This window comes from Budorcas taxicolor, chromosome 18 (genome assembly GCF_023091745.1).
Source record: "Budorcas taxicolor isolate Tak-1 chromosome 18, Takin1.1, whole genome shotgun sequence".
NCBI classification, from domain to species: Eukaryota; Metazoa; Chordata; class Mammalia; order Artiodactyla; family Bovidae; genus Budorcas; species Budorcas taxicolor.
The window spans coordinates 61,981,005-62,125,183 of NC_068927.1; the positions used below are offsets into that span (position 1 = coordinate 61,981,005).

The 144,179-nt window shown below is 41.4% G+C and overlaps 4 protein-coding genes across 4 annotated transcripts; all 4 read right to left on the bottom strand.

Moving 5' to 3' along the window:
* Window positions 1-1,059: 1,059 nt before the first annotated feature.
* LOC128064046 (zinc finger protein 665-like) lies at window positions 1,060-2,979 on the bottom strand. Its single transcript, XM_052656863.1, has one exon. The coding sequence runs from the start codon at window positions 2,977-2,979 to the stop codon at window positions 1,060-1,062; it is 1,920 nt and encodes a 639-aa protein (XP_052512823.1).
* A 42,225-nt stretch (window positions 2,980-45,204) lies between these two features.
* Window positions 45,205-45,944, bottom strand: LOC128064047 (zinc finger protein 79-like). Its single transcript, XM_052656864.1, is given in 2 exon segments — window positions 45,205-45,683; window positions 45,686-45,944. Coding segments are annotated over 2 exon segments (738 nt in total).
* Window positions 45,945-46,015: 71 nt separating this feature from the next.
* Window positions 46,016-87,178, bottom strand: LOC128064048 (zinc finger protein 813-like). Its single transcript, XM_052656865.1, has 6 exons — window positions 86,519-87,178; window positions 86,112-86,434; window positions 85,700-86,027; window positions 84,228-84,509; window positions 53,134-53,260; window positions 46,016-46,524 (listed from the first exon to the last, which is right to left on the bottom strand). The coding sequence occupies exons 1-6, from the start codon at window positions 87,176-87,178 to the stop codon at window positions 46,016-46,018; spliced, it is 2,229 nt and encodes a 742-aa protein (XP_052512825.1).
* A 30,229-nt stretch (window positions 87,179-117,407) lies between these two features.
* LOC128064050 (uncharacterized) lies at window positions 117,408-136,882 on the bottom strand (the record flags this gene model as incomplete). The annotated part of the gene is given in 6 exon segments (XM_052656867.1): window positions 117,408-118,149; window positions 130,617-130,703; window positions 131,493-131,722; window positions 131,792-131,865; window positions 132,771-132,897; window positions 136,421-136,882. Coding segments are annotated over 6 exon segments (1,341 nt in total), but the record flags the coding sequence as incomplete, so codon positions are not given.
* Between the last annotated feature and the right edge of the window lie 7,297 nt (window positions 136,883-144,179).

A 144,179-nucleotide genomic window follows, 5' to 3' on the forward strand; every position in this document is an offset into this window, starting at 1 on the left:
TGACTAGATGATCACTTGATGGTAATTAGGCAATTTACTTCTTGTTGAAAATTGTAATATATTTTCTCCTATTTCTATGTTGTCTGTTTCTGAAAGATCTGTCAGTTGTGGACAACAAAGCACATTGTAAAATATGAAATCTTAAGAAGACACTAGAATTTATTTTCACCAAAATTATTAACTTGGCACTATTTATAAATATGTCTATGTGTACTAATTGATTGAACTCAAGTCCTAAAGGAACTGTCTTTCTTTACATTTACAGGGCACCTACTATGTTCTCTGCCATTGTCTACATGCATTTTAATGTTACAAAAGTCTCATAATAACCCACTGACTTAAGGCAGTAAAAAAATGTAAATTAAACATTAAATCTGGGTCATAACATGTGGATAGAAAAAGTAACGCTAAGGAAAAACTATTGAAAAAAAGAAAAGAAATAGGATGGCAGGATTTAAGATATTACCACTGAAACGTATATATTATCATAAGTAAAAGTGCCAGTGGGAGTTTGATATAAGAGCAAGTGCTCTGGGACAATCTGGAGGGATACGGTGGTGAGAGAGGTGGGTTCAGGAGGGAGGGGACGTATGTATGCCTACGGCCTACTCATGTTGATGTACAGCAAAAACCATCACAATATTGAAAAAAAAAAATTTAAGTGATAATGTTAGGCCTGAACACAGAATCAAAGCATTCCCACACCTAAAACATTTGTGTAGTTTTCCTCCAGCTTGAATTTTCTGACGGCCAAAAAGTTGATATATTTTACTGTACTTATGTGTAAGTTTTCACTGCGTATGGATTTTCAGATGATCTACAACATCATTCCTTATCATCAAAGGGTTTGTCACATAAATAACGTTCATGTGGTTTCTCTGCTGTATGATCTGCCTAATGGGCAGTTCATGCTGAACATGCACTAGAAACTCTGACACATTCACTTCACTTGTATGTTTTCGATACAGTATGAATTCTCTGAATTATAAGGCCTGAACACTAACTAAAGGCTTTGTCACACTCACGACATTTGCACTAAGATGTTTTGCCACATAATTCTCATTTATTTGGTTTCTCTCCAGTATGAATTCTCTGATGAACTGCAAGGCTTGTAGTTCTACTAAATGCCTTGCCACATACATCACATTTATAGGGTTTCTCTCCAGTATGAACTCTCTGATGAAAAGCAAGGTTTCCAGTATGACTAAACGCCTTGCCACACACATCACATTTATAGGGTTTCTCTCCAGTATGAACTCTCTGATGAAGAGCAAGGCCTGTTGCCTGAATAAAGGCCTTGCCACATACATCACACTTATATGGTTTCTCTCCAGTATGAACTCTCCGATGAACAGCAAGTTGTCCAGTACGACTAAATGCCTTAGCACACACATCACATTTATATGGTTTCTCTCCAGTATGAACTCTCTGATGAACTGCGAGGCTTGAACTTACACTGAAAGCCTTGCCACAGATACCACAATTATATGGTTTCTCTCCAGTATGAACTCTCTGATGAACTGCAAGGTTTGAAGTTCGATTAAAGGCCTTGCCACATACACCACAATTATATGGTTTCTCTCCAGTATGAACTCTCTGATGAACAGCAAGGCTTCCAGTATAATTAAATGCCTTGCCACACACATCACACTTATATGGTTTCTCTCCAGTATGAACTCTCCGATGAACTCCAAGGTGTCCAGTATAATTAAATGCCTTGCCACACACATCACATTTATATGGTTTCTCTCCAGTGTGAATTCTCTGATGAACAGCAAGGCCTGTTGTTTGAATAAAGGCCTTGCCACATACATCACACTTATATGGTTTCTCTCCAGTATGAACTCTCCGATGAACAGCAAGTTTGCCAGTACGATTAAATGACTTGCCGCACACATCACATTTATACGGTTTCTCTCCAGTATGAACTCTCCAATGAACTGCAAGGCTTGAAATTTCACTAAAGCCTTTGCAACATTCATCACATTTATATGGTTTCTCTCCTTTATGAGTTCTCTGATGAACTTCAAGTTCTGAGTTCTGACTAAAGCATAGGCCACATACATCACATTTATATGGTTTTTTCCCAGTATGAAGTCTCTGATGAACTGCATGGCTTGCATTTTGACTAAAAGCTTTTCCAGAAACATCACATTTAGATGGTTTCACTCCAGTATGAGTTCTCTGATGAGTTTCAAGGTGTGTACTTTGTTTAAAGCAGTGACCACACACATCACATTTATATCGTTTCTCTCCAGGATGAATATTCTGATGAACTGCAAGGTTTCCAATTTGAATAAAAGCCTTGTCACCTACATCACATTTATGTGGTTTCTCTCCAGTATGAATTCTCCAGTGAATGGCAAGTTTGGTAGTTTGATCAAAAGCCTTGCTACACACGTCACATTTATATGGATTTCCTCCTGTATGGATTCTTTGATGTCCAGTGAGTTCTGAGTCCTGAAGAAAGGTTATGTCACATTCATTATATTTGTAAGGTCTTTTTTTGTGTGTTTCATGGTCTTGGAACAGTTTTGAAGGATACATAACAGCATTCTCATGTTTATGAGAAAAGCCTTTGCAGACATTACAAGTTCTGTGAGGTGGTAAACCTGAGGTGCTGACGTTTGTCACAACTTGACTACATTCAAAAATTATCCCTTCAGATTGTACCATCTGCAATTCATCCTGAAAGCTTGATCCGTGCCTTTCAAAAGGTCCATTTTCTGCATCACTTCTACTATGATGATCTCTTCCATCAGTGAGATTTTTGTTATAGGATATAGACATTTCCTTGTCATTTCTTTCATCGTATGTCCACAGACAATCAAAGTCATGTATATTTTCCTGAATCTTCCTGAGGCGAAAATCTTTGATTTCAAGGATTTCAGCTCTTCCAAACATCACTCTTTGAAAAATTTCCCCTTTCCCACTGTTTCCTTTGGCCTGTAATTTCTTGATCATATGTATATGAGACATATCTACAAGACATAAAGAACCACAGATATTCTATTAATTACAATTCATAAATTATTTCCTGTTGAACACACGATATTATACCAAAGGTCATATCCATCCTGAAGAGAATTATGAATCTTCGCAATGATGATCTTAAAACAATACAACACTAAAGGAATATAGCTCTTTAAAAAAGACTGATCATAGGTAATTCAAATTAATTTTAGGGCAGTATAGTTTCAAACACAATCAGAAAACATTCATTTTATGCAAACTCACGTCAGTTCACAAAGAAAATGTATTTTCCCACCATGACCTCAAAACTCATCCTACTTTGTACTAAACACAGTGCTGTCTCATAATTCAGGAGAAACTAATGGTATATTGTACACACTTTATGCACACTTATACTTATTTAATGGTAAAGAACATACAGGCCTAGAGAGGTGACTCAGTGGTAAAGAAACTGCCTGCCAATGGAGAAGACATCGCACAGGGGGATATAATCCCTGGATAGGAAAGATCCCCTGGAGCAGGAAATCAAAACCCAGTGCACTATTCTTGTCTGAAAAAAATTCCATTGACGGGAAAGCTTGGTGGGCTACAGTTCATGAGATCACAGAGTCAGACAGGAATGAGCAACTGAGCAAACAAGCGTCAATCAGGCAATACATGGGAATGGTAAACAAGGCAAAAGAAGCATTCCAATGAATAATGTGAAAAACAAATGGCAATTTGTAATTGTTCCACAAATACTGCATTGAGAAAATAAAGAATTCCGTAAAGTATATATATAAGTTGATGAGCCACAGATACTGAGCTTGCATTGTAAAACTACTCAAGCCCGTGTGCCAGGGGCCTGTGCTTCACAACAAAAGAAGCCACCACAATGAGAAACCATGCTTCCTGCAACTAGCGAGTAGCCCTCTGTCGTCTCAAATAGACAAAAGACCACACAGCAAAAAAGACCCAGTACAAGCCAAAGGAAAAAAAAAGACTTTGCCTTCATCTCTGTGGGTGCTACAGCACCACTAGAGGGTGCTGTACATTTCACATGTCAAAGAACACAGCCGTAAGTTAGGGAGAAGAAAACTCTCTTGTGAGAGTTCACAAACATTAAACATCTGTTTTCTCACAGAACTCTCCCACTTGGAGAGTTTCCCAAACACTATGAATGGTGTGGCTTCCTCTCTGTCCTTCTGACAGTTGACCTGTGATCACAGTGTGGATACTTTCCCACTCATCTGGATGTTTGCTATTAGCACCTCATTCTCCACAATCCAGGGGTCTTCTAACTTGTGCCACAAGAATGGAGATAACGTTCAGATCAGAAACAGAACTTCCTACTCAGAAGTAATGCCATATACTGTGGCTTCTTCCAGAACCCAACCTTCTTTTTTAAATAAATGCTTCTGTTATTTTTAATACATTAAGGTACTAATTTCTTCTGGATCAGGTGAGTGTTCGTTGCTGTTTGATCTTTTCTCCAAGCTCAGCAAGTAGGGGCTACACTCCAGTTGCAGTGCCCATGTTCCTCACTTGCTGTGGCTTCTCCTGGGTGCACGGGCTTCAGTAGTTGTCCCATGTGGGCTCAGTAGTTGCAGCTTCCAGGCTCTAGAGTGCTGGTTCGTAGTTGAGGCACACAGGCGTAGCTGCTCTGTGACGTGTGGGATCTTCTCAGATCAAGGATCGAACCTGTGTCTCCTGCATTGGCAGGTGTAGAATCCAGCTCTTTTGTCAGCCAAGGAATGCAGACATTATAAACCGACAGAAAAATACTTCTCATTAAATTTACTCTCTGCCTCCTTCTGAATGCACAGGGAACAGTATAATATACAGTACAACATGCAGCAGGGATCCAGTTCCTCTCTAAGAACTACTGAACCAAGAACACAGGGCTAGAAAACAGGCAACTGGAGATTTCACAGTTTGAAATCAGCTTTATAAACACCTGAGCTGTGGAGAAACTCCTTGTGCATCACACAGTGGGCAGGTCACCTGAAGGAAAGTCAAGTTTAAATGCCTGATGCCAATCAGGAAGCTTTACATGTGTGAGTCAACAAGGTTTTGAGCTTAGTCAAGAAAAACAGCGGATCTCAAAAGGTACAGAAGGAACATGCAGAGGTACCCCAGGGCAGATCCCCACTTCAGGGGGAAGTGACACTCACCCACAGACAGCAGGATCCTGAGAATCTCCACCATCACGTCCTTGTACAAGGTCCTCTGGGCAGGGTCCAGGCATTCCCACTCCTCAGGAGTGAAATCTATGAACACATCCTTGAAGGTCAATTGTGCCTGAAATAAAAACAGATTTCACCAAAGGGCCCTGAGGAGGATTCTTAGTTTCACACAAAATGAGAAGAGGTGAGAGGGGTAAAGCTCAATTCACTTGAAGTAATATACTTTCTGATAGATCCATTAAAAGCTGCTTGAAGCAAACTGTTGGTCTGTAATCTAATTTATAATTTCCTCTTTTTCCCTAAGATTATGATATCCTGCAGTCAACATGAATTTGTCATGTATGTGGACAACACATGAAAAATACACAAATTAAAACCAAGACTGGGTTGTCTATGCAGAAGTGTTACATTAAACACAGTGAGTGACACAGTGTCACTATCTAGATGAGTTACAGCAAGACTGGTGTCTTCAGAGATGACAAAGTCCACAGTGACTTTAAAAGAACACACATTGTGACGATGACGACATCATCACACTGACGACAGGTGTTTCACCACATCCTACACACTAAGCATTATTCTAAAGACTTCACACGGATGAACTTGTCATCAACATAACAGCACGTTAGAGAAAGATCTGTGTCCACCTTACTGGGGAGAAAACTGTCACTCTAAGAAATCGCTCAGATCAAACAGTTAAGAAATGAGGCAACAGCACCTGAGCTCAGGTGGTTGGGAGAGACAACTGAACCCAAAGAATCAACCACTTAACTAGCAGAGAAGGAAAGAGCATCCACAGAGAGTTCCCTGAGAATACCTGAAACAAGTTCAAGGAAGCTGAAATACAAGAACAGCATAAATGGTCACGATACAGGGTCACACCCTCTCCATGGCAACCCTCACAATGTCAATAATCTTACTTCAATTTACATCATTCATGTGATGATGTAGAAAAATCAATGCCATGAAATACACTAAAGAGACAACTGAAACTGCTACAAAGCATACACCATTATTTATGAGATGATGTTTTTGTAATAAAACCATGGAGTTACATATCCATGCATTCATGCATGCATGTGTAAACACACAATTGATTGAAACAAGAAGAGTTGTCTTTATTTTTTTCTTTCATTCTATCAAAATGCATTCAGCATCAGCTTTGTGCTTGAAATACAGCAGTGAACATGATGGAGCTTATAGTCTAGCAGCCAGCCAGCCAATTTCATCCACAATTTTAATGTTACTACTGAAATCAGTGCTCTGACACAGGCCTGGTGCTAGGACAAGATTAAACAGAAAGTCTTCACCTACATTGAGAAATCAGACAAGGTCTCTGTGAGGAAGCAACACTTAGGATCGGCAAGGTGGGAAATGGAAGAGTGTTGCAAGCATGAGAACAGCCTGTGTGCCGGCTCTGAGGCAGGAAGATATTTACTGAACAGAAAGTCAGCCAGTGTGACTGGGACACAGGGAATGCAGATGGGGTGATGCCAGGTAGAGATAATTTATGCAAGATCTATGGATTTTGGGCTTTATTCCAAAAGCTAATGGAAGTCACTGAAGAATGTCCAGGAGGAAAGTTAGATGCTTAGATTTGTTTTTCAGAGCTCAATCTACTGTGTGTGGAAGTTGTTGTTTACCTGCTTACTCATGCCAGACTCTTTGCAACCCTGCTGAGGGCAGCTCACCAGCTCCTCTATCCATGGAATTCTCCAGGCAAGAATACTGGAGTGGGTTCCTGTTCTCTTCTTTCATTGTACTTCTTCCTTCAGTAACTTTGTCAACATTCTATTTCTTTTTCAAAGCTTATTTATTTTGCTTATGTTGGGTCTTTGTTACTGTGAGTGGGCTTTCTCTAGTTCCAGCTGCAGTGCCCGGGCTTCTCCTAGCAGTGGCTTCTCTTGTTTTGGAGCACAGGCTCTAGAGAGTGCGGGCTTCCATAGTAATGGCTCCTAGGCTCTAGGTCACAGGCTCAGCAGTTGTGGCCCATGGGCTTAGTTGCTCTGAGGCATCTTCCCGGACCTGGGATGGAACCCGTGCACCCAACATTGGCAGGCACATTCTTAGCTACTGTACTACCAGGGAACTCCTCAACATTATCTTATTCTAGTTCAAAAACTAATAATAGTAAGAATAATACAAGCAGAAAATAACATACAGGAGATTTCTTCCAATCTTTATAAAATACCTGTATTTAACTATATGTGGCCCTCCCTATGGGTAAATGGTTAAGAATCCACTGGGCAATGCAAGAGATGTGGGTTGTTGCCTGGTCTGAGATCCCACTTGCTGAGGGGCAACTAAGCCTGTGAGTCTCAATTCCTGAGTCAGAGCTGTAGAGCGCAGGAGGTGAAACTACTGAAGCCAGTGTGCTCTAGAGCCTGGGTTGCAAGACAACAGAAGCCACCCACAGTGAGAAGTGTGCACACTGCATCCAGAGAGTGGCCACCACTCGCCAGAACTAGGGAAAAGACACTGAAGCAATGAAGTCAGAGTACAGGAAATAAATATATTTTAAAATTAATAATGTGATTTTTATCCGTAGTTTTAGCTATGTACTTATTAACAAACTCCAAGTTTATTATTTTATTTCATTAGGAAAATACTGAATCAAGATTAGTAAAGTTGGAGAATTCCCTCATGGTCCAGTGGTTAAGATTCCTCACTTCCTGCATGGTTTCAGGTTCGATCCCTACTCTTCGAACTAAGACCCTGGAAGCTGTATCATGTGGTCAAAAAGAAAGAAAAAAAATTAGTAAGCCTGATTTCACAATTTAAATTAGATGGTGTAACAAACCACTCTCTAGCTCTGACATCGCTTTCTGAACATACCATTCCATTCCATTCCCAAACACTTAAGTTTTCAAGGAGGTGCTCATTTAGTTTTAAATGTGCTATAAAAAGTTATAACTGATTTCCACTCATTGGCCTCTTTTGCAGATTTTCCTGTGTACTGTACATGTTAATACCTGTGGTCCATGTACAGCTTCTTTACCATGGTTGACTGAGAGCAGACAGCGCATCCAGATGGGCCCTCAACAGTCCGTGTTGCCCAACAGCACTGAGACCCCGTCTCCAACCCGTGGGTGAGAAGCCCTGCCCAGGATGGTGCCCAAGGGAGCCTCCTCACAAGGGCCAGGTCACCGGGTCATAGGGAGACCGGACCTAAGTGGAGTTGACAGGGCCTGAGGGAAGGCCCCGGGCGAGTGTGCTTATACAGGAGTCACACAGGACGCTCCAGAGTCAGACACAATTAGCGAGTCCTGAGAACGGCAATTCAGGAAGGCAGTGTGAGAATCCACTGAGAATATGACCCTACCTGAGAAAGAGCCATGCCTGACTCCTGTTCTTTCCTCTTCTGGGCCTCTTTGTCCATGAGTCTTCACAGTTCTATCATGAAAGTGGAAAACATGCTGTTTAATGCTTAGCGTCAACACATTCCCTTTCCTCATCCCCAACCACACACACAGGGAAGCCCTAACCATGTGGAACAGACAGTCCTCTGTGGTCACTGTCTCAGGAGGGACTCAGCACAGTCAGCTCCTGCAGAGAGTCCAACATGGGACTTTACCACAATTTCCTTGGATCACACTCCCCTCCTGGTGAGGCCTCATGCACACAGCAACAGGGGGCACCTCCGCTGACCCCACGATGCCCTTCAGGTCACACAGCAGGCTCTGGTCCAGCCCCACTCAGAGCAGAGCACCCTTCCCTCTCCCAGGGCCTGATCTCAGTCTCAGAAGTGGAGGCTAAGAGCCCTGGTGCTCAGTGCAGGATCCAGATTGGAATCATCTGCAGCTCTGTGCACATTCCTGGGGCGAGGCCCCACACGAGAACCTGAGGAGCCTGTCTGATCGGGGAGAACCGACTAACCAAAGGAGTATGTGTATACATACCATACACCCTGTGAGCATATGACACATGTGTATACTGTGAAATATTTATCACAATCCACTAATGAACACACCCATCTCCTCCAAATTCCCATGTTCTGTGTGTGGTGAAATCATTGATGACGTACTCTCCTGACAAATTCCCAGCATGAAGTAACAGAACAGGATTAACTATAGTCAGCATGCTGCGCATACCTCCCAAGGATGCACTCATTTCACAACTCAAAGACTGTACCTTTTGACCAACATCCCCCCATCTTCCCCACCCCCCAGCCCCAGATGACCACCATCCTACCCTCTGGTACTAGTGAGTTTCATTTTTTTTAATATTCCATATAATGGATGGACATATAATACCAGTCTTTCCCTGTCTTAATTCACTTACCATAATATTCTCTACATTCATCCAAGTTATCCCAAGTGAGACAAATCTCCATGATTGTTTACAAGAAAGTCGCTATTGAATGAACGAATCTTTATCCCAAGCTACAAAAATAATTAAATGTAAAGAAAGCAGAAAGCCAAAAGTAAAACCTACACAAAGAACATGTTGAAAGTTCCTTGAAAAGGCATCATGTAGTAAGAGTCAGTCAGTTCTTGCCCCATTTCTTCTCTCGCATAACCTCTACTCCGCATCAGGAAGAGCGAAGGCGGGGACCCACACCTGAGAGAATCAAGTCACTGCCGCAGCCCCCACCTCAACAGGCTCTACACATGCATGCTCTTTTAATACAAATTATTACAAAATACACATGCCTCACAGACAGAAGTTCTGCAATTCTCATTCTGATCTGTATAATTTAAAGAAGCAAGATTTGCATTAGATTTTAAAGCCAAGAATCAATGTATAACGACTTAATAATTCTTACCCAACTGATTCAGCACTCTTCCGGATCTAGTCCCCACCATCACCTGCACACTAGCTGTTTTCACTTCATTTGGTTGATCTGTTTCCCTGCTTCTTTCTACATCTCCCTTTCTCTGCTTGCATCTCTGCTCTCCTGCTGTGCCTGTCCTCCTCTCTTCTTCCCTGCCTCCCATCCCGCCTCTCTCTGCCATCTGTTCGCCTTCAAGTTGCTTTCTCTCCAACCTCCCTGGTGATCCTCAATCTCCATGTATTTCTGCTTTTCTTCTTCCACCTCTGCCCTCCCTTCCTCCCAACTCTCTGGCACTCCCAAGTGGCTATGCTTCCCTTCAGCTCGCTTTTTTTCTCAGCTCCTCCAATCACTAGGAGTCCCCGTTTTCTCCCACCAGGATATTGTTGCTCTGATTCCAGCTCTTGTATCCCCTTTGCAGGCTGGCTGTGTGAACTGCCTCTCCAATGTCGCCCTCTTTGGGACCCCTGATTTACAGCCCCTCTCCCTTGAAGACTATAGAAGGGGGCGGTAGAAGATGAGATGGTGAGATACCATCCCTGGACTCAACAGACCTGGATTTGAGAAAACTCTTGGAGATACAGGGCTTCCAAAGAGTCGGAATGAACAACCACACCTCCCTATGTTGCTCACCCTTAACTCTACGGAGACCCTGCTTTGCTCTGAATTTCTCTCCTTTCCCCACTCGCTAACTTCAACGCTCATTCTCTTTCATGAAGCTGTCTCTTCCAAGTTCCTCACCATCCTCTTCACTGCCATCGCTTGTCCCACAGGCTTTTCTCAATTTTCCATTTCTCTAGGAGTCGCTTTCTCTGCTTCTTCTGATCCCGCCTTCCGCCCACTATTGACAGGGTAGGAGACTGAATAAGAAAGGCCCTCCCGCAAGAGCCAAATTCCAGCGGGTGGTATTTGGGGCCTAAGAACCATGGGTGTCACGTGGCTGGCTCAGGTCACCTTCCCCACCAGAGATCAGCGGAAAAGTCACTCTGAAGGGCAGAAGGACCTGCCTAGGAGACGTGAGGACAGACGGCTGGGAGAGGGGGGGTCTCAGGAGCGGGGCGGGCTCCCCAGAATCCCAGGACCGGGGAGAGAACGCGGCCCCTCCGGGGGCGGGGCGGCCGGCGAGGCCTCCAAGGCCTGAGAAGGAGAGGCTGAAGAACGTGCAGCGAATAAACCACCTCACCTAATACAATTGTATGTGGTGCAGAAAGGGTAGAGGGGTCAGTGAGGTCAGTAAACGGTTTTAAGCCAGAAAAAGGTGCGAAACGCAGCGTTTCAGTGTTCCAGAAGCAGAAACCGGCTTCAGTGCAGAGTTCCACCAAAAGGCAGGAGCCCCTTCGCCGCTTACGGAGACGTCTGAATTTGCTGGGGGTGGTGGGGAGGGAGCGGGGATTTAGAGTCAGGCTCAGAGGTTAAAGCCTCTGCCTCCAACGCTGGGAAACCCGGGTTCGATCCCTGGGTCGGGAAGATCCCCTGGAGAAGGAAATGGTAACCCACTCCAGTATTCTTGCCTGGAGAATGCCATGGACAGAGAAGCCTGGTAAGCTACAGTCCACGGGGTCGCAAAGAGTCAGACACGACTGAGCGACTTCACTTCAGAGTCAGTAGCGACCCTCAGATCCGGGGTACTAGGAAGAGGAGACCGCGAGAGGCAGGTTTGACTCCAAAGACAGAAACTCACGCCGCGATGGGACCTCCAGTCGCCGCTCTCCGCCTCTCCGTGGGTCACAGTGCGCGCACGCGCAGACAAATAGCTGACCGGCCTGCAGGCGGGGCCAGGCGGTCAGCGGGTGGGTGGTGGAGAGAAGCCGGACCAAAATAGGGCCGTCCTTTGAAAGGTAAGGCGGAAACTCGGTGCGTGCCGGGGCGGAGCGTCCCGGCGCAGAGCAGGGGCTACTCGACGAGGAGGGACTGGGATACTCGGCGCGGGGCGGACGCGTCGGCGCGGGGCGGGGCGGGGCGGGGCGGCGCAGGGTGGCGAAGTGTCGCGGCACAGAAGGCGGAAGTGAAGTGAAGTGAAGTGAAGTCGCTCAGTCGTGTCCAACCCTTTGCGACCCCGTGGACTTTAGCCCACCAGGCTCCTCAGTACATGGGATTTTCCAGGCAAGAATACTGGAGTGGGTTGGCATTTCCTTCGTCAGGGGATCTTCCCGACCCGGGGATCGAACCGGGGTCTCCCGCATTGTAGGCCGGCGCTTTACCGTCTGAGCTACCAGGGGGGCAGAGGAAACTGTAATTCAGTACTGTAATCACTGCTAAAGGGGACTGCAGCCAGGGGACTGCTCCTTGGAAGTAAAGTTATGATACAACTACATGGTGTATTAAAAAGCAGAGGAATGACATTGCCAACAAAGGTCCCTATAAACAAACTATGGTTTTTCCAGTAGTCAGCTAGTTCAGTTCAGTTCAGTCGCTCAGTCGTGTCCGACTCTTTGCACCCCGTGAATCGCAGCACGCCAGGCCTCCCTGTCCATCACCAACTCCCAGAGTTCACTCAAACTCAGGACCATCGAGTCAGTGATGCCATCCAGCCATCTCATCCTCTGTCATCCCCTTTTTCTCCTGCCCCCAATCCCTCCCAGCATCAGAGTCTTTTCCAATGAGTCAGCTCTTCGCATGAGGTGGCCAAAGCTAGGGATGTGATTTAAAAAGGGATGTGAGAGTCGGTCCATAAAGAAGGCTGAGCATAGAAAAATCGATGCTTTTGGATTGTGGTGCTGGAGATTAGTGTTGAGAGTCCCTTGGAGAGCAAGGAGATCAAAGCAGTCAACCCGAAAGGAGACCAACCATGAATAGTCATTGGAAGGACTGATGCTGGAGCTGAGGCTCCAATACTTTGGCCACATGATGCAAATATCGGACTCACTGGAAAAGACTTCGAGGCTGGGAAAGATTGAAGGCAGGAGGAGAATGGAATGACAGAGGATGAGACGGTTAGATGGCATCACCAACTCAATGGACATGAGTTTGAGCAAACTCCAGGAGATGGTGAAAAACAGGGAAGCCTGGCATCCACGAGGTTGCAGTGAGTCAGTCATGACTGAGCGACTAAACAACAACAACAACAACAGCACATCACTGATAGGGCATAGACTGGGAATTTGTGGAGGGTGTGCCTGGTTTTTTCCCAGGGAAACAGGGGGCCTAGTGGGGGTCTCAAATCAGTGATAATGGGGAAGGGTGGCTCTTGGCAGTAACCCTTTTCCTGGAAGTGAAGTGGGAGAATTCTTTAATCTTTGCTCTTTTCCATAATTACAGGATCCGAAGTAAGCTTCAACTCTGTCATCAGAAGCTATAATACCAAGAAAAGTCAAAGAAGATAAATACACATGTAATAGTTAAAAATGGAACCTTAGGAATATTAACCCAATAATAATAAAAACAACAAGGAAGACCTGAGAACCTTGGTGTATGTACCTTAGAATATTGGTGAGGGGCCCTGCGTGTTCCTTTGGGCTGTGTTCTGTCTGGTCCTGTCACATCTTAGAGACATCAGTACGTGTTGGACGACGTTCCTCTGAATCAACAAGTCAAAGGTCTGGGTTGAACCAGAACCCAGAGGTTATACTGATGCCAAAATCTTGGCTCTGTGCAGAAATGCCAAACCAAAATATATGAAATACAAACACAGAGACAGGGTTATGGAGGATAAACAGTGGCTTTATATATGTGCTAGGCTAAAAGGGAACACTTTAGGCCCCCTCCCTGGTGAGTAGGGAGATATTATATCATCCGCTAGGGATATATGCTAAGGATCAAGGCAGTAACAGTCTTGTATTCTTGTTTCCTCTGCAAAGTTGTAAAAGGATGGGGTTGGTGACAAGATGAAGTTGTGTGCAGGGTCTTAGGTGGTCTGGTGTCCTAATCAGTGCAGTGGTAAAGAATCCACCTGCCAGTACAGGAGACTTGGGTTTGATTCCTGGGTCGGGAAGACCCCCTGGAGGAAGAAATGGCAACCTATTTTGTGTCCATTGGGTCACAAAAGAGTTGGACACGATTGACCCGGTGTCAGCATCCTTCTTTGATCAGCAACTGTTCTGCCCTTTGGAACTCACAGAAGGTCATGGAGGCTGCAGTCCTGCCTACAAGAAATGGGAACCAAAAAGGCCTCTGTGCCTGGAAGCCCCACAGGGCCCTGCTCTGCAGCCTCAATACTAGGAAAAGTATTTTCCATTTTGCCATTTCTCTGGTGATCACGGAAAAAAAAGTCCTTGCACAGCATCCTGGATATTATGTGTATGATTAGACAGTGATGAAATATCATACTGATGTAACTAAATTATCCCCTCATCTCCTCTTTTGCCAGCTGTGCTCTGGTGAAGAAATAGCTGGTGGGAATAAGCCTTTCTTCATTAATAAAGTGAAAAAGCAGTCAGTTGTTTTCTGTGCTCTGAGAAAAAAGCTGGATGTGAATTGTCCACGTTCCACATGCAGCCAGAAAACTCGGATGTGGATAGATGTGGTCTTACCTTAAAATGGTTTCACCCAGACACCTGGGGGAAAGTCTTCACGGAATTCCAAGAGTAGATGTACTGAGGATTTATCACATATGAGGCAGTAAACACAAACTGAATGGAATTATCCAAGAAAAATGCAACATTGTTGGGAAAACAAAACTAAACGCCAAAGTGAATGGCCTGGAAATTATCATACTGAGAGGATAACACACAGGAAGGTCAGGGGTCCCCACATGGAGGATATAGGCTGCAAGTGTCAACATTTGTCTTTCTGAAGATTTATTTATTCCTCAAATGAATTCTCTCTTTTGTGATCTGCTGTAAGAACTGTCATAAAAAATGGCCAAATTCATTACAATTGTAAGGATTCCCTCCAATATGAGTTTTTTGGGGGGAGGAATCTTGAGGAAATATTGTTTTCTTAAACATGTTTCCAAATTCAGTATAGTGTACCGATTCTGACACACATGAATCACTTCATTATGCCCATGGTGTGAATATTTCATGGAACAAACTACACAATATTCATTACCTGTCCAAGTTTGCTTTCCATACATATCCTCTCACGTTCCACAGTTTTGATCTTTGAGTTAAAGCTTCAGTGTGCACACTACTTTTGTGTGGTTTCTTGGAAAAACATATATTCTGAATTCTACACCCCACTCCAGTACTCTTGCCTGGAAAATCCATGGACGGAGGAGCCTGGTGGGCTGCAGTCCATGGGGTCGCTAAGAATCGGACACAACTGAGCAACTTCACTTTCACGTTTCACTTTCATGCATTAGAGAAGGAAATGGCAACGCACTCCAGTGTTCTTGCCTGGAGAATCCCAGGGAAGGGAAGCCTGGTGAGCTGCCATCTACGGGGTTGCACAGAGTCGGACACGAATGAAGCGACTTAGCAGCAGCAGCAGGAGCAGCAGTGTACTCTGAACCCTCCAGAAAGCCCTTGCCCGTCCATTTCCAAGACTCCTCTTCACTATGGAGTCTTGTCTAACACTTCAACTCAAGGTGAAATTTTTCCCACTCCCATTGCATTTGAGCATTGCTCCAGAATGTTCCTGAATTTGGATGTTTGGTAAAATCCTTCCCACAAATATTACATTTGTGTGGTTTAACTCCAGGATATGTATTCTTACACACCTAAAGAGTGAGCAGTAATTATGAAAACTTCCATAAAGCATAAAATAAAGTTTAAAACTGCCAAAGTATAAATTAGTGAATCCTGAGTTTAAGCCACTACCTAAAGGTCCTGCCATATTCTGTACACTGGTAAGGTTCTCTCTAGTATGGATCATCTGATGGCTAGTGCAATGTGAGCCCCAAGTAAAGGTTTTACACACTCATGTCATTTGTAAGCTTTCTCTCCAGAATGACTTCTTCACTGCATCCTGACTTAGGATTGTTGTCTAAAAGCCCTGACACACTCATTAAACTGATATAGTTCCTATCCATTGTGAATATTCTCAAGAAGCCTTTTGACCCTGAGAAAAGTCAAACTAGAGAAAACCTCACAAAAGCTTTGTTTCTGTGTTCAGACATAACTAACCATCACGTAATTAATTCTGAATGGAAATCGTACCCACATAGTGCATGTGGTGTCTTTTGGAAGGCATTCAGTATTTACAAAACATGAGAAAATTCATACTGGTGAGAATCCATACATTTAGAGCACAGTCCGTCCCTCCTAAGATTGGGGGAAATGATGTAAATATAATGTGTGTGGCCAGGTCTTCAATAACAGGTCTCATCTTTCCCATCAGCAGAGAGTTCATAATGCAGAGACATAAATGTAAGAGTGTGGCAAATCCTTCAGGTGGCATTCAGGCCTCAAAAGACATCAGGTGATGGACCGGAGAGACCATCTGAATGTAATCAGTGTGTCCAGGCTTTTGTCAGGTGTTTACACCTTAGGCTTCTTGAGAATATTCACACTGGATAGAAACTATATCAATGTAATAAGTGTGTCAGGGCTTTAAGACAACAATCCTAAGTCAGGATTCAGTAAAGGAGTCATTCTGGAGAGAAAGCTTACAAGTGACATGAGTGTGTAAAACCTTTACTTGGGGCTCACATTGCACTAGCCATCAGATGATCCATACTAGAGAGAACCTTACCAGTGTACAGAATATGGCACGACCTTTAGGTGGTGTCTTAAACTGAGGATTCACTAAATAATTTACACTTTGGCAGTTTTATAGTTTGTTTTAGAGGACTTTCCTGGTGGCTCAGATGGTAAATTGTCTGTCTACAATGCGAGAGACCTCGCTTCGATCCCTGGGTTGGGAAATGCCCTGGAGAAGGAAATGGCAACCCACTCCAGTACTCTTGCCTTGAAAATTCCACTTATGTGGTTTCCCTCCTGTGTGACCTGCCCAACAGTCAGCTGACGCTGAACATGCACTAGAAGCTTTACCATATTTCTTTCATTTGTATGGTTTCTATACAGTATGAATTCTTTGATTAATTATAAGGCCTGAACTCTGACTAAAAGCTTTGCTACACTCATTACATCTGCACTAAAATGTTTCTCATAATTTTTGTATTTGTAACATTTTTCTCTACTATGAATTGTCTGATTCTTAGATGGTCATTTCAAGCACTGCCCACATACATCACATTTCTATGCTGCCTCTCCTGTATGAACTGCATGATGGTGAGGCTAACTGTGCAGTAAAACTTTTGTCAGAATGGTTACATTTGTAAGATTTCCCTCCAGTATGAATTCTCCAAGGAACTGCAACGTTTGCATTTAAAGACCTTGCCACTGAGATCACATTTATATAGTTTCTCTCCAGTATGAATTCTCTGATGAATTCCAAGCTGTGGGTTTCCAGTAAAGCATCAGCCACACACAGCACATTTACACAGTTTCTCTCCAGTATGAATTCTCTGATGAAATGCACGGTTTCCCGTTTGACTGAAGGCCTTGCCAGATAGATCATTATTTATATGGTTTCTCCCCAATATGCTTCCAGTGAACTGCAAAGACCTGCAACTGAAGACTTTGCCACATAAATTACCTTTCTACACTTTTCCTCCTGTATGAACTGCCTGATGGCAATTTAAGGATGACTGTGCACTAACATGTTTGTCCTAATTGTTATACTTGTAAGCTTACTCTCCAGTATGAATTCTCTGATGAATTACAAGGATTGAATTTTGGCTAAAGGCCTGTCCATATACATCACATTTATATGGTTCCTCTCCAGTATGAACTCTCCGACAAACTACCAGCCTTGAATTTACACTAAAGGCCTGCCACACACATCACATTTATATGATTTCTCTCCAGTATGTACTCTCCAATAAACTACAAGCCGTGAATTTAGACTAAAGGCCTTGCCACATAGATCACATTTATATGGATTTTCTCCAGTATGAAATCTCCAATGAATTACAAGTATTGACTTTCGAGTATAGCCACATACATCACATTTATATGGTATGAATTCTCCAGTGAATTAAAAATATTGACTTTTGAGTATAGCCACGGCCACATACTTCAGATGTATATGGTTTCTCTCCAGTATTAAGGGTCTGATGAACTGTATGCCTTGCTTTTCGACTAAAGGCCTTTCCACACACATCACATTTGTATGGTTTCTCTCCAGTATGATTTCTCTGATGAATTCTAAGGGTCAATTTATCATTAAACACCTTACAACATATGTTACATTTATATGCTTTTCTTCCTGTATGGATTCTTTGATGTCTAGTGAGTTCTGAGTCCCGAAGAAAAGTTATGTTACACTCATTACAACTGTAGATTTTTTCTAGTGTGCTTCCTGGTCTGGTACCAGTTCTGAGGGATGTATAACAGCACTCGCTTGTTTATGAGAATTGTCTTTACAGACACTACAAGTTCTCTGAGGTGGTAAACCTGAGGCACTACTGTTGATATTCGCCACAACCTGACTACATTCAGAAACTGTCCCTTCAGATTCAAGTATCTGCAGCTGATCCTGAAAGCTTGATCCATGCCTTTCAACAGGCTTATTTCCTGCATCACTTCTACTATCATGATCTCTTCTATCGGTGAGATTGTTGTTATGGATATAGAGGTTCCTCTGTCATTTCTTTCATCATCTGCCCACAGAGACTCAAAATCATAAATATTTTCCTGTATCTTTCTGAGGAAAAAAATCTTCAATTTCATGGCTTTCAGCTCTTCCAAACCACTCTTTGAAAAATTTCTTCTTTACCACTGTTTCCTTTTGCCTGTAATTTCTTGATCATACGTATTTGAGACACATCTACAAAATATGAAAACCAAATGCATTCTATCAATTACAATTCATAAATAAATTGTTTCATGCTGAATACATGGTTTTATACCAAAAGGCATATCCATGCTGAACGGAATTACACATCTTCCCAATGATGATCTTAAAAATATTTGAAACGCTAAACAAATAGAACTGTTTAAAAATGAAAGAGCAATCACATGTAATCCAAATTAATTTTAGGGTAGCCTAGCTTCAAAGATACAGTCAGAACGTATTACTTTTTCCAAACTCATGTCAGTTTTCAAAGAAAAGGATATTTTTGCACCATGACTTCTAAACTCATTCTACTTGGTAGTAAACACACTGCTGTCTCATAATTGAGGAGAAAATATAGCATATTGTACACACTTTATGCATACTTATACTTAAGTAAATGGTAAAGAAGAGACAGGGCTATGTAGGTGATTTGGTAGTAAAAAATTAGCCTGCCAATGCAGGAGACATAGGCTAGGGAGCTTCAACCCCTTGGTGGGGAAGATCCCCTGGAGAAAGAAATGGCACCCACGGAACTATTCTTGCCTAAAAAGAACTCCATGGATAAGGAGCTTAGCAGGCTACTGTCCATGAGGTCACAAAGAATCAGACAGGACAATCAACTGAACAAGCATTCACTAACAGGCAATACACTGCAATGGTAAATAATCCAAAAGAAGCACTTTAACAAATAATGGAAAACATAAATAGTAGTTGACAACTGTTCAGGAAATTCCCAACAATAATGGGGAGTAAAAAAAAGGGAAAGAAAACTTTTCTAAATTCCTCCTATAAATCTATCAGTAGATAGACGTATAGGCATTTTATGACATTGACAAGTGGTTCACGTCAGTGACATTGTGTAATACATAAAGACCATCTTTAAATTAAAAATATTAATAAATGAAACATTGTCTACTTAAAGAACAGTCATTCAGTACAGCAATTCCCTATCTATACAGTAACTTTAACTTATTCAGTTCATTGGTTCCAAGATAGATGTCAAGGAACAAGCTTTGGGGCCTCCCTTTTGGCTCAGAGGTAAAGAATCCACCTGGTAATTAACACAGGGCACAAGGGTTCCATCCCTCATCCGGGAAGTTCCCACATACCTTGGAGCAACGAAGCCTGTAGGCCACAACTCTGTGTTCCAGAGTTCGGGAGTCACAACTACTGTGCACAGGCATAGAGCCCACACACGGTAACAAGAGAAGGCATTAGAATGAGAAGCCCGTGCACTGCAAGTAGAGAGTAACCCTTGCCTGCCGTAAGTAACGAAAAGCCCCTGAAGCAACAAAGACCCAGTGCAACCAAAAATAAAAAACATTTAAAAAATGTAATGTATTGGTATGAAGAAAACCAATATTATTTGAAAACTTATTAACCAGAGTCAGAGACAACACTCATAAAAATGATAAGTAAAATAAAAAACATACAAGATGTAAAGGAGACAAAGAGATGTCACCATAAGCAAGACAGGAAGGAAATATATTCTTTAAACAAAAGTATGACCCAGATAATCTTCATGACCCAGATAATCATGATGATGTGATCAATAATCTAGAGCCAGACATTTTGGAATGTGAAGTCAAATAGGCCTTAGGAAGCATCACTATGAACAAAGCTAGTGGAGGTGATGGAATTCCAGTTGAGCTGTTTCAAATCCTGAAAGATCATGCTGTGAAAGTGCTGCACTCAATATGCCAGCAAATTTGGAAATCTCAGCAGTGGCCACAGGATTGGAATAGGTCAGTTTTCACTCCAATTCCAAAGAAAGGCAATGAGAAAGAATGCTCAAACTACTGCACAATTGCACTCATCTCACATGCTAGTAAAGTCATGCTCAAAATTCTCCAAGCCAGGCTTCAGCAATACGTGAACCGTGAACTCCCTGATGTTCAAGCTGGTTTTAGAAAAGGCAGAGGAATCAGAGATCAAATTGCCAACATCTGCTGGATCATGGAAAAAGCAAGAGAGTTCCAGAAAAACATCTATTTCTGCTTTATTGACTATGCCAAAGCCTTTGACTGTGTGGATCACAAGAAACTGTGGAAAATTCCAAAACAGTAGGGAATACCAGACCACCTAACCTGCCTCTTGAAAAATCTATATGCAGGTCAGGAAGCAACAGTTAGAACTGGACATGGAACAACAGACTGGTTCCAAATAGGAAAAGGAGTATGTCAAGGCTGTATATTGTCACCCTGCTTACTTAACTTCTATGCAGTGTACATCATGAGAAACGCTGGACTGGAAGAGGCACAAGCTGGAATCAAGATTGCCGGGAGAAATATCAATAACCTCAGATATGCAGATGACACCACCCTTATGGCAGAAAGTGAAGAAGAACTAAAGAGCCTCTTGATGAAAGTGAAAGTGGAGAGTGAAAAAGTTGGCTTAAAGCTCAACATTCAGAAAACGAAGATCATGGCCTTTGGTCCCATCACTTCATGGGAAATGGATGGGGAAACAGTGGAAACAGTGTCAGACTTTATTTTGGGGAACTCCAAAATCACTGCAGATGGTGACTGCAGCCATGAAATTAAAGGACGCTTACTCCTTGGAAGAAAAGTTATGACTAACCTAGATAGTATATTCAAAAGCAGAGACATTACTTTGCCGACTAAGGCCCGTCTGGTCAAGGCTGTGGTTTTTCCTGTGGTCATGTATGGATATGAGAGTTGGACTGTGAAGAAGGCTGGGCGCGGAAGAATTGATGCTTTTGAACTGTGGTGTAGGAGAAGACTCTTGAGAGTCCCTTGGACTGCAAGGAGATCCAACCAGTCCATTCTGAAGGAGATCAGACCTGATGTATTCTTTGGAAGGAATGATGCTAAAGCTGAAACTCAAGTACTTTGTGCACCTCATGTGAAGAGCTGACTCATTGGAAAAGACTGTGATGCTGGGAGGGATTGGGGGCAGGAGGAGAAGGGGGCGACCGAGGATGAGATGGCTAGATGGCATCATGGACTCGATGGATGTGAGTCTGAGTGAACTCCGGGAGATGGTGATGAACAGGGAGGCCTGGCGTGCTGCAATTCATGGGGTCGCAAAGAGTCGGACACGACTGAGGGACTGAACTGAACTGAAACAAAAGTAATCTTTGAAGCAAATTCCCTGATGGTCCAATCGTTAGGACTATGCACACACCCTGGAGGGGGCACAGATTCCATCCAGGAATGGGGAACTAAGATACCACCTGCCACATGGGACAGCAAAGAAAAAAAACAAAACAAAACAGTAACTTCTGACTTTTTCTGTAAAACAGGCAACATTCTATGCAACCAAATAAAGGTAGTGGATTCACAGGGTTCCTGTACACAACTCCATGGAACATGAAAGTAAATGAGCAAAAGCAGGACTGAAACAGAGACTTACAGACTCATCCATGCTCTGAACCATCAGGGCCCACTTGGGCAAAATAGAGGACAAAAAGTTACAATGAACTCCAGGAGGGTAAAAAGGAAACTTGAGATCAGACACAAGAACTGACCCGGGTAATTGTGTTACTCAGCCATCCCTCTTGGAAATCGTTTCCAAGGCACCAACAACGCATCAATTCAGGTCTTGTCTAAGAGAGGACCTCAATGTGCACAGTCCTTACAGGTTTCCTGAGTTACAATCACAGAAGATCCAAACCACAATCCTGTTACACACACCCCTGAAGCATGTAGTAACAACAGGAACAGCTAACGGCTCTGAACAGAAAGACAGGTTGAAGGCAGCTCTGTGTAGGATCTGAGACACCAAATGCAATCGAAGAGCTGCCAGTCTTTCCCTTCTTCCAGTGAGGTCTCCCAAGTGCAGCAAACAGGAAGAGAACCAGGCTGGGTCCAAAATAATCTCTGGAGGTGTCAGCGCTGTTCTACGTGGACCAAAAAGCAGGCATCTGATGGAATCCAGCACAGAAGGGGGACAAAGAGGAAATAGATCCCTTTGAAACACCTCATCACGTGCTTCCCATAGTCAAGCAACAACACTGACAGGAGTCAAATGACAGATTGTTACAGATCATATAAAGACTTTGCCTTTGGGGACCTCTTTTCTTGGAGGTCCACTTTGAATAAAAACTCTTTTTTTTTTTTCCTAATTAAATCATTTTCTTCATTAAGAGACAGCCACCTGTAAGTCAGACATACTTTCTTTCTCCGTAATAAAATGTAATTTTCTGGTAGGAGACTGATGGGCTCCATGTTAAATGTCTCGAATGTGTCATCTTCCCCTTTGCATTCCCTGAGATAAGAGATACATGGGTTCCAGTTGAGGAATTTACACCCAACAAAAACAGGGTAAATACACAGTCATTCTCTAATCTCAGGGAATAATTATGGCGAGAACAAAGAAAGGAAAAAACCCTGTTTGTTAAGGGAGACACTACACATGCCCAGAAAGGCTGCTTGGAGTCAAAACTCACAGGATAACTCCAGGACATAATGAGTCCTGCTCCTCCCAGAAGGCTTCACTTTGAGATCCAACTTGGCTAAGGTGTGCATGCACACTCCAGGGAGGGTCCTGAGACAAATTAGCCAGGGTGAATAGACAAGGTGATTGGCCTGAGGGAAGATGAAGACCTGGAAAACTGCCCCTTTGTAAAGAATCTACACTTCCCAAAGGCGTCTCTCTCTCTCTCTGAGGTTGCCCAGGTGTCTTGCCATATGTACTTTTCCTTTCAATAAACTTTTTCCTTTACTCTTTATCTTCTGCCTCATCATCTGAATTTGTTCTTGACTAGGCAGGTCAGACTAGGGACCTTAGCCCTAAATGTTGGCTCCTGTGGTCGAGGGGTTAGGAGTCTCGATCTGGGAAATTAAGAACTTGCTTCCAGCTTCTGCTCGCTCCCACTCACTGCTATGAGCAACCCAAATCAATTTCACTGTTCATACCTTTTGTTACTAAAAACACGGATCTTACTTTCCTTAAGCAACCATGAACTGTCCTTTATATTAGCATTTTGTAGAATGGTGACCATAAATACCAGTGATAACTTCTAAAAACATTTGCTTTCTTATGGAGAACATCTCAGAGTAGCAGCAAACATATTCATTAATAATCCAAAATGTCTTTAGTGTCGGGAGCCAGCGTGAGGAATCCCACCCGTGACAAGGTCATGCGGAAGGAAGCCTGACAAAACGCAAGGACGTGTTCGGCTTCAGGGATTCCCCCTGGGAATTCCTGAGCATCCACCCCCAAGACCAGAATCTGCCTGCTTTACTATGTTATGCTTTCCACCTACTCTTCTGTCATTAACAGGGGACTGTCCCCCCACCACCTTTTTCTGGAAAAAATTGGAGCTTTTAGATAATAAATCTCCTGGGCATAATACAAGTGTTTCAATCCAAAAACCCCTCTGCTGGCTTTCTAGCCTGCCTGCAGGACTCGTACAGCTGCGCATGTGATTGTTTGAGGCCTCCCGACTGCGGGAGGCACAGGAAGCTTAAAACATCCTAGGAATGTCGGGGCTTCCGAGGAGTCAAAATCATTAGAATAGGACTGATTAAAGGTTTCATTTGTTGAGCCAATACTTGCTGCCAAATTTTCAGATCTTTTATTTTTAGGTATAGTTGGTATATAGAAAAACAGGCAGTAGACCTGGTATTAGCAACACTAGATCTTTGAGTTAAGTACTCTCTTTGTTATAACCCATTGCACCTTTGTTCTATAGGAATGTAACTTTTTTGTACTTTGAGGGTGATGCAGAGTAAAGAAAAAACACTCCTAGGGAAAAGGAGTTTTCTGGACAATTATCCAGGAAGAGAGCCATAAAAATGTTAACAAGCCTCTTGGCCAGAAGATAATGTAAACCACCTGAGACCTTTTGTATACGGGAGGGTAGGCAAAAAGAAAGCCTTGTCTCAATGAGGGTCAGGACTGCTGCCCCTGCATAACTCTATTTCTTTATGTACAACTTGGGGTATATAAGCTGATTTTGAAAAATAGTTTTTGGAGTCTTGCACCGATGCTGGGCTTCCCCATGTCGTTCTTTTCTTTTTCTGGCTGAATTCCCATCTGGAGCAGGGAGGCTCATCATGTCTACTTATTTGTCGCGGCTTCTAAGATCCGTAAGAGAGAGAGCCCAAGGCGGGGCACTCTCCGATATTCAAACGGACGCCGGTGGCCTAATGTAGATGGTGCAAGTTCCTTGTCTGGAACTTTATTGGTCTTCCACATAATCCAAGTTATTCAGCCCTCTTTCTCTACTTAATTTTCCTACTATACTATTGTTTCTTAATCTAATCTTATATTAATAAACAAATAAGTTTTTCTCACGCCAACGCCGTCCCCGCTTTGAATTCCCTGGATCCACAGGGGCAGGACCTCGGCACTTTAGTTTCTCTATGAGAGGAAATTATCAATAATCAGTGCCTATGTGTGTGCTAAGTCGCTTCAGGAATGTAAGACTTTTTCCAAACCCATGGACTGTAGCCTGCCAGCTCCTCCATCCATGGGATTCTCTAGGCAAGAATACTGAAGTGGGTTGCCATTTACTTCTCCAGATCTTTCCGACACAGGGATTAAGCTCTCAATTCAATCAATTCAAAAGGTTGAGGCCTCAGGCAAAGTGGGTTGTGTATTTCAAGGACTTGGTAAAGGTTGCCTGCTGTGCTAAGCTGCTTCAGTTACGCCCCACTATCTGCAATCCCATGGACTATATCCTGCCAGGCTCCTCTTTCCATGGGACTCTCCAGGCAAGAACACTCTGATGGGTTGCTATTCCCTCCTCCAGGGGATCTTCCTAACCCAGGGATCAAACCCACCTTTCCCACACGTGCAGGCACGTTCTATACCATTAGTCATCTAATAGTAGTACAAGCAGAAAATAATACACAAAATACTTTAATGCCAGTCTGTATAAAATACCTGTATTTAAAAATAATATGAGGGCATCCCCAGTGGCTCACTGGTAAAGAGTCCACTGACCAATATATGAAACACAGGTTGTTGCCTGGTCTGGTAAGATCCCACTTGCTGAGGAGCTGTCAGGGACTGTTTGATAGGAGGATTCCTACGTGGTGTTTCTCACAAGTCCTTTGTTTCTTTTCAAGGGAAGCAGCACACTGCTTCTCAGGAACTGAGGTCATTGTGTGAGACAAGCTAGAATCTCCTTTAGTAAACATTCTCTTTACTACAAAGCTGCTTAGTCTCGATCCCCTTTCTTGAGATATGGATTGTCTCCTGAACTTGTGACTATTATTAATCCCATTATTACTAATTCCCTTGTTAACAGTTGCTGTACGTTTGGTTCTCTGATCTTTATCACAGTCGTAAGAAGCTTCTTGTACTACAGCCTATATATATGCACAGAGAAATCATTAAAGTGCCTTTGCTCCATCAGAGGTTAGGGCCTCATGATGTTTTTGTTTCTTTCTCTCTCCCCCGCTAGATCTCTGGATGTAGAGATCAAGCTCACTCCTGCAGGAGAGTGAGGCGCACTGTGTGAAGGCGCACTGTGCCTTCACCCCCTCGAGAGGGGGTCTGGTGCTTTTGCGAGCGACGCAAGCCCTGTGTCAAGGATTTTATTGGTTTTCTGTGTAAACCACGGAATATCAGCCTCTTTCTCTCTTTCACTTTCTGATCATTGACTCTGGACCACCAGGTTCCAGTCCGTTAAAGGACCCCAACAAGCGGCACTCAGAACAGGGACACTGGTATATGTGGCATTTCGGACGGAGTGACTCCAGACTCCTATTGAGGTCGGTAAGTACTAAGACACTGGTCAAAAGGCTAGAAACTATTTGTCTATTTTACTTTACCATTTGTTTAAAGCTCAGGGACCTTCGGTTTAGCCCAATGAATAGAGGCTTACTTTCAAACAGTGGTTAAAAGTAATCCTTGGTTCTTTGATAAAGGCAGTTTTGATTTAGAAATTTGGCACCAGGTCAAAGAAAATGTTGAATGGGCTGCCAAACAGGGAAAACATACTCCAATTGATTTCTGGCCCCTATGGGCTCTCATTAAAGTTGTAACTCTGCCATTTCAAGGTAAATTCTAGCCCTCCAAATATTCGACAACAAAACACTTATTGCATGAATATCAAGTAGACGATAAACGTTATAAAAGGCCCAATTAGAACAACATAAAATATTTCAAAATTTTTCTTACTAAACCTACCCCAGCTACTCCAAATGTTCCTCCTCTGCCAACCAGCGCAACTCCAAAAGTCTCTCCTTTGTCAGACGTTTTTTGACACCAAAATTGGCAATGCTCTTCTGGACAATAATGATAAGTCCTTGGCACAGACTCATATTTGCAGAAAACCAGCACTTACTTGCTCTCCTCCGTGAATGAGACTCTGAATTACTGGTTTTGCAACCACAAGTTTCTAACACCAGTGCTTTCTCCATCCTTCCAGTTTTAAGAAATTCTGACGCTCAAGTGCACATAATACCTCAATATGATGGTATTAATCTTTTTCACATGCAACAAATGAAAAAGGCTATAACTATGTATGGCCCACATTTGCCTTTTACTAGAGAGCCTCTAATGCAAAAGTAGGAAGTCAAGAAACACCTGGAGTAACAGGCAAATTTGGCCTTGGAATACGGAATGAAGCAGGGCAAAGACTAATAGAGTTTTGCCAAGACAATGCACTGGTCATAGCAAACACCCTCTTCCAACAACACAAGAGAAGATTCTACACAAGGACAAAACCAGATGGTCAACACCAAAATCAGATTGATGATATTCTTTGCAGCCAAAGATGGAGAAGCTCTACACAGCCAACAAAAACAAGACCAGGAGCTGACTATGGCTCAGATCATGAACTCCTTATTACCAAATTCAGACTTAAATTGAAGAAAGTAGGGAAAACCGCTAGACCATTCAGGCATGACCTAAATCAAATCCCCTATGATTATACAGTGGAAGTGAGAAATAGATTTAAGGCCCTAGATCTGATAGATAGAGTGCCTGATGAACTATGGAATGAGGTTCATGACATTGTACAGGAGACAGGGATCAAGACTATCCCTATGGAAAAGAAATGCGAAAAAGCAAAATGGCTGTCTGGGGAGGCCTTACAAATAGCTGTGAAAAGAAGAGAGGCGAAAAGCAAAGGAGAAAAGGAAAGATATAAGCATCTGAATGCAGAGTTCCAGAGAAGAGGAAGAAGATATAAGAAAGCCTTCCTCAGTGATCAATGCAAAGAAATAGAGGGAAAGAACAGAATGGGAAAGACTAGGGATCTCTTCAAGAAAATTAAAGATGCCAAGGGAACATTTCATGCAAAGATGGGCTCGATAAAGGACAGAAATGGTCTGGACCTAACAGAAGCAGAAGATATTAAGAAGAGGTGGCAAGAATACACAGAAGAACTGTACAAAAAAATCTGCATGTCCTGGATAATCACGATGGTGGAATCACTCATCTAGAGCCAGACATCCTGGAATGTGAAGTCAAGTGGGCCTTAGAAACCATCACTACTGCCGCGGCCAGCACAAGCAAGAGTTGCACCTGCACAGGGAGAGAACGGAGTGTCCCCGCTAAGAAAAATAAGAGATAGAGACAAAAGATGGGGTTGAGAGGATCAGACCACAAATGGCTGATGCCTTTCTTTATTAGGCTACAATATTTATAGGATAAAATACGTGACTTAAGACATGCACAGGATTATTTTTTAACCTCAGGATACAATCACCAGACCCTTACCATTGTGTACAGAGCACTATAAGATTATCTATCTTACATGTTGCAGAAACAAGACATCTTGGGGCCTTAAGGGCTATAAAAATTCTTGAGGGTGGCGGGACAGGGAGCTTAGGAACGTGCCTAAGGCTCTGCATATCTGCCGAGCAGCTCCCAAGACTTAACCCTTTACGGGCAGTCCCCCGCAACTACGAACAAAGCTAGCGGAGGTGATGGAATTCCAGTTGAGCCATTTCAAATCCTGAAAGATGATGCTGTGAAAGTGCTGCCCTCAATATGCCAGCAAATTTGGAAAACTCAGCAGTGGCCACAGGACTGGAAAAGGTCAGTTTTCATTCCAATCCCAAAGAAAGGCAATACTAAAGAATGTTCAAACTACCGCACAATTGCACTCGTCTCACATGCTAGTAAAGTCATGCTCAAAATTCTCCAAGCCAGGCTTCAGCAATACGTGAACCGTGAACTTCCAGATGTTCAAGCTGGTTTTGGAAAAGGCAGAGAAACCAGAGATCAAATTGCCAACATCTGCTGGATCATGGAAAAAGCAAGAGAGTTCCAGAAAAACGTCTATTTCTGCTTTATTGACTATGCCAAAGCCTTTGACTGTGTGGATCACAAGAAACTGTGGAAAATTCTGAAAGAGTAGGGAATACCAGAGCACCTGACCTGCCTCTTGAGAAATCTGTATGCAGGTCAGGAAGCAACAGTTAGAACTGGACACGGAACAACAGACTGGTTCCAAATAGGAAAAGGAGTACATCAAGGCTGTATATTGTTACCCTGCTTATTTAACTTATATGCAGAGTACATCATGAGAAACGCTGGACTGGAGGAAACACAAGCTGGAGTCAAGATTGCCGGGAGAAATATCAATAACCTCAGATATGCAGATGACACCACCCTTATGGCAGAAAGTGAAGAGGAACTAAAAAGCCTCTTGATGAAAGTGAAAGTGGAGAGTGAAAAAGTTGGCTTAAAGGTCAACATTCAGAAAACGAAGATCATGGCATCCTGGAAATAGATGGGGAAACAGTGAAAACAGTGAGGAGTGAAGGGGGAAGTCGCTCAGTCTTGTCCGACTCTTTGCGATCCCATGGACTGCAGTCTAGCAGTCTCTGTTCATGGGAATTTCCAGGCAAGACTACTGGAGTGGGTTGCCATTTCCTTCTCCAGGGGATCTTCCTGACCCAGGGATCGAACCCAGGTCTCCTGCATTGCAGGCAGACTCTTAACTCTCTCAGCCACCAGGGACAGTGAAAACAGTGTCAGACTTTATTTTTCTGGGCTCCAAAATCACTGCAGATGGTGACTGCAGCCATGAAATTAAAAGTCGCTTACTGCTTGGAAGAAAACTTATGACCAACATAGATGGCATATTGAAAAGCAGAGACATTACTTTGCTGACCAAGGTCTGTCTAGTCAAGGGTATGGTTTTTCCTGTGGTCATGTATGGATGTGAGAGTTGGACTGTGAAGAAAGCTGAACGCTGAAGAATTGATGCTTTCGAACTGTGGTGTTGGAGAAGACTCATGAGAGTCCCTTGGACTGCAAGGAGACCCAACCAGTCCATTCTAAGGAGATCAACCCTGGGATTTCTTTGATAGGAATGATGCTAAAGCTGAAACTCATGCAAAGAGTAGACTCATTGGAAAAGACTCTGATGCTGAGAGGGATTGGGGACAGGAGGAGAACGGGACAACAGAGGATGAGATGGCTGGATGGCATCACCAACTGGATAGACGTGAGTCTGAGTGAACTCCGGGAGTTGGTGATGGACAGGGAGGCCTGGCATGCTGCGATTCATGGGGTCGCAAAGAGTCGGACATGACTGAGCGACTGAACTGAGAGAGCTTCTAAATGTTGTGGCATCTTCTAATGGAAACTTTTTCCCCTATGATTGGCGAACTTTAATAAAAGCTCTCCTTAAACCAGGAGAATATCTTCAGTGGACAATGCGGTTTCATGATATAGCCAGAGATCATGCTAACAAGAATGCTCGAGCTGGCACTCTCCAAAACCAAATTACTTATGAAATGTTAACTGGCTCCAGACAATTTGATACCATAGAAGCTCAAATACAATGCCCTCCTTTGTTGCATTAACAATTAAAAACAGTGGCCCTTGAAGCTTGGGATCGAATTACTCCTCAAGGAGAGCCTTCAGGTAGTTACACTAAAACATTACAAGGGCCTAATGAAAGTTATGCTGATTTTTTAGCTAGATTAGAAACTGCTATTTCCCGTACTGTAATCAGAGAAGAAACCAAAAAACAGCTAGAAAAATTACTTGCTTATAAGAATGCAAATCAGTAATGTCAAAGAGCTATCACTCCAATTCGTGAGTTGGGACTATTATTGACTATTTGAAGGCTTGTGGCAATCTAGAATCAGAAACTCAAAAGATGCAAATGCTAGTTGAGACAATGGTTGCTGCCTTTAGAAAGGGAAATGAAGGATCCTTTACATGTGGAGATAAAAACCATTTAGAAAGGGACTGCCCTAAGAAGGCTAATAAGAAACCTCCAAGAATTTGCCCTCTCTGCCTTAGAGGAATGCACTGGGCCAAAGATTGTAAATCTAAATTTGATATTGATGAAAAATCTATTCCAGGAAACTCCAAACAGGGGACCCCCCCACCCAGGTCCCCTACAACAAAAACCAGGGGCAACTTCTATCTTTTCCCTCAAACCCTCAATATCCGGCAGTGCTGCCTTCAATATACCAGCCCTAAATGATTTTTCCCTTTACCCTCAAGCAATCCCTTCCAGAGTACCTACTGGACTTTTTGGACCCCTGCCCCCACAAACCTTCGGTCTCTTGCTTGGCCAATCTAGTTTGACTTCTAAAGGAATTACTGTTCACCCTGGAGTAATTGATTCAGATTATAAAGGAGAGATTCAAATTATGATGTCATCTCAGATTCTATGGCAATTCAAAAAGGGGGACAAAATTGCTCAATTACTTCTTTGCCTTACATTTCTATTAACTCCTCTAATAATGTATGGACAAGCAGATTCAGCAGTACAGATCAAAACCAATCCTTATGGACATCATTGGTATCTGTATGTGCCCAACCAAATATAAATATCAAAATTAATGGTACAAGATTTCCTGGTCTCCTCAACCTTGGATCTGATGTTACTATTATTTCCAAACACTTATGGCCCAAATCCTGGCCTATACAAAAGGTCTCTTGCAAAATTGTGGGAATTTCTCAAACTAAAGTACAAGAAGTCTATCAAAGTGTTCAGATACACCCATGTGAGGGACCAGAAGGCCAGCCTGCAACATTAAGAGCTTCTATGATAGATGCACCCCTTAATCTAATAGGAAGGGACTTACTTATGCAATGGCAAACTCAGATATACATTCCACATTTTTCCTAGGGGCCACTGCTCATTTAAGAAACAAAACAATTATCAAAATAACTTGGAAGAATGACGAGCCTAGTTGGACAGAGCAATGGCCCCTTACAAAAGAAAAATTACAGGCTGCTAAAGAACTTATAGACACACAATTTGAATTGAAACATATTGAGGCATCTTGCTCTTCTTGGAACTTTCCTATTTTTGTTATAAAAAAGAAATTTAACAAATGGTGCCTTTTAACAGACCTTAGAAAAGTTAATGCATCTATGAAACCTATGGGTGCATTACAACCAGGAATCCCATCACCTACTGCTGCTGCTGCTAAGTCCCTTCAGTCGTGTCCGACTCTGTGCGACCCCATAGACGGCAGCCCACCATCCCTGGGATTCTCCAGGCAAGAACACTGGAGTGGGTTGCCATTTCCTTCTCCAATGCATGAAAGTGAAAAGTGAAAGTGAAGTCGCTCAGTTGTGTCCCACTCTTAGCGACCCCATGGACTGCAGCCTACCAGGCTCCTCCGTCCATGGGATTTTCGAGGCAAGAGTGCTGGAGTGGGTTGCCATTGCCTTCTCCCATCACCTACTACTATTCCTCAAAATTAGCATATTATTATTATTATTGATTTACAAATTGCTTTTTAAATATACCTTTACACCCTTTAGACCAAGAGAGATTCACTTTGTCTCTCCCTTTTCCTAATCGCATTGGGCCTCATAAAAGATTTCAGTAGAGTATGTTACCTGAAGGTATGCTTAGTAGTCCTACTATTTGTCAAAATTTTGTAGTCACGGCTTTACATCCAATGTGACAGCATTTCTTTCATGCATATATCATGTATATATTGTAACTACAAAAAGGAGAAATTATATTTTTGACATTGAATGGCCAGGATATTCTTTAGACTCTAGAGAATACTGATTAAAATAAACTCTTTTGAAATTTCAAAACCGGTTCTTCTTACACATGCAGTTAAGAAAGGGTTAACTTGTTAAAATACTTTTTTGGAGTTCCAGTTCTGCCTGGGAAACAAATCAGGCCTGAAAAACACCCTAAACTTAACTCTTATCATGTCCTTGGGATACACAGACCACTCTGTCTAGGACTCCAGCCATAAACAAACTGGTGAAACTCAAAAATAACAATAATACAACACAAAGATATTGTAAATTTCAAGCAGAAAACTATGCCTATCTATCTAAAATTATCTATGTCTCAATATATGTCTTTGTGTTTGGATAATATGAAGTTAATGACCTCTATTTAAATTCAACTTCACGTAAACTGAAAAATATACAATATTAAAAATAATGTTTATTTAAATATAAATAAAATTTAAATTTAATTGTTTGCTAATCTAATTAAGACACGTCTTAAGTCATCAACATTGTAAAATACTTTTATTATGCCTAGTTTAAGGTAAACTAAATTTGTCAGCAAAAATATAACTTTATATATATAAATATATAATGATATAATATAATAAATATATTCACCAATCTATAAAATGCTAACATACAATACACTTCATAATTGCTAAAGAAAAATAAAATATATGCTTTTAATAAAAAGATATGAGAAATGGCAAATAAAATGATAAATATAAAAATATAAAAAGGGTTTATGATAAACAAAAAAGAATTTTATGACAAATGGATATAACTCATTGCCCTGAACTTTCTTCCTCTTCCTTCTTATATGCCTGAATCGATACACATTCTTTCATAGGGGCCACACCTCTCTGGAATGAAACTACATGACATGTTATAACCGACCTATTACCTTACTTTGCAATAACACCTAATTCGATAAAGACAGACAATGGCACTGCCTATATTTCTAAACAATTCAAACAATTTTTAAATTCATTCTCTATTAAACAGATTACAAACATTCTTTATAATCCACAAACACAAGACATAATTAAACTAACACATTATACACTAAAACTACAAACACAAAATTAAATAAGGCGATCTACACAGGAACACTTTTATCTTCCTTATCCAGAGCAGACTTTACTAGATTCTAATGCAATATATTCTTTAAGCCTATAACTATTGTTAATATAGCTTAATTTCTATTTCCAGTCTGTAAGATTCTTAAAACAAAATAACATCAACTTCAATGCCTGTTTCACAATACAAAACAAAAACAAAATAAAAAAGACACCATTTGCGAAATAAGTTATTTGTTCTGAAGAGTATCAAAAATGCAAACTCTTCACCTTCTTTTCAGGTCTGTCTTGAAACTATAATCATCTTCCTTAACACACTGAACAGAGAGATTCAACAGCTGCCAGGCTACGTTTCTTTTCCGGGAAAAGGTCAGGTATTTGGATGTGAGCAGCGTTTCATTTATCAAGTTGTTCTCCATCAGCTTTTCAATAATTTCACTTAGGAAAAAATGTTCGACTGTTTGCTCCTAATCCATTGCCACAAATAACACAAACCACTTAAAACAGAGTCAGATCCCATTTCTTTTTATATCAGAAAAAATGTATGTACGGAATGAGGAAGAAATCAACCCATTAATTCAATTTGGGCTGGAGGAAGGGGTCGGGGAATAGCGAGGTGCGAAGTGACAGGAGGTCACGGATAGGGGGGAGAGGGGACGCCACAGGCGCGGCTTAACAACACAAAAATGAACAAACAAAAAAGTACCTCAGGTTTCCAGTGGTCGGCCGCACCCACCAAGTCTCGGCTTCAGGAATTGGCCGTAGAATCACTCGGGACAAAGCAGAGACTGGAGACTCCTCAGCCATTGGTATCAGAAGAATGCCTCAGCGAGGGGCGGGGCGTAGGGCACACTCCTGCCCCTGGGTGAGTGAGGGGCGCAGGATGGGACACATGCCTGCGCCTGGGCATGTGAGGGGTGGAGCCGAGCAGGGCCAAGCAGGGCCGAGGGGAGCCGAGGGGGGCCTGATCAGGAACAAGAGGACACCTGCTGTGTTCTTCCTTTTGATCCCTAGGTATCTTGTCAGGGTTTAGAAGTACATGAGGGTTTTTCCCATCTTGTGTTGCATCACTGATTGCTCATAACTTTAACAGTTTTAAGTAAAAACTTAAAATTCTGTGGGATAATTGCGTTGGAAAGAAAGGTTTCCTCTTAACAGGATTCCTGCTGATGAGGCTGAAGCAGTTCAGTATGGGAACTGCAACCTGGTGTGGTGGCCGGGCTGGGGGTGGGTAGGGGTGGGTGGGGGTTGATGTGGGGGTGGTCGCTGGACCCAGAAATATTCCTCCTGTAGGGAACAAGGTATAAGGAAGGTTGGGAAGTGCTTGCAAACAAGACTCTCAACCAGGGCTGAACATTCTTGCAAACGAGATGTTCTGCCCAGAATCCTCTGTTTGTTCCCGTGGGAAAAGAACATTTCTTGCACACAAGGATGTTTCTCTGATTCCTCAAAAGGAACAGACCCAGGGACAAAACGGAATCTAAGCTGATAACGAAGTTCTCAAAACAAAGTCTTAGCCGCAGTAAATAAGTTAGGTAAAGGTTATCTCGCCCCACGCCTGCGCACTGTATAGTCGCTGAATTATGGTGTTTGGCAACTTGCCCCGCAGGTTGTTGTGCAAAAGATATAAAATAAAGCATGCAAGAAGCAGCAGAAAGATTCAAACCACTCTGCAGTGTTGGTGTTTCATTCGGTCGCTAGCATCTGGCGCCCAGCGCGGGGGCACGATGGAACCGAAAGGGTAAGCACCCCAGGGCGGGAGGCTGAAAGGGGGACTTTAAGGAAAAAGAAAAAAAAAAGAGAAAAAGAAACAAAAAAGAGAAGAAAAAGAAAAAGCCATGGGGAATTCCCCGTCTTTAAAGTCACAATATATGGAGCTGGTTAAGGGGCTCCTGCATTCTATAGGAATTAAAACGTCTACTCGCCGCTTGAGTGAGTTGTTTCGCCTTATACAGCAGCATTGCTATTGGTTTCAATATCAAACAAAAGTACAGCTAAATTTGAGGGAATGAAAAATGATACAAAAGGAGTTAAGAAGGCAGCATCAAAAAGGAAATGTGATTCCTTTAAAGTTGTGGACTCTATGTAGCGCTATAATGCAGGCTTTAAAATTAATGGCTGCTGACAGTGAGGCCGCCTCATGTTCTCTTAAGAAGGATGATCCCCCGTATGAGGATGTGCCTGTGAGTGGGGAGAAGGAAGGCGAATGTGAGTGGGGGGCTTCACCTCGGCCTCCGCCCAAACCTCCTGATAGTACAGATTCATCCACTGAGACAGATAGAGATGTGAGTTCGGGGGAGGATTCAGATTCTGTAGAGAGTCAGTGGTTTTGGAAGTACGGGAAAAAGTATATTTTGGGAAATGCTTATTAATGACTCTCGTCCTTTAATGTCACTGATTATTAAAGATAGACAGTTTGAAGGATTAGTGGATACAGGAGCAGATGTTTCAGTTATTTCTCTCCAGCAGTGGCCTAATGACTGGAAAAAAGAAAAAAGTCCTCTTGTTTTAACAGGCTTAGGATCTATAGCAGATGTGTGGAGAAGTGCTCAACCTTTGTCATGCCAATTGTCTAACGGAAAAAAAGTATTTATTTCTTTTTACATTGTTAATATACCTATTAATGTCTGGGGAAGAGATCTTTTACTTTCTTTAGGAACAACACTCACCATCTCGTCGGAAAACTTGTAGCCACTGCTCAGATTCCTTGAGCTCTCCCATTGAAATGGTTAACTGATGTCCCTAAATGGGTTGAGCAGTGGCTGCTTCCAAAAGTGAAGCTCGAGGCTTTAGAACAATTATTAGAAGAACAGCTTCAATCTGGCCATATGGAACCTTCCACCTCTGCTTGGAATTCTCCTGTTTTTCTCATTAAGAAAAAATCTGGTAAATGGAGAATGTTGACTGATTTAAGGGAAGTTAACAAATGTATAGAACCTATGGGAACTTTGCAAATAGGTCTCCCTTCTCCTGCCTTGATTCCACAGAATTGGTCTTTGATGGTTTTAGATTTGAAGGATTGCTTTTTTACTATTCCTTTACAAATAAAAGATAGAAATAAATTTGCTTTTACTATTCCAGTGTATAATCATGGGCAGTGTCAGGTAACCTTACTATATGGATGGGAAACTTTACTTTGAATATTAATGATCCTAGAGGGCTGTTTCAAGTTCATTTGCCTATTAATAAATCTTACTCTGCTATAGCATGTGTAAAATTTCCTTATTCTTTACTGTATGGACAATGGATTTGGAATGAAATTTTGGGAGTTTTATCATGTTCTGATTGTAACTTGACTCAATGTATAAACCGTTCCTGGTGGGAAAATGTTGAAAACAAGATGGTCCATTCCAGTAATTACTCTTTGGTTATTGTGAAAGCACGGACTGAACTCTGGTTACCTGTTAATCTTACTTGGCCTTGGTCGGACTTTTTTGCTGTCACTCATCTTGTGAATTCTGTACAAACTCTTCTCCGTCGATCCCGAAGAATGCTTGGCATTGTCATCGCATCAATTCTCACTGTGGCTTCAGTAACAGCAACAGCAACTGTAGCAGGTCTTGCTTTGCATCAGGGCATACAGACTGCTGATTTTGTCAGGGAGTGGCATAAGGATGCTTATTTATGATTTGGACTCTCAATTGGCTACTGATGTATTGAATTTACAACACACTGTTTCCTGGTTAGGAGATCAAGTGACTGTGTTAGCTACAAGGAGTGTGTTAAAATGTGATTGGAACTCATCTCACCTATGCATAACCCCTGTTCCCTTTAATATGAGTGAGGGTTGGGAAAAGGTGAAAAGGTCTTTGATGGGACACCAGAATTTAACTGCTGAAATTATGAAACTGGAGCAAACTATATTGTCAACTTTTAGTAAGACGCTGCCTGATATTCTTGGTTCTGATATACTGAAGAGTCTTCAAGAAGGATTAGATAACCTCAGTCCTTTAGGGCATGTATCTACATTGTTAACAACATCCTTTGTGAATACTTTGTTAATTGTTGCTTTAGGTTTTATTGCTTTTATAGTCTACCACCGCTGGCAAAAAGGGAAACAATTGAAAGAAGCTTTGCATATACAAGCACTTATTCAGCACCTGCAAGAAAAGAAAGGGGGAGATGTAGGGAACAAGGTATAAGGTAGGTTGGGAAGTGCTTGCAAAGGAGACTCTCAACCAGGGCTGAACATTCTTGCAAAGGAGATGTTCTGCCCAGTGTAGGGAACAAGGTATAAGGAAGGTTGGGAAGTGCTTGCAAACAAGACTCTCAACCATGGCTGAACATTCTTGCAAACGAGATGTTCTGCCCAGAATCCTCTGTTAGTTCCCGTGGGAAAAGAACATTTCTTGCACACAAGGATGTTTCTCTGATTCCTCAAAAGGAACAGACCCAGGGACAAAACGGATTCTAAGTTGATAAGTTCTCAAAACAAAGTCTTAGCTGCAGTAAATAAGTTAGGTAAAGGTTATCTCGCCCCTCGCCTGCACACTGTATAGTCACTGAATTATGGTGTTTGGCAACTTGCCCCGCAGATTGTTGTGCAAAAGATATAAAATAAAGCAGCTGCAAGAAGCAGCAGACAGATTCAAACCACTTTGCAGTGTTGGTGTTTCATTCCATCGCTAGCACCTGCAATTAGAATTAATTTAAGCAGTTTAAGTAAACAAGAACTGGCTTTGTATAGGGATGACAAGCTGGAATGTGAAACACACAGCTCTTAGTAACACCTCATAGTAACACCTAGAAGGAGAAAAATATCTTGACATTCCACTTCTTCAAAGATCAAGCTTATTAGTCACTGCAGCAGCCCAACGACAATGCACCCTGAGGGGAATGCAGGCTGGAGCAAAACAGGTACTGAAGAATCAAAGCTACTCCATTTTGTAAGGTTCGGGGAAAAGAGCCTTTGGAAATCCCCTGACCTCACCCCACCACCTGCGAACCAATCAGAACCCTTGGCCAGCCCAGGAAATTCGAGTCAAGCCCGGGAAAGGAGAACCAATCAGAACTCAACACCTAACCCTTCACCAGAAGGTGACCAATCAGACCCGGAGACTCCCGTTTTTTGAATTTTTCGCAGGATAATACCCTATATAAGCAATGTAACCCAGAGCTCAGGGCTCCTCCCTATAGCTGCTGCATCAGTATCGGTGGGAGCCCCAGCTCGAGCTTGGTAATAAAAACTCTCTTGCTTTTGCATCGGATATCGGCTCCCTGGTGGTCATTGGGAGATTTCTCGACTTGGGCATAACAGTACCATTCTGAGCTTCCGACATAGTAGCCTTGGTAAATCAGGAACAGCCTCTTGGGCCCATCGTCCTCCTCAGGAAGTCCAGGTAAGTTTAGGGGAGTCTCTCCTGGTTTTCAGATCTCCCAGTTATGGGGTGATGACCCCAAATTTTATTTGGCAGGGTATTAACAGTTAAAAGACACAGGAGGATCCTGGTTGAAAGATACTGGAATTTGCTCAGTTGAAAGCCACTCACTGCCACTTCCCTGGTGGTCCAGTGATAAAGAATCCACCTGCCAATGCATGGGACACAGGTTTGATCCCTGGTCTGGGAGGATACCACGTGCCTTGGAGCAACTAAGCCCGAGCAACACAAGTACTGAGCCTGTGCTCCAAAGCGTGTGCTCTGCAGCAAGAGCAGCTCCAGCAGTGAGAAGCCAGCACAGCGATTAGAGTAGCTCCTGCTTGCTGCACCCAGAGAAAGCCCACGTGCGGCAAAAAAGGCTCAGCACAGGCGAAGGCAAAAGACATCGAGGGATCTGGACTGACCAAAAAAGGAGACTCAGAATGCCAGTCTCCAACCAACCAGCCACGTTTATGTATTTTATGTACAGAATGTATAGCCCCTGCTTGCCGCAAGGAGAGAAAAGCCAGGAGCACAGTGAAGACCCAGAACAGCCAAAAATGAATTTTAAAGTTATTAAACGAGAGAAAAAATTTCCTATAATGAGAACTGCATTCTTCTTTATAGAAACTGTTTGTGTTCCATGCTTATGATGACATAGCTTCAAATACTTTTGAGAAAAACTTGTTTACATCATAATATATAATACATAAGTGAATATTTTCTCAATGTAAGGGAATGTCAACAATTACTAGATGATCATTTGACGGTAATCAGGCAATTTTAATTTTTGTTCTCTCTTTGCTATGCTGTTTCCAAAAGCTCTGTCAGATATGGACAACAAAGCAGACTACAAAACATCTTGAGAAGACATTCCAATTTATTTTCACCAAAATTATCACCAACTTTGCACTATTTATAAATATTTCTGTGTGTATTAACTGACTGAACTCAAGTCCTAAAGGAATTTTCTTCATGTTTATAGGGCAGCTACTATGTTCCCTGTCATCGTTTTACGTGCATTTTCACATTACAAAAGTCTCAAAATAACCCACCGACTTATGTATTTGTTAGTGTAAGGCAGAGAAGAAATGTAAATTAAACTTTAAACCTCGGTCACAACATGTGGACAGAGAAAATAACGCTAAGGAAAAAGTTGAAAAAACAAAAGAAATAGGGTAGCATGATTTGAGAGAATCGCATTGAAACATATATATTCAGTTCAGTTCAGTTCAGTTCAGTCACTCAGTCGTGTCCGACTCCTTGCAACTCTATGAATCGCAGCTCGCCAGGCCTACCATATGTAAAATAGATAGCCGGGGGAGTTTGACATATGACTGGGCATCCAGAGCCACTGCTCTGTGACAACTTGGAGGGATAGGGTGGGGAAGGAGGTTGGGGACACATCAATGCCTATGGCCGATTCATGTTGAGGAATGGCAAAAACCATCACAGTATTTAAAAAAAAAAAAAAAACTCAAGAAAAAGGAAATTCTACCACAGCTGACAATGAACTATGGAGCATATTTATTAATTCTATAATGTTACATCAACATTTTAATATGCGTTGGAAAACTAGACTTCTATTTAATATTTATTAATATTAAATATATCTAAACATTACTGTTCATTAGGCTAGTGTAAAAATGTCTTAGGCAATAGATAGTAAATAGTAATTTTTCTGTTTAGTAAAACAGATAAATAGTAATTTACTACCATCTTCAACAACCAGATAGAACAATGGGACATATCTGTACAGCAGGAAAAGGAATGTAACAAATTCATAGCAGGAGTAAACATTCAGTGTTTTGTCAAACGGTCTCACTGTGGTTTCTCCAATGTTTAACTACTGATACCTCTAGACTTTAAACCAACCGCTTCCTATGCTGCCTATCTGGGCAGGCTGAGAAATTCCCATCAGATTGGAAGTCTATAGTGCTCCAACTAGAAAGCTTCATCAGTTAACAAACATTCTCATAACATATCATCTGTCCCAGTATCCAAACAATACTTTGGGTTTGATTCCATCTTGTGCTTTCAGTGACTTCAAAGTAACAAGAACAAAAAAGTTGGGATTGAATCTATGAAATTTCTCGTTTATCAAACAAACAAACAAAAATGCCACCATGTAGTGTGCAATCTCAATGATTTCTGGACTTCACTGGTGACTCAGGGATAAGGAATCAGCCTGCCAATGCAGGAGATGAGGGGTCAATGCCTGGTCCAGGAAATTCCCACATGCTGTGGAGCCACTAAGCCCCTGAGCCAAAACTGTTTAGCCAATAATAAATAAATAATCAAAAATAAATTGTTTCAGAATTCTCCAAGGTCAAAAAGAGATACCACTTTTAACCTTAGTTCCTGAAGTTTATTTCCTAATAGTTTACATGTTTATTTTTCTATTTTCACTTTATGTAAATCAGGTGCATCAGTTCAGTTCAGTTCAGTCGCTCAGTCATGTCCGACTCTTCGCGACCCCATGAATCGCAGCATGCCAGGCCTCCCTATCCATCACCAACTCCCGGATTCACTCAGACTCAGGTCCATCAAGTCAGTGATGCCATCCAGCCATCTCATCCTCTGTCATCCCCTTCTCCTCCTACCCCCAATCCCTCCCAGCATCAGAGTCTTTTCCAGTGAGTCAACTCTTCACATGAGGTGGCCAAAATACTGGAGTTTCAGCTTTAGCATCATTCCTTCCAAAGAAATCACAGGGCTGATCTTCAGAATGGACTGGTTGGATCTCCTTGCAGTCCAAGGGACTCTCAAGAGTCATCTCCAACACCACAGTTCAAAAGCATCAATTCTTCAGCACTCAGCTTTCTGCACAGTCCAACTCTCACATCCATACATGACCATAGGAAAAATCATAGCCTTGACTAGACGGACCTTTGTTGGCAAAGTAATGTCTCTGCTTTTCAATATGTTATCTAGGTTGGTCATAACTTATCTTCCAAGCAGTAAGCATCTTTTAATGTCATGGCTGCAAACACCATCTGCAGTGATTTTGGAGCCCAGAAAAATAAAGTCTGACACTGTTTTCATTGTTTCCCCATCTACTTCCCATGAAGTGATGGGACCAGATGCCATGATCTTTGTTTTCTGAATGCTGAGTTTTAAGCCAACTTTTTCACTCTCCTCTTTCACTTTCATCAAGAGGCTTTTGAGTTCCTCTTCACTTTCTGCCATAAGGGTGGTGTCATCTGCATATCTGAGGTTATTGGTATTTCTGTTGGCAATCTTGATTCCAGTTTGTGCTTCTTCCAGCCCAGCCTTTCTCGTGATGTACTCTGCATATAAGTTAAATAAGCAAGGTGACCATACACAGCCTTGATGTACTCCTTTTCCTATTTGGAACCAGTCTGTTGTTCCATGTCCAGTTCTAACTGTTACTTCCTGACCTGCACACAAATTTCTCAAGAGGCAGGTAAGGGGGTCTGGGATTCCCATCTCTTTCAGAATTTTCCACAGTTTATTGTGATCCACACAGTCAAAGGCTTTGACATAGCCAATAAAGCAGAAATAGACGTTTTTCTGGAACTCTCTTGCTTTTTCAGTGATCCAGCGGATGTTGGCAATTTGATCTCTGGTTCCTCTGCCTTTTCTAAAACCAGCTTGAACATCAGGAAGTTCACAGTTCACGTATTGCTGAAGCCTGGCTTGGAGAATTTTGAGCATATGACAGTAATCCAAGCCTATGCCCCAACCAGTAAAGCTGAAGAAGCTGAACATGGACATGAGTTTAAGTGAACTCAGGGAGTTGGTGATGGACAGGGAGGCCTGGCGTGCTGCAATTCATGGGGTCCGCAAAGAGTCAGACATGACTGAGCGACAGAACTAACTGAACTGACAAGATAGAATGTGAAACACACAACTCTTAAAAAGGGCTACTTCATACTAACACTTCCAAGGAGAAAAATGTCTTGACATTCCACTTATTCAAGGATCAAACTTATTAGTCACTGCAGTGGCCCAGCGAAAATGCACCCGAGGGAATGCAGGATTGAGAAAAGCAGGCACCATACTGTGCTTTGTACATTCTAGCCTTAGTATTTCAGGACGGGTCTTTTGGGTACATTCACCTCTTCAGTAAGTCCAGAGAAGTTTGGGGGAGTCTCTCCTGGTTTCAGATCTCCCAGTTATTGGTTGATGACCCCAATTTTGTTTGGCAGTGTATTAACATACATAGCACACAGTTAAAAGACAATGAGCAGAACTTGCCTGCTGGTCCAGTTGTAAATAATCTACCTGCCAATGCATAGGACCCAGGTTTGATCCCTGGTCTGAGAGGATGCCACATGCCTTGGAGGAACTAAGCCCGTGCAACACAAGTACTGAGCCTGTGCTCTAAAGCCTGTGCTCTGCAATAACAGTAACCCCAGTAATGAGAAGCCTGTATACAAGTAACTAGAAAGTCACTTCTGCTTGCTGCAACTAGAGAAATCCCATGTACAGTAAAAAAAAAAAAGACTGAGTACAGCCAACAAACCAAAGAGACATTGAGTCCTCTGGACTGACCAAAAGCCTCAAAATGCCAGTCTCCAACCATACCCCAGCCAAGTTTATGTGGAGAATTCATAGCCTGATTGCTGTAAAAAGAGAAAGAAGCCAGCAAAATGAAGACTTAGCATAGCCAAAAGTAAATTTTAAAGATTATTAAAGAGAGAAAAAAATTTTTAATGAGAAATACATACTTCTTTATAAAACTTTCTGTTCCATGCTTAGGATGACAAAGCTTCAAATACTTACATGAGAAAAAGTTGTTTACATCATAATATATAATACTTAAGTGAATACTTTAATGTAATGGAATGTCAAATTACTATATGATCACTTGATGGAAATTAGGCAATTTACTTCTTGTTGAAAAATTGTAATATATTTTCTGTCATTTCTTTGTTGTCTATTTCTGAAAGATCTGTCAGTTGTGGACAACAAAGCACATTGTAAAATAGAAAGTCTTAAGAATACACTAGAATTTCTTTCACCAAAATCATCAACTTGGCACTATTTGTAAATGTTTCTATGTGTATTATCTGACTGAACTCAAGTCCTAAAGGAACTGTCTTTCTTTACATTTACAGGGCACCTACTATGTTCCTGGTCATCGTCTTATGCGCATTTTAACGTTACAAAAGTCTCAAAATAATCCACTGACATGTATTTTTTAGTGTAAAGCAGGAAAGAAATGTAAACTAAACATTAAAACTGGGTCATAACATGTGGATAGAAAAAGTAACGCTAAGGAAAACCTATTAAAAAAAAAAAAAAACAAATAGGATGGCAGAACTTAAGAGATTAGCACTGAAACATATATATTACCATATGTAAAAGAGCCAGTGGGAGTTTGATGTTCTAGCCAGTGCTTTTGGACAACCTGGAGGGATATGGTGGGGAGACAGGTGGGTTCAGGCAGGAGGGCACATATGTATGCCTATGGCCTATTCATGTTGATGTACAGCAAAAACGATCACAATATTGTAAAAAAAGAAAAAAAAAATTAACGGATGGTGAGTTAGGCTGAACAGATAATCAAAGCTTTCCCACACCTAACACATGTGTGTAGTTTTCCTACAGTTTGAATTTTCTGAGGGTCAAAAACTTGATATATTTTACTGCTTTCTCTACATGTGTAAGCTTTCACTGCAGAATATTCTCAGATGATCTGCAATGTCATTTCTTGTGACTGAAGGGTTTGCCACATAAATAACATTTACGTGGTTTCTCTTATGTATGAACTGCCTAATGGGCAGTTAATGCTGAACATGCACTAGAAACTCTGACACATTCATTTCACTTCTATGTTTTTTAATACACTATGGATTCTCTGACGAATTATAAGGCCTGGACACTTGACTAAAGGCTCTGTCACACTCACGACATTTACACTAAAATGTTTCTCACAACTGTCACATCTCTAATGTTTCTCTCTAGTATAAATTCTCCGATGGTTTCTAAGTTCATCATTTCAAGTAAAGCACCGGCCATATACATCATATTTATATGGTTTCTCTCCTGTCTGAACTGCCTGATGATGAGTTATGGATGACTGTGCCTAAATGGTTTGTCACAATTTTTATATTTGTAAGGTTCTCTCCAGTATGAATTCTCTGATGAACTGCAAGGTTTGCATTCACACTGAAAGCCCTGCCACATATACCTCATTTATATGGTTTCTCTCCAGTATGAACTCTCTGATGAACAGCAAGGCTTGAACTTACAGTGAAAGCCTTGGCACATATACCATAATTACTTGGTTACTCTCCAGTATGAACTCTCCGATGAATAGCAAGGGTTCCATTACGACTAAACGCCTTGCCACACACATCACATTTGTATGGTTTCTCTCCAGTATGAACACTCTGATGAACAGCAAGGTTTGAACTTACTCTGAAAGCCTTGCCACATATATCACCTTTATATGGTTTCTCTCCAGTATGAATTCTCCGATGAACTGCAAGGTTTGCAGTTTGACTAAAGGCTCTGCCACATATATCACATTTATATGGTTTCTTTCCAGAATGGAATCTCTGATGAACTGCCATCTTTGCAGCTTCATTAAAGACTAGGCCACATATATCACATTTATATGGTTTCACTCCAGTATGAAGTCTCTGATGAACAGTAAGGTTTGCAGTATGACTAAATGCCTTGCCACGTACATTGCATTTGTATGGCTTCTCTCCCGTATGAGTTCTCTGATGAACTTCAAGTTGTGAGTTTTGAGTAAACATCAGCCACATACATCACATTTATATGGTTTCTCTCCAGTATGAAGTCTCCGATGAACAGTAAAGTTTGCAGTATGACTAAACGCCTTGCCACATACATTGCATTTGTATGGCTTCTCTCCAGTATGAATTCTCTGATGAACTGCCAGGTTTGCAGTTTGACTAAAGGCCTTGCCACACACATCACATTTATGTGGTTTCTCTCCAGTATGAATTCTCCAATGAATTGCAAGCTTTCTAGTTTGATTAAAAGCCTTGCCACACATGTCGCATTTATATGGTTTTCCTCCTGTATGGATTCTTTCATGTCTAGTGAGTTCTGAGTCTTGAAGAAAGGTTATGTCACATTCATTACATTTGTAAGGTCTTTTATTTTGTGTTTCATGGTCTGGTAACAGTTCTGAAGGATGCATAACAGCATTTTCATCTTTATGGGAAAAGCCTTTGCAGACATTACGAGTTCTCTGAGATGATAAACCAAGGCGCTGACGTTTGTTACAACTTGACTACATTCAAAAATTATCCCTTCAGATTGCATCATCTGCAATTCATCCTGAAAGCTTGATCCATGCCTTTCAAAAGGTCCATTTTCTACATCACTTCTACTATGATGATCTCTTCCATCAGTGAGGTTTTTGTTATGGGATGTAGACAATCCTTTGTCATTTCTTTCATCATCTGTCCCCAGATAATCAAAGTCATCTATATTTTCCTGGATCTTCCTGAGGTGAAAATCTTTGCTTTCAAGGCTTTCAGCTCTTCCAAACATCACTCTTTGAAAAATTTCCCCTTTTCCACTGTCTGCTTTTGCCTGTAATTTCTTGATCATCTCTATATGAGACATATCTACAAAACATAGAGAACCACAGATATTCTATTAGTTTCAATTCATAAATAAATTATTTCTTGTCAAACACATGACTTTTATACCAAAAGTCATATCCGTCCTAACAGAATTACGAATCTTTGCAAAGATGATCTTCAAACTATAGAACACTAAAGGAATTGAACTCTTTAAAACGAGTGATCATTTGTAATTCAAATTAATTTTAGGGTAGTGTATTTTCAAACACAATCAGAAAACATTCATTTTATGCAAACTCATGTCAGTTCGCAAAGAAAACATATTTTCCCACCATGACCTCAAAAATCACCCTACTTTGTACTAAACACAGTGCTGTCTCATAATTCAGGAGAAACTAATGGTATATTGTACACACTTTATGCATATTTATACATATTTAAATGGCAAAGAATATATAGGACTAGAGAGGTGACTCAGTGGTAAACAAGCTGCCTGCCAATGCAGAAGACACAGCACAGGGGGATACAATCCTTGGGTAGGAAAGATCCCCTGGAGCAGGAAATCACAACCCAGTGCACTATTCTTGCCTGAAAAAAATTCCATGGATAGGAAAGCTTGGTAGCCTACAGTCCATGAGATCACAAAGAGTCAGACAGGACTGAGCAACTGAGCAAACAAGCATCAAACAAGCAATACGTTGGAATGGTAAACAGTGCAAAAGAAGCATTCTAACGAATGATGTAAAAAATAAATGGCAGTTAGTAACTGTTCCACAAATATTGCATTGAGAAAATAAAGAATTCTGTAAACCATATATATATATGTGAGTGAAGTCGCTCAGTCGTGTCCGACTCTTTGCGACCCCATGGACTGTAACCCACCAGGCTCCTCCGTCCATGGGATTTTCCATGCAAGAATACTGGAGTGGGTTGCCACTTCCTTCTCCAGGAGATCTTCCTGACCCAGGGATTGAACCTGGGTCTCTCTCCTTGCAGGCAATCGCTTTAACCTCTGAGGCACCAGGGAAGCCATATATATATATATATATATATATATATTTGTTGGACCATGTGGCTTCTTAGAACTTGGTTCCCTAACCATGGATTAAATCCAGGCTAGCTGCAGTGAAACTACTGAATCCTATCCACTGGACTGTCAGGGAATTCCCTAAAATAATTTTAAAAATTAAAAAATAAACAGTTTTCCAAATACCTCTTAGAAATCTATCAGTAGATAGACATATAGGCATTTTATGACATTAATAAGTGGTTTATGTCAGTTATATTGTAAGTGAAAAATTCTCTACTTACACAATAATCATTCAATACATCAACTCCCAATCTACACAGTAACCTAAACTCACCCAGTTCATTGGCTCCAAGATACATGTAAAGGAACAAGCTTCAGGGCTTCCCTCGTGGCTCAGAGGTAAAGTATCCGCCTGCTAGTGCAGGGCACACAGGTTTGATCCCTGATCCGGGAAATCCCCACATGCGTGACAACAACTAAGCCTGTAGGCCACAAGTGATGATTCTGTGCTCTAGAGCTGGGGAGTCACAACTACTGAGCAAACACACAGAGACCACGCATTGCAACAAGAGAATCCACTAGAATGACAAGTTCATGCACTGTAACTACAGGGTAGCCCTTGCTCACTGCAAGTTGAGAAAAGCCCCTGAAGCAACAAAGACCTGAAGCAACAAAGCCAAAAACAAATAAATTTTCTTTCTTTCTTTCTTTTTTTTTTTCAGTGCCACCTTACAGCACTTATTACCACAGGAGGGGCACAAGGGGAAGTAAATACCTTTGAAATACCTCATCACATGCTACCCAAAGTCAAGCAACAAAACTGACAAGTCAAATGACAGATTGTTGCAGAACATATAAAGACCTTGCCTTTTGGGATCTCTTTTCTTGGAGTCTACTTTCCATGAAACCTCTCTTAAAAAAAAAAAAAAAAAATCACTTTGTTCATTTAGAAACAGCCATCTGTAAGTCAGAAGTACTTTCCATTTTCCTTAATAAAATGTAATTTTGAGGTAGGAGTTGGATGGGCTGCAGGTTGGACATCTACAATCAGCTACCCTCCACTTGCATGCCCTGAGGTAAGAGATAGGTGGGCTTGGTTGAGGAATTTACAGCCAACTAAAACAGGGTAAACAGGCAGTTTGTCTCTTAATTCAAGGCAACAATCATGGCAAGGACGAAGAAAGGAAAACACCCTGTCTGATACAGGAGACAATACAGAAGTGCAGAAAGGCACCTTGGAGTCAAAAGTCAGAGGATCAGTCCAGGCCATAATGAGTTTTGCTCCTCTGAGAAGCCTTTACTTCAAGATCTAGGGCATGCCTGTGTAGCCAAAGGGAGGGTCCTGAGACAAAATAACCAGGGGGGACAAAGCAAGGTGACTGGCCCACATTTCTCATACCTTTCTTACTAAAAACACATGACTTACTTTCCTTAAGCAACTATGAGCTATCAGATATATTAGCATTTTGTAGACTGGTGAACATAAATACCAGTGATAATGTCTAAGAATATTTGCTTTCTTATAGAGAACATCTCAGGGTGGCACCAAACATATTCATTAATCGTCCAAACATATTCATTAATAGTCCACAATCTCTTTAGTTTATCTGTAAGAGGAAATGAGTTTTCAGTAATCTGTGTTTCAGAATCTTATTTTATTTGGAAATGACCTAGATATTCAATGAACTTTCATTACTTGGTTGAGCACAACCCTAGGAGTTCAGGTTGGAGAAGGCAATGGCACCCAACTCCAGTACTCTTGCCTGGAAAATCCCATGGATGGAGGAGTCTGGTAGGCTGCAGTCCATGAGGTCGCTAGGAGTCGGACACAACTGAGCGACTTCACTTTAACTTTTCACTTTCATACATTGGAGAAGGAAATGGCACCCACTCCAGTATTCTTGCCTGGAGGATCCCAGGGACGGGGGAGCCTGGTGGGCTGCCGTCTGTGGGATCGCACAGAGTCGGACACGACTGAAGTGACTTAGCAGCAGCAGCAGGAGTTCAGGTTATTCAAATCTGGAGAGACTATTTTAGACAGACATTTCTAAAGTATAATCATTCTTACCTGAGTTTATTTAAAAGCTCCAATTGCATTTGCATTCTTTCCTTAAAAGTTTCTTCACTCGAGTTACTTTAAGTGTTGACAAACTTACTTAACATTAAACCTAGGTACAATAAAAGTATTAGTCAATGTTGAAGACATTGAAGACATGAAGACATGCCTTAATTAGATTAGCAAACAAACATTAATACTAGATGTTTAATACTGAATATTTCCCAATTCATGTGAACCTGAAATTCATTTAGGTTAATTTCTCTTGTAATTGTTTGATTTGAAAGTGCTTTTTTTTTTTTTTTTACAAACAATTGAATTAGAGCTCATTTGCAAATTCACCTCAGCAATATTATCCAAAAACAAAGACACACCCTGAGACAAACATAAATGCAGATCAACAGACATGAGAGCTCTCATACTTTCCTGCTTGAGATTTAAAATGTCTCTTTCACTTTTCTTCCCACCACCCGCCCTGTGGTTTAAAATTCTAATTTGCCCAAGACAGAAATCTCTGGAAAAATGGGTTACATATTTCAAGGACATGGCAAAGGTGGCATGCTATGCAGGTTCGCTTCAGTCCTATCCAACCCCCTGCAACCCCGTGGACTCTAGCCCACCAGGCTCCTCTGTCCATGATGGGACTCTCCAGGCAAGAATAATGGAGTGGGTCACCATTCACTCCTCCAGGGGATCTTCCCTACCCAGGGATCAAATCCACATCTCCTGTGTCTCCCCCACGGGTGGTAGGTTCTTTACCACTGGAGTCATCTGGGAAGCCCTGGCAAAGGTTAACTTTCAGCTTTTTTTTTTTTTTTGAAATGTCTTTTTAACAAGCTTGCTGTTTTTAATTCCACATGTAAAAAGAACCGGTTTTGCACTTTCAAAGAAAAAAAAAAATCATCTTAACCAGTTTTCTCCAGAGTCTAAACAACATCATGGCCATCCTGTATCAATCAAGTTATCTTTCCTTTCTATAGTCACAGCTTTATGGCTACAATAGAGATTGAACAGTACTCAAATTGACTGTGATAACAGGGACAGAAGGACTGATAAAAATCTTAGAACATCTCTCCAGGGAGATGGGGGTCTTTGATCAGAAGAATCTAAAGGGGTTAACAAACTTGCTAGAGTGGGGGAACCTGGGCTTCCCCTCCCACCTCAGAGACAGGGGCAGGTAGAAGGGGACCAGCTGATGGAGAGGGAGACAGAAGGGTTGGGAGGGCTGTAAGGCCACAACAGGACAAAGAATGGAGAGAGAAAGGGCAGTATGGGGACACTATTAGAGCTGTGGGCTGGCTAAAGAAAGTCGACTTAAAAAGTGAAGATTTGATCAGCCAAATATAATATGACATTGTAATATGGATAATCATCCTCACAAATCGCATAGTTCTTTTTGCAGTTCTAAGTTACCTTTATTTACCTCACGGTAGGCAGAGAGAATTGGAGAAGGCAATGGCAACCCACTCCACTGTTCTTGCCTGGAGAGTCCCAGGGACGGGGGAGCCTGGTGGGCTGCCGTCTATGGGTTCGCACAGAGTCGGACACGACTAAAGTGACTTAGCAGCAGCGGGCAGAGAGAAGGATCCAGGAGCCAATTTGGATGATGTTAATCCTGCGGCTTGGTTGGCAAGGGCCCCTGCAAAGACTGAACAATCTCAAGATTTGTCCTCAAACTTATCTATGGTGCTGCAAGACTTGCACTCACAGGAGACAGTCAGGACATTCATACTCAAGGCAGTTTCCATGCACGTTAGAAGCAAGGTCAGAGGAATGCACTCCTTTGTCTTGAAGCCTAAACAAGACTATTTATTTAATTTCCCTAACACCCTGGTGACTCCACGGTAAGAATCTGCTTAGTAATGCGGGAGACATGGGTTTGATTCTTGTTCTGGGAAAATTTCACATGTCACGGAGACTAAGTTGATGAGCCACAGATACTGAGCTTGTGTGGTAAAACTACTCAAGCCTGCGTGCCTAGGGCCTGTGCTACTGCTGTTGCTAAGTCGCTTCAGTTGTGTCCGACTCTGTGCGACCCCACAGATGGCAGCCCACCAGGCTGTGCCGTCCCTGGGATTCTCCAGGCAAGAATACTGGAGTGGGTTGCCATTTCCTTCTCCAATGCACGAAAGTAAAAAGTGACAGAGAAGTTGCTCAGTCGTGTCCGACTCTTAGCGACCCCATGGACTGCAGCCTACCAGGCTCCTCCATCCATGGGATTTTCCAGGCAAGAGTACTGGAGTGGGGTGCCATTGCCTTCTCCAGCCTAGGGCCTGTGCTTCACAACAAAAGAAGCCACCACAATAAGTAACCGTGCTTTCCACTCTACAGAGTAGCCCTCTCTCGTCTCAAATAGACAAAAGACCACATAGCAAAAAAGACCCAGTAGAGGCAAAAAAAGAAAAAAAAAAAAAAAAAAATCTTGGCTTCATCTCTGTGGGTGCTACAGCACCACTGGGGGGTGCTGTACATTTCACATGTCAAAGAACACAGCCATAAGTTAGGGAGAAGAAAAATCTCCTGTGAGAGTTCACAAACATTAAACATCTGTTTTCTCACAGAACTCTCCCACTTGGAGAGTTTCCCAAACCCCACTAATGGTGCGGCTTCCTCTCTGTCCTTGTGACAGTTGACCTGTGATCACACTGTGGATACTTTCCCACTCATCTGGATGTTTGCTATTAGCACCTCATTCTCCACAATCCAGGGGTCTTCTTCCTTTTGCCACAAGAATGGAGATAACATTCAGATCAGAAACAGAATTTCCTACTCGAAGTAATGCCATATACTGTGCCTTCTTCCAGAATCCAACCTCTTTCTTTCCTTTAAATAAATGTACCTGTTATTTTTCATACATTGGTGTATTCATTTCTTCTGGATCAGGTGAGTGTTTGTTGCTGCTTGGTCTTTTCTCCAAGTTCAGCAAGTAGGGGCTACGCTCCAGTCGCAGTGCTCGTGCTCCACTTGCTGTGGCTTCTCCTGGGTGCACGGGCTTCAGTACTTGTCCCATGTGGGCTCAGGAATTGCAGCTTCTAGGCTCTGGAGTACTGGCTCGTAGTTGAGGCACACAGGATTAGCTGCTCTGACATGTGGGATCTTCCCAGACCAAGGATTGAACCCATGTCTCCTGCATTGGCAGGTGTAGAATGCAGCTCTTTTGTCAGCCAAGGAGTGAGGACATTAAAAACTGACAGAAAAATACTTCTCATTAAATTTACTCTCTGCCGCCTTCTGAATGCACAGGGAACAGCAGGTATCTAGTTCCTACCTAAGAACTACTGAACCAAGAACACAGGGCTAAAAACAGGCAACTGGATATTTCAACGTTTGAAATCAGCTTTATAAACACTCAAGCTGTGGAGAAACTCCTTGTGCATCACACAGTGGGCAGGTCACCTGAAGGAAAGTCAAATTTAAACTCCTGATGCCAATCAGAAAGCTTTATATGTGTGAGTCAGAAAGGTTTTGAGCTTAGTCAAGAAAAACAGGAGATCTCGAAAGGTAAAGAGGGAACATGCAGAGGTACCCCAGGGCAGACCCTACTTCAGAGGGAAGTAATCCTCACCCACAGACACCAGGTTCCTGAGGGTCTCCACCATCACATCCTTGTACAAGGTCCTCTGGGCAGGGTCCAGGCATTCCCACTCCTCAGGAGTGAAATCTAGGAACACATCCTTGAAGGTCAACTGTGCCTGAAATGAAAACACATTTCACTAACGGGCCCTGAGGAGGATTCTTAGTTTCACACAAAATGAGAAGAGGTGAGAGGGGTAAAGCTCAATTCACTTGAAGTAATATTCTGATAGATCCACTAAAAGCTGCCTGAAGCCAACTATTGGTCTCTAATCTAATTTATAATTTCCTCTTTTTTCCTAAGATTATGATATCTTGCAATCAACATGAATTTGTCATGTATGTGGACATACATGAGAGAGAGAGTTTGGATTCTGGAAGAAACCACAATACATGAAAAATACACAAATTAAACCAAGACTGGGTTGTCTATGCAGAAGTGTTCCATTCAACACAGTGAGTGACACAGTGTCACTATCTAGATGAGTTACAGCAAGACTGGTGTCTTCAGAAACGACAAAGTCCACAGTAACTTTAAAAGAACACACATTGTGATGATGACGACATCATCATACTGACGACAGGTGTTTCAGCACGTCCTACACACTAAGCATTACTCTAAAGAGTTAACCTGGATGAACTTCTCATCAACATAACAGCACATTAGTGAAAGATCTGTGTCCACCTTACTGGGGAGAAAACTCTGTCACTCTAAGAAACTGCTCAGATCAAACAGTTAAGAAATGAGCCAACAGCACCTGAGCTCAGGTGGTTGGGAGACACAACTAGCAGAGAAGAAAAGAGCATCCACAAAGAGTTCCCTGAGAATACCTGAAACAAGTTCAAGGAAGCTGAAATACAATAGAACAGCATAAATGGTCATGATACAGGGTCACATCCTCTCCCATCGCAACCCACACAATGTCAATAATCTTACTACAATTTACATCATTCATGTGATGATTTAGAAAAACTTAATGCCATGAAATACACTTAAGATAGAACTGAAACTGCTACAAAGCATACACCATTATTTATGAGATGATGTTTTTGTAATTAAAAAATGGAGTTACATATCCATGGATGCATGCATGCATGTGTAAACACACAATTGATAGAAGCAAGAAGAGTTGTCTTTTTTTCTTTCATTCTTTCAAAATACATGGAGTGTCAGCTTTGTGCCTCAAATGTGAAATACAGCAGTGAACATGATGGAGCTTACAATCTAGCAGCCAGCCAGCCGATTTCATCCACAATTTTAATGTTACTATCGAAATAAGTGCTCTGACACAGGCCTGGTGCTAAGACAAGATTAAACAGAAAGTCTTAACCTACAATGAGAAATCAGACAATGTCTCTGTGAGGAAGAAACACTTAGGATTGGCAAGGTGGGAAACAGAAGAGTGTTGCAAGCAGAGAGAACACCCTGAGTGCTGGCTCTGAGGCAGGAAGATAATAACTGAACAGAAAGTCAGCCACTGTGACTCGGACACAGGGAATGTAGACGGGGTGATGCGAGATAGAGGCTCATTTATGCAAGATCTATGGATTTAGGGCTTTATTTCAAAAGCTAATGGAAGTCACTGAAGAATGTCCAGGAGGAAAGTTAGATGCTTAGATTTGTTTTTCAGAGGTCAATCTGCTGTGTGTGGAATTTGTTTACCTGCTTACTCATGCCAGACTCTTTGCAACCCCACTGACAACAGCCACCAGCTCCTCTATCCATGGAATTCTCCAGGCAAGAATACTGGAGTGGGTTCCTGTTCTCTTCTTTCATTGTACTTCTTCCTTCAGTAACTTTGTCAACATTCTATTTCTCTTTCAAAGCTTATTTATTTTGTTGAGTGGGCTTTCTCTAGTTGCAGCTGCAGTGCCCGGGCTTCTCCTTGCAGTGGCTTCTCTTGTTTTGGAGCACAGGCTCTAGAGAGTGCGGGCTTCTGTAGTAATGGCTCCCGGGCTATAGAGCACAGGCTCAGTAGCTGTGGCCCATAGGCTTGGTTGCTCTGAGGCATCTTCCTGGACCTGGGATGGAACCCGTGAACCCTATATTGGCAGGCACATTTTTAGCCACTGTACTACCAGGGAACTCCTCAACATTATCTTATTCTAGCTCAAAAAAATAAAAAATAAAAAGTAATACAAGCAGAAAATAACATACAGATTTCTTCCAATCTTTATAAAATACCTGTATTTAAAAATATGTGGGCTTCCCTACAGGTAAGTGGTTCAGAATCCACTGGGCAATGTAAGAGATGTGGGTTGTTGCCTGGTCTGAGATCCCACTTGCTGAGGGGCAACTAAGTCCGTCTCAATTCCTGAGCCAGAGCTGTAGAGTCCATGAGGTGAAACTACTCAAGCCGGCATGCTCAGAGCCTGGGCTGCAAGACAAGAGAAGCCACCACAATGGGAAGCATGCGCACCAGAACCAGAGAGTGGCCACCACTCGCCAGAACTAGGGAAAAGACACTGAAGCAACGAAGTCAGAGTACAGGAAATAAATATATTTTAGAAATAATAATGTGATTTTTATCATTAATTTTAGATATGTACTTATTAACAAAGTCCAAAATTTATTATTTTATTCCATTAAGAAAATACTGAGTCAGTGAGAGGGTAACTAGCAGGAAGTCCAGGGGTCTCCAAACGGAGGAAATAGGCTGCAAGTGTCAGACATTTTTCTCTCTCTTAAGCGGCAGGAGGAATCTCTGATTCCTCTGCCCTTTCTAAATCCAGCTGAATGTCTGGAAGTTCTTGGTTCATGTACTGTTGAAGCCTAGCTTGGAGAATTTTGAGCATTACTTTGCTAGCATCAACACTATGAAAAGGCAAAAAGATACGACACTGAAAGATGAACTCCCCAGGTTGATAGATGCCCAGTGTGCTACTGGAGGAAAGCAGAGAAATAGCTCCAAAAGGTGTGAAGAGGCTGAGCCAAAGCAAAAACAATGCCCAGTGCCCAGTTATGGATGTTTCTGGTGGTGGAAGTAAAGTCCGAAGCTGTAAAGAACAGTATTGTGTGGGAACCTGGAATGTTACGTCCATGAATCAAGGTAACTTGGAAGTGGTCAAACAGGAGATGGCAAGGGTGAACATCAACGTTCTAGGAATCAGTGACCTAAAACGGACCAGAATGGGTGAATTTAATTCAGATGACCATTATATTTACTACTGTGGGCAAGAATCCCTTATAAGGAATGGAGTAGCTATCATAGTCAACAAGAGAGTCCAAAATGCATTGGTGCTGCTGCTGCTAAGTCACTTCAGTCGTGTCTGACTCTGAGACCCCATAGACGGCAGCCCACCAGGCTCCCCTGTCCGTGGGATTCTATAGGCAGGAACACTGGAATGGGTTGCCATTTCCTTCTCCAAGGTGTGAAAGTTGAAAAGGAAGTTGCTCAGTCGTGTCCAGCTCTTTGCGACCCTATGGACTGTAGCTCCTGGACCAGGCTCCTCCGTCCACGGGATTCTCCAGGCAAGAGTACTGGAGTGGAGTGCCATTGCCTTCTCCGCCAAAATGCAGTACTTGGATGCAATCTCAAAAACGACAGAATGATCTCTGTTCGTTTCCAAGGCAAACCATTCAGTATCACAGCAATCCAAGTCTATGCCCCAACCAGTAAACCCAAAGAAGCTGAAGTTGAACAGTTCTATGAAGACCTACAGATTTCATAGAACACCACACACACACACAAAAAGATGTCCTTTTCATCATAGGGTTGGAATGCAAAAGTAGGAAGTCAAGAGATACCTGGAGTAACAGGCAAGTTTGGCCTTGGACTACAGAATGAAGCAGGGCAAAGCTAACGATTTTGTTAAGAGAACGCACTGGTCATAGCAAATGCCTGTCAACTACAAAGTGGCATTGACCAAGAGCACTGCCAGTGACTGAACAACAAAGGCGTTTGCCATCTGCCTCCATGGAGAGTGAACCCCATGCTCCTATAGCTGTTGTCCTTCAACAGCTGTGGAGTGAGGCACTCCATGCTCCAGGGAATCCAGTGGGATGGGTCTTTAGACAATTGGATTTTTTTAAAAAATGTTTTCAGGAACAGATTTTATGGTCTCAATCATTGCATCTCCTCCTATCTAGAGAAGCACTAAATCCTTTTATGGTGACATCATATCCTCATGACTAACAAAAAACCTTTGGTAAAATAAGTGCTTCATGGTATGTATTGAACTTCCCATTCACCAAAACCTTATATATTGACCTTCCCCACTGCCGCTTTGAAGCAGTCTCTCAGAGCTATCTGAGATGCTGCCTCCCAGGCTACAGTCCTCATTTTGCCCTCATTTTGTTTGGTGCCATCCTAAAATGTTCTAAGAAAGCAAAGGTTTTAGAAATTATCACTGGTATTTATGCTCACCAATCTATAAAATGCTAACATAAAAGTCAGTTCTTGGCACTTAACGTGTCCTCCAGGTGGAGGCAGCATGGCTCAGGCATTCGTGAACAGCAAGATCCAGTCTGGGAAGTTGGTCGTGTTCATCAACCCAACCTGCCCCTACTGCAGAAGGACTCAGGAGCTCTTCAGTCAACTGCCCTTAAAACAAGGGCTTTGTCAATATCACAGCCAACAGTGACACCAATGAGATTCAAGATTACTTGCAACAGCTCACAGGAGCCAGAACGGTACCTCGGGTCTTCATCGGTAAAGAGTGCATAGGCGGATGCATGGAAGCAACCTAGATGTCCATCAGCAGATGAATGGATAAGAAAGCTGTGGTACATATACACAATGGAGTATTACTCAGCCATTAAAAAGAATACATTTGAATCAGTTCTAATGAGGTGGATGAAACTGCAGCCGATTATACAGAGTGAACTAAGCCAGAAAGAAAAACACCAATATAGTATACTAACACATATATATGGAATTTAGAAAGACGGTAACAATAACCCTGTATGCGAGACAGCAAAAGAGACACAGATGTATAGAACAGTCTTTGGGACTCTGTGGGAGAGGGAGAGGGTGGGATGATTTGGGAGAATGGCATTGAAACATGTATAATATCATATAAGAAATGAATTGCCAGTCCAGGTTCGATGCAGAATACAGGATGCTTGGGGCTGGTGCACTGGGATGACCCAGAAGGATGGTATAGGGAGGGAAGTGGGAGGTGGGTTCAGGATTGGGAACACATGTACACCCGTGGGGGATTCATGTTGATGTATGGCAAAACCAATACAATCAGTTCAGTTCAGTTCAGTCATGTCCGACTCTTTGCGACCCCATGAATCGCAGCACGCCAGGCCTCCCTGTTCATCACCATCTCCCGGAGTTCACTCAGACTCACGTCCATCGAGTCAGTGATGCCATCCAGCCATCTCATCCTCTGTCGTCCCCTTCTCTTCCTGCCCCCAATCCCTCCCAGCATAAGAGTCTTTTCCAATGAGTCAACTCTTCGCATGAGGTGGCCAAAGTACTGGAGCTTCAGCTTTAGCATCATTGCTTCCAAAGAAATCCCAGGGCTGATCTCCTTCAGAATGGACTGGTTGGATCTCCTTGCAGTCCAAGGGACTCTCAAGAGTCTTCTCCAACACCACAGTTCAAAAGCATCAATTCTTCGGAGCTCAGCTTTCTTCACCGTCCAAATCTCACACCCATACATGAATTAGCCTCCAATTAAAACAAAAATTTAAATTAAAACAAAAAAGAGTGCATAGGTGGATGCATTGGTCTAGTAAATATGCATGAAAGAGCAGAACTATGGACACGGCTAAAGCAAATTGGAGCTCTGCAATAATTACAGAGCAGATCCAGGCTGATATCCCCCTTGAAGACTGGATGGCATTGCCGATAATGACAGCAGTTCCTGGAGGATGGACCTGGGGCAACTTTACCCAGTCACAGCAACTGTTTACTGAAAATTCTGAAATATGTTCACCTCATTAAAAAGGGCGGGCATTTGGGGAGGCGAAAAACAGCTTCTTTTGACTCAGTATTAAAAATGGACCAACTTGCCAAAAAAAAAAAAAGTCAATTCTTGGTTGCTCAAGGAAAGTAGGAACTGTGTTTTCAGTAAAGAAGGCATGAGGAATGGACTTGCATTTTGTGAAGGGAAAGGAACTAAGCCTGACTTACATGTGGCTTTTTAGGATGGAAGAACAAAGTAATGGGTGCAGAAAGTGATAAGGTTTGTGAAAAGTCAACCATGAGAAGTGAACTTTGTACCTGGTTTAAAAGAAGTGTAAAATAAATTTAATTAAGTTTGCCTTTTAAATAAGGTAAAACTTATTTAGCTTTGAATTTCGCTTTTCTGTCTGTTACATTATTTGAATTTAGCTTTTCTGCCTGTTAAGATGACACCTTTTCTTCAGATGGTGAACTGCCTTTGATAACAGATTAAAGTTTCTTTATCTCTTAAATGATCTGTTCTGAAATCTTTCATTGTTACTTTGGCTATATGAATAGCTATTGTTTCACAATTACCTATAATCCTATCTGACTGAGTGTTCTAAACTTATTTGATATTTGTTGACAAAACTTCCTAAGTCATTGTAATGAAGAACTTGATTTCTAGCTAACTTTGGGATGCTTCAGAGGGCCCCTGAAACACCCCAAAGAGAGATATTACACTAATTAGGCTCATTTTCTATACAGAATGACATGGGAAGTATTGTCAAGTGAGGAATAAGTCTCGGGTTATATTGTATGGTAAATGTTACTAATATAGATATCGGAGAAACCATATGGTGCTGCTAAAATTCTGATATGTTTGGGTAAAATGTTATCAGGCTTAATTCTAATTACTATTTCAAAATATTGTCATAGTACTAATCAAGTTTTGCAAAAATACTTGCTCTTCAAGAAGATTTATAGAAAGGACTTTCGGATAAATACCAGTTTCTGAACTGGGTAAGGATTCTAAAGGAAAACCTGATGACTTCACAAAGCTTAACAGAAGGACTGATGAATATGCTTATAACTTTTATGGTTTATATCCAAAAAATTATTGGTTTGAATATGTGTCATCCAGGTGTAACGAAAAGAAACCTTCCTCTGAAACTAATAATGACAGCAATTTGGTAAAATTATATCTTATACACAAATTGAAACATTTCTGTTTTCTATCTCAACCCTTCTAGAACGCAAAAGTAGGAAGTCAAGAAACACCTGGAGTAACAGGCAAATTTGGCCTTGGAGTACCAAATGAAGCAGGGCAAAGACTAACAGAGTTATGACAAGAGAACGCACTGGTCATAGCAAACACCCTATTCCAACTACACAAGAGAAGACTCTACACACGGACATCAACAGATGGTCAACACTGAAATTAGATTGATTATATCCTTTGCAGCTAAAGATGAAGAAGCTCTATACAGTCAGCAAAGCAAGACTGGGAGCAGAGTGTGGATCAGATCATGAACTCCTTATTGCCAAATTCAGACTGAAATTGAAGAAAGTAGGGAAAACCACTAGACCATTCAGGTATGACCTAAATCAAATACCTTATGACTATACAGTGAAAGTGAGAAACAGATTTAAGGGACTAGATCTGATAGACAGAGTGCCTGATGAACTATGGATGGGGGTTCGTGATATTGTACAGGAGACAGGAACAAGACTCTCTCCAAGAAAAAGAAATGCAAAAAAGCAAAATGGCTGTCTGAGGGGGCCTTACAAACAACTGTGAAAAGAAGAGAAGTGAAAAGCAAAGGAGAAAAGGAAAGATATACCTATTTGAATGCAGAGTTCCAAAGAATAGCAAGGAGACATAAGAAAGCCTTTCTCAGGGATCAATGCAAAGAAATAGAGGGAAACATGTAGGGAACAAGGTATAAAGAAGGTCGGGAAGTGCTTGCAAACGAGACTCTCAACCAGGGCTGAACATTCTTGCAAACGAGATGTTCAGCTAAGAATCCTGTTTGTTCCCGTGGGAAAAGAACATTTCTTGCACACAAGGATGTTTCTCTGATTCCTCAAAAGGAACAGACCCTGGGACAAAACGGATTCTAAGTTGATAAGGAAGTTCCCCAAAACAAAGTCTTAGCTGCAGTAAATAAGTCAAGGTAAAGGTCATCCCGCCCTGTGCCTGAGCACTGTATAGTCTTTGAATCATAGCGCTTGGCAGCTTGCCCTGTAGGTTGTTGTGCAAGGGATATAAAATAAAGCAGCTGTAAGAAGCAAGTGTTAAAATATAAAGATTTAAACCACTCTGCAGTGTTGGTGTTTCATTCCGTCGCCAGCATCTGGCGCCCAGCGTGGGGCACGAGGGAACCAAAAGGGCAAGCACCCCGGGGCAAAAGGCTGAAAGGGGGACTTTCGGGAAATAGAGAAAAAGAGAAAAGAATAAAAATCCAAAAGGGTGAGCACCCCAGGGCGAACGCTGAAAGGGGGACTTTCGAGAAAAAGAAAAAAGAATAAAAATCCGAAAGGGTGAGCACCCTGGAGTGAAACGCTGAAAGGGGGACTTCCGAGAAAAAGAAAAATAAGAGAAAAAGAACAGAAAAAAGAGAAGAGAAAAAGAAAAAACTATGGGGCATTTCCCATCTTTAAAGTCACAATATATGGAGCTGGTTAAGGGGCTCCTGCATTCTATAGGAATTAAAAGGTCTACTTGCCGCTTGAGTGAGTTATTCTGTCTTATAGAGCAGCATTGCTATTGGTTTCAATATCAAACAAAAGTACAGCTGAATTTGAAGAAATGGAAAGTGGTGCAGAAAGAGTTAAGAAAGCAGCATCAAAAAGGAAATGTGATTCCTTTAAGGCTGTGGACTCTATGTAGCGCTATAACACAGGCTTTAAAATTAATGGCTGCCTCATGTCATCTTGAGAAGGGGGCTTCACCTCGGCCTCCGCCCAAACCTCCGGATGATAGTAAAGATTCATCCACTGAGACAGATAGAGATGTGAGTTCTGGGGAGGATTCAGATTCTGTAGAGGCAATGACTACTGCCTTTTAAAAGGTTTAATTAAATAGAAAACGAACTTCCAAGGCTGTTAACCCTTCTGCACCACCTTACGCATCCCTAATTCCAGTACCTGCCGACAAGGCTGAGGTAGGGAGAGAGAGTCAATGGTTTTGAAAGTACGGGAAAAAGTATATTTTGGGAAATGCTTATTAATGACTCTCGTCCTTTAATGTCACTGATTATTGAAGGTAAACAGTTTGAAGGATTAGTGGATACAGGAGCAGATGTTTCAGTTATTTCTCTCCAGCAGTGGCCTAATGACTGGAAAAAAGAAAAAAGTCCTCTTGTTTTAACAGGCTTAGGATCAATAGCAGATGTGTGGAGAAGTGCTCAACCTTTGTCATGCCAATTGTCTAATGGAAAAAAAGTATTTATTTCTTTAATAAAGTATTAATATCTGGGGAAGGGATCTTTTATTTTCTTTAGGAACAATGCTCACCATCTCGTCGAAAACTTGTAGCCACTGCTCAGATTCCTCGAGCTCTCCCATTGAAATAGTTAACTGATGTCCCTAAATGGGTTGAGCAGTGGCCGCTTCCAAAAGTGAAGTTCGAGGTTTTAGAACAATTAGTAGAAGAACAGCTTCAATCTGGCCATATGGAACCTTCCACCTCTGCTTGGAATTCTCCTGTTTTTGTCATTAAGAAAAAATCTGGTAAATGGAGAATGTTGACTGATTTAAGGGAAGTTAACAAATGTATAGAACCTATGGGAACTTTGCAATTAGGTCTCCCTTCTCCTGCTTTGATTCCACAGGATTGGTCTTTGATGGTTTTAGATTTGAAAGATTGTTTTTTTAATATTCCTTTGCAAATAAAAGATAAAAATAAATTTGCTTTTACTATTCCAGTGTATAATGATGGGCAGCCCGTAAAACGTTATCAATGGACAGTGTTGCCTCAAGGAATGATTAATAGCCCTACACTTTGTCAGGAGTTTGTTGATCGTGCTCTTATTACTGTGAGACAACAATTTTCTAATTGTCTTCTTTATCATTATATGGATGATCTTCTATCGGCAGCTCCTAGTGAAGAGGAACGAGATAAATTTTTTATTCATGTGAAGAAAGCTTTAAGTGATTTTAATCTCCAAATTGCTCCTGAAAAAATTCAAACTGAATTTCCTATTTCATATTTAGGTGCTATTTTGGAACGACAAAGAATAAAACCTCAAAAAGTCCAAATTAGACGAGATAATTTGAAAACTCTTAATGATTTTCACAAGCTTTTGGGTGATATTAACTGGTTACGTCCTATGTTAGGGATTCCTACACATCAATTGCGTCATTTATTTTCTACTTTGGAGGGTGATGCTGCTCTTAACAGTCCTCGATCTCTTACTTCTCAAGCAATAGAGGAATTACACGTTGTAGAGCAACGGTTGAATGAAGGGTTTCTTACTTATCTACAACAGGATCAACCTATATATTTCATAGTGTTCCATACTCCCTATTCTCCTACTGGAGTTATTGCTCAATCTGCAGGGTTGATTGAGTGGGTATTTTTACCCAATAACTATACAAAAAAGCTTACTACTTATATGGATAAAATTGCTTTCCTTATTTTGAAAGGTCGAAGCCGTATTACTCAGTTAATTGGAAGTGACCCTCAAACAATTATTACTCAAATTACTTCCACCCAAATTTCTAATTGCTTACAGTTTAATAAAAATTGGCAGATAGCTCTTGCATCTTATTCAGGGACTTTTTCTAATCAATATCCTCAATCTAAAATGATAGATTTTCTTCGACATACATCAATGGTTTGTAAATCTCCTATATCTAATATTCCAGTTGAAGGAAAAACTATTTTTACAGATGCCAATAAAAATACTGCTGGCTATTGGACTGATACTACTTCTAAAGTTGTTCCACATTCCTTTTCTTCCATGCAGCCTGCTGAACTTTGGGCCATTTGTTTGGCATTATAGGATTTTTTTGATATTCCTATTAATATTGTTTCTGATTCTAAATATGCAGTCTTTTCATGTATTTATCTTCCTGAAGCCACTCTACCGGTAACTTTAAAAACTAATATTGATAAATTATTTTTTCAGGTTCAACAATTATTAATTAGGCGAACTAACCCTCTCTTTTTTACTCATATTCGAGCTTATTCTTCTCTCCCCGGACCATTATCTCAAAAAAATGCAAATACAGTTGCCTTACTTTATCCTTTACAGTCTGCAACACAAGAACATTGCTTACATCATACTAATTCTAAAGGGTTACAAAAAACTTATTCGTTAACACGAAAACAAGCTCAACGCATTGTTTGTTCTTGTTCCATATGTGCACCATTTATTTTGCCCTTTGCCCCTCCTGGAGTAAATCCCAGAGGACTACAATCTAACCAAATCTGACAAATGATGTTGTTTTTATTTCTTCATTCGGTAAACGGAAATATGTTCATCGTACTATAGATACTTATTCTCATTTTCAATGGGCTGCAGCTTTAAGTTCAGAAAAGGCTGATTCAGTTATTACTCATTTACTATTTTGTTTTGCTATTATGGGCGTACCTATAGAATTAAAAACTGATAATGCTCCTGCATATCAATCCTCTAAATCATCTCAATTTTTAGAAAATATCATATTAAGCACACTTTTGGTATTCCTTATAATAGTCAAGGACAAGCTATAATTAAAAGAGCTAATTGGACTCTTCGAAAATACATGGAAAAAATAAAAAAGGGGGAGAAAGATGTGATATCACCAAGGGATGTATTAAATAAAACACTATTAACTCTTAACTTTTTGAATGTCTGGGGAAAAAGTAAGATTACTCCAGCAGAACAGCATTTTGGCAATTCATAAAAGAAGACAAAAAGCTTTGAACATTCCCAGGTATGGTATAAGGATGAGATAAAGGGATGGATTCCAGCAGTACTTCACTTCTTGGGGCGAGGGTATGCTTTTATTGCTGTGAATAATTCCAGGATCTGGGTTCCATTGAGATTGGTGAAGTTGCAGGATGAGCGACCCATTCGTGCGCCAGTTTCAGGAACTGTCAATGCAGAGGACTTTCACCTTTGCGACAAGAGAGGCAGGCCCACCGACATGGGGACAGTTGAAAAAACTGACTCAAGAAGCTGAGAGAACATTGCAAGGATCATGACCCTCGTCTAGTTATGAATTTTTCAAATCATATAGTTGTAGATTGGAGTCCTACTCATGGAGAATTTTTAGAAAAATGGTCTAATCGATCTTTAAAATGGCATCGCATAAATGGTACCCTGAATGGTCAAGGAAATGAAACTGTAAAATGGCAACATTTTGCATTGGTTCCACCTCAGTTACAAATGGATGGGCACCCTCAATTACAAGGAGATATATGGAAATTATGGGCAGTGTCAGGTGACCTTACTATATGGACGGGAAACTTTACCTTAAATATTAATGATCCTAAGGGGCCATTTCAAATTCATTTGCATATTAATAAATCTTACTGTGCTATAGCATGTGTAAAATTTCCTTATTCTTTACTGTATGGACAATGGATTTGGAATGAAATTTTAGGAGTTATATCATCTTCTGATTGTAACTTGACTCAATGTATAAATCGTTCCTGGTGGGAAAATGTTGAAAACAAGATGGTACATTCCAGTAATTATTCTTTGGTCATTGTGAAAGCACGGACTGAACTTTGGTTGCCTGTTAATCTTACTCGACCTTGGTCGGACTCTTTTGCTGTTACTCATCTTGTGAATGCTGTACAAACTCTTCTCCATCGATCTCGAAGAATGCTTGGCATTGTCATCGCATCAATTCTCGCCGTGGCTTCAGTAACAGCAACAGCAACTGTAGCAGGTCTTGCTTTGCATCAGGGCATACAGACTGCTGATTTTGTCAGGGAATGGCATAAAGATGCTCATTTATTGTGGCAACAACAGCATGATTTGGACGCTCAATTGGCTACTGATGTATTGAATTTACAACACACTGTTTCCTGGTTAGGAGATCTAGTGACTGTGTTAGCTACAAAGAGTGTGTTAAAATGTGATTAGAACTCATCCCACCTATGTGTAACCCCTGTTCCCTTTAATATGAGTGAGGGTTAAAAAAAGGTAAAAAGGTCTTTAGTGGGACACCAGAATTTAACTGCTGAAATTATGGAATTGGAACAAACTATATTGTCAACTTTTAGTAAGACGCTGCCTGATATTCTTGGTTCTGATATACTGAAGAGTATTCAAGAAGGATTAGATAACCTCAGTCCTTTAGGGCATGTATCTACATTGTTAACAACATCCTTTGTGAATACTTTGTTAATTGTTGCTTTAGGTTTTATTGCTTTTATAGTCTACCGGCGCTGGCGAAAAGGGAAACAATTGAAAGAAGAAGCTTTGCCTATTCAAGCGCTTATTCAGCATCTACAAGAAAAGAAAGGGGGAGATGTAGGGAACAAGGTATAAAGAAGGTTGAGAAGTGCTTGCAAACGAGACTCTCAACCAGGGCTGAACATTCTTGCAAATGAGATGTTCTGCCCAGTGTAGGGAACTAGGTATAAGGAAGGTTGAGAAGTGCTTGCAAACGAGACGCTCAACCAGGGCTGAACATTCTTGCAAACGAGATGTTCAGCTAAGAATCCTGTTTGTACCCGTGGGAAAAGAACATTTCTTGCACACAAGGATGTTTCTCTGATTCCTCAAAAGGAACAGACCCTGGGACAAAACGGATTCTAAGTTGATAAGGAAGTTCCCCAAAACAAAGTCTTAGCTGCAGTAAATAAGTCAAGGTAAAGGTTATCTCGCCCCGCGCCTGCACACTGTATAGTCTCTGAATCATAGTGCTTGGCAGCTTGCCCTGTAGGTTGTTCTGCAAGGGATATAAAATAAAGCAGCTGTAAGAAGCAAGTGTTAAAATATAAAGATTCAAACCACTCTGCAGTGTTGGTGTTTCATTCCGTCGCCAGCAAAAGCAATAGAATAGGAAAGACAAGACATATAAATTTTTAAAGCTGCACATAATATGCCAGCAAATTAGGAAAACTCAGCAGTGGCCACAGGACTGGAAAAGGTCAATTTTCATTCCAGTCCCAAAGAATGCTCAAACTACCACACAATTGCACTTGTCTCACATGCTAGTAAAGTCACGCTCAAAATTCTCCAAGCCAGCCTTCTGCAATACATGAACTGTGAACTTCCAGATGTTCAAGCTGGTTTTAGAAAAGGCAGAGGAAACAGAGATCAAATTGCCAACATACGCTGGATCATCAAAAAGCAAGAGAGTTTCAGAAAAACATCTATTTCTGCTTTATTCACGATGCCAAAGCCTTCGACTGTGTGAATCACAATAAACTGTGGAAAATTCTGAAAGAGATGGGAATACCAGACTACCTGACCTGCCTCTTGAGAAATCTGTATGCAGGTCAGGAAGCAACAGTTAGAACTGGACATGGAAAAACAGACTGGTTCCAAATAGGAAAAGGAGTGTGTCAAGGCTGTATAATGTCACCCTGCTTATTTAACTTTTCCCTCAAACATTCAACATCCAGCAGTGCTGCCGTCGATATACCAGCCCTAAATGATTTTTCCCTTTACCCTCAAGTCCCTTCTAGAGTACCTACCGGACTTTTTGGACCCCTGCCCCCACAAACCTTCGGTCTTTTACTTGGCCAATCTAGTTTGACTTCTAAAGGAATTACTGTTCACCCTGGAGTAATTGATTCAGATTATTAAGGAGAGATTCAAATGATGGTGTCATCTCAGATTCTATGGCAATTCAAAAAGGAAGACAAAATTGCTCAATTACTTCTTTTGCCTTACATTTCTATTAACTGCTCTAATAATGTATGGACAAGCAGATTCGGCAGATCAAAAACAATCCTTATGGATATGCCGGGAGCCAGCGTGAGGAACTCCGCCCATGGCAAAAGTCATGAGGAAGGAGGCTTGGCATACGCAAAGGTGTGATCAAGCCTCAGGAAATCCCCTGTTCCCGAGCATCTAACCCCAAAACCAGTCTGTTTTATGCTCTCACCTACACCTCTGACTTTACGGGGGGCTCTCCCCCATAACCGTTTCTCTCGGAGAAGGAGTAAACATGCAGCTCCAAGGCAATAAAAATTCTTGGGTGTGACAAGAGTGTTTCAGCCTACGGACCTCTCTGAAGGTTATCTAGCCCACCTGTATAGGTTCGTCTGGCCACATGTGATTGTTTATAACCTCCCAACCTGAGAGGCATGAGATGTTTTAGACTTACTAAAGGCAAATTCTTTTGGGGAATTAGAAATTATTAGTATAATGGGTTGGTTAGGAATTATATTGGTGAAGGGTTTTTTCATTTGTTGTGTCAATAATTGCTGCTAATTCCCTGCTCTGGGTGGGACAAGGATGTCTCAGGTCAAACCTCTCTGCTGACAGACTAGCTTGTGTGACAGGATTATCCATATTCCTGCCACATGATTGTTTACTACCTCTCAACCATAAACAGCACAGAGAATTTTGGAGTATTTTCAGAGTCTTAATTAGCATGGGGCTTTTTCTTCTTGTTGAGTCAATGATTGCCGCCAGGCCTCCATATCCTTAGGCACCTGGGAATATATTAATCAATGTATTTGGACTATAGAAAAGGAAATATAGTAGTTTTTAAGGTTAGCAACACTAGACTTTTTGAGTTAATGGATTTTCTCTTTTGTAATAGATCACTGTACTTTGTTATAAATCACTGTGTCCTTGTTATGCAAAAACGTAACTTTATCACTATCTTAAGACCAAATAGATCTTAAGGGGAACATTGGTGAAAGGATTTTCATTGTTGGGCTGATGTTTGCTGTTAAATCTCCATGTTCCCTACCCTTATAATGAATACAACTAGCATACAGGAGAAATAAGTATTAACCTTTAAGCACATAGGAGAAATAAGTATTAACCTTTAAGATTAATCCTGTTAACCTTGGGTTAAATAAATTCCTTTCTTGATTGTAACTCACTACACCCTCACCCTATAGGAATGTAACTTTATTTGGAGGGTGGTGCCTGGTTTAAGAAAAAAGACCCTTGGAAGAAATAAGTTTTTTGGTTATCAGAAAGAAAGGATCATGAAATGTCAGCAGGTCTCACTCATGGCCAGAAGATGATGTACCTTTTTTACATTTATGTGAAACACCTGATTTTGATAAAGGTCAGGACTGCTGACTCCCGCATGACTCTGTATTCATCCCTATGTGTAACAAAAGGTATATAAGCAAACCCCAAAATAAAGAAATCGGATCAGTTTCTGGAAAGACTGATTCCCCCGTGTCGCTTCTTTCTTGCTCTCGTTTTTCTGGCTGAATTCCCATCTGGAGCGTGGGTGCCCTCCAAGTCTACTTATTTGCCCCGGTTTTCAAGCCCACGCGAGAAGGAGCCCAAGGAGGGGCACCTTCCGATATTCAAGTGGCACCGGTGGCCCAACGTAGATGGTGCAAATTCCTTGTCTTGGAATTTTATTGGTATCCCACGTAAACCAAGTTATTCAGCACCTTTTTCTCTCCTAATATTTTCTGGCCGAATTCCCATCTGGTGCATGGGTACCCACCAAGCCTGCTAATTTTGCCTGGGCTTCTAAGATCGGGGGGGGCCTCAGTGCCTCCTCTCCTTCGGGAGAACGGGAAGACGCCTGCGGCCTGCGTAGGTGGTGATTGGTATCCCATGTGAACCAAGTTATTCAGCCTCTTTTTCTCTAATCTTCTAATCCCTTTCTACCTGTAATTAAGTAAGTCATTTCCGACATCCCCACCTTCGAATTCCCTGGATCCACCGGGGCTGGACCCCAGCATGGATATCACTGGTATCTCAATGTGCCCGACCACATATAAATATCAAAATTAATGGTTCAAGACTTTCTGGTCTCCTCGACACTGGATCTGATATTACTATTATTTCCAAACACTTATGGCCCCAAACCTGGCCTATACAAAACATCTCTTGCCAAATTGCAGGAATTTCTCAAACCAAAGTACAAGAAATTTATCAAAATATTCAAATCTACCCATAAAAAGGACCAAAAGGCCAGCCTGCAACATTAAGACCTTATGTGATAGATGCACCCCTTAATCTAATAGGAAGGGGCTTACTTATGCAATGGCAAACTCAGATATACATTCCACATTTTTCCTAGGGGCCACTGCTCATTTAACAAAGCAATTCTTAAAATAACTTGGAAGAATGACGAGCCTATTTGGACAGAGCAGTGGCCCCTTACAAAGGAAAAGTTACAGGCTACTAAAGAACTTATAGACACACAATTAGAATTAAAATATATTGAGGAATCTTACTCTCCTCGGAACTCTCCTATTTTTGTAATAAAAAAGAAATCTGGCAAATGACATCTCTTAACAGATCTTAGAAAAGTTAATGCATCTATGAAATCCATGGGTGCACTACAACCAGGGATCCCATCCCCTACTACTGTTCCTCAAAATTGGCACATTATTATTACTGATTTACAAGATTGCTTTTTAAATATACCTTTACACCCTTTAGACTGAGAGAGATTCACTTTCTCTCTCCCTTTTCCTAATCACATCAGACCTCATAAAAGATTTCAATAGACTGTGTTAACTCAAGATATACTTAACAGTCCTATTTGTCAAAATTTTGTAGCCAAGGCTTTACATCCAATGTGACAGCAATTCCCTCATGCATATATCATTAACTGTAACTACTGTAACTACAAAAAGGAGAAGTGGTATTTTTGACACTGAATGGCCATGATTTTTATTCTTTAGACTCCAGAGAAAACTGATTAAAATAAAATCTTTTTTGAAATTGCAAAACCGGTTCTTCTTACATGTGCAGTCAGGAAAAGGTTAACTTGTTAAAATACTTTTTTGGAGCTCCAATTCTGCCCGGGAAACAAAAAGAGGCCTAAGAAAAAACCTAAAGTTAACTTTTATCATGTACTTTGGATACACAGCCCACTCTATCTGGGACTCCAGCCATAAAAAAATTGGTGGAACACAGGGGAAAAAAAAAAAATATATATATATCAAAAAGAGATTTTAAATTTCAAGCAGAAAACTATATCTATCTAAAATTATCTATGTCTCAATGTATGTCTTTTTTTGATAATATAAAATTAATGAGCTTTATTTAAATTCAAGTTCACATGAACTGAAAAATATTCAATATTAAATACGTTTATTTAAATATAAATATAATTTAAATATAATTGTTTGCTAATCTAATTAAGACATGTCTCAAATCAACATTATATAATACTTCTATTGTGCCTAGATTTAAGGTAAACTAAATTTCTCGACAAAAAAGTAACTCTTTATATACATATAAATATATAAATGAGATGACAACTTTTAGATAAACTCTATTAAAAATAATTATATTTTTTAAATGTCTATCAAATAATCTCTTAGGGTTGGGGTAACTTAAATTCATAAAATTGTACTAAACTAAATAATAAAAGTTTATTAAATAGCTAGGTCATTTCCAAATAAAGTAAGATTTTAAAACATTAATAACTGAACACTAACTTCCTCTTACAAAAAGTTTTTCTTAGATAAAAACTAAAGAGATTTTAGACTATTAATAAATACATATAAATGTATATATAATAAATATAATATATAATAAATATATTCACCAATCTATAAAATGCTAATATACAAGACACTTCATAGTTGCTAAAGAAGTGTGCTTTTAACAAAAAGATATAAGAAATAGCTAATAAAATGATGAATACAAACATATAAAAAAGGTTTACGACAAATCAAAGAGAATTTTATGCCAAATGGATGTAACTCATGGCCCTGAACTTTCTTCCTCTTCCTTCTTACATGTCTTGATTGATACAAATTCTTCTTTTATATGGGCCACACTTCTCCGAGGTGAAACTACACAACATGTTACAACCCACCTGTTAGCTTACTTTGCAATAATGACAACACCTAAATCTATAAAAACAGACAATGGCCCTGCCTATATTTCTAAGCAGTTAAAACAATTTTTACATTCATTCTCTATTAAACAGATTACAGACATTCCTTATAATCCACAAACACAAGACATAGTTAAACAAACACATTACACACTGAAACTACAAATAAAAAATTAAATAAGGGGGAATACACAGGAACACTTTTATCTTCTTTACCCAGAGCAGACTTTACTAGATTCCAATGCAATATGTTCTTTAAGCCTATAACTATTGTTAATATAGCTTTATTTGTTTTAAATTTTTTAAACTTACTGCAAGGAGATATCTTGACAAGAGCAGAAAAACATTTCCAGGAATTGAAGGACTCTTCTTCTCTGCCCATTTGGTACCAAGACAGGTTGAATAAACAATGGAAATCTGGGAAATTAATCTTACAGGGAAAGGGGTATGCTTGTATTTCCCGAGATGAATCCAACGAACTCACATGGGTTCCTCTTCAGAAGATCTGACCCAATAGGGCCTCTGGCCTTCAAGATAGAGGCGAGACAACAAAAACCCCAGGAGGAAGAAATTCCAATACAGGCCATGGTGGCTTTAAAGATCTCCAGAAAGCACTGCCCTTGGCTGCATCACCCTTATGATTTCCCCTCTTGGGGACAAATAAAAACCCTTACAATAATCAAGCTGAAAATCTGGTTTCTCAACAGAGAATGCCTCAGAGTCCTGAAAATATTTTTGTTGCCCTGCTTGCTTTGCTTGCTTGTGCCTCCCCGCCCGCTAAAGCTGAACTAATCACACTTGCTGGGCTTACATACCCAATCCCCCTTTACTTCAGGTTGTAGAATAGACGGGGAAAGGACCAATCGTATTAACCAATGACTCCATATATATGCCTTCTCCCTGGAGCCTTAAAGGGACCTCACACCCTGAAGAAGAAGGGAAACTAATTAATATCTCTCTAGGTTATGAAGCAGAAAAGGCAATGGCACCCCACTCCAGTACTCTTGCCTGGAAAATCCCATGGATGGAGGAGCCTGGAGAGCTGCAGCCCATGGGTCGCTGAGGGTCGGACACGACTGAGCGACTTCACTTTCACTTTTCACTTTCATGCATTTCGTGTTCTTGCCTGGAGAATCCCAGGGACAGGGGAGCCTGGTGGGCTGCCGTCTATGGGGTTGCAGAGTCGGACACGACTGAAGTGACTTAGCAGCAGCACCAGCAGGTTATGAAGTCCTTCCTTTGTGCATGGGCCCAGCAAAATTATGCATAAACGTTAGCTGACAAACTTGGGCTTTTGCCCTGCGTAGCTTAGATTATTTACTGCCCTTTCTTTGTCCGTGAACCATGTTTATACTACTGAAATGTTAGGGAAAGAACAAAGAATGCTATGCAAAGGGTTTACTAATAAGAACTTTAAATATACTCCGGTTCGTTGGGACAAATGTCAGGGCAAATCAGGAAAATTAATGTTTGTAGCTAATCATACAATTGTCAATTGGGGACCCCATGGTATGTGATTATCTAACTGCTCAGATGGTATTAACAGTACTGTGTGTGATTATGCTACTCAAGTAGCATAGGAGGTTACTAACACTACAATGGAACATTACCATGACAAAGGACTTCTTGGGTGGTTGACGGTGGAATGGCACCCCCTCATCCTGAAATCGTCCTTAATAAACAGATTGGGCCTGAACAATGGGACATCTGGAAACTTGCTGCATCCACCCAAGAACTTGGGATTTGGACTGGACATTTCACAGGGACCAACTGTAGTCATAGAAACTATTTCTTTCATTATAATCAGTCATATTTCATACAAGCTTGTGTTCCCCTTCCTTTTGTTCTAGCTATAGGAAGTTTACAATTCAATAAGACTTTATGTTCCGTAACTTGTATAAACTGCAAATTATATACTTAAATCTTCTGTTTCCTTAAGAAATGAATCCCTTTTGATTCTTTGATCTCGATGTAGTCTGTGGTTACCAATAAATCTCCAGCGGCCCTGGGAAGAAGGCCGCATGGCTGGACTTGCTTCCTGGTTACTTACTAAACTGCTCTGGCGATCCAAACGATTCATTGGATGGCTGATTCTTCGCATTTTGGGATTAATAGCTATTTGCACCACTGCTGCCGTCACTGGCATTGCTTTACAAACCTCAATTCAAACACATAATTTTATCCAAAATTGGACTAAAGATGGTCATATTATGTTGGCCACTTAGGATCAGATAGATGAGGATATTCAAGATGAAATACAGGAACTAAAAACTGCCATTAAATGGGTTGGAGACCAATTAATAGATGTACAAAAACAGGTGATGCTAAAATGTGATTGGAATTCTACTCAATTTTGTGTTACACTTGGTCAATTCAATAATAGTACCTGCAACTGGGAACAAATCAAATTTCATTTACAAAACATACATAATGCTTCTCTGGATGTACAATTATTACAAAAAGAAATCTTTGAAACCTTTTCTAAAAATCTGCCCTCTTCCACTAATTTGGAAACTTTAGCTGAACAACTAGCTGATCAATTATCTGGGCTAGACCCACGCAGATGGTTTCAAAGGATTACTTATAGCATCGGGTCTGGAACTGTAACTTTTGTGATTGCCTGGACAATTATATTTGTCCTTTACTGTTGCCTTCATGCAAAAATTGTTAAAACTAAACAAACTCAAATGGTCAGAGCCCTTTTTACAATTATTATAAATAAAGAAGGGGGAATTGTCAGGGAATGTCTAACAGGAGGATTCCTACATGCTGTTTTTCATAAATCCTTTGTTCCTTATCAGTTTCTGTTGTCAGAAACCAGTGGAATGGCACACCGCTCCCAGGACTGAGGTCATAGGATGAGACAGGCTTGAATCTCCTTCAGTAAACATTCTCCTTATGACACAACTGCTCAGTCTCGATCCTCTTTCTTGAGATATGGATTGTCTCCTGACCTTGTGACCATTATTAATTCCTTGTTCCCTTGGTAACAGTTGCTGTACGTTTGGTTTTCTGATCTTTATCATTATCGAAAGAAATTTCTTGTGCAACAGCCTATATATACTCACAGAAAGATCATTAAAGCACCTTTGCTCCACCAGAGCTTCGGTCCCTGTGTCTTTCTTTCTCTCTCTCTCTCTCTGTCTCTCTTTCTTATCGTCAACAACAGACCGCCAGCTTCCGGTCCATTAAATGACCCCAACAGATTCCAACACAATATATTCTTTAATCCTGTAACTACTGCTAATACAGCTTTATTTGTTAAAAAATTTTTTTAACTTACTGCAAGGGGATATTTTGACAAAAGCAGAGAAACATTTCGAGGCATTAAAGGATACCTCCCTTCCTCTGCCCATTTGATATAAAGACGGGTTGACTAAACAATGGAAATTGGAAAATTAATATTACAGGGAAAAGGGTATGGTTCTATTTCTCCAGATGAACCCAACGAAATCAGTTGTATTCCTTTTTGGAAGATCCGCCCCAGGGGAACCACCAGCATTCAAGACAGAGAAGAAACGGTGAATGCCGGGAGCCAGCACGGGATATCCCACCCATGACAAGGTCATGTGGAGGAGACCTGATGAGCAAGGCTGATCAGGACTCGAGGGACCCCCCGGACCTGTGCCGGGAGCCAGTGTGAGGAATCCCGCCCGTGACAAGGTCATGAGGAAGGAAGCTAACATACTCAAGGCGTGCTCAGACTTCAGGGGACCCTCTGGAAATTCCTAAGCATGTACCCCAACAAAAATCTGCTGGGTTTTGTGCTCTGTTTTTCCACTCTTCTGACATTCTCTGGAAAAAGTCAATTCAGGGCTTTAGTCTTCTGCATTTGAAAGAGTGTTTCAATCCAAAAACACCTCTGATGGCTTTCTAGCCTGCCTGCAGGACTCGTACAGCTGCACATGTGATTGTTTGAGGCCTCCTGACCGGAGAAGGCACAGGAAGCTTAAGACATCCTAGGAATGTAGGGGCTTCCGAAGAGTCAAAATCTTTAGAATAGGACTGATTAAAGGTTTCATTTGTTGAGCCAATGCTTGCTGCCAAATTTTCATATCCTTTGTTTTTAGATATAGTTGGTATATAGAAAAACAAGTAGTAAACCTGGTATTAGCAACATTAGATCTTTGAGTTAAGTACCTTGTTATAACCCACTGCGCCTTTGTTCTATAGAGATGTAACTTTAGCGCTTTAAGGAGATGTAGATTAAAGAAAAACACTTCAGGGGAAACGAAATTAACATTCATTAAGGAAGAGAGCCAAAAAGTGTTAACAAGCCTCTTAGCCAGAAGATAATGTAAATCACCTGAGACCTTTAGTATACAAAAAGATATACAGAAAGAGTCTGGGCTGCGAATGCTACATAATTTTGTATTACCCATTGATCTCTATGTATAATCAAAAGTATAAAAGGCCTTGAAGGACAATAGAAGGAGAGCCAGTCGCTGGACTGGTTTCCCCCGTCTCTCTCTCTCTTTCCCTCCCTCTGCTCTTTAATTTCAGGCTGAATTTCCACCTGGGGCGCGGAGGCCCGCCAGGTCTACTTACTTGCCCTGGCTGTTAAAACCTGCGTGAAAGGGACCCTAAGGCGAGGCACCCTTAGGTATTCAAGCGAGCGCCGGTGGCCCGACATAGATGGTGCAAATTCCTTGTCTGGAATTTTATTGGCCTTCCACGTAACCCAAGCTATTCAGCCCTCTTTCTCCACTTAATCTCCCTACTACACTATTTCTTCCTAATCTAATCTTGTATTAATAAATAAATATTTCTCACGCCAACGCTGTCCACCCTTCAAATTCCCTGGATCCACCGGGGCTGGACCCCGGCAGACCTGCTTGAGCATCTACCCCAAAACCAGAAACTGTCTATTTTATGCCTTTCATCAACTCTTCTGACATTAACAGGGGACTATCCCCGACCACCTTTCTCTGGAGAAAGTCAACTTAGGGCTTTAGCTAATAAGTCTCCTGGCCATGATAGGAGTGTTTCAATTCAAACCCCTCTGATGGCTTTCTAGCTTGCCTGACAGGTTTATCCAGACTTTTGCATCTACGCATGTGATTGTTCACAGCCTCCCAATCATGAGAGGCATGAGAAGCCTAAAATATTCTAAAAATATGGAGTCTTTCAAAGAGTTAAAAATTATTAGAATAGTGCTGGTGTAGGATTTCATTGTTGAGCCAATGCTTGCTGCCAACTTCCCATATCCCTTATCCACTGTGTACCTGCAATAGTTAATGTAGTTGGAATGTAAGTAAAACAAGTAGCAGCCTTGGAATTAACCACATCAGACCTTTGAGCTAATTGGTTCTTTCTTTGTTGTAACTCACTGCACCTTTGCTCAGTGAGAATGTAACTGTTTAGCACTTTTTGAGGCTGACATAGATTAGAAATATAAAGAAAAAACACTTCAAGGGAAAGTAAGTTTTCTGGTTGAGTAGCCTTTATCAAAAGAGGGTCAGAAAATGCCCATAGGCCTCCAAGGCCAGAAAATAATGTACACAACATTGTTTATGGGAAAGGTATGCAGAAAAAATCCTGGTTTCAATAAGGGCAAAACTGCTGGAATGTTTGGGCTAACTCTGCATGACTTTGCATTTTTTATTTCCCTCTATGTACAAGTCAGAGTATAAAAGTTCCTTTTGAAAATAAAGTTATGGGCCTTGCTCACCAAAGCTTGGTCTCCCCGTGTCATTCTTTCTTTGTCTTTCCCTTTCTCCCCCTCTCTCCCTCTTTTTCAGGCTGATCCCTTGGAGCACAGGGGCTCTCTGAGTTCACTTTTCTACCTGGGCTTCTAAGACCCAATCAAGAAGGCACTCTGCGTCTTCACTCTGGCGAGAGGGTGCCTGCGGCCTCCGTGAACAGAGCAAGTCCCTTGTCTGGGGCTTTATTGGCTTTCTTTGTAAACCAAGGAATATCAGCCTCTATTCTTTCTTCTCTCTCTCCCCTCCCCCCTCGCCGACGCCGTTCATCCTGAGGATATCCCTGGATCCTGCCGGGGCTGGACCCCGGTAGGTGAAATCCCCAGGAGGAGGAGTTTCCAGTACAAGCCATGGCAACTTTAAAATTTTCTAAGAAATGCCACACTCAAGGTCCTCGACCTTACGATCTCCCCACTCGGAGACAGATAAAAACCCTTACTAATCAAGCTGAAAATCTAGTTTCTCAACAGCGAATGCCATAAATCCAGAAAATATTTTTGTTGCTATGCTTGCTTTGCTTGCTTTTCCTTCCCCCACTCAGGCTGACTTGATTAATCACACTTATTGGGCTTATATACCTAACCCCCCTTTATTGCAGGTTGTAGAATGGACAGATATAGAACCGGTCGTATCCACTACTGACTCAGTACATATACCTCCTCCTTGGAGCTTGGAGGGGCCCTCTCATCCTGAGGAAGAAGGAAGATTAATTAACATTCCTCTAGGCTATAAAATCCTTCCTTTATGCATGCGCCCAGCAGAATTATGTATTGTTAGTCGACAAACGTGGGCTTTCATCCTGCCTCCAAAAAAGAACTTCCACACATCGTTTAGACTGTTTACTGCCCTGTCCCTTTATGAGAACCATGTCAATACTACCAGGACTCTAGGAAAAGGACAAAAGTTGGAATGCAAGGGGTCTATTTATAAGGACTTTAAATATACTCCTGTTTATTGAGATAGATGTCAAGCTAAATCATGGAAATTAATGTCTGTGGCTAATTACACCATTGTTAATTGGGGACCCTATGGTATGTGGTCATCTAACTGCTCAGATGATATTAACAGTCCTATGTGTGATTATGTTACTCAAGTAACATGGAAGATTACCAACAGTTCAATGGAACACTTCCATGACAAAGGACTCCTTGCCTGGCTTGACAGCGGAATGGCACCTCTTCACCCTCAAATAAATGAATTGGGCCTGAACAATGGGACACCTGGAAATATGCTCCAAATACTGAAAAACTTGGAAGTTGGACTGGATATTTCACAGGGACCATAGTAACTATCCTTTCCATTAAAATCATTCATATTTTATACAAGTTTGTGTTCCACTTCCTTTTGTTATAGCCATAGGAAACTTACAATTTAAAAACACTTTACGTTCTGTGACTTGTATATTTGCAAACTGTATACTTAATTTCTCTATTTTTCTAAAAGAAAGAATCCCTTTTGATTCTTCGATCGCAACATAGTCTGTGGTTGCCAGATCTCCAATAACCCTGGAAAGAGGATCCCATGGCAAGACTTGCCTACCAGTTGCTCTCTAAATTACTCTGGCGATCTAAGCGATTCATCAGATGGTTGATTCTTGGCATTTTGGGGTTAATAGCCATTTGCACCACTGCCGGTGTCGCAGACATTGCTTTACAAACTTTAAACACAAAACTTTATTCAAAATTGGACTAAAGACGCTCATACTATTATATGGGTCACTCAGGTTCAGATAGATGAAAAAGTTCAAGATAAAATTCAGGAATTAAAAACAGCCATCCAATGGGTTGGAGATGAATTAATAGATTCACAAAAACAAGTATTATTATATTGTGATTGGAATTGCACTCAATTTTTTATCACTTCTCTTCGGTTCAACCATAGTGCTTACAATTGGGAACAAATCAAATTTCATTTGCAAGATATGGATAATAATGCTTCCTTAAATGTACAATTGTTGCAAAAGGAAATCCTTGAAACCTTCTCTAAGAGTCTACCCTCTTCCAACATTTGGAAACCTTAGCTGAACAGCTAGCTGATCAATTATATGGGCTAGACCCTCAAAGATGGTTTCAAGGCATTACACATAGTATTGGATCTGGAACTATAATTATCCTGGTGATTATATTTGTAATATACTGATGCCTTTCAACTAAAATTGTTCAAACTAAACAAACTCAATTGGTCAGGGCCTTTTTCACAAAAGTATCTACAATCATCTCCAATTATGAAAAAATAAAAAGGGGGAACTGTCTGGGGATGTTCAACTTTAAGGGATCCAATATGTTAGTTTCTTCTTTTGTGTGCCATTTCTCAAGGACTCTCTATTCCTTACCAGTTCTTGGAAAACAGGGACGAGCAGAGGTGCAGGCAGTTCTCAGGACTGAGGTCATGAGAAAGGGCACCTGCTTGGATTTCTTTCAGTGACTCCCTTCCATGACTTTTTACTTAAAGGTAATCTATTCAATTATGCCCCTCTTTCTCAGGATATGGAATGCTTTCTGGCCCTTTGAAGATTGCTATTTGCTTGGCTTTGTTTTTGCTCAATACTTTTCACTGCCTAAAGCTGCCTTGTATGAAGATATAATAAACATGTGTTTCTGCAAATAAAGCACCCGGTTTCACTCGAGACTTGGGTCCCCTGCATCCTTCTTCTCATCGACTCCAGTCCCCAGGTCCTGGTCTACAAAGACCGTGACAGCTCTGTCTTCAATTTCCACAAATGAGAGTAACTCTTCTTTAATCATACATACAACAGTTATTTCTATCCAATGGAGCACACGACCCTTTTCCTATGCATCATTCCTAGCACACCATCAGTCCCTGGTAACTGTCCCTCTCCTCCTAAGAAAAGCCCAGTCCTTTTAACATCTTGCCTACTCTGTTCAAGGTCAGTTGGTAGAACATTATCTTTTGTAACGGGCTGGACTATGTATGGAAGGGCTTCCTGATCCTACTGACCATGAGTCATGTCCTAGTTTTACGTTATTTTCCGCCCTCCCTCTTGCTAATTCACACACACCATTGAATTTCATAATTCAGGCTGTGTGTCTTTCCAGGAAACACGAAAGTGAATGAATCATATCTAATGAAGTCGGCCCCTTCATCTCACTGATTCCTTCCCAGAGACCATCATGAAACGCATGCAGCAAATGCATTTGATCAATGTATTACCAAAGTCAAGCTCTTAGAGCTCACCACACAACAGCCCAATAAACTGAGAGACTACTTGTTGGGCAAGGAATAGTGATTTATTCAGAAAGCCAGGAGACCAAAAAGATGGCAGACTACTATCCCAAAGAATCATCTTTGCTGAGGTAGAATTCGGGTTTCTTTTACATGAAAAGAACTCTATAGCTTCTCTTCAAATATGGACTTACTGCAGTTGCTGAGTACCTGAATTAAGTCATCAGAGAATACATACAGTGAAAAAGGTAAAGGATTTGCCACAACCACTGAGTCTGGCTCCACTATGTTCCTATTTTGGGTAAGATCCTGGCCACACACATTACATTGCTGTGTTTTCTCCAGGATACTCTGATACTAATGGCGAGATGTGAGCTGTGAGGATAGGGTTGTTGTTGTTTTTTTCTTTTTTACTCGTGAAATTGGTGAGGAATCTTTCTAGAATGAATTCATGTTCTATAGACCTAATAACTACATATATATCTGGCTTCTATCCAGTATGAATTTTCTCATGAAGCCTAAGATGTTGCCACACTCATGATATTTGTATGGTTTCTCAGTAAGATGAATTCTCTGACCAACAGTAGGGCGTGAATTTTGAACTTTGAATTTTGAAGACTTCTACCATATACCACATTCACATACGTTTCTCTCATGTATGGATTTTCTGATGTTTAGTGAGTGCTGAGACCTGAGTAAAGGATTGTCCACACTTGAAACATTTGAAAGCTTTCTCTATGTGTATTCTGCAATAACTTGTAAGGTGTGACTTTCGACTGAAGAACTTGCCACACTCATCACATCTGAAAGGTCTCTCTCCAGTATGAATTCTCTAATGAAGTCAAAGATGTGTTTTTTGACCAAAGACTCTTCCACACTCAGCACATTTGTAAGGTTTCTCTCCAGTATGAACTGTCTGATGACTTAACATGAAAGGCCTTGACACACTCATCACATTGGTAAGGTTTCTCTCCAGTATGAACCCTCTGATGACCAGCAAGGTGTGCATTTTGGCTGAAGACTTTGTCACATATAACACATTTAAATAATTTCTTTTCTGTATGAATTTTCTGATGTTTCCTGAGGTTTCAGCTGTCAGTAAAGGCTGCAGGCGACAGAATGAAACACCAACACTGCAGAGTGGTTTGAATCTTTTTACTTTACAACTGCTGCTTCTTGCAGCTGCTTTACATCTTTTGCACAACAATCTACAGGGCAAGTTGCCAAACACCATAATTCAGCGACTATACAGTGCGCAGGCATGGGGCGAGATAACCTTTACCTTAACTTATTTACTGCAGCTAAGACTTTTTCGGGAACTTCCTTATCAACTTAGAATCCATTTTGTCCCTGGGTCTGTTCCTTTTGAGGAATCAGAAACATCCTTGTGTGTAAGAAATGTTCATTTCCCAAGGGAACAGAGGATTCTTGACTGAACATCTCATTTGCAAGAATGTTTAGCCCTGGTCGAGAGTCTCATTTGCAAGCACTTCTCAACCTTCCTTATACTTTGTTCCCTACACTGGGCAGAACGTCTCGTTTGCAAGAATGTTCAGCCCTGGTTGAGAGTCTCGTTTCCAAGCACTTCTCAACCTACCTTATACCTTGTTCCCTACATCTCCCCCTTTCTTTTCTTGAAGGTGCTGAATAAGAACTTGAATACTCAAAGCTGCTTCTTTCAATTGTTAGCAACAATTAACAAAGTATTCACAAAGGATGTTGTTAACAATGTAGATACATGCCCTAAAGGATTGAGGTTATCCAATCCTTCTTGAAGACTCTTCAGTATATCAGAACCAATAATATCAGGCAGCGTCTTACTAAAAGTTGACAATATAGTTTGTTCCAATTCCATAATTTCAGCAGTTAAATTCTGGTGTCCCACTAAAGATCTTTTCACTTTTTCCCAACTCTCACTCATATTAAAGGGAACAGGGGTTACACATACGTGGGATCAGTTCCAATCACATTTTAACACATTTTTTGTAGCTAACACAGTCACTTGATCTCCTAACCAGGAAACAGTGTGTTGTAAATTCAATACATTAGTAGCCAATTGAGAGTCCAAATCATGCTGTTGTTGCTACAATAAATGAGCATCCTTATGCCCCTCCCTGACAAAATCAGTAGTCTGTATGCCCTGATGCAAAGCAAGACCTGCTACAGTTGCTGTTGCTGTTACTGAAGCCACAGTGAGAATTGATGCGATGACAATGCCAAGCATTCTTCGGGATCGATGGAGAAGAGTTTGTACAGCATTCACAAGATGAGTGACAGCAAACGAGTCCGACCAAGGTCGAGTAAGATTAACAGGCAACCAGAGTTCAGTCCGTGCTTTCACAATAATCAAAGAGTAATTACTGGAATGGACCATCTTGTTTTCAACATTTTCCCACCAGGAATGGTTTATACGTTGAGTCAAGTTACAATCAGAACATGATATAACTCCTAAAATTTCATTCCAAATCCATTGTCCATACAGTAAAGAATAAGGAAATTTTACACATGCTATAGCAGAGTAAGATTTATTAATAGGCAAATGAACTTGAAACAGCCCTCTAGGATCATTAATATTCAAAGTAAAGTTTCCCGTCCAAATAGTAAGGTTAACTGACACTGCCCATGATTATACACTGGAACAGTAAAAGCTAATTTATTTCTATCTTTTATTTGCAAAGGAATAGTAAAAAAGCAATCCTTCTAATCTAAAACCATCAAAGACCAATTCTGTGGAATCAAGGCAGGAGAAGGGAGACCTAATTGCAAAGTCCCATAGGTTGTATACATTTGTTAACTTCCCTTAAATCAGTCAACATTCTCCATTTACCAGATTTTTTCTTAATGAGAAAAACAGGAGAATTCCAAGCAGAGGTGGAAGGTTCCATATGGCCAGATTGAAGCTGTTCTTCTAATAATTGTTCTAAAGCCTCGAGCTTCACTTTTGGAAGCGGCCACTGCTCAACCCATTTAGGGACATCAGTTAACCATTTCAATGGAAGAGCTCAAGGAATCTGAGCAGTGGCTACAAGTTTTCCGACGAGATGGTGAGTGTTGTTCCTTAAGAAACTAAAAGATCTCTTCCCCAGATATTAATAGGTGTATTAACAATGTAAAAAGAAATAAATACTTTTTTTCCATTAGACAATTGGCATGACAAAGGTTGAGCACTTCTCCACACATCTGCTATAGATCCTAAGCCTGTTAAAACAAGAGGACTTTTTTCTTTTTTCCAGTCATTAGGCCACTGCTGGAGAGAAATAACTGAAACATCTGCTCCTGTATCCACTAATCCTTCAAACTGTCTATCTTCAATAATCAGTGACATTAAAGGAGGAGAGTCATTAATAAGCATTTCCCAAAATATACTTTGTCCCGTACTTCGAAAACCACTGACTCTCTCTCCCTACCTCAGCCTTGTCGACAGCTACCGGAAATAGGGATGCATAAGGTGGTGCAGAAGGGTTAACAGCCTTGGAAGTTTGTTTTCTATTTAATAAAACCTTCCAAAAGGCAGTGGTCATTGCCTCTATAGAATCTGAATCCTCCCCCGACCTCACATCTCTATCTGTCTCTGTGAATGAATCTGTACTGTCATCCGGAGGTTTGGGCGGAGGCCGAGGTGAAGCACCCTCCTCACATTTGCCTTCCTTCTCCTCACTCACAGGCACATCCTCATACAGGCAATCATCCTTAAGAGAACATGAGACGGCCTCACCATCAGCAGCCATTAATTTTAAAGCTTGCATTATAGTGCTACATAGAGTCCACAGCCTTAAAGGAATCACATTTCCTTTTTGATGTTGCTTTCTTAAGTCCTTCTTTACCACTTTCCATTCCTTCAAATTCAGCTGTACTTTTGTTTGATATTGAAACCAATAGCAATGCTGCTCTATGAGGCAGAACAACTTATTCAAACGGCGAGTAGACGTTGTAATTCCTATAGAACGCAGGAGCCCCTTAACCAGCTCCATATATTGTGACTTTAAAGACGGGGAATTCCCCATGGTTTTTTCTTTTTCTTTTCTCTTTTTTCTGTTCTTTTTCTCTTATTTTCTTTTTCCCAAAAGTCCCCCTTTCAGCATCTCGCCCTGGGGTGCTTACCCTTTCGGTTCTTTTCTTTTTTTCCTTTTGCCGAAAGTCCCCCTTTCAGCGTTTCACCCCGGGGTGCTTACCCTTTCGGTTTGGTCAGGCCCCGCATTGGGCACCAGATGTTGGCAACGGAATGAAACACCAACACTGCAGAGTGGTTTGAATCTTTTTACTTTACAACTGCTGCTTCTTGCAGCTGCTTTACTTTATATCTTTTGCACAACAATCTACAGGGCAAGTTGCCAAACACCATAATTCAGCGACTACATAGTGCCCAGGCACAGGGTGAGATAACCATTACCTTAACTTATTTACTGCAGCTAAGACTTTTTCGGGAACTTCCTTATCAACTTAGAATCCGTTTTGTCCCAGGGTCTGTTCCTTTTGAGGAATCAGAGAAACATCCTTGTGTGCAATAAATGCTCTTTTCCCACAGGAACAGAGGATTCTTGACTGAACATCTCGTTTGCAAGAATGTTCAGCCCTGGTTGAGAGTCTCGTTTGCAAGCACTTCTCAACCTTCCTTATATTTTGTTCCCTACACTAGGCAGAACATCTCGTTTGCAAGAATGTTCAGCCCTTGCTGAGAGTCTCCTCAACCTTCCTTATACCTTGTTCCCTACATCAGGCCTTGCCACACTCCTCACATTTGTAAAGTTTCTCTCCAGTATGAACTGTCTGATGACTTGAAAGGATTGACTTTACACGAAAGCTGTTGCCACACTCATCACATTTGTCCTTGTTTCTCTCCAGTATGAATTGTCTGATGACTTAAAAGCATTGACTTTACATGAAAGGTCTTGCCACACTCATCGCATTTGTAAGGTTTCTCTCCAGTATGAACTGTCTGATGCCTAAAAATGGTTGACTTTAGACGAAAGGTCTTGCCACACTCATCACATTTGTAGGGTTTCTCACCAGTATGAACTGTCTGATGACTTATAAGGAAGGTTTTAAGACGAAAGGCCTTGCCACACTCATCACATTTGTAAGGTTTCTCTCCAGTATGAATTGTCTGATGCCTTAAAAGGACTGACTTTACACAAAAGGCTTTGCCACACTCATCACATTTGTAATGTTTCTCTCTAGTATGAACCTTCTGATGACCAGCAAGGTGTACATTTCGTCTGAAGATTTTGTCACATATATCACATTTAAATAGTTTCTTTCTTGTATGCATTTTCTTATGGCTCCTAAGGTATGAGCTGTGAGTAAAGGCCTTGCCACACTCATCACATTTGTAAGGTTTCTCTTCAGTATGAACTGTCTGATGCCTAAAAATGGTTGACTTTAGACGAAAGGCCTCGCCACACTCATCACATTTGTAAGGTTTCTCACCAGTATGAACTGTCTGATGACTTATAAGGAAGGTTTTAACACGAAAGGCCTTGCCACACTCATCACATTTGTAAGGTTTCTCTCCAGTATGAAGTCTCTTATGACTTATTAACTGTGAAGAGTAACTATACTGCTTGCCACACTCATTACATTTGTAAGGTTTCTCTCCAGTATGAACCCTCTGATGAACAGCAAGGTCTGCATTTCGGCTGCAGACTTTGTCACATATATCACATTTAAATAATTTCATTCCTATATGAATTTTCTGATGTCTCCTGAGGGTTGATCTGTGAGAAAAGACTTTGCCACACTCATCACATTTGTAAGGTTTCTCTCCAGTATGAACCCTCTGATGACCAGCAAGGTTTTCATTTCGGCTGAAGACTTTGTCACATGTATCACATTTAAATTTCTGTCCTGCATGAATTTTCTGATGTCTCCTGAGGTTTGAGCTGTGAGTAAAGGCCTTGCCACACTCCTCACATTTGTAAGGTTTGTCTCCAGTATGAACTGTCTGATGACTTAAAAGGACTGACTTTACACGAAAGGCCTTGCCACACTCATCACATTTGTAAGGTTTTTCCCTGTGTGCTTTGAGGTCTTGCAATACTACTGAAGGATTCATAAAATCATTCCCATATATATTAGAAACACTGGTTTGGACACAAGGAGGAATTCTTTGAAGTGGTGAAAATGAGAAACTGTTGTTGACAGACCTCTCAACTCTATTATATTCAGAAATTATCCTGCCAGTTTGAAGTATCTGCAGTTTCTCGTGAGACTTAAATCCAAGCCTGTTTCCAAAGGGCTTGATTCCTGCATCCTTTCCATCATATGAATCTCTTCCATCAGTCACACTTTCATTAAGGCTTACAGGTGTGCCTTTGTAATTTCTTTTGTCATCTCTCCCCTGACACTCAAAGTCACACATATTTTCCTGATTTTCCCAAAGATGAACATGTTTGATTTCACAGCTTTTAGGTCTTCCCAGCATCAATGTTTGGAATGTTTCTCGTTTATCACTGTTCACTTTGGGTTGTAAATCCTTGATCACATGTGTAGGAGAGATATCTATAAGATAAAAAGAACCACAGGTATCCTGCTCACAATAATTCAAAAATAAATCTTTCATGGTGAATATAGATTACACTAAAAGTAATACTTAACACCAAGTTATGAAACACCACAATGATGACCTTAAGTTTTTAGAAACACTAAAGGAATAGAGTTCTTAACTTAAGAAAGCATGATAACATAAATTCACTGTTAAGGTAGCTTAGTTTTAAAAACCATATGCCAAACACACTCACATTGGACAATCTTATGCCAACTCTCAGAAACAGGAGTATTTTTCCTCCAGGACCCCTAGGAACCTATCAATCAACAGTTGTCTCAAATTGAAAAGAAAAACATTACACTATCATTGTATTCTGTATACTTACTGTACATAAATAAATTCTAAACAATATATTACATACTGTGATAGTAAATAATCCAAAAGCAAGCTTACCCAAGTAACTATACATAATTGGTTGTTTACAATTGAAAACAAATGAGAAAATGAAGAATATGACTAAAACAATTTTTTGGAAACAACATAGTTTTCTAAATCTGCTATAGAACTACATACCCAAAAAGAAAAGGCATTTTACAATGTTAAGAAGTAGTATGTGTCAGCTGTATTGCAGAATATATGCTAAAAGACCATCATCTGTAAATGACACATAAATAAAGATGTAAAATAGTTTTCTAACAGCCAATAATCAAAGCAATGCATACCTATGTTGTTGTTTAGTCGCTCAGTCATGTCTGACTCTTTGCGACCCCATGGACTGTAGCCCACCGGACTCCTCTGTCCATGGGATTTCCCAGGCAAGAATAATGGAGTGGGTTGCCATTTCCTTCTCCATGGGATCTTCCTGACTCAGGGATCAAACCTGCATCTTCTGCATTAGCAGGTGAATTCTTTACCACTGAGCCACCAAGGAAGGCTTCTCTCTAGCCATGCACTATTCTTAATTACCTGGTTTAATGGCACCAAAATATAATAAATAAAAAGTGAGTGCTTTGGGTATTTATTGACTAGGGTCAGACACAATATTGCTGAAAAATGTTGCAAGTGAAAAGCATACAAGATATAATGTAGTTGAGGTTTGACAGACAACAAAATTCTGTAAAGCAGTTATACTTCAATTATAAAATTAATAAAATTTTAAAAAGATATAATGTAGATAACATCATATCATAAAGAACATGACAGAATAGATATTACATTTTTTAAACAAAAGTAAATTTTGAGTATTTACTATAAAACATGCACTACTGTAAGCCAACCAACAGCACTAATTTGCTTTGAAAGGCTTGAGGTAAATTAACATGTTTTTCTCTAATCAGAGCAGGAGACACACCCAATTGGTGCACAAAGTGGTAATGGAAACAGGATATGAATCTGAACATACAGACTGAGAAAACTTATTTGTAAACATGACCACCCATGGAATGAATAGATTAGAAAATATTAAAAAGAAATACAAGGAACTTGGAAAGAAAATATCAAGGAAGATACAATACAGAAGTAGTCTGTTTAACTATTATTCAACCATCCCATCTAGAAATCGGTTGTGAGTCATCATGGATGCACAGAGTGATTTAGGTCATGTCCTGAGAAACTTGTTCAATAAATGACCAGAGATTATCTTTACAGTGAGACTATGTAGAAGGTGGACGGATGTGGTAGGTAAGAACAATGTTTCCGTCCATATCAAAGTACTATGTGAGGAATGGTCAGGACGAAGAAAGGGTCTGCGTGGAGCATAGGGTACACAGGTTTATGTCAGATATCAGCTTGTGACTGCCATGTCTTTGTGAAAATAACTGAGAGCGCAAACTAACATACTGACCTTAAAAGAAAAGAACTGGTTCAGCAAGTTCATGGGCATTATACTATGGGTATGGGACAGAAACAAGAGAGATTTTAAAAGTGACTGTGATATATGGAGAAAGCAGGATAATACCTGTTATACTATTTACAATGTAATGTATCCAACTGTGAATTTTGTAAGTTACAATGGAATGCTTATATTCAAGAAAAGCATACATAATATTCCAGGATATTGTGTAAGAATCTTATTAGCAGAAATCAGAAGGAAAATCCAGGAAAAGGCTATCTAAACCTGGGTTCCTCTGCCAAGCATGATTAATCTCTCTATTGGACATTTATTTTGTTTCTTCTTCCACACATGTTCATCTCAAGATCGAGGAGTATCAAAGGAGGGACTGAAACTGACTCTGGAGGACCTTCCCAGTTACAAAAGCCTTTCTGAGGCATCCAACACCTTTTTGTAGAAAAAGGTTTTATTCTCCTAGACCTCCCCTGAGTCCAAAAGAGCAGATTCAAACAGTTACTAACACATTAAAGGACATAAAAGGATCATACCATGAGCAAGTGGGATTTATTGCAGGGATGCAAGATTTCTCAATATCCACAAGTTAATCACTATGATACACCACAGTAACAGCTGAAGACTAAAAACCATATGATCATCAATAGATGCAGAAAAGTTTCTCACAAAATTCAAGTGCCATTTATGATAAAAACCCTTCAGAAAGTGAGCACAGATGGTCCCTACCTCAGCATAATTAAGACTGTATATGTCCAACACACAGCTAACATCATACTCAACAAGGAAAAACTGAAAGCATTCCCCTTAACAACATGAATAAGACAAGAATGTTCACTATTGCCACTTTTACTGGACAAATTTTTCGAAGTCCTAGCCACAACAGTCAGAAAAGAAAAATAAATAAAAGGAATTCAAGTAAAAAAAAAAAAAAGAAGAAGAAAGAAGTAAAACTGTCACTATGATGCTATACACAGAAAATCCCGAAGAAGCCACCAGATGACTACTAGACCTTATCAATGAACAGAGTAAACTTGCTGGATACAAAATATATAGAAAACTGCTGCATGTCTATACACTAATAATGATACATGAGAAAGTAAAATTAATGAAACAATCCCATTCACCATCTCAGAGAAAAAAATAAAATTCTAAGGAATAAACCTACCTAAAAAGTCAAAAGAACTGTATTCATGAAACTATAAGATGCTGATGACTGATAGCAAAGATGACACAAACAGATGGAAACATATACTATGCTCTTGGATTGAAAGAAATAACAGTCAAAATGACCATACTATCCAAGGCAATCTACATATTCAATGCAACTCTTATCAAATTAACAACGACATATTTCATAAAACAAAGAAAAACTTAATTTGTACCAAAATACAAAAGACTCTGATATCTAAATCGATCTTGAGAAGGAAGAACAGAGCTGGAGGAATCATGTTCCCTGAGTTCAGACCATACTACAAACTTATAGTCATCACAGAAAAAGTGAAGTCGCTCAGTCGTGTCTGACTCTTTGCGACCCCATGGACTGTAGCCTACCCAGTTCCTCTGTCCATGGGATTTTCCAGGCAAGAATACTGAAGTGAATTGCCATTTCCTTCTCCAGAGATCTTCTGGACCCAGGGATTGCACCTGGGTCTCCTGCATTGTAGGCAGACACTTTACCATCTGAGCCACCAGGGAAGTGGTATGATGATGGCACAAAACAGAAACACAGATCAGTAGAACAGGACAGAAAACCCAGAAATAAACCAATTTACTTATAGTGAATTATTCTATATAACAAGGAAGAAAGAATATAGAATGAAGAAGTCTCTTTAATAAGTGACGCTGGGATAAATGGATAGTTACATGAAAAAGAATGAAATTACAACATTCTCTAACACCACATACAAAAATAAACTCAAAATGTATTAAACATCTAAATGCAAGACCAGATACTATGAAATTCATAGTGGAAAACAAATGCAAAACACTGACATAAATGTCAGCAAAATTTTTTTGAATCTATCTTTTAGAGTCATGGTAATAAAAGCAAAATCAAACAAATGAGACCTAATTAAATTTAAAACCTTTTTGCAAAGCAAAGGAAACCAAAAAAAAGAACAAAAATACAACTTTTGGACTACGAGACTATATATGCAAGATGCTACCTATCAGGGATTTATTTCCAAAATATACAAACAGTTCATATAGCTTAATATAAAACAAACGAACAAACAACCCAATCAAAAACTGGGCAGAAGATCAAAACAGGTATTTCTCCAAAGGAGACAAACAGATGACCAACAGTCACCTGAAAAGATGTTTGATGTCTCTACTTAGGAGAGAAATGCAAATCAAAACCACAAAAATGTATCACTTCACACTGGTCAGAATGACCACCATCAAAAAGTCTACAAACAATAAATGCTTGAGAGGGTGTGGAGAAAAGAGAACCCTCCTACACTGTTGGAAGGAACATAAATTGGTACTGCCACTTTGGAGGATAGCATGGAGGTTCCATAAAGAACTAACTATAGCGCTATCACATGAACCAGCAATTTCAATCCTGGGCATATATCCAGAAAGGATGAAAACGAATTCAAAATGACACATGCACCCCAATGTTTTAGTAGCACTATTTACATGAGGCAAAACATGGCAGCAACCTAAATGTTCACTGACAGACAAAGGGTACCTACATACAGGGAAATATTGTGAAGTGAAAGTAGCTCAGCCATGTCCAACTCTTTAAGATCCCATGGCCTGCAGCCTGCAAACTGCCCTGTTTATGAAATTCTCCAAGAAAGAACACTGGAGTGGGTTGCCACCTCCACAGCATAAAACACAATGAAGTAATGCCTTTTGCAGCAATATAGAGACTTAGGGATTATTCTAAATGAAATCAGACAGAGAAAGACAAATATCATAGGATATTATATGTTGAACTGAAACAAATGATACAAATGAACTTATTCACAAAATAAACTCACCAGCATAAGAAACAAACTTATGGTTACCAAAGGGGATAGTGCAGGATGGTGGCTGGGGCAGGAAAGGGAGAGATAAATTAGGAGTCCGAATATATACAAACTAATATATATTCTGCAAGCCAGGCTTCGGCAATACGTGAACCATGAACTTCCTGATGTTCAAGCTGGTTTTAGAAAAGGCAGAGGAACCAGAGAACAAATTGCCAACATCCGCTGGATCATCAAGAAAGCAAGAGCATTCCAGAAAAACATCTATTTCTGCTTTATTGACTATGCCAAAGCCTTCGACTGTGTGGATCACAAGAAACTGTGGAAAATTCTGAAAGAGATGGGAATACCAGACCACCTGACCTGCCTCTTGAGAAATCTGTATGCAGGTCAGGAAGCAACAGTTAGAACTGGACAAGGAACAACAGACTGGTTCCAAATAGGAAAACGAGTACGTCAAGGCTGTATATTGTCACCCTGCTTATTTAACTTCTGTGCAGAGTACATCGTGAGAAACGCTGGACTGGAAGACGCACAAGCTGGAATCAAGATTGCCAGGAGAAATATCAATAACCTCAGATATGCAGATGACACCACCCTTCTGGCAGAAAGTGAAGAGGAGCTAAAAAGCCTCTTGAAAGTGAAAGAGGAGAGCGAAAAAGTTGGCTTAAAGCTCAACATTCAGAAAACGAAGATCATGGCGTCCGGTCCCATCACTTAATGGGAAGTAGATGGGGAAACAGTGGAAAACAGTGTCACACTTTGTTTTTTGGGGCTCCAAAATCACTGCGGATGGTGACTGCAGCCATGAAATTGAAAGACGCTTACTCCTCGGAAGAAAAGTTATGACCAACCTAGATACCATATTCAAAAGCAGAGACATAACTTTGCCGACTGAGGTCCGTCTAGTCAAGGCTATGGTTTTTCCTGTGGTCATGTATGGATGTGAGAGTTGGACTGTGAAGAAGGCTGAGCGCTGAAGAATTGATGCTTTTGAACTGTGGTGTTGAAGATGACTCTTGAGAGTCCATTGGACTGCAAGGAGATCCAACCAGTCCATTCTGAAGGAGATCAACCCTGGGATTTCTTTGGAAGGAATGATGCTAAAGCTGAAACTCCAGTACTTTGGCCATGTCATGAGAAGAGCTGACTCATTGGAAAAGACGCTGATGCTGGGAGGGATTGGGGGCGGGAGGAGAAGGGGACGACCGAGGATGAGATGGTTGGATGGCATCACGGACTCGATGGACGTGGGTTTGGGTGAACTCCAGAGGATGGTGCTGAACAGGGAGGCCTGGCGTGCTGCAATTCATGGGGTCTCAGAGTTGGACATGACTGAGTGACTGAACTGAAGTGAATATATATATAAAATAGATAAACAACAAGAACCTACGATATAGCTCAGGGAACTATATTAAGTATCTTGTGAATTGCTGTATACCTGAAACACAACATTGTAAGTTAACTATACCTAAAAAGGGGAGAAGGAAATGGCAACCCACTCCATCATTCTTGCTTGAAGAATCCCAGGGACAGAGGAGACTGGTGGGCTGCTGTGTATGGCGTCGCACAGAGTCGGACATGGCTGAAGTGACTTAGCGTGCATACATGCATTGGAGAAGAAAATGGAAACCCACTCCAGAGTTCTTTCCTGGAGAATCCCAGGGACAGAGGAGCCTGGTGGGCTGCCGTCTGTGGGGTTGCACAGAGTCGGACACGACTGACGCGATTTAGCAGCAGCATACCTAAAAAGAATGGTTAAAACAAAAACAAAAACACCTCTGGCGGAGATATTCAAACAATGTTTCACAAGGGTATAAAAACGACTAAATGCTGGAAGCAGTCTATGAAATAAGACATGTTGACAAAACTGAATACCCACCAGCAAAAGAATTTACTTGAAACATTATCTTACACTATAGACAAAAATGAACTCAAAATGGTTTAAAGACTTAAACCTAAGTCCCAAATGTATAAAACTCCTAGAAGTAAACATGCAGGAAATGTTTCTGGAAATTGGACCCACAAATGATTTACCAGATGTACAGGCCACAAAATAATACCAGATATTAATAATTTGAACTATATCAAAATTATAAACTACAGCCATGAAATTAAAAGATGCTTACTCCTTGGAAGGAAAGTTGTGACCAACCTAGATAGCATATTCAAAAGCAGAGGCATTAACATTACTTTCCCAACAAAGGTCCATCTAGTCAAGGCTATGGTTTTTCCAGTGCTCAGGTATGGATGTCAGAGTTGGACTGTGAAGAAAGCTGAGTGCCAAAGAATTGATGCCTTTGAACTGTGGTGTTGGATAAGACTTTTGAGAGTCCCTTGGACTGCAAGGAGATCAAACTAGTCATCCTAAACAAGATCAGTCCTGGGTGTTCATTGGAAGGACTGATGCTGAAGCTGAAACTCCAATACTTTGGCCACCTCAGGTGAAGATTTGACTCGTTGGAAAAGACCCTGATGTGGGGAGGGACTGGGGGCAGGAACAGAAAGGGACGACAGAGGCTGAGATGGCTGGATGGCATCACCAACTCGATGCACGAGTTTGAGTAAACTCTAGGGGTTGGTGATGAACAGGGAAGCCTGGTGTGCTGGGATTCATGGGGTAACAGAGAGTCAGACACGACTGAGCAACTGAACTGAACTGAACTATGCATTAAAGTACAGTGAGTTTGAAAAGACAATCAACAGTAAAAGAGAAAATATGTGGAAATCATACATCTGATAGTAAATAAGTATAAAGAATATATAAAGAATTTTAAGAGGGACTGAGATCACCAGTTCTGCCGTAGGGATCATTCCCCAATCAACCATCCAACGTGTTGCAAATACAAAACAGAAACAGTAAGAGTAACACAGAACTTTGAACTCAATGTTAAAATAAAAAAATACTGACAATGCACAGAACAACAGTGCAACCAATAGCCCCATAGATATGAGAATGTGAACTTGGACCAAGTTGTCCTGGGATAAATTCCCATACCATTTACAGAGGCTAAAATATATGGTCCTTGATACATATCAACAACACTGTCATGGTGCCCTTGACAGAGTCTCCAAAGCCAGAAAATAACCTAGAAAGATATAACAGGCTCTCGTGATATTTTCTCTCTCATAATCTTAGAACATACTGACCATTCTACTGGATAGCTTCAAGTGGTGAGTTTGTGCAGAGCAAGAAAATAACATTAGGACTAGTGTCTGCTAGTAAATCCACTCCACAGAGACTCAGCAGAGGTTGCCAATTAAACATAGGTGGATTATCACAGCAAGGAAACCAGATAAACTTTCAGACCCTCAGGGATATATTTCAAAGAAATTTAGGTGGTAAAATGATACAAAGTAAGGAGAATGTAACATCGGGAACAGCTGACATTCCCAGACTGGGTAGAGCAGCACAAGAGTAAAAATAATACAACATGAAAGTCAGACATTAGAGGATCTTGAGATGGGACCATGCGCTCGACCTACAGACGGCAAGCTAAGAGCCCGTGAGATTCACACATGCTCCCCTCGTAGGATCTAGGATCAAAAAGACAATCTCTTTACCTACTCTCCTTACATTTTCCTAAGAAACAACCACAGAGGATCCAATCCACCAGCTTGTCCCACTCTTAAACAGAAAAAAACAGCCCTTTGAGATACTCATTCTTCTTTATATGTTGTATTTTTGGCTATTTTTACATCACTCCCCACTATCCAGAGCTTTTTCTCATGCTCCAATGTGAAGATAATATTCAGATCAGAAACAGAAATTCTGAGACTCATCTGGTGATCCAGTGGTTAAGACTCTCACTTCCAATGCAGGGGGTGCAGGTTTGATTCTTAGGGAACTAAGATCCCACCTGCAGAATGGTGGAGCCAAAAAAAAAGCAAGCAAAAACAAATAAAAAGAAATAGATATTCAGGGTTATCAGAAGAAACAAATCTAAAGACCTGTGGATTTTTTTAAACACTGAGCCAAAAGTCAAAAGGCAGAAAATAGGAAATCGGGTTTTTTGGTGTTTTTTTTTTTTAACATTTGCCAGTGAGCTTTGTACATAATTAAGCTCTGGGACAACCTCAGATATGACATGAAACAGACACAGCATCTGAAGAGGGTCCGTTTAACCTTGTGAAGCTGTGTCATGCCCCAGTCACCAGAACTCTCAGATGAAAGACATCAGGGCCTCCCAAGGGGCACACAGGGAAAATGCAGATACCCAAGGGCAGCTCTGGAAGGAAGTCATCCTTACCCACAGACAGCAGGTTCCTGTAGGTCTCCAGCATCACGTCCCTGTACAAGGCCCTCTGAGCAGGGTCCAGGAATTCCCACTCCTCTTGAGTGAATTTGATGGCCACATCCTCAGAGGTCAGTCGTTCCTGAAATGAAACCACATGTCACCAAAAGGGCCATGAAAAGTTCTCATTTTCATGCAAAAGAGAAAGGGTGGTAAGGGGTACGGATTGACTTGGTTGAAGTATGTGTACTAACAGATCCATGCACGGGTATCTGGAGAAATTATGCATCTCTTAATTTTAATTTCTTATGCTTTCTCATATGGCCTTATGAGATCCTCCAATTAATATGGATTTTTCATCACTGTTCAAAATCCATGAAATATATTTGAATAAAGCTCAACACTGTTTTGGCTATACAGAAGTGTCAGATATTATGTTCTACCCAGTGAGTGCAATTCATTATCTAGATGAGGTACAGCATGAGTGGTGTCTTCAGAGATGACAAAGTCCACGGCACGTTTAATGGAAAGGTCAAAAGTTTCAGTTATGACATTGATAACAGCAGCAAGGACCAGAAGTGTCTGAAGGCTTCCTGTTGCTCTAAATTACTGTAGTATTACTCTAAACATTAAATAAGTACTTACAGGCAAGAACCTGTCATCAATATAATAGCTCATTAAAGAACCATCTGTTCCCACCTTACAGAAGAAAAACTGTGTCACAGACACTCTGAGAAACTTGACTCAGATCAAGACGGTAAGAAATATTACACGAAGCACCTGAACTCAGAGGCTTGGGCTCAGCAACTGAAGCTTAAGCATCTAACAGTTAAGTAATACAGAGAACACTGAAAGTCCTTTGACAGAGGGCTCCTTAAGAAAACCTGAAAGAAGTCCAAGGTGAGCCTCCTCCCTGCCCCTCTGTCTTCTCTGCAGCGGAAGCAGCTCTCGGGCCTCAGGCCTTCTTCCCCTGAAAATGGACGCCTGCGCCAAATTCGTCTCCACCTCCTCCCTGATCAGAAGAACCTCCTCCCTCTGTTGAGTGATCACGGTCCACAGTGGTGGTGAAGGACTGGAGACACTGACTGATGAGAGCCACAGCAGCTTGGCAGCCCCAGGTCCCCAGACCATCTCACTTATTCCTAGCCACAGCTTCCAAACCAGTGCCATTTCAAGGGACTTTGACACAGCAGCCAAGTTCCCTGGGGCTGGAACTGCCACAGAAGGGGTGGCTGGCTCCGGGACTGGAAGTGGGACTGTGTTCGGGAGCTTCATCACTGTTATGCCAGGAACCCTTCTCTGAAACAGTAGCTCTTCTACGCCACGGGCTTGGCCCTCTCAAAGGCTATGGGCTGTTTTGCCTGATGGTGGTCTAGCTCATCTTCTTCACGATGTGAAGGAGCTGTTTCCACCTCCCACAGCTCTTTCTCCTGCATCTGCCCTGTATGTTCCCTTTCCTGGAACTCCCCAGGAAGCCTGGGGAAAGTGGTGGGCTCAGTGTTTGACAGAAGGAAAACAAATAAATATTGTATTAATGTGAAAAAAAAAAAAAGTCCAAGGTGAACAATGTGGAATGGCATGAAAGGTCATTATAGACGTGGATACAGAAACACAAGTGTTAGTAACTTACTACTTAAAACACTAACAGGATTGCTTAGAAAATTCCAAGGCCACAGATTATACTGATAACATAATTTCAACTGAAAAAAAAAAAGGTGATATGTAGTTTTTAAATCATGATGTCTTCTATCTAAACCACAGATTTGCACATGCATGCATGCTTATCTATAAAAAATTAACTGACATGAGAGGATTTGTCTCTTAACATATTTTTTTGGACAATTTTATGTCATCCTTTTATTCACATGTATTTCAGCATATTTCAGATGATAAAAATATACCCTTTGTACTCAGCTGAATTTGTCAACAGGATTCTATATTAGGCTACCAAAAGAAAACTATTAAAAACATTTAAAAAAAAAAAAACTTGAACTCAATTCATAAGAAAATTACCATATACAAAAGTACAAATACAATTTTATCCATTTAAATTTACATAGCAAGGCATTAACAGAAGCCAAAGACTTTCTTTGCTTTTTTTTCCATTAATAAAATAGCGATTTGATATTAGAAGAGTCCTAGATTATGACAAAAAAAAGTTATCACAATAGTAAAGTAAAAAAACTTCTTGGAGAATTAAAAATCATGGCAAAAAAGAATATGGAAAAAAATAAAGTTATTAAGCAAGACTATCTCAAGAAACATCATGATGGGAAGGAAACATTCAATACATTCCTTCTGAAATTACAGTGGCATGAAAGAAGCTGTCCAGGGTGCCTGTCTTTCACCACCATATGATGCGTATGGGCAGGGGCCACCAGAAGAAGTAAAAGGAGGAAAACTACAGGGCAAGAGACGCAGAGTTTGTCAGAGAGTTGAAACAGGTAGTACTCACAAACCTAAGGACATGGAAAGGTGAAAAGTGAAAGGATGGAAAAAGACAGTCCATCCTAAAGAGAGCAGGGGAGACTGTTATATCAGACAAAATAAACTGAAGAAAAAAAAAGTGCAATGAGATAAACATTGTGTAATGATAAAACGGTCAATTTACCAAAAAGCTGTAACAAGTAAAAATATATATACAGCTAACATTAGCTATCTCATAAAAATGAAGCAAACATTAAAGGAAAGGAAGACAGAAATAGTGGCACAGGAGTAGTACAAGTTTTCAACGCCCAAGTTGAACAGGCATGCACAGATCACACAGCCCAACAAAAGCATGAAACACATGCATCTCAAGGACACATAAAACATTGTCTATGAGAGACCACATGTTAGGCCAAAAGTAACCATTTTAAGAGACTGATACCATAAAAGTATGTTCCCTAACAATGTAATAAACACAAGAAAAAAAGAAAATTCCCCAAATGTGGACATTAAACAACTCACTCTTACACCGCAAAGGGGTCTAAGAAAAAAATTACATAGAAATTCATGGGAAATTTTTAAATATATGGATGAAAATGAAAAGACAACATTACAAAATTTATAACACACAGAGAAGACTGTACTAAAAGGAAACTCTGAACTGTTAAATGCTTACAGTAAAAAAGGGAAAAGATCTTAAACTGAAATCTATTTTTAGACCTCTAGGAAGCAGAAAACGGAAAACAAACTAAACTCAAGTTTAGCAGAAGGAAACAGGTAAATAAGAAAGATTAAACCAGAGATAACATAGAAAGCAGAAAAATATAAAAATCAACAAACCAAGAGTTGATGTTTTGAAAAAACTGTATAAGAAAACCCCAACCTAGACTAAGGAAAAGAGAAAAAAAGATTCAAACAACTAAAACCAGATTTGAAACAGGAGTGATTACAACTGAGGTTAAAGGAAGTTTCTAAAGATAAGGAACTACTATGACCAATAAATAGATCTTCATGACCAAGATAATCACGATGGTGTGATCACTCACCTAGAGCCAGACATCCTGGAATGTGAAGTCAACTGGGCCTTAGAAAGCATCACTACGAACAAACCTAGTGGAGGTGACGGAATATGAGTTGAGCTGTTTCAGATCCTGAAAGATGATACTGTGAATGTGCTGCACTCAATATGCCAGCAAATTTGAAAAACTCAGCAGTGGCCTCAGGACTGGAAAAGGTCAGTTTTCATTCCAATCCCAAAGAAAGGCAATGCCCAAGAATGCTCAAACTACCACACAATTGCACTCATCTCACATGCTAGTAAAGTAATGCTCAAAATTCTCCAAGCCAGGCTTCAGCAATACATGAACCGTGAACTTCCTGATGTTCAAGCTGGTTTTAGAAAAGGCAGAGGAACCAGAGATCAAATTGCCAACATCCGCTGGATCATGGAAAAAGCAAGAGAGTTCCAGAAAAACATCTATTTCTGCTTTATTGACTATGCAAAGCCTTTGACTGTGTGGATCACAAGAAACTGTGGAAAATTCTGAAAGAGATGGGAATACCAGACCACCTGACCTGCCTCTTGAGAAACCTATATACAGGTCAGGAAGCAACAGTTAGAACTGGACATGAAACAACAGACTGGTTCCAAATAGGAAAAGGAGTACGTCAAGGCTGTATATTGTCACCCTGCTTATTTAATTTATACGCACAGTATATCATGAGAAATGCTGGGCTGGAAGAAGCACAAGCTGGAATCAAGATTGCCAAGAGAAATATCAATAACCTCAGATATGCAGATGACACCACCCTTCTGGCAGAAAGTGAAGAGGAACTAAAAAGCCTCATGATAAAAGTGAAAAAGGAGAGTGAAAAAGTTGGCTTAAAGCTCAACTTTCAGAAAACGAAGATCATGGCGCCTGGTCCCATCACTTCATGGGAAATGGATGGGGAAACAGTGGAAACAGTGTCAGACTTTATTTTGGGGGGCTCCAAAATCACTGCAGATGGTGACAGCAACCATGAAATTAAAAGACGCTTACTGCTTGGAAGAAAGTTATGACCAACCTAGATAGCATAGTCAAAAGCAGAGACATTACTTTGCCAACAAAGGTCCGTCTAGTCAAGGCTATGGTTTTTCCAGTGGTCAGTCATGTATGGATGTGAGAGTTGGACTGTGAAGAAAGCTGAGTGCCAAGGAATTGATGCTTTTGAACTGTGGTGTTGGAGAAGACTCTTGAGAGTCCCAAGGAGATTCAACCAGTCCATCCTAAAGGAGATCAGTTCTGGGTGTTCACTGGAAGGACTGATGCTAAAGCTGAATCTCCAATACTTTGCCCACCTTGTGTGAAGAGTTGACTCATTGGAAAAGCCCCTGATGCTGGGAGGGACTGAGGGCAGGAGGAGAAGGGGACGACAGAGGATGAGATGGCTGGATGGCATCACCGACTTGCTGGACATGAGTCTGACTGAACTCCAGGAGTTGGTGATGGACAGGGAGGCCTGGCGTGCTGTGATTCATGGGGTCGCAGAGTCAGACACTACTTAGAGACTGAACTGAACTGACTGACTGATGACCAATAATGCCTATAAATGACAGAATATAGGAGATACTGTCGAATTCTCAGAAACATGCAAACTATTTTACTTATTAAGAAATAAAAAAATTGAGAAGTGTTGAAAGTGAAAGTGTTAGCCACTTAGTTGTGTCTGAATCTTTGTGACCTCATAGACTGTAGCCCACAAGGCTCCTCTGACCATGGAATTTCTCCAGACAAGACGACTGGACTAGACAGCCATTCCTTTCTCCAGGGAATCTTCTGACCCAGGGACAGAACCTGGGTCTCCCTCACTGCAGGCAGATTCTCTATGATTTGAGTCACTAGCGAAGCCCATTATAACTAAAGAGATTTAAAAAGTAGTCAGAAACCTCTAAGAAAAATAGAGGACCAAATTCTACCAAACATTTACAAAAGAATTACCACTAATCCTGCTAATTCTATGGAGCAAGCATGATTCGAATAGTTTGCTGATTTCTCAAAGACACAAGAAAGGAAAACTGGAAACCAATACCGCTGATGAATACTGATGCAAAATTAAAATACTTGCAAACCAACTTCAATACATAGAGAACAGATGGAGCGGGGAGGGAAGGAAGGAGAGGGCGAGATGTATGGAGAGACTAACATGGAAACTTACATTACCATATATAAAGTAGAGAAGAGAGCCAATGCGAATTTGCTGACTGACTCAGGGAACTCAAAGAGGGGCTCCTAACAACCTACAGGGGTGGGATAGGGAGGAAGATGGGAGGGAGGGGACATACGTATACCTATGGCTGATTCATGTTGGTATTTGGCAGAAAACAAAAACTTCTGTAAAGCAATAATCCTTCAATTAAAATAATTTAGATAAATAAATAAAAAGATCTGACATCATGACCAAGTGGATTTTATTCATATAAGGCAAGGAGAAGTCAACATATAAAAATCAATTAATATGACACACTACATTAACAGATTAAAGGGAAAAAACCCAGGATCATCTAGATGCAGAAAAAAATATTTTTCTTCCTTCCCACATGACAAAGTTTCATAGGTAAAAATCATAAAGACTACAAAAGAAACATGCTGTATCAAAAGAGATTCTTTAATAACCCCACAAAGGATCAATCACCCAATTAACTCATTATCAAAACTGCCATGGCAGTCTTTGTAGAAGCAGGATAAAACATGGTGAAAGTCACATAACTATTCAAAGAGCAAACAGCAAAACTCTTGAAGAAAGAAGATGGAGGTCTTTCTATTTCAAAACTTATTACAAGGTAATCAAGGTGATGTGCTACTGGTATAAAAAGAGACAAATAAACCAACTGAACAGAACACAGTACTCAGAAATAATTCTTTGTGTATATGTAAGGTATATTCACAAGGATGTCAAGATACACAAGAGCAAGGAGAGTCTCAATAACCATGATACTGAGAAAATAGATATCTACCAGCAAAAGAGTGAAGCTGTGCTTGCATTAAAGGTTAAAACACCTCTGTGTCAAAGCATTCAATCCACAGAGTGAAAGGACAACCTCTGAAGAATGGAGGTGATGAAAATTTCCACCTGCCAGAGACTTAGATCCATTTCACAGTTTAAATCTGATGATAAACTAAAAAACCCTGTATCACTGATGTCTATTTCTGAACTTTCCATTCTATTAACAATAAGGATTTAAAGAGATTGACCCACATCTTTAGTTTGAACTGCCTTAAAAAAGTCAGAACAAACTGTCCCTAATTGATCTGACTCGCAGATATTACCAGCTATTGTGCATATTGATACCTGACTTCCACGTGCAGTTTCCTTACCCTGGTTGACAGAGAGCAGACAGCGCATCCAGAAGGGCCCTAAGCAATCCCTGCTGCCCAACAGCACTGAGACCCCGTCTCCAACCTGTGGGTGAGAAGCCCTGCCTGGGACGGTGCCCAGGGAAGCCTCCTCACAAGGGCCAGGTCACCGGGTCATGGCGAGACGGGATCCAAGTGGAGACGACAGGCCCTGAGGGAAGGCCCCACGTGAGTGTGCGTGTACAAGAGCCAGACAGGATACTCCAGAGTCAGACACGATTAGCAAGTCCAGAGAAGGGCATTTCAGGAAGGACAGACTAAATATGACCTTACCTGAGAAAGAGCCATGCCTCACTCCTTTTCTTTCCTCTTCCTCAACTTCAGGGCTTCCTCAGGCAATACAAGTCTTCAGAGGTCTATCATGAAAGTTGAAAACATGCTGTTTAATGCTTAGAGTCAATACATCCCCTTCCTGAGCCCCAACCACCCACATGGGAAGCCCTCACCGTGTGGAACAGACAGTCCCCTGTGGCCACTGTCTCAGGAGGGACTCAGGACAGTCAATTCCAGCACAGAGACCAACATGGGACTTTCCCACACTTTCCCTCAGATCACACTCCCCTCCTGGTGAGGCCTCATGCACACAGCAGCAGGGGCCACCTCTGCTGACCCCATGATCCCTTTCAGGTCACACAGCAGGCCCTTGTCCAGCCCCAGTCGGAGCAGAGCACCCCCTCCTCAGCCCAGATCTCTGCCCTCAGGACTGGGAGTACTCAGAGTCCTGATGCTCAGTAAGGGATCCAGACTGGAATCAACTGGGACACCTTAAACATTCTCGTGCTGTGGACCAACAGAAACTACCTGAAGGGGAATCTCTGGTCAGAGGGTACAAAACATGGGTATGCAAAACACCTCAGCAATGAAACGTGAAGCCTGGACTGAGCACCATTCAGAGGAGCAAAGCTCCTCCCAACTCTCTTTCTTTCCCAGCCTTCCTAAGGTGTAACTAACAAAAACGGTATAAACGTACTGTGTACAAAGTGATCATGTGATAGATTCATATACTGAATAATTGTTATAGTCGAGTAAGTTACACTTCCACCTATGAGTACACTTTTTTATTTCTCTCTGGGTTAATTTAAGTATATAGAAACACTATAGGCAGCATGCAGTACCTCAGATCCCCAGAACTTACTTATTTTACAAAGGAAAATCTCTACTCTTTGACTAACAGTGCCTCATTCCCCCCTCCAAACAGCTCCTGGTAACAGCCTTATTACTTGATGGTTCTATGAGTTTGACAAGTCTAGTTTCCACATAGCATCTGTCCTCCTTTGTGAGGCTTATTTAACTTGGCATAATGTTCTGTAGGTTCATTCATTTTGGCATAAATGCAGGATTCTTGATTTATATATTTATAGATAGAGAAAAAATAGTTCATGAATATACAGAATATAATAAATATTCCATACCACACTTTTGTTACCTATTCTTTTGTCAACAGACATCTGGCCTGTGTCTATGCCTTGGCTACTCCAAATCCAGTCACACTCATGGGACTGTGGACAGACATATCCCTGAAAAACTGATCGCTTTTTCTTTGGATATCTGTCAGAAATGAGTTTGACAGACTGTAGGCCTGTTCTATGTTCATTTGTTAAGGAACTTCCATTTTGTTTTCCAACATAGCAGTACCACTTACATTACCACCAACAGTGCACTTAAGATTCCGTGTTTTCTGTACTATGCCTGTGTGTTTGCTTATTTTGGGAGGGAGAGGGGTGGATAACAGAGAACCCAGCACTGGCCAGGCAGCAAGAGAGTTGCAGCTGCACCTTCTAGAGGACAAGCCTCCGGGTAGCAGATCACTGTGCATTGCTGCCCTCTGATTCTCTGAGCCATCTTCCCCTACGTCACAGGACTTTATGACTCTTCTCAGGTTGGGCCCAGAGATCCCTACCGAGCAGGACCACCTTATTAACAAGCATTCTGCGATCTTAACCTTAGTACTGCTAATTTCCCAGCAGGCCTCAAACAAACTTACAAACTTTCATGGTGTCCAACAGTGTTCACAGAGCCCATAATGAGCCTTGAACCCTCTTACACAAACACAAAGCATTCCAAGCCCTGATAACTCATGCATGAGGCAAAATACAAAAGAGGACAGACAAGGATCCACAGACATAACACACTATATTTTCATTTACAGTGAGTGATGCGGGTCAAAGATTGAAATCTCCAAAGACTATGAAAAAGAGGGATAACTCCAATGATGCACATGGCCCAGTGAGATCTCACCATCTTCCAAGGAAACACTCTAGAGTCTCTTGGTATCTTCCGAAATGCACATGAAGCTTTCTTCACTGGCAACTCCAAGTACACAATGATACCAAAGTTGATGCAAAAAATGACCTGAGATTTTCCCTGTTACTCTATGGTGCCTGCCTGCTATAAGAGCCAACAAAAGCCAGGGTGTGGAGTGGATGCTGGGGGCACCTGCTAGAACCAGCCCCTCAAGCCCAAGGCTCCCATCCTCCTGCATCCACAGGTGCCTGTGGGCTCAGCCCAGGCCACAGTTCTAACAGTGGAAAAGACTTCTCTTGGCTGAATAACACATGCTTCATTGCTCGTCACGTGGGGTCACCAGTTGTCAAATCAAACCTGTGCAGGCAAGTGTCAGCCGCAGCACTGCTGTCCCGGGAAACACGATGAGCTAAGGCGTTGGAACCTCAATCCATTCCATGCAGGCTCTCCAACAAACCCGCTTCCAGGTTCTCCAGCCTGAACTGAGACATTCTTTTCCAAAAGATCCACACATCCCTTGTCCCTGCAACTACACTTGGGATGGGCGCACACTCCATTCACTGGGCTCACCTTGATGCCCCCAAGTACTGCCACAAGCCTCCTGCAGACCCCACCAGGCTCCCTCCGCTTTCCCCATTTGTCTACCTCTCCTCCCTGCATGACTGGACTAAGCAAGACTAAAGTGCACAGGGGTTTCTTGGCAAAGGGGATCACAAGAGGAGTGCCCATGAGCTACCACCAAAAGGACATTGCACATTCAGCATGAAAATCAAGAGACTGGCCCTCCTGCGAAAGTCTGCCACCACCTGGGGACATGGAGTCCACGAACAAAGGCATTTGAGATGAGGAAGTCTCAAAGCAAGGGTCTCCAGGTCTCACTATCTCCTGTTTCCTCCACCCACACCTACTTGGAAGATATTCTAGCTCTTGTGGGGGCACAGGGGGCAGCGTCTCCTTCCTACCCCATTAGGTTTGGGATTTCTGCTCATCCTCAGCGCAATGAAATCACAATCGCTGACACTGAGCACATGAACTCGTAGACGGCAAAGCTGCTGTCCACGACGGTGACTGGTCCCTGGATGGACAGAGCTTAGACCTAGGGGCTGCAGTGGACTAAACACAGCAGACTAAACATGGGGACATCTCAGCCCACTGCTTGAGGACACCAGTTCTGTAGGGCTCTTCAGGACTTCCTATATTTCTTGGCTCTTCTTTTGAATAATTAAGTAGTCACATGGGGTAAAGATCAATTACAGCTGAAATGTCCAGAACATGGGAAACATCTTCATCACCTGCCCTGTTCTCTTGGTCTTCCCTGAGGATTATTTCAGCCCAACCCATAGTCCGGTCATCTAAAGACATTTCCAGTAACAGGTACTGCAGCCACGCTGGGAAGAAGAGGAACACTATGAGCCCTAAAAAGAGAGGAACCAGGAAGGACTCAAAATAACCCATGAAGAAGGGCATTAATTTCTGCTGATGGCAACTGATACACAGGCAATAAACCTGGGTAACATGAGAGAGACTGTTAGGAGGGCATAGGGAGACCTCTCTGAGCCTAGACTTGAAGGGTGACAAAGGGCCTCAGCCAGAGTGACTTGAAGGTGAGAAAAGAAACTAAGATGTCAGACAGAAATGGTTTTGGTATTTGGAAACAGAGAAAAGGTAAATGAGACCAGGACAGGCTGAACCATGAGCAAAGGGTCAACTCCCAGGATGAGACTGGAGACACTGACAGGGCCCTGAGCTTGACAGAGGGCTGTGGAGCCACAGCGAAGAGTCAAGCTTTTGTCCCAGGAAAAATTGAAAGCCAGAGGAGGTCTGAACGTCAGGATGTAAAAGAAATCTCCCTTCAGATTTAGCCTTATTCATAGTAGTCATCTAATTCTGAGCCTGTGATCCTGCCTCCATCCTACAGTTTTCCTTTTCATTTTTCATTGAGGGAGGACTGGGATCTATTTAAAATTCTCATTACCACCAGACACTCCCTCCAAACCAGAACTGCCACACACAGACACACAGCCAATCTGGCTAATTATTTCAGGGGTCAGTGTTGCTCATGCTCAGAGTTTCCGGTCTAGTCTCTCATCTGCATGTTACAAGTGGGCTCCCTCAGGCCCAGAGAGAAGCCGTTTATGAGAAAGTCTGAGCTGAGTGAAGAGAACCGGGTATAACTGAAAAATGAAATGAGAGGCTGAAGGGCAAGGGGGCCAAGTTTGTCCTTATTGCCCATCCCATTTAAGACTAGGAACATCTGCCATGTATCTGAGCAAAAGAAACTTTTCTTTCAAGACTGGGTCAAACTGATACCAAGCAGGTAATTCTTTATTATAAGATTGCAGTAAAATATTTTAAAAATACAGAATTGCAAATATATATCCACTGGTACAAAAAACATTGTAAGGGGTCAGCTTAGAAATAGGATCCGACCAATCATTTTCATCATGAACAGAGAGGCTCTGTTGGAAGGTTCCAGGTTAGTCCAGCTCATCCTTCCTCATTTGCACAGAAAAATCAAAAAGGGACCTGAGGAAAACATCTTCATATAACCTCACAGCTCACTTTTTTCACTGATCATAGCAATGGAGAAAACAGACCATTAGACTAACCAGTTAAACTAGGTGTGTTTTTTTTTCCCTTTTTTTTTTGAAAGGAAAGAATGAAGCATTTTATTTTGTTGCTTTTATCGTGTTAAATGTTCTTTTATTTTCCCATTTCTCAAAGAAATGCCTTTAATTTCACAAGATCTAATGTCATACCTCTGTTATTCTCTGGTAAAGAGCTGAGACCAGAAATATCCATTTGTGTGTGCACACATAAACACATACACACAATTCATGTCTTTGGTAAAACCACAGCTGAAAATATGTCTGTTTTATTACACGATGTCCCATACATAAAACCCTCCAAGATGTATTTCTCTTTGAATTCAGAGAAAGAGAAGTGATCTTTGCTTATTTTTATTTTTTCAGTTTCCTCATTTTTAATTTTTAATTATTTTAATTGGAGGATAATCCTTTATAATATTATGATGGCTTTTGCCATACATCAACATGAATTGGACATGTCTCTTCCCCATCCTGAACCCCCTTCCACCTTCCTCCTCACCAGATCTCTCTGGGTTGTTCCAGAGCTCTGGCTTTGGGTACCCTGCTTCATGTATCGAACTTGCACTGATCATTCTATTTTACATATGGTAATATGCATGTTTCAATGCTATTCTCTCAAATCATCCCACCCTCGCCTTCTCCCACTGAGTTCAAAAGTCTGTTCTTTACATCTGTGTCTCCCTTTGTTGCCCTGCATGTAGGATCACTGGTACCATCTTTGTAAATTCCATATATACGCATTAATATACAGTATTTGTCTTTCTCTTTCTGACTTATTTCACTCTGTATAATAGGCTCTAGGTTCATCTACTTCATTAGAACTGATAAACGAGGTGACACTTTTGCTAAGTATGGCACAAAATAGTCTAAGATGATTTACTACTTACCAAAGAAAATTTCAAATATACGAGATGAAGAGAAGAAAGCACTCAGGCAAGGAATGAATCTGAAAAAAATTTGAAAACAAAATTGTGAATTATTTTTAATCTAAAAATCTGGTGTCAAAGTTTAAAAAAACAATGAGAATAATCATATTTAGAAAAGGATGATAAGAATAGAATACTATAAACTAAAAATGCTTATGTCTGAAGTTAAAAATGATTACAGAAACAGAATGAATTAAGACCTATTCCAAGCCACAAAAAGCACCATACATAAAGAAAGGAGAAAGTGTGAATCCATTATATTAAGAAAAGTGTTCCTTTAAAAATGCTACCCAACAGTGATACAGTGCATGAGAATCTGCCTGAAAATGCAGGGGACATGGGTTCTATCCCTGGTTCAGGAAGATCCCACAAGTACAAGCAACTAAGCCTGTGCACAACGACTGAGTCTGTGCTTTAGAACCTGGGAGCCACAACTCCTGAGCCGAGGGCACAGAACCAAAGACAGCCCAGCCAAAAAAAGTCATTATAAAAAAAAAAAAAAGCTACCACAGAGTGACAGAGTCAGTCATTTCTTGCCCCAGGTCTCTTCTTCCCTGACCTCTGTCTCATAAGACAAGGGAAGGGGGTCACTCACAACTCAGTGCCACTGCCACTGAGTTGCCACTGCCCCAGGCTCAACAGGGTTTGCAAATAAAAGTCATCTTCTGCCACAAGTAATAAAAAAAGACACAAGGCTTATAGACAGGAGTTTTGAAATTCTCATCCTCCTCTGTATAACGAAAAAAATCATCTGTATCCAAACAACTGGCCACACCTGGATCGAGCTTACCCCTCTGTTCACCTAGCTCCCTATTTTATCTGGGTCTCCATGTCTCTTTCTTCCCCTCTGCTCTCCTGCTGCTCCTGTCCTATTTCCTCCCTCACACGTGTCCTGTCCCAGGCTGCTGCAGTTCGTTCCCCCTCGAAATGCTCGCTCTCTCCAACCTTCCTGAGTCTTTCAAAAATCCATACCTAAGTCTGCCTCTTTCCTCCCCCATTTCGGCTCCCTCTCTGCGCTCCAGATTACTCCCCTTCTCTCGCTGTAACTCTCCCTTCCTCCCCACTCTGTGGCAGGCCATGTGGCTATGCTTCCTTCCAGCCTTTTCTTCCTCTGCCCCTGACCTCTTTCTCTGCCAGCACCATGATAAAACCGGCCACCTCAAATTGAGACTTGAACCCATGTGGCGGGACTCGAACCGGGTGAAAACACAACTCGGCACTCTAACCCAAGAGATCTGGACTCAAACCCGGCCAAAACCCAGTTAGGTTTTCCACCTCTGACGTCCCTCATTGCCCTTCGCCTCCCCGCTCCCATCACTGAGACAGGGCAGTTCTCCCTATGCTGTTCAATCCCTGGAGATTTGACTTTCTAATTTATTTTACTCACGTGGCTATTTTCAAGGCTTAACCTCTTTGACTTGACTATCCCTTTGCAAATCCCTCGGCCATTCTCAGTGTTCCCATTTGTTCTCCCTGATGCTTTTCTCCTCAGTTTCAGTTATTTCTCTCAGTCCTTCTGACTCTGCTTCTCCTGATCCTCCTGCCTCCTGAATTTACTGAGTGGGCGACAGAACGAGACGCCCCCGGACCGGAAGAGCACCTTTTCCGATCGAGTTGAATTGGGCATGGGACAGCACTGGCTGTCACACGGCTGGCCCAGGTCACCTACCCTATGGGTGGTGAGGGGACGGGCTGACAGGAAAGAGGGCTGCTGCGGGGCAGAAGGAGCGGCCTCAGGAGACGAGAGGACAGAGGGGCTGGGAGGGAGGGGGCTCAGGAGCGGGGGCGACCGGCTCTGCCTCCAGCGGTCGAGAAGGTGACGCGGCGGGCGCGACTCCAACTAGCGAGAGAGCGCTTTACTTGGAGAGGCCAGAGGTAAAAAAGGGTTTTAAGCAGGAAAATGTCGCCAGAGACGGTGTCTACGCGCACCGAGGACTGAAACCGCCTCAGCAACACTTAAAACCCAAACGAAAACTGGGCCGCAACGGCAGCGGCAGCGTTTATTCGGGGCCGAGCACCCGGTGCCAGGGTTTTCAGGTCGCTGGCAATTCCCACACCATGAGGACGAGTGAGCGGGCGCGGAGGTGGGGACTGGAGGGGTGGCGAGCTCTGCAAACTTACTCTAGAAGGACGCTTAGGCGCCGCTCGGAGACCTCGGCTCCGCGCTCTCCGACTTCCGGCTCCGTGGGAAAGGGCTTTTGGTGTTAGAGCCGCGGCTTCCGACCAGGGGCGGGGCGAGCACCCGCTGCGCGCAGAGTTCCTGGGAGGGGCGGGGCGCGGAGGGGGCGGGGCCTGTTACCTTGACAGCATTAAGTTACCCTCTGCAACACTGCTCAGGTAAAAGCTTCAAGTTATGTCGGAAGCCAAGATACTTCCTCTTAAGCCTGAAAGGGTTTATTCTCAATAAAAAGCTGTTTCTCACAGCATGGTGCGCTCAGATCCTGCTAGAGAGGCTGAAGCAATTCAGGGATCTGGGTACTTGGGCAGTTTTAAGAAACAAGAATGGGACGAGTCTATATTCCAAACACAAAACTCTCCCTAAGTAGAAATGGGCTATTCCCTACTGACACACTACAAAACAGCAAACTCAGCATAGTGCTCAGTTCAACAAACTCAGGGTCAGTACCTGGGTGCCTGAGATGGAGAACTTAAGGGATGTGATCATTTGGGTCATTTACCACAGCCTTAAAAAGAGCAAGACACTTTAAATAATTATAAACTGTGTTATTGTTTCTTCTATTCAACGTGTTTTAATTATTTCCCTTTCTAAAATTATTTCTCTTTCTAAACCTTATATGCAGAGTACATCATGTGAAACGCTGGGCTGGAACAAGCACAAGCTGGAATCAAGATTGCCGGGAGAAATATCAATAACCTCAGATATGCAGATGACACCACCCTTCTGGCAGAAAGTGAAGAGGAACTAAAAAGCCTCTTGATGAAAGTGAAAGAGGAGAGTGAAAAAGTTGGCTTAAAGTTCAACTTTCAGAAAACGAAGATCATGGCATCTGGTCCCATCGCTTCATGGGAACTAGATGGGGAAACGGTGGAAACAGTGTCAGACTTTATTTGGGGGGGGGCTCCAAAATCACTGCGGATGGTGACTGCAGCCATGAAATTAAAAGACGCTTACTCCTTGGAAGGAAAGTTATGACCAACCTAGATAGCGTATTGAAAACCAGAGACATTACTTTGCCAACAAAGGTCCGTCTAGTCCAGGCTATGGTTTTTCCTGTGGTCACGTATGGATGTGAGAGTTGGACTGTGAAGAAAGCTGAGCGCCAAAGAACTGATGCTTTTGAACTGTGGTGTTGGAGAAGACTCTTGAGAGTCCCTTGGACCACAAGATCAAACCAGTCAATCCTAAGGGAGATCAATCCTGAATATTCACTGAAGGGTTGATGTTGAAGCTGAAGCACCAATACTTTGGTCATGTGATGTGAAGAGCCGACTCATTAGAAGAGACCCTGATGCTGGGAAAGATTGAAAGCGGGAGAAGAAGGGGACGACAGAGAATGAGATGGCTGAATGGCATCATCAACTCAATGGACATGAGTTTCAGCAAGCTCTGGGAGATGATGAAGGACAGGGAAGGGTGGCATGCTGCTGTCCACAGGGTTGCAAAGAGTCGGACATAACTGTCCAAATGAACAACAATGTTCTCTCAAATGTGGGTAACAAAGTCTGAAAAATACAGTCTTCTGAAGATTTGGGGTTTATGGATGAGCACCATACCCCATCAAATCATGGAATCTAACAACATTTTCAGAACATTCAAAAATGGCAGATTACACGTTATTTTCCAAAACACATGTCAAACTATTTCAATCTTAGCAGTATCTTCTTAGATGCCCTTCTAGTAGCCAACTCCCACGATTAGGTTTGTTTCAGAGCAGGCTGTTTGATTCGAAATCCCATAGGCATTCTTTTCCTTATTCAGTTCAGTCACTCAGATGTGTGCAACTCTTTGCGACCCCATGAATCCTAGCATGCCAGGCCTCCCTGTCCGTCACCAACTCCCGGAGTTCACTCAAACTCACATCCATCGAGTCGGTGATGCCATCCAGCCATCTCATCCTCTGTCGTCCCCTTCTCCTCCTGCCCCCAATCCCTCCCAGCATCAGAGTCTTTTCCAATGAGTCAACTCTTTGCATGAGGTGGGCAAAGTATTGGAGTTTCAGCTTTAGCATCAGTCCTTCCAATGAACACCCAGGATTGATTTCCTTTAGAATGGGCTAGCTGGATCTCCTTGCAGTCCAAGGGACTCTCAAGAGTCATCTCCAACACTGTTCAAAAGCATCAATTCTTCGGCGCTCAGCTTTCTTCACAGTTCAACTCTCACATCCATACATGACTACTGGAAAAACCATAATCTTAACTACATGGACCTTTGCTGGCAAAGTAATGTTTCTGCCTTTTAATATGCCATCTACGTTGGTCATAATGTTCCTTCCAAGGAGTAAGCGTCTTTTAATTTTATAGCTGCAGTCACCATCTGCAGTGATTTTGGAGCCCCCCAAAATAAAGTCTGACACTGTTTTCACTGTTTCCCCATCTAGTTCCCATGAAGTGATGGGACCAAAGGCCATGGTCTTCATTTGCTGAATGTTGAGCTTTAAGCCAACGTTCTCACTCTCCTCTTTCACTTTCATCAAGAGGCTTTTTAGCTCCTCTTCACTTTCTGCCATAAGGGTGGTGTCATCTGCATATCTGAGGTTATTGATATTTCTCCCAGCAATCTTGATTCCAGCTTGTGGTTGTTCCAGCCCAGCGTTTCACATGACGTACTCTGCATGTAAGTTAAATAAGCAGGGTGACAATATACAGCCTTGACGTACTCATTTTCCTATTTGGAACCAGTCTGTTGTTCCATGTCCAGTTCTAACTGTTACTTCCTGACCTGCATATAGGTTTCTCAAGAGGCAGGGTCAGGTGGTCTGGTATTCCCATCTCTTTCAGAATTTTCCACAGTTTCTTGTGACCCACACAGTCAAAGGCTTTGGCATAGTCAATAAAGCAGAAATAGATGTTTTTCTGGAACTCTCTTGCTTTTTCCATGATCCAGCGGATGTTGGCAATTTGATCTCTGGTTCCTCTGCCCTTTCCAAAACCAGTTTGAACATCAGGAAGTTCACGGTTCACATATTGCTGAAGCCTGGCTTGGAGAATTTTCAGTATTACTTTACTAGCATGTGAGATGAGTGCAATTGTGTAGTAGTTTGAGCATTCTTTGACATTGCCTTTCTTTGGAATTGGAATGAAAACTGACCTTTTCCAGTCCTGAAGCCACTGCTGAGTTTTCCAAGTTTGCTGGCATAGCATGATTAGAAGCTCCCATCACTATGACTTGGCACTTGGGATCCATATCCAGTCCATCCCAAAACTCATAAACTGAGCTTTCATCATGGCTAGGCTTCATGGTCAGAAACTGAACATTCTCATGATCAGATGGCTCAAGTCCTGATACCTGAACTCAACATAAAGCTTTTCCCATACTCATTGCATTTGATAGGTGTTCCTCCAGTAGTTCCCCCAATTTGTGATCTTTGGGTAAAAGCCTTGCCACACACTTTACATCTGTGTGCTTTCTCTTCAAGATGAACATTCTGCCACCTAGTGATAAATGAACAAGAACATGAAGCTTTGCCATATTCACTGCAATTTAAATCATGATATATTTGGTAAGTTTAAGGCACAAGACGGCAAAGGCAATGGCACCCCACTCCAGTACTCTTACCTGGAAAATCCCATGGATGGAGGAGTCTGATGGGCTGCAGTCCATGGGGTCGCTAATAGTCGGACACGACTGAGCGACTTCACTTTCACTTTTCACTTTCATGCACTGGAGAAGGAGATGGCAACCCACTCCAGTTTTCTTGCCTGGAGAATCCCAGGGACGGGGGAACCTGGTGGGCTGCCATCCTTGGGGTCGCACAGAGTTGGACACGACTGAAGCAACTTAGCAGTAGCAGTAGCAGCAGGCAGAAGCTAAAAGCTATTCAAAATCCAGTACATTAGTACTGTTTGGTGCAGTACAAACGACTTGATTACTGGTGCAAGGGGGACGAATGAGAAAAGATTGCTCACATTCCTGGCACTGGTGATGAACTTTTTGAAAATGACTAGATTTTCAACGGCCTGACCACATTCAATATCATCTGCACTCGGTCCAGTGTGAATATTCTCATGAAGCATAACATATGAACCATTGCCAAAAGCACTGCAACCTCAATTATATTTTCAAGGGCTCTCACCTCTGTACATCATTTGATGGTGAGTTAGGCTTGAAAGTACACTGAAGAATTTACCACACTCATTACATTTTTAATGTTTCTTTCTAATATGGATCATAAGGTATCCATGCAGACTAAGTACTCTGAGACACTCACTACATTTGTAATGTTCCACTCTTCTATGAATTATCTGATCGTGAGGCTTCCACTCACAAAAGTTTTGCCACACTCATGACATTTGTATACTTTCTTTTGAACTCTGCCAGTTAAAGATCAGCATATATCACACTCGGATGATGTCTCCCATTTGTGGATTTTCTGATGTTTAGTGAGGTTTGAGACCTGAGTAAAGGATTTTTCCCACTCAAAACATCTGAAAAGTCTCTACAAAATGTACTCTCCGAAGACTTGTAAGGTGTGATTTTCAACTGAAACACCTGCCACATGTTACATTTGTAAGGTTTCTCTCCCGTAGGTATTCTCCAATGAAGCTGAAGATGTGCTTTTTGACTAAAGGCTTTTCCACACTCATTACATTTGTAAAGTTTCTCTCCAGTATGAATTCTTTGATGCTTTGCAAGGGTTGCCTTTTCACTAAAGTCCTTTCCACATCGATTACATTTGTAGGGTTTCTCTCCCACGGGGATTTGAAAGGTTGTTGCTGACCGACAAGACGCCAGGATTCTTGGCCTCTGGAGGAAAAGAATTCAATCTGGGGCGAGACACGAGGCTTGATCACTCAGAGCTTTTGTGTAATAAAGTTTTATTAAAGTATAAAGGAGATAGAGAAACCTTCTGACATAGGCATCAGAAGGGGGCAGAAAGAGTACCCCCCTGCTAGTCTTCAGCTGGATGTTATATAATCACTACCAGTCTGTTAATGAAAGAAAGCAATGTCTTAAAACTCAGAATGGCACCAGGCCCCTCATCCATAAGACGCATTTTGGGATAATCTTGGCACCAGACAATTCATCCTGGGACATAAAGTGATTGACTTGAATCTTGTAGAAGGGCAGATTACCATACAAATAGTTTCATTTACATAGATTAGGGGAACAATATCTGAGTATAACATACTGGTTTGTCAAGTAGGTTCTGAGCCATTAGGCAGAACTGACTTGAAAACGGAGTTTGGGGTAAATGCATAGTACATTAACATAGCTTAAGACAAACATTTCCATTAAAAAAAAATGCATTGGTTAACTCAAGGTTTGAGAATAGTTAACTTCAGAAGAAACCAGGTGTCATTGTGGCAACACAGTATTTTAAGAGATACCTCCTTTTAAATTTATATACAGAAGGAAAAAAATATCGCTAGTTTGTTTCCTCCTGCCGCTTAAGAGAGATTAAAAATGTCTGACACTTGCAGCCTATTTCCTCTGTTTGCAGACCCAATTTTTCTACTGCAGCTTAAAAGAGATAAAAATGTCTTACACTTGCAGCCTGCTGCTGCTGCTGCTAAGTCGCTTCAGTAGTGTCCGACTCTGTGCAACCCCATAGACGGCAGCCCACCAGGCCCCCCCCCCCCGTCCCTGGGATTCTCCAGGCAAGAACACTGGAGCGGGTTGCCATTGCCCTCTCCAATGCATGAAAGTGAAAAGTGAAAAGTGAAGTCGCTCAGTCATGTCTGACTCAGCGACCCCGTGGACTGCAGCCTATCAGGCTCCGCAGTCCCTGGGATTCTCCAGGCATTTGCAGCCTAGTTCCTCCATTTGGAGACCCCTGGCCTTCCTGCCTGTTACCCTCTCAGATTCTCTAAAGAATTAAAAGGTATGAACTGTAACTAAAAAGCTTACCACAAAAATTAGTTATAACCTTCTAAAGACACTGCCACATACCTCACATTTATATAATATACATCCTATATGAATTATCTGGTGTCTAGAGAGATTTGCTTCAGTATGCTTACCTGGAAAATCCCATGTATGGAGGAGCCTGGTGGGCTGCAAGTCCATGGGGTCGCTAACAGTGGGACATGACTGAGCTACTTCACATTCACTTTTCACTTTCAGGCACTGGAGAAGGACATGGCAACCCACTCCAGTGTTCTTGCCTAGAGAATCCCAGGGACAGGAGAGCCTGGTGGGCTGCTGTCTGTGGGGTCGCACACATTCGGACACGACTGAAGTGAATTAGCAGCAGTAGCAGCAGCAGAGAGATCTGAGGAGTGATTAAAGCTTCTGCCACACTCATTACATTTGAAAGGGTTCTGTCCAGTATGAATTCTGTGATTATTTGCAAGGGTTGTTTTATGACTGAAGACCTTGCCACACTCATCACATTTGTAAAGTTTCTCTCCCTTATGAATTCTTTGATGAACTGCAAGGTGTGAATTTGTACTGAAGACCTTGACACATATGTCACACTTATGTAATATCTCATCTGAATAAATTATCTGATGATTCCTGAGAGCTGAGACACGACTAAAGGTTTTCCTACACTCAATACACTCGGAAGCTCTTTCCTGGTATGCTGTTGGATCTTGTGTCAGTAACAAAGGATGCAAATAATCATTCCCAAATATATTAGAAACGTTAGTTTGGACACCAGGAGATATTCCTTGAGATGGTGAAGGTGAAAAACTACTGTTGACTACCTCGTAACTTTATTACATTCAGAAACTATCCCGTCAGTTTGAAATATCTGCAGTTTATCCTGCACGTTTAATCCAAGCCCATTTACAAAAGGCTTGATTTCCACATCCTTTCTACACTGTTGACCTCTGCCATCAGTGAGATTTTCATCATGAGTTATACACGTTCCTTTGTTATTTCTTCCACCACTTCTCCAATGACATTCAAAGTCATACATGTCTTCCTGAAGTTCTCTGAGGTAAAAATGTTTGATTTCATGACTTTTAGGTCTTCCCAAGATTGCTGTTTGGAATACTTCTCCTGTATCACTGTCTGTTTTGGGTTGTAATTGGTCGACCACATGTATCAGATAGATAGATCTACAAGACATAAAGAATCTGTTCACTAAAATTCATCAATAAGTGTCTCAGTGTCTATTACACCAAAAGCAATACATCTATCACAGTTATAAAACTTTTCCCAACTATGTATTATTTTTCATTTTCAAAAATTTTTGAATCTTTCCAAATATGATCTTAAAATTCTTAGAAACACTAGAGCAATAAGCTTGTTTCCTAAAAAAAAAAAAAAAAAAAAAAAAGAGTTGTAAAAGATAATTAAAATTGATTTTAGGGAAGAATACTTGCAAACAGCCTATGACAAAAACACTTGCACTAGTAAAACATGTGAGCTCACACAAAAACACAATTTTTCCACCATGACTTCAAAGCATGTACCAGTTAACAGTAAACATATTACAGTCTCATAATTGAGGAGAAAAATGTATTCTACTATAGATATATTCTGCATACTTACTGTACACAAATAAATGCTAATGAACACACAATATATTGTAATGCTAAAGAATCCAAAATTAGTTTATCTAATAATATGTTGCTATTTAGAACTTTAATATATATACCATAGAGAAAAAAATTCAATAGTACTGTTTTTATGAAACAAAATATCTTTCTAAATATGTCCTACAAGATGACACACCCATAATAGGCATTCTGCAACATTAACAAGTTAAAAAAAATATAGAAATAATGAAAGACTTCAAAGCAATTACAAGATACAATATCAACATGCAAACCCAATTGGGTTTCTAAACATTAAAAATGAAAAATCAAAGTAATTCAATTGACAAGAAAATTAAAAAAAGAATACTTCATCATAACATTATATAAGAAGGGAAGAATTTTTATACTGCAAACTAATGACTTCTGAAAAATATTAGAGAAGACACAAATAAATGTAACACCCTATGCTTCAGAGATACTGTGAGGCTGATATTGTCAAGATGTCAATAATAGTCAAAGTTAACAAAAGATTCAAAACAATACCTAGTGAAATCCAAACTCTGCTTAAGAAACAGATGAATCTATCCTACAGTTCCTATGGAATCAGAGAAGACAATGAACAGCAAAAACAAACTAGAAAGCAAAGTCAGAAGTCTCACATTTCTTTATTTCAAAACTGATTCCCAAACTACACTAATCAAAGCAGTATGGTACTGATATAAAGACAGACACCTGAGGAACACAACAGATTCAGAAAAATACTTTAGTGTGTAAGGTCACATATTGTTACACAATTGCTTCCAGACATCAAGAACCTGAGCTTCATCAGGTCCTGAAAACAGTACTGTGGGTTTTGGCTGGGATCAAGTCCCCACCACGTGGGTTCAAGTCCCAAGCAGGGTTTTGTCTGGGCTTGGGTCCAGTCCCAGCCTTGTGGATTCAAGTCCCAAACTGGGTTTTGGCTGGGTTCGAGTCACAGGCTGTGGTAAAAGGTATCAGCTGGTGATGCAGATGGGGCGGTGATAAGGTGAGAAAAGTTTTAGAGTCAGGTCTTGGTCCTAAAGAGGTCCCTGGGACATTGAGTCAGGTATGCTGAGGAAAATACTTGCTGTTGTCTGCTTATTTGTGACTGGCACATGTAAGGCTCGGAGAACCGCGCTCTGAAAGGAACACTCAGGGACAGCCTCTAGTGGACTGACAAAGTTTATTATCCAGCTGCGCAGTTTTATGGTCTCAGGGAACAGAGCATAAAGCAGACTTGCACGTAGCCTTTCTCGATAAACATCAAAGCATTCAAGCATAAAATACAGTTCCCACCGCCCGAGACATAACATAGCTTTGCCGAAACTCTAAAGGGAGTCTTATCAAGAAACAACAGCCCTTGCTCTAAGAAATAGGTGGTCAAAATGAAGCCTTTGAACGCTTCAAGGCTGGGCGTGTGACCCTTCGTCATCCGTTCCCAGCCTCAGGCACTCGATGAATGCTCATAACCCTTTGTTATGCTCATTCCAGCTTCCAACTTTCCTCAAGAGTGGAGCAAATACATTTTCAGTATTTGCTCAAAGCCTTCCAGCTCCTCCACAGGCACGTCAATCCTGTATTCTTACACATGTCCAACAGCAGGTCCAAGACATAATTATACTGTTTGACTCCGAGGTTTTTCTGTTCTTGCTCATTTCTGCTCTGTTTCTTCTGTTCACCTCAGAAGACTGCTTTTATCCCCTCTCTAAGCTTTACAAGTGTTGACCCTTTATTCCCAACTTATAGCTAAATTACCTCCAGCTCATCATCAACACCACTGGGGAAGTCTTTGTGCCGATTTTTTGTGACAACTTTTGGGCACTAACAACTGGTTGGAAGACTCCCTTGGAAGGGATAGCATATAAAATCATAAGTGCAAATCTTGATCAAATAGTGTGGTAGATTCTGATTTAAGGGTAAAATTTTGAATAGAACAGGAGTTAGAGACATCATCTCCGGTTTGGGTTTGAAATGGGTCAGGCTGCATCAACCCCAACAAATACCCAGGCTCGAGTCCCAGCCATGTGGGCTCAAGTTCTGACCTGAGGTAAACAGTTCCGGAAGTGCCATAACTTGTGTCCTAAGGCTGCATATTTGGGTGTGAAACCTTCAGCTCCCTCCTGTCCTCTTACTTTGCCCCTGTATCTGGGACTCCTAACTGAACAGGCTGAGAGTCAAGGCACTCTTCCAAGAGGGGCTGCCTCAGTCTCAGCAGAATTTCAAACAGTCCCAACTGTGGTCAAGACTATTCAGAGGATCCAAGAAGTACATAGGAGGCTTTACAGGACCTACTTTACCTTACGAGATGAATGGCTTGAATGTGAGATAAGGGGAAAGAGGGAACACAAAATAGCCCTCCTCCCTACTAGGAGCCAAGCAGTTCCTGTAACAGAGCCACTTTGCTGGATGTATTCTTGAAGGACTGAAGCGAGCACATATTAAGACTTTAAACTATGCTAAGTTGGCTGACATAGAAAAGGGGGAAAAGAAGCTCCTGGTAAGTTCCTAGATAGACTACAGGAAGCTCTCTGCAAGTTTACTGACATTGATCCTGAAAGTGCAGAGGGAGGAATGATCTTAAAAGATAGATTTCTCACTTATTCAGCTCCAGATATCCACTGTAAGCTACTAAAACAGGTGTTCAGACCAAATCAGTCTTTAGAAAAACCGTTGTAGCTGGCTCAGACAGTATATTATGGTAGAGAACTTGATGAGGAAAATAGGAGGCAAAAAAGAACCAGGCAAAAGAATGAAGCCCCAACAATGGCTGTGAGACCTGCTCTGAAACAGCCTGAGGAAAATGCCCAGAGGGAACCAGGTGAAAAGGGATAAGCTTGTTATTACTGTAGGAAGGAGAGGCCTCTCAAGTGGGATTGCCCTCAAACATCTAAGCCACCCCTAACTCCCTGTCCAGTCTACAAAGGACTACATTGGAGAAGACACTGCCCTATGAGGCATAGGTCCCAGGGGTCAGACTCTCAGGACAATCGAGACTGAAGGTGCCCAGGGCTCCCCACACAAGCTCCCATCCTAACTACACCTGAGGAACCCCAGGTATTAATAACTGTGGGAGGCCAATCAGTTGATTTTCTTTTGGACACTGGGGCAACTTTCTCTGTGCTCACTGAAGCCCATGGTCTGCTTTCCTCTCAATCCACTACCATAACAGGACTGCCTGGACAAGCCAAATGCTATTATTTCAGTCATCCTTTAAGCTGCAACTGGAACTCTACTATTTTCTCACAAGTTTCTAATTGTGCCAGAGTCTCCCTCACCCCTTTCAGGGAGGGATATACTGAATAAGGTTGAAGTCTCTGTTTTCAGGACTATGGAACTCACTCTTTTTAACTGAACAAAATGTAAATCCTAGAGTGTGGGCTGATGCAAAAATTGTGGGTCAAGCACAAAATACTGTTCCTATCGTTATCAAGCTCAATGATGGATGATATCTTATTGTACTGACTTCTCATGCTGTAAGTGGGATCTTAACTCCAAAGTTCAGAGTGACAATGGCTCCATCTTTAAAGCTGCTGTAACTCAAGGGGTGTCAAAAGCTCTAGGAATATGGTATCACTTACACTGTTCCTAGAGACCCCATCTTCAGGAAAGGTTGAAAAGGCTAATGACATTATTAAGGGACATCTGCATACGCTAACTCAGAAAACACAGTACAGTTGGTTTAAAGGTTAATCCATGGCTTTCATGCCCATAAGAAAAAGGGAATGTCTCCACAGAAGACCATTTTTGTGTAGAGATATTCTCATAGATCCTGAAGCCTTAGAATGAACTATGTGACTCAGCTTTCAGCTTTTCAACCTCCTCATCAACTGAAGGCTTCACATGGTGGGTTTCTTTGCTTCAAGGAAAGGACTTTTTTCAACTCTGCAAATCTGATGACATCTAGCAACCATAAGATGGACTGGAATAACACATCATACCTTAACTATGGACATAATGTGACTTTTCATTTTGATTATATTTTAACTTGGTTTAATGACTATTTTGCTGCATATAAGAAGGTAAATGGTCTAGATCTGATGGTTTTCAACCTGATGTTTATCAAATATGGGATGAGGTCATATGGCTAACTCTTGAAAAAGGATGGCTACTATTTAATGCCCCCATATGCCAGGAACAGACAGAGCCATCCCCAGAAGTTAGCCAACAACTTAATTATAATGGCTGGAAACAACTGGGAGTTTTGCCTCAAAAAAATATACAATGTAATCATTTCTGTTTGTCAATCCCAGTTCAGGTTCTTCTTTTGCCTGGTCAGGCACTGACAGGGACTGGATCCCTCAGTCATGCTGGCTTGCTCCAAGCAGGACCTACTGGATATTATCCATGGGTGGCTCTCACCTATGAGTGTGGCTTCCCCCTGGCTGGATAGGGAGATACCTTCCAAGTCTAGCCTTTACTCATGGCTTCATATTTTCAGACCTTTCAGAGAAGCCTGCTAATCTTCCACACCTTAAAACTTGCTGGGCAAGGTCTGTATTTCGGTGGTATGATTATTTGGCTACAATATTCATTCCCTCTCTGCGAACTATAGACATTATACTACGAGTTGATGCTCTGATTAACTTTACTCAAGAGCCTTTACAAGATTCTCATAAAGCTATTTCAGCCCTTAATGCTGAACAAATACAAATTAGAAAGGTGGTTTTACAAAAACAGATTGGCCTTAGATATTCTAAGTGCTGCACAAGGAGGAACTTGTGCCATTATTCAAACCCTATGTTGTACACATATACCAGAGATGAGCACTAATGTTACTCACTTTACTAAACACATGAACAAAATGATTCAGGCTACAGATACTCCTGAAGCCTCAGTCACCTCAGTCACTGTGGGAAACATCAACTAGCTTCCCATGGGGAAAAACTATCTTAATAATATTAATCCTAATTGTTCTGTTTTTACTGTTTGTTCCCTGCATCTGAAACTATATAGCTGGATTTGTTTCTAGCCCTCTGAAAGCTTTTAAGTTACAAATGGTTGTTCAGGCTCCTACAAGTGCCACAGCCTCCTCCAACTATTACTTGGGGCCCCTGGATCAGAGACCCTCAATATGAGAATTAAGACAATAAGTTCCCTCAACAATTTAGGCACAATGCCCCTCAAGAGCAGGAAGTAGTTATGTTATGAAAACAACACCCCTTTCCCTTGGCAACATAATGCTCCTGAAACAAAAGAGGGGGATGAGAGAGTCAATTCCTAGGTATGTTGATAAGAAATCCAGGGTCCCCGAGGAGGAAACAGGAGTCTGGGGCTCTTGATGAGAAGATAGGGGTCTGGAGTTCTCAAGGAGGAGAAAAGGACAAACTTTCTTTTTCTACATTCCTTAGTGTTAGTCACATAAAAGGGTTTTTCTTTAAGCTCAGAGCTGGTCACACAACAAAGCAACTGAGCTTAAACTGTGTACTAAGGATTATATAACAATGTATCCTGCTTGAGGACATGTTTCTCCTTCTTGAGAACTTTCTGACTAATCCTGTCATCTTAAAATGTAAATTCTGGGCAAAGGTCTGGTAAGACCTTTACAACCTTGAGACATTCTTTTGACTTACTGTAATAACCAACTGAAAAAAAGTATATAGCTCCCTTGCTAAGACTAGCGACGGGGGGCATTCACTGTCTCCCTTCTGATGTCTGTGTCAGAAGCTTTCTCTGTCCCATGTCATACTTTAATAAAACTGTGCTACACAAAAGCTCTTGAGTGATCAAGCCTGGTCCCTGGTCCCAAAGCTATATCTTCTTCGGAGATCATGAATCTGACATTGTTCACCATAAGCTATCACCTCTATGTACCGTAAGAAGAGGTTTCCAACCACTATTAATGTTGTGCTTTTCTCTCTGCCCTGAGATCTCATCTCTGTTCACACTTTTGATACATTCTCATCCATTTGGGGTTTTTGCTTTGTTTTGTTTGCTGTTTTCACACCACTCATCACAGTACTAGGCTCTTTCTCTTGCACTAATATGGAGATGATGTTTAGATCAGAAATAGAAAATCATGCTTATCAGAACAAAGAAATGTAAAGTGCTATGGTTTTTCCAGAATCACAGCTCTTTGTTCAGCTGAGTAGTGAGAAAAGTACAGGTGGGTCTGGAAAAATATTCCACAAATTCTTCCACTGCTTTGCCTCCTTCTAAATACACGGGGAAGAATGTAATATATGTATCTAACACCCTTCCAAGAAATACCGAGTCAAAAGTAAAGGACAGAAAACACAAAATTGGGTATCTTTTAAAATTTGGCATTCAGTTTTATACATAATTAAGCTCTGATGCTGGGAGGCATTGGGGGCAAAAGGAGAAGGGGACGACAGAGGATGAGATGGCTGGATGGCATCACAAACTCGATGGATGTGAGTTTGAGTGAACTCTGGGAGTTGGTGTTGGACAGGGAGGCCTGGCATGCTACAATTCATGGGGTTGCAAAGAGTCGGAGTGACTGAACTGAACTGAAGCTCTGGGAAAACCTCTGATATAACATGAAATGGGCAGATCATTGGAAGAAAGGGTCATTTTAAATTCGTGATGCCACATCATGTCTGTGTCAACAGGGCTCTAAGATCATGCGATGAAAACAGGCCTCCTAAGAGACACATAGGGAAAAATGCAAAATACTCAAGAGGAGATCTTAACGTCCAAAAAGCAGCTATCCTCACCCCGGGAGAACAGGTTCTTCTAGGTCTCCAGCATCATGTCCCTGTACAAGGCCCTCTGAACAGGGTCCCGGTATTCCCACTTCTCCTGAGAGAATTTGATCACCACATCCTTGAAGGTTAACCATCCCTGAAATGAGAATATATTTCACTAATGGATCCTGAGACAACTTCTTATCTTCATAAAAACTGAAAAGATGATGAGAGGGTAAGGATTGATTCAGATATGTTCTGAAAGAGTTGTGTTAAGGTATTTGGAGGGCATCCCTGGTGGCTCAGAAGGTAAAGAATCTACCTGCAGTAGAAGAGACCTGGGTTCACTCCCTGGGTCAGAAACATCTCCTGGAGAAGGGAATGGCTACCCATTCCAATATTCTTGCCTGGATTAGAGGAACTGGTGGGCTACAGTCCATGAGGTAACAAAGAGTTGAACACAATTAACCAGAGAGACTAACATACATTGTGTCCCTTAAATTCTTACGTATTTTCATAAAAGATTTTTATATCTTCCAGTAAATTTGTATTTTTCACTTTTTGTGAAGAATCCATGAAAAATAGTTAATAACAAAGAGTTGTCTATGCAGAAGTGTCAGATACTATGCTCTACACATTGAGAGATATTCAATACCTAAATGAGGTACACTCTGAGTGGTGGCTTCAGAGATGGCAAAGTCCAGCAATGGCTTTAAAGAAAAATCAAAATCATCAATCATGATAGTAACAGAAATAGCAATGACTGAAAGTGTTTGAATACTTTAAGTCAAGAAGCTAAGCAATGACACTTTTGGCTCAAAGAAATCAAGAAAAGTTTTGAACATCTCCATGAAACTCAAAGTACAACATTCCAAAATTTATAACATGCAGTAAAACATATTAAAAAGCAGAGACATTACTTTGGCAACAACGATCCATCTAGTCAAGGCTATGGTTTTCCAGTGGTCATGTATGGATGTGAGAGTTGGACTATAAAGAAAGCTGAGCACCGGAGAATTGATGCTTTTGAACTGTGGTGTTGGAGAAGACTCTTGAGTGTCCCTTGGACTGCAAGAAGATCCAACCAGTCCATCCTAAAGGAGATCAGTCCTGGGTGTTCATTGGAAGGACTGATGTTGAAGCTGAAACTCCAATACTTTGGCCACCTCATGCGAAGAGCTGACTCAATGAAAAGACCCTGATGCTGGGAAAGATTGAGGGCAGGAGGAGAAGGGGACGACAGAGGATGAGATGGCTGGATGGCATCACCAACTCGATGGACTTGGGTCTGGGTAGACTCCAGGAGTTGGTGATGGACAGGGAGGACCGGCATGCTGTGATTCATGGGGTCGCAAAGAGTTGGATACGACTGAGCGACTGAACTGAACTGAGTGAAGGACATAATAAAAGAGAAGTCTACATGGCTAAGAAACTTCTCAGGTGGTTCAGTGGTAAACAACATGCTTGCCAATGCAGGACACCCAGGAAATTCAGGTTTAATCCCCAGGTTGGGAAGATCCCCTGGAGAAGGAAATGATGACTCACTTAAGTATTCTTTCTTGGGAAATCCTATGAACAGAAGAGCCGGATGGGCTACAGTCCATGGGATGCAAAGAAACTGACAAGACAGAGCATGCACACACACACAAGGCTAAATGGTTACCACAAAAAGGAAAAAGGAGTCCAATCAGGAAACTATTTTTACATCTCAAGGAAGGAGAAAGAGAACAAACTAAATCCAGTTTTGGCAGAACAAAAGAGTTAAATAAGAAAGATTCAGATCCTGCAAACCCACTCCTGGGCATTTATCTGAAGAAAACCATAATTCAAAAAGAAAATGTACCCTAATGTTCACTGCAGCACTATTTACAACAGGCAAGGCATGGAAACAATCTAAATGCCCGGCAACAGAGGAATGGATAAAGAAGATGTACATATATACAAGAATATCAGTCGTGTCTGACTCTTTGTGATCCCACGGACTATATAGAATACTGGAATGGGTAGCCTTTCCCTTCTCCAGGGGATCTTCCCAACCCAAGGATCAAACATAGGTCTCCTGCATTGCAGGCAGGTTCTTTACCAACTGAGCTATCAGGGAAGCCCAAATGAAATATTAACTTCTGAATTAAAAAAAGAAAAAAAAGAAAGAATCCCATTTGCAGCTACATGAATGGAATTAGAGATTATCATACTAAGTGAATAAGCCAGACAAAGACAAATTATCACTTATACGTGAAATTTTAAAAAAGATCTAATTGAACTTACATACGAAACAAAAACAGACCCAGAAACGCAGAAAACAAACACAGAAGTGACCAAAGCGGAAGGTAGGAGGGATAAATCAGGATTTGGGATTAATACAGACACACTCCTAGGTATAAAACCGATACCCAACAAGGAGCTACTACACAGTACAAGGAACTATACTTCATAGTTTGTAATAGCCTATAAGGGAAAAGGATGTGTCAAAGAATATATATAAATAAAACTGAATCACTTTGCTGTATACCCAAAATTAACTGAACATTGTAAATCAACAACTTCAATAAAAAATTTCTAAGTAATAATACCTACAAATTACATATCCTAAAATAAACAGGTAAATTTGTAGAAACATACTATCTAATCCTTAATCATAAAGCCAATGAAAATGTGAACCAAATTATAACTAGAAAGATTCAAGCAGTAATTAAAATCCTCAGACTAAGAAAAACCTAGGGTCAGATGCCATCTGTGAAATTATACTAAACCTTTACAAAAGAAGCACCTCTAATCCTGCCAAAAATATTACAAAGAGTTGAAGATGCAACACTGACAAACTCACTGAATGGAGCCAACATGATTCTGAAATCGACCCAAAAAAGATAAAAGAACAAAAAAGTAAAATCCAATACTCCCTGATGAATATTGATGCAAAAACCTTAAAAAAAACACCAGCAAACCAACTTCAACACTACATTAAAAAGATCTGAATTCATGACCAAGTGAATTTTATTCATATAAAGTAAAGAGGACTCAACAAACAAAAATCAATTTATACATCACATTAACAGGATAAAGCGAAAAAACAACAGATGACCACCTCAACTGATACAGAAAAAAAGCATATTACAAAATTCAACAACCTTTAAATATATATACACAAACTAGAAAAAATAAAGTTATCTCAAAGTAAAATATACCCTGTATGAAAAGAGCACACCTAACATTGTTCTCAATGCTGAAAGACTGAAAACTTTTCCTCTGAGATCGGGAAGAAGGGAAGGACGCGCAATCTGCATCACTGTTCAACAAAGGACTGAAACCCCTAACCAGAGCAATTAGACAAGAAAAAGAAATCAAAGCTTCCCAAAGTGAAAACTTAGAAAGTTACCTTCTTTCTTAGAGGACAAGATCTTTTATGTATAAACTGTAAAGACTCCACACAGACACAAAAAAACTCCTGCCACATCAAATAACAATTTTAGCAAACTGGCAGGATACAAAAGTCAACATGCAAATCAGCTGCATTCCTATACACAATGAACAATGTCAAAAGAAAATCAATAACAATTTTATTTACTATTATATTAAAAATGGATGAAATATTTAGGAATAATTCACCAAGGATAACTGAAAACTACTTAACCACTTCTAAAAGAAATCTAAAATAAACAAATAAATCTAGTAGTCATGGACTGGAAATCTCAGTACTCTTTAAATTTCCAAGTTACCCAAAGTGTTCCACAGATTTAATGAATTCATTATGAAAATTACAATAGAAGTGTTTGCAGAAATAGAAAAAAACTTGCCAGAAGTCATAGAGAATCTCAAGGGACCACACACTGCAAAAATACTCTTCAGTAAGTAGAAAGATGTTGAGGTCCTTTAATGAACCAGAACCTGGTGGTCCGGAGTCAACTGATAAGAAAATAAAGGAGAGAGAAAGGCTGATATTCCTTGGTTTACCCAGAAAGCCAATAAAGTCCCTGCAGAGGGCTTGCTCTGTTCACAGAGGCCTCAGGTGCCCTCTCAATGGGCTGAAGGCACAGCGCACCTTCTCGAGAGGGTCTTAGAACCCCGGGCAGGAAAGTGAATGCAGAGAGCCTCTGTGCTCCAAAGAAATAGCTTGAGAGAGACAGCGAGTGAGACATGGGGACCAAAGCTCTGATGGAACAAAGGTGTTTTATTCAACATTGTGTAGGTGTTTATACTGTCTTACAAGATAGCTATTTTCAGCAGAGATAAAATCAAAACTTACAAGGAAACATGAGTTCATCCATATGAAAGAGAGAGGGTTGTAAATAATTACTTTTACCATATGGTTCATAAAAAGGAAGAGGGTACTTATCCCCATATAGAAAAACTAATGAAGGAAATGCCTGGGTTCCTCTGCCCCCAGGGGAGGCTTGCCTCTCCTCTTAATTCCTGATTCAGGAATTAATAAGGAACAGAGAATTCCTGATAGATCCAAAAGGGCACACAGGAAGCCTCCTGTTAACAGGAAAAAGAAAGATGAAGGCCACCCTTTTAAAAATTTCAAGCCATATCACAATATAATCCAGATGGTGTAGTACTGGCATAAACACGGATTTATACACCAAGGGAACAGAAGAGAATGTTCAGAAATAACTATTTGCATATATCTAAAATCTATTGACAAGGATGCTAAGAAAACCCAGTGGAAAAAAAGACAGCTGCCATAACAAATGGTGAATCTATGGGTTAAACAATGAAGAGGAAACCTCACCTGCATCAAAAGTAAAAACATCTCTGTGCCAAACCATAAAAAGAAGACAGTGAAAAGACAAAATCTGGAGAATGAAGGCAATGAAAGTGAATTTCCAGCTCTCAGATTTAGATTCATGCTACAGTTTCAAACAGATGATGAAATAGCACACTCTCTATCACTGATACCTGATTCTGAACTTTACATCCCATTTCCAATCAAGATTTTGAAGTCAGTGCCTCACTCACTTAGCTTCAATTACCTGAGAACAAATTTTCCTTTTTAGGTCTACTTCCAGATTGTACCAGGTACTGTGCATGGTAATACCTGACTTCCACCCACAGCTTCTTAATCCTGATTCACAGAGAGCAGACTGCACATCCAGAAGGACCCGAGGCAATCCCTGCTGCCCAACAGCACTGAGAGCCCTTCTCAAACCTGTGGGTGTGAAGCCCTGCCCAGGATGGTGCCCTCCACACAAGGTCCAGGACACTAGGTCATGGGAAGACGGGATCTAAGTGGAGACGACAGGCCCTGAGGGAAGTTCCCTGGTGAGTGTGCACGTACAGGCCTCAGGAAGGATACTTCAGAGTCAGAGATGATTAGTAAGTCCAAAGAAGGGATTTCAGGAAGGACAGACTGAGAATCAACTGAGAATATGATTTTACCTGAGAAAGAGCCATTCCTCTTTTCTTGCCTTTTTTCCTCCTCTTCCCAGCTTCTTCCTCAGACAATGTAAGTTTTTAGAAGTTGATCTGGCAAGTGGAAAACAGGCTGCTTAAGGATTAGAATCAACGTCCCCCCTTCGTTTGCCACAACCAGAAAAACAAGAAGACCTCCCTATCTGGAACAGTCCTTTGGTGTCCACTGCCTCAGGTGGGATGCTGTTTCTGCCCTCCTATTTCTTCCCTCAAACCTCTCCTGTCCCCCTCGGCAACTTCTTTCTCCTCTTGCTCCTCTTCTCCGCACCCCCACCCTTCTAATTGTCCTAAACATCTATACATCTGTCTCTTTCTTTCTCCAACTCTGCTCCCTCTCTGCCTTCTAGTCACACCCCTTCTCTCCCTGTTACACTCCCACTCTGGGGCACTCCAGGTGTCTAGGGTTACTTCCTTCTCTTCTCTTCCAGTCAACACCTATCCCTGTTTCTCTCCCAGGATCACCCCTGTCAGCCCTCCTACCGCAGACGCACGGCCCCTGTCTCCTTGTCTCCAACTCCTGGAGATCCCACGCCTTTGTCCATTTCTTTCACCCACCCGCTACTTTAAGGGAGGGCTAAATCTATTTCATTTTACCATCCCTTTGCAAGTGTCTCAGCCATCCTGGTCCACTCCGTCGGTCCTCTCATTGTTTTCCACTTCTGACTTTGCCTTTCACTCTCAGTCACTGCTTCTTCTGATCCCCCTCGCCCACGTATCTACAGAAATGATGAGTAAATGAAACGCCCGGCTATCAAAAGAGCACCTTTTCCAACGAGACGGACTCGTGACGGAAAAACACTGGGTGTCACACGTCCAGCCCAGGGGTGAGAAAAAGGGACTGACCGGGAAGGGAGGCCTGCGGGGCAGAACGATCGGCCTGAGGAGACGCGAGGGCAGAGAGGGTGGGAGCGACGGGGTCTCGGGGGCCGGCCGGGCTCTCCAGAATCGCAGGATCGGGGAGAGAACGCGGTTTCTCCGGAAGCCGGGCTGTCGACGCGACCTCCAGGGGCCGACAGGGTGAGGCAGAACCAGCGGAACCCTGAAGATGGGAGTGGCGAGGGCCGGTTGGACGGCTAAGCGCGCAGCACCCCTTGATGCTGAGAAAAAAACTCAAGGGCCGCCCGGCAACCTTCTCTCTCGGCCTTCCGCTTCCGCAGGAAACTGCGCACGCGCGGATCACGAGGCGGAGCTTCCGGGTCGGGGGTTAGGCGGATCGCTGCAGGCAAGGGGCGGGGCCAGGAGCGTCCAAGTCTGCAGAGCGAGAGCAAGGCGGGGCAAGGGGCAGGGAGGTGCTTAACAGTCCTATGAAAGTGAAGTAGCTCAGTCGTGTCCGACTCTTTGCGATCACACAGACTGTGGCCTATCAGGCTCCTCCCTCCATGGGATTCTCCAGGCAAGAATACTGGAGTGGGTTGCCACTTCCTTCTCCAGGGGATCTTCCCGACCCAGGGATCGAACCCTGCTCTCCCGCATTGCAGTCAGATGCTTTAACCTCTGAACCACCAGGGAAGCTCCGTAACAATCCTGTGAGACCCCATAAATTACAGCCTGTTTTTTTTTTTTAATCTGTTGCCTTAAATAGATAGCATATGCTTCTATAATTACAACATGGAAATGTCTATGAACAAAATAAATTTTTTGTCATATGTTGAGGAAAGAACGGTGGTAGTGGTGAAAGTCGCTCAGTCGTGTCCGACTCTGCGACCCCATGGTCTATACAGTCCATGGAATTCTCCAGGCCAGAACACTGGAGTGGGTAGTCTTTCCCTTCTGTGTCAGATCTTCCCAAGCCAGGGATCTAACCCAGGTCTCCCGCATTGCAGGCGGATTCTTTACCAGCTGAGCCACAAGGGAAGCCCCTGTTAGTAAGATTCATCCAGTGTTTTAGCAACAACATCTAAGCAGCCAGGGTTTCGTCAGTGTTTGGAGACAGACTTAAAAATCTGCAATCCGTGCATACCTTTGATTTCTTCTTTTAGTGCCTGTTGGCTGCTGGACAGTTCTCTTCTCCTTAAATTCTTCCCATTTAATTTGAATTTTATATATTCCCCCACAGCCTCCTGGAAATTTTGAGGATTTGGGTCACTTTGCGCTCCCCCTCAGGATACGAGGAAAACATACAGTGGGCACAGTGGAGAGGAGGAAGCTGGCGGGTTCCGCGGATCAGAGACACTGCAGTGGCGGGGCTCCACGCCTCCGTGCCGGCAGAGGTGGCAGCCTTCCCAGGTCGCTGTGTCACCCAGTTGCACTTTTAAGGCAAAAGCTTATAACTTTGTAGACCAGTTATGTTGGAAACTAGGATGTTTCCTCCTAACAAGTAGAAAAGTTTCAACAAAGATTTTATTTTCCTTTAAAAAATTTTTTGAAATGACGAAAGTATGACAACACATTTACATGGGCTTGGAAAATAGTTACAGACAGTCCTACTATATGTTACAATTTTTTCAGTAGACAAATTAAGATTTTTATTTGGAATTTCAATATTAAACTCTCAAAAAATTAATAGAATGGACAGGAAAGTAGGATATACTAGACCTGAAAAGAATTGTGAACCAATTATACAATTTTCACACAACAGCAGGATACAAATTTTATTCAAGTTCCCATAGACTATTACCCAGGAGACACTGGAACATGATGTAAAACAAGGTGCAAAAGTTTCATGGTCTAAATAGAGCAGTGAAATCATACAGGGCCTGTTCTCTTATTACTGTGAAACTATGTGAGAAATCAATACCAAAATGTATTTGAAAATAACCCACATAGTTTCAAGTGCAATCAATAAATAAATACATGTTTTTGTCAGCAGGTTCTTGCCTGTCCTGCTCCTGGCAATTCAGGGATTGGGAACCTGGGTCTCCGAAGAGTTCCTGTAGGGTGGTAATTGGATGCAGAACCTTTCCTCCCAGTAGAATAATTTAAGCATCTTAAGAAAACAAGAGATTTTTCTGGATTCTCTCTGTACTGCAAACTAAAATAAGAAATAAAAAACTATCCCTGGGGAAAACGTGCCATTTTACAGTGACATCCTGTATAACAACTTTTCCTGCTTGTTCCTCATTCAGCTGGAAGGCCAGACTCCACACGGCTCAGTCCCAGGGACACAACGTCAATACCTACAGTCTGAGAATGGAGGACTAAGGTATGTGATAACTTCCGTCAGTCCCTTTTTTTTTCCATTTTAGAAATTGACAAATTTTACTAACAATTGCTTTAAAAAGAGCAATTATCGTTGATCTGTTGCTAAGCTGAATCTGACTCTTTGCAACTCCATGAACTGCAGCACACCAGGCTTCCCTGTCCTTCACTATCTCCCAGGGTTTTCTCAAACTTGTGTTCATTGAGTGGATAATGCCATCCAACCATCGCATCCTCTGTCGCCCTCTTCTCCTGCCCGCAGTCTTTCCCAGCGTCAGGGTCTTTTCCATTGAGTCCACTCTTTGCATCATGTGGCCAAAAAGAGCAATACATCTTTAAAAATTGATGAAAACCGCATTGATCCTTCAGTACACATTCTAAGCTTCTACTGCTCTCCACACAACAGGCCAATAATTGAGAGACAAGTTGCTGGGGCAGGAATAACGACTTTATTCAGAAAGTCAGCAAACCGAAAATACGGTGGACTTGTACCCCCAAAACCATCTTATCCAAGTTAGAACTCAGTCCCCTTTTTTATACTTCCTGACCTGCATGCAGGTTTCTCAAAAGGCAGGTCACGTAGTCTGGTATTCCCATCTCTTTCAGAATTTTCCACAGTTTATTGTGACGCACACAGTCAAAGGCTTTGGCATAGTTAATAAAGCAGAAATCGATGTTCTTCTGGAACTCTCTTGCTTTTTTGATGATCCAGCAGATGTTGGCAATTTAACCTCTGGTTCCTCTGCCTTTTCTAAAACCAGCTTGAACATCTGGAAATTCACGGTTCACGTATTGCTGAAGCCTGGCTTGGAGAATTTTGAGAATTACTTTACTAGTATGTGAGATGAGCGCAATTGTGTGGTAGTTTGAGCATTCTTTGGCATTGCCTTTCTTTGGGATTGGAATGAAAACTGACCTTTTCCAGTCCTGTGGCCACTGCTGAGTTTTCCAAATTTGCTGGCATATTGAGTGTAGCACTTTCACAGTATCACCTTTCAGGATCTGCAGAGGAATGGAAGGCCATAAAAGGTACTTGTATATGGTACTCCTTAACCCCTCTGCTCCCACATACAATATCAGTAATCTTATTACTGTTTAAATCATTCATGTGCTGGGGTAGAACAAATTTAAGGCTACATAATATATTTAAGATATAATTTCAACTGTTAAAAAGTATAAAGCTTATTTATGAGATGTTTTGTAATAAAACCATGGAGTTGCATATCCATGCACACATGAAGGCACATTTAAATACACAATTGACTGAAATGAAGAGTTGCCTCTTGACACATTTTTAAATCATTTTCTCATGATCACTTTTAGTCATATGTATTTCAGCATCTCTGGGGCCATGAAATGAATCAACTATACTTAAGTTTGTCAATGTTACATTTTTTTTAAAGCTTGTTTATGTATTTAGGTTGTGCTGGTCTTTGTTACTTTGTGTGGCTTTTTCTAGCTGCACTGAGCGGGAGATACTCTGTAGTTGTGGTGAGTGGGCTTCTCACTGCAGTGGCATCTTTTGTTACAGAGAACAGGTTGTAGGTGAACTACAGGCACAAGGCTTCTGTAGTTGCAACACATGGGGTCTGCAGCTTTGGCTCGCAGGCTCTCGAGCATGGGCTCAGTAGTTGTGGTGGATGGGCTTAGTTACTCCCGGGCACACGGAATCTTCTCGGACCAGGGAGATTCAACCCATATTCCCTGCATTGGCAGACACATTCTTATCCATTGTACAAACAGGGACGTCTCAACTCTAATACTATATTAGTTTAAAAAAACAAAATAGTATACATATAAAAGGCATGTATACAATACTTCAAGTCTAATCTGTATAAAATACCTATATTCAAAAATAATATGAGGGCATCTCTCCTGGCACAATGGTAAAGAATCCACCCACAAATGCAGAAGACATGGGTTCTGCTCCAGGATAATGCCACATGTCTCGGGGCAACTAAGACCAAGTGACACAACTACTGAGCCTGTGCTGTAATGCCCAAGAGCCCAAACTACTAGGCCCACGTCCTGAAACTACTGAAGCCCAAGCATCATACAGCCCAAGCATCATACAGCCCATGCTCTGCAACAAGACACAAGGAGAATCCCATGCACCATGACTAGAGAAAGCCCCCACTGCTGGCAACTAGAGAAAAGACCAAGCTGCAACAAAGACCAAGAACACATAAATAAATAATTTTTCTAAAAAAATAATGATTTTATCCTTAGTTAATTTTAGGTATGTCACTTCAGTTCAGTTCACTCGCTCAGTCATGTCCGACTCTTTGCAACTCCATGAATTGCAGCACATCAGGCCTCCCTGTCCAACATCAACTCCTAGAGTTCACCTAAACTCTTGTCCATCGAGTAGGTGATGCCATCCAGCCATCTCATCCTCTGTTGTCCCCTTCTCCTCCTGCCCCCAATCCCTCCCAGCATCAGAGTCTTTTCCAATGAGTCAACTCTTCACATGAGGTGGCCAAAAGATTGGAGTTTCAGTTTTAGCATCAGTCCTTCCAAAGAACACCCAGGGCTGATCTCCTTCAGAATGGACTGTTTGGATTTCCTTGCAGTCCAAGGGACTCTCAAGAGTCTACTCCAACACCACAGTTCAAAAGCATCAATTCTTTGGCTTTCTTCACAGTCCAACTCTCATATCCATACATGACCACTGGAAAAACCATAGCCTTGACTAGACGGAGCTTATTTGGCAAAGTAATGTCTCTGCCTTTTAATATGCTGTCTAGGTTGGTCATAACTTTCCTTCCAAGGAGTAAGCGTCTTTCAATTTCATGGCTGCAGTCACCATCTACAGTGATTTTGGAGCCCCCCAAAATAAAGTCTGACACTGTTTCCACTCTTTCCCCATCTATTTAGCATGAAGTGATGGGACCAGATGCCATGATCTTCGTTTTCTGAATGTTGAGCTTTAAGCCAACATTTTCAGTCTCCTCTTTCACTTTCATCAAGAGGCTTCTTAGCTCCTCTTCACTTTCTGCCATAAGGGTAGTGTCATCTGCATATCTGAGGTTATTGATATTTCTCCCGGCAATCTTGATTCCAGCTTGTGCTTCTTCCAGCCCAGCATTTCTCATTTTGTACTCTGTATATAAGTTAAATAAGCAGGGTGACAATATACAGCCTTGACGTACTCCTTTTCCTATTTGGAACCTGTCTGTTGTTCCATGTCTGGTTCTAACTGTTGCTTCCTGGCCTGCATACAGATTTTTCAAGAGGTAGGTCAGGTGGTCTGGTATTCCCATATCTTTCAGAATTTTCCACAGTTTCTTGTGATCCACACAGTCAAAGGCTTTGGCATTGTCAATAAAGCAGAAATAGATGTTTTTCTGCAACTCTTGCTTTTTCGATGATCCAGCGGATGTTGGCAATTTGATCTCTGGTTTTTCTGCCTTTTCTAAAACCAGCTTGAGCATCTGGAAGTTCATGGTTCACATACTGCTGAAGGCTGGTTTGGAGAATTTTGAGCATTACTTTACTAGCGGGTGAGATGCGTGCAATTGTGTGGTAGTTTGAGCATTCTTTGCCAGTGCCATTCTTTGGGATTGGAATGAAACTGACCTTTCTCAGTCCTGTGGCCACTGCTGAGTTTTCCAAATTTACTGGCATAGTGAGTGCAGCACTTTCACAGCATCATCTTCCAGGATTTGAAATAGCTCAACTTGAATTCCTTCACCTCCACTAGCTTTGATCATAGTGATGCTTTCTAAGGCCCACTTGACTTCATATTCCAGGATGTCTGGGCTCCAGGTGAGTGATCACACCATCATGATTATCTTTGTCATGAAGATCTTTTTTGTACAGTCCTTCTGTGTATTCTTGCCACCTCTTCTTATATCTTCTGCTTCTGTTAGGTCCATAAGATTTCTGTCCTTTATCGAGCCCATCTTTGCATGAAAGGTTCCCTTAGTATTTCTAATTTTCTTGAAGAGATCTCTAGTCTTTCCCATTCTGTTCTTTTCCTCTATTTCTTTGCATTGATCCCTGAGAAAGGCTTTCTTATCTCTTCTTGCTATTCTTTGGAATTCTGCATTCAGATGCTTATATCTTTCCTTTTCTCCTTTGCTTTTCGCTTCTCTTCTTTTCACAGCTATTTGTAAGGCCTCCCCAGACAGCCATTTTTCTTTTTTGCATTTCTTTTCCATGGGGATGGTCTTGATCCCTGTCTCCTGTACAATATCATGAACCTCCATCCATAGTTCATCAGGCAGTCTATCTATCAGATCTAGTCCCTTAAATCTATTTCTCACTTCTACTGTATAATCATAAGGGATTTGATTTAGGTCATACCTGAATGTTCTAGTGGTTTTCCCTACTTTCTTCAATTTAAGTCTGAATTTGAGCCACAGTCAACTCCTGGTCTTGTTTTTGCTGACTGTAAAGAGCTTCTCCTTCTTTGGCTGCAAAGAATATAATCAATCTGATTTCGGTGTTGACCATCTGGTGATGTCCATGTGTAGAGTCTTCTCTTGTGTAGTTGGAAGAGGGTGTTTGCTATGACCAGTGCGTTCTCTTGGCAAAACTATATTAGCCTTTGCCCTGCTTCATTCCGTAATCCAAGGCCAAATTTGCCTGACTTCCTCCTTTTGCATTCCAGTCCCCTATAATGAAAAGGACATCTTTTTTGGGTGTTAGTTCTAAAAGGTCTTGTAGGTCTTCATAGAACTGTTCAAATTCAGCTCCTTCAGCATTACTGGTTGGGGCATAGACTTGGATTACTGTGATATTGAATGGTTTGCCTTGTAAACAAACAGAGATCATTTTGTCATTTTTGAGATTGCATCCAAGTACTGCGTTTCCGACGCTTTTGTTGACCATGATAGCTACTCCATTACTGAATCTTAAATTCAGACTGTTGTCTAAAAGCCTTGACACATACATTACATCAACATAGCTTCTATGTATTATAGTATCAATTTTCTCATGAAGCCTGAATGTAAACACCTGACCAAAGCCTCACCACAATGATTACATTTGTAAGGTCCCTTGCGTATGGATCACCTGATGTCTTTTTAGGTCTGAATGCTACCTGATGCATTTGACCCACTCATTACATTTGCTTTCTCTACATTATGAATTTCCTGATGATGTGACTAATGAGACTTGTACTGAAACACTGGTCACATATATTACATTTACATACTTTCTCTCATGTACAGGTTACCTTATGGTCCCCTTAAGATTTACCGCTCTCTAAATGTATGGCTTCTTTCCAGTCTGATTTGTTTTCACGATTTGTAAGGTTTGAATGCCTTCTAAAACACTTGCCACAATCACTACATGGGTAAGATCTCAGAATTCATTACATGACGGTTAGTTAGCTCTGAACTCAGAATCCAAAGCTTTGCCACACCCACCGTTATTTGTGCAGTTTTCCTACAGTTTGACTTTTCTGAAGGTCAAAAGGATGATATACTTTACTGCATTTATTACATCTGTAAGGTTTCACTCCAGTATGGATTCACTGATTATCTGCAAAATGATTCCTGTGACTGAAGGCTTTGACATATAAATTACATTTATGTGGTTTTGCCTAATGTGCAATCAAAGCTTTGCCACACTAACTATATTTGTATGATTTCTCTCTGGTATGAGTTCTCTGATGAATTAGAAGGCCAGAAATCTGCCTAAAGACTTTGTCACACATGTTACATTTGTAAGGTTTCTCTCCAGTATTAGTTCTCTGATGATTTCCAGGTTTTCATTTTGAGTAAAGCACCAGCCACAAATATCACATTTATATGGTTTCTCTCCAGTATGATTCTCTGATGAACTGTAAGGTGTGCATTTTGACTAAAGGCTTTGCCACATACATCACATTTATATTTCTTTCCAGCATGAATTCCCAGATGAATTCCAAGGTGTGCATTTTGAGTAAAGCACTGGACACACACATCACATTTATATGGTTTCTCTCCAGTATGAATTCTCCAATGAACTGTAAGATAAAATGTGTAACAGAAGGCTTTGCCACATAAATAATATTTATATGATTTCTTTATTGTAGGAACTGCGTGATGGTTGGTTAGAGCTGAACGTGCGTAGAAATCTTGGTCACACTCATTACATTTGTAAGTTTTCTCTCTAGTATAAATTCTCTGAAGAATTCCAAGGCTGGCATTTTGAGTAAAGCATTGGCCACAAACATCACATTTATATGGTTTCTTTCCAGCATGAATTCTCCGATGAACTGGAAGGCTTGCAGTCTGACTACAGGCCTTGCCACATATGTCACATTTATATGGTTTCTCTCCAGTATGAATTCTCTGATGAATTGCAAGCTTGGCATTTGGACTAAAGGCCTTGCCACATACATCACATTTATAGGGTTTCTTTCCAGCATGATCTCTCTGATGAATTCCAAGGTGTGAATATTGATTAAAGCATTAAAGATGGAAAGAAAAATACTTCACAAATTCATTCAGTCTCTGCCTCCTTCTGATACATAAGGAATAGTACAATATGAAAATATCTATTAGTTTTAAACAACTAATAAACAAAGACCATAGGGGTATAAAATAGGAAATTGGATATTGCAAAGTATTGAAATCAGCTTTATAAATACTTAAGCTCTGGAAAAACTCCCGTGTATCATGTAGTGGACAGATCACTGAAGAAAGGACAAGTTTAAATTCCTAATGCCAATCATGAAGCTTTTCCTGTCTGAGTCAACAGGGCTTTGAGCTCAGTCACGAAAAATGAGCTACCAAGAGGCATAGAGAGAAAATGCAGAGACACACCCCCAGGGCAGATCCCAAACTTCAGAGGCAAGTTATCCTTACCCACAGAGAGCACATTTCTGAGGGTCTCCAACATCACATCCCTGTACAAGGCCCTCTGAACTGGGTTCAGGCATTCCCATTCCTCAGGAGTGAATTTGATGGCCACATCGTTGAAGGTCAACTGTCCCTGAAATGAAAATACATTTCACCAATAGGCCCTGAGCAGTTTTTATTTTCACACAAAAGGAGAAGAGGAAAAAGAGGGAAGGATCATTTCAGTAGAAATAATATTCTGATAAATCCATGGAAAGCTATTTGGAGCAAATTCTTGGTCTCTAATTTCCTACATTAAATATTGTTTCTGAAATAAATAATGAATCAAAATTAGTAAAGTTGGGACTTCCCTGGTGGCCCAGTGGTTAAGACCCTGCATTTCCAGTGCAGGGGTTTTAGGTTCAATTCCTCCTCAGGAACCAATATCCTGCAAGATGCAACTTGCAACCAAGAAGAAAAGACAAAAAATATTAGTAAACTTGATTTCATGGTTTAAATAGAATGGAAAGAATTACAAAAAGAAGAATAAAAAAGGAAACTGAAAAAGAAGAAAAAAGATAAAACAGACAATGATATGAAACACCATCTAGTCCTGAGATCTCTTTCTGAACTTTCCATTCCATTCCCAAACACTAAGAAATTAAAGGAGGTCCTCATATAGTTTTAAATGTACTATAAAAAGTCAGAACTGATTTCCCATTTAGTTGCTTTTCCAGATTTTTCACATACTGGGCATGTTAATAACTGACTTCCAGATACAGGTTCTTTACCCTGGTTGACAGAATGCAGACAGTTCATCCAGCTGGGCCCTCAGAAATCCCTGCTGCCCAACAGCACTGAGACCACAGCCCCAACCCATGGGTGTGAAGTCATGCCTAGGACGGTGCCCAGGGGAGCCTCCTCACAAGGTGCAGGTCATTGGGTCATGGGGAGATGGGATCTAAGAGGAGATGACAAGCACTAAGACAAGGTCCCAGGTGAATGTGAATAGAAAGGTGTCAGGTAGGATACTTCAGGGTCAGAATGACTAGTTAGCACAGAGAAGGGCATTTCAATAAGTGAGAATAAATTCACAATATGACTTTACCTGAGAAAAACCGATGCCTGACTTTTCTTTCTTCTTCCTCATCTTTTGAGCTTTTCCCTCAGGTATCATGAGTCTTTAGAGGTCTGTCATGCAAGTTGAAAAAAATTTGTTTAATGCTTACAATTAACACATTCCCTTCCCATGCCCCAACCACACACAGAGAGAAGACCTCACCATGTGGAACAGACAATCCTCTACTGCCCACTATCACAGGAGGGACTCAGGACAGTAAACACCCACACTGAGAAAAACAAGGAGTTTTTACACACTTTGTTCAACCATACTTCCTTCCAGATGAGGTCACACATAAACAGCAGCGCTGGGGACCTCAGCTGAGCCAATAATTCCCTTGAGGTCATAGACCAGGCCCTAGTCCATCCTCATGCAGAGTGGAGCACCTCAGCCTTCAGGAGTGAAGGACTCAAAAGTCCTGATGCTCAAGGCTAGATGCACTGGGGCCCCTTAAATATCACTGGGAATCAGCCTCACCCAGACTTTCTGAAGGGAAATCTCTAATCAGGGTACAAAGGTATTTGCAAAATGCCTCACTGCCATAATTTACAGCCTGGATGAGCACCACTCAAGAAATCAAGCCCTGCATACTGCCCACTTTTCCAGTTTTATTGAGGTTGAATTGTCTAATGAAAAGGGTATGTGTACATATAACATTCACAATGTGATGATATGATATATGCACACTGTGAAATATTTATCACAATCCAGTAATCAAAATGGGCTTCTGTGGTGGCTAAGTAGCAATTTGCCTGCCAGTGCAGGAGTTTTGGGTTCAATCCCCACCTCAAAAAGATCTCCTAGAGAAGGAAATGGCAACTGTACCAGTATTCTTGCCTGGGAAAACCCATGGAGAGAGGAGCCTTGCGGGCCACAGTCCATTGGGTTGCAAAAGAGTTGCACATGACTTAGCAACTCAAAACACACATCAACGCTCAATTCCCATGTTTTTTGTGTGTGTGTGTGTGCAGTGAGAACACAAGATTTCCTCTCTTGGCAAATTTCAAGCCGTAGTAACAAAGTAGGATTAACTATAGTCAGCAAGCTGCACATAGCTCCCCAGAACATACTCATTTTACATCTGAAAATCTCTACCTTTGGACCAACATCTCCCATATATCTTCACCATGTCCCACTTCCAGATAACTACCATCCTACTGTCTGGTACTACTAAGTGTCACTTCTTCATATTCCACATGTAAGCTAGCACATACGTGTTCTCCTCTGTCTTAATTCACTTAGAATAATGTTCTCTACATTCATTTCACTTAAGAGACAAAAATCTACATTTTTTTTGCTGAATAATATGTCCATATATATATATAACATATATATTATTTCCGGACATATATATATATATATATATACACACACACATACATGTATATGTGTGTGTGTTTGTACATAACTTACCTGGAACCTTAGGGTCTTTAATAAATGGAAATAATTAACAGACCAGAGGACAAATTCAGACAAGGCTTCACTGGGGCTCCTGCCGCAGTAAGAGCAAGAAAAAGTAGGTTTCCCTTGCTGTTTTCCAACGGGTGGGAGTGGGAGGTAGGCCGGTCCCCTAAATGGGGTGAGGGTTGGGGGAGATTGGTGGGTTGGGCAGGATGGAAGCTGAGGTGATCTGCCCCTCCCCTCCACTCCCTTTGGGGCTGCTGTGGGCAGAGATCATGGGCATAGCCCTGCTTTTGCTTCTGGAACCTCAGAAATAGCAGCTGGTCTGTGGCCTTATAATTTCTTATCGTTCAGAATTGCCCTGACTGCGCATGTGGGTGACTACAGTTTCTTTGTTCCCTTCCAGTGTCCTTGTGTTCTTTTGCCCAAGGAGACATTTGTCGAGGAGCAAGCCCTGCAGTAAAGGGCCTCAGGTCGCAGTGTGTCTCATGTGCTGTGTGCTCAGACACTTCAGTCATGTCGTACTTTTTGTGACGCTATGGACCTTAGCCCACCAGGGTCTTCTGTCCATGGGATTCTCCAGGCAAGAATACTGGAGTGGATTGGCATGCCCCCCTTCAGGGCATCTTACCAACCCAGGGGTCAAATCTTCATCTCTTATGTATCCAGTAGGGGCAGGTGGTTCTTAACCAATAGTACTACCTGGGAAGCCTGTCACAAACACGTTGTTATAATTGATTTATTTGTCAACAGACATTTAGTTTATTTCTACAACAAATGATTGTTGTGAATAAAGAAATATTGGTTATATGAATGCAGGTAACTCGTTCAAATCACTGATTTTTCACAGGACATTCCTGGTGGTCACAGGAATTCTAGGTTAAGAATCTGCCTTGCAACAAAGGGAACTCGTGTTCAATCCTTCATAAAAGCAGGGCACACCCCTGCTTTTGCTTCTGGAGCCTCAGATATAGCAGCCTCAGAAATAACATGGGGATGTAAGATCCCACATGAGATGGAGGAACTAAGCCCAGGCACTGCAAAGACAGAGGCTGCATACTCCAGAGACCCCATGACATGATGAAACATCCTGTGTGA

Coding starts and splice junctions, on each gene's coding strand:
- LOC128064046 (XM_052656863.1), bottom strand. CDS start 2,979: ATGTCTCATATACATATGATCAAGAAATTACAGGCCAAAGGAAACAGT.
- LOC128064048 (XM_052656865.1), bottom strand. CDS start 87,178: ATGTGTGACTTTGAGTGTCAGGGGAGAGATGACAAAAGAAATTACAAA. Junction 84,510..85,699: donor AGTGTGGCAAGACCTTTCAT/GTAAAGTCAATG, acceptor TGTTCTCTTAAG/GATGATTGCCTGTATGAGGA. Junction 46,525..53,133: donor CAGGAACCTGGTGTCTGTGG/GTGAGGATTACT, acceptor TATGTTTTGTAG/ATATGTCTCATATAGAGATG.